The sequence below is a fragment of the Panthera pardus genome, unplaced genomic scaffold (assembly GCF_024362965.1).
Source record: "Panthera pardus isolate Hobbes unplaced genomic scaffold, ASM2436296v1 HiC_scaffold_3, whole genome shotgun sequence".
In the NCBI taxonomy this organism is placed as follows: domain Eukaryota; kingdom Metazoa; phylum Chordata; class Mammalia; order Carnivora; family Felidae; genus Panthera; species Panthera pardus.
This window is the reverse complement of record NW_026526876.1, coordinates 1,037,746-1,177,291: the sequence shown is the minus strand read 5'-3', so window position 1 is coordinate 1,177,291 and position 139,546 is coordinate 1,037,746. Positions and strand designations below refer to the sequence as shown.

The window sequence follows — 139,546 nt, the reverse complement described above, 5'->3', positions numbered from 1 at the left end:
GAGCACCCGCCCTTGTGACAATTAAAAATGTCTCCAGATGTTGCCAAACATCCCCTCGGGGCAGAACCGCCCTTGGCCAAGACATCACCTTTTCTCTTAGGGATAATTTCAAGCAGATACAAAATCAGCACAGGGTGAAGAACCCCCGGGACCTGTCACCCAGCTGCACAGTTGTCAACCCCTGGTCAACCTTGTTCCATTCCCACACCTACCCAACACTCTCTTTATTACTTTGAAGCAAATCTCAGACATCGTATTAGTTTGTCTGCAAATGTTTTGACAGTTCCCTCTAGAGAACAAAGACTCGGGGCACCTGGCTGGCTCATTCGGCAGAGCGTGCGGCTCTTGAACTCGGGATCATCAGTTCAAGCCCCATGGTGGGTGTAGAGCTGATTTAAAATAAAATAAAACAAAATAATGGCGTGCCTTCTAATCTATGGGCTTCTTGTTCATCTCTTTGATCCCTTGCAATTTATCTGTTGGAGAAACCACCTCTTGACCCCCCAGAGTCTCCACGGTCTGGATTTTTCCTGGCTGCACGCCTGTGGTGGCGTTTGGTATGTTCTTCTGTCTCCTGTATTTCCTGAAATTTGGTGGTTGGGTCCAGTGCTTACGCAGACTCGGGGTGGATTGTTTCTGGCGAGAAGGGTTCGGAGGCAATGCTGGGTTCTTCCATCAGGAGACGCACAGTCTCTGGTTTTCCTGTCTCTGATGTCAGCGGCTGCCTGCCTTAAGCCCTGGCAGACTGCTTCTCCAGCTGCCCGGTGCCTGCCTCGGCCTGCCCCGGGCTTGTTGCGGGACCACACCGCTTGCCTGTGAGATGTTTCCCGGGCTGCCGGGGTGGGGTGGAGGTGGAGGCAGGCTCTCAGAGGCTGTGCCTGCTCTCCCCAACATCGTGGGCGCCTTAGCTGGGCAAGCAGGTCTCGTGCCTTGAAGGCCGTGCTGTGCACCACGGGAAAACTCTGTGGCCAGGACTCTATCTCCCAGAAGTCAGAGGTGAGGACTTTTCTCCCAGCCCTCGGGCAGTGGTGGTTTCACAGGTAAAGGGGAGAGAAAGGGCACCGGGGCAGCAGCTACAGCTGGGTAATGGGACGGGGGGTAACACACAGGCCCCATCTGGGACCAGCGACTGGTGGAATGCTGTGGGCCCAGGAGGAGCAGTGGGCGGGCCTGCCTGCTCTGGCTGGATGTCGGGCTGTACCCCTCCCTTACGTATCAAGGCACCTAGAGACTTTAGTCTGAGCTCCCTGCTTTGGTGGGAGGACTACACAAATCTGGGTGCTGGGGGATAAGAAGGGAGAGCTCTGCTGGGCTGGGTGTCTGAGGACCTCTCAGAGGGAGCGACACTTGACCTGCATCTTCAAGGACATCTTCTTCCTCTGGACACGTCGTCCGTGCGCAGTGGGGCCCACAAGAGAGATGTGTTTAAACGCTTTTGTCTCCCCAAGGTGGTCAGCCTGCAGCTGGCACTCACCGTGTGGGAATGGTCTGGAAGGGTCCAAGGGAAGAGGAAGCCACCGTGGGAGTGGGTGACAGCCACAGAGGTGGGTGGGAACTAGCGAGTCAGGGCTCCTAACACCAGCTCCCGTGGGTTGCCCTGGAGGACCCACTTTACGTGGATTGTTTTATCACAAGAACCCTATGAGAATGGAAGTATTATTGACATTTAACAGACCAGCAAACTGAGGCACAGAGTGGTCAGTGATTCACTCTAGTCACGCAAGTGGTAGAGGCGTAAGTCAAACCCAGTTCTGGGTGATTCTAAAGGTGTAGAAAATGTAACTGACTGTGGTTCCTTAAGTAAGTCAGGGATCAATTGTCACCTAAAAGATGACTGGAGGTGGGGTCGAGGGCTGGCTTGGCAGTTGCACAAAATCATCAGAGCCCCAGGCTCCACCGTCCTCAGTTTATGGCTTCCATCGCCAAAGTCACCTCATAGCCCAAGATGGCTGCTGGAGCTCCAGCTGTCTCATCTGTTTTATAGGCAAGAAGAAGAAGAAGAGAGGAGAAGGAGCACAGACCTTCCTCCTACTCTAATTGGCTCTTTAAAGAGGGTCTCTATTAGTCCCACTCAAAAGCTTCCAGATCATTGGCTACCGCAGCTCCAAAGGAGGATGGGAAAAGCAGTCTTAGTTGGGCACGTCGCTGTGCAAAGACCAGCGCTCTGTGAGCGAGGAAGAGGGAGATGATATTATAGGGCCTCCCTCCCCACCTCACCAGTCCCCAGGGGAGCCATTTTCCACGCCTCCCAGTTTCCCCGGAGCAGCGTGTCCCAGGACACATGTAATCCAGACCCACCGATGGGAGTCACTTGAGGCTTTGAAAGTCATTCAGCCCTTCTCTTCTGGACTGCTTTGCTGGGGGACGCAGGCCCAGAGAGGCATGTCCTGGGCCGTGTGCTGCAAGATGAGGTGCCACAGTCTCACCGCTCGTCCCTGGCTTTGCCTGTGGTCTCCTACGGGGGACCCGCGGCGCCGTCTGATGCGCGTAGAATCTGTTCTCGTTTATTATGCCGGTTGGTGGTTTCGAGCGTGTGGGCTGGTGTCAGAGAGACCCGGCTTTGGCCCTTGGCTCCGCCTTTCCCTGGTTGCATGACCATGGGCAAATGTGCTTGCTTGTTCGTGAATTTTCATCCCCTCGCCTGTGAAACGGGCATCACGATTCTGCCACACGTATGTCGAGGGCTTATTTGGCACCAGCCCTTCTGAATGCTCCATGGACACTAATATGCTGAGCCTCGCCCGTGGGCCTGTGAGATAGGGACGGCTGTCATTTCCATCGCATAGGTGAGGAAACTGAGGCACGAGGAGTTTAAGTACAGCGAGGGAATCACCAGGCTGGGAGGGAAACCTTATCTGACCGGAGCTCACTGATGTCTGTGACGGGCTCCATTTAGCACCTCGTGCATAGTAGGTACTTGGCACACGTTGGCTAATGCTACCCTGTTCCCCAGTCCCCTGGCCTTTGGTGCCCACACTTGGCTAAACGTTGTCTGCCTGGCTCTTTGTAGTTCCATTCGTTCCACTGGCTGTTTTTATTTCTATTTCCTTGGAATTCTGGATTCTAGATGTGCGTCTCAGTGGTCATTTGCAGCACGCATGAGAAGACCAGGGCTTTGGGGCGATGTGACAGCTTCCCAAATGGGAGTAACTGGGAACGCGATGTTTATTCTGCAGAAACCAGTGACCCAGCTGCCTTCCCTGGGGGAGTGGCCCATGGACTCTTCTTCCGTAGCTTTGCCAGGGTGACTGGGATGGTCTCTGCTGGGAGAGGCCATGCGAACAGGGTGTCATGTCTATGCTGAAGGTTTACTGGGAAGAAGCACCAGGACAGGGCAGCAGGCAGATGTGGGAGAATAGGGATGGGAGCCATGAACTCTCCTGCCATTATTTCTTCACAGAGCCTCGGGCCTGGAGAACACCAGGCCTGGTGGCCCTCTCAGCCCTAGGACAATGGGACTTTCTGACAACAGCCCCAGAAACAGGACTGGGGATTGAGGCAGACCCCGCCGACCGACTTCCTAATACCTATTCTGTTTGTGCTGGCAAAACATCGCTTGGCTTTTTAATCAAAAGAGCCAACCATGACCATTCTGTCACCAAACGCTCATGCTGATCATGTGACCCAGGCAATCAGTCCCGAAGTAGAAGGTCTGCTCGGGGCATTTCTGGGAAAGCTTTTGCTCTCCGGACGAAAAGAGGCAGGTGTAGTTAGCATGGCCCGTGACCTTTCTCCGTCCTTGGACTTGTCTTGTTTCCAAGTGTGAGGACTAGGGCCGTGGCACAGCCATCTTGTGACTCTGAGGCCAAAGCACGAGGATGGAGGGTGAATTATATTAGGGAAGGTGGAGTCACAGTCCCTGATCCTAGCAGCTGCTTGCTTCTGGTTGTGTTATGTGAAAAAGAAAAAGAACCCCCTGCCTATTTGTTTAAGCCTCTATCGGTTGGGTTTTGTTTTTTGCAGGCGAATGTGTTCCTAACTGATACCGAAGTGAAGGCAGAGGGTGGGTTGGGCCAATCAGGGACCCTGCGTGCTCAGAGAGGCTCATAACTGCTCCTCAGGACTGCTGTGTGCTAAGGCCTTTACTGGGCCTTGGTGACATCTGGCAAATCGGGCCCAGACCCTTCCCTCTAGGGGGTCATGGTCCATCAAAAAAGAGGACACAGATTGTTCATTGGTACAGACTGTTGTACAATGCTCCGGGTATAAGAAATCCCTTCCCTTTGCAAAGTCAGATGAAACCCTACTCGAAGGCCCACATACCAAGCTTGGCAAAAACTACAATTGCTCAGGATCACCGGGGAGCTTAGGGCTTGGTCAGCCCTAAAAAATCGAAGGGGACCTTTGTGTTCGGCCTTTCACATTTCTGCGGACCCGGTCTGGTTTTCGTTAAATAAGATTAGCTGCTATAACGAGGAAACCCCAAAGTCTCAGGGTACAGCACCATGAAGATTTATTTCTTGTTCATGTGAGTTGGGTGTGGGCTGGTGGGAGCTGGTGAGCACACGGGGGTCAGCTTGGTGCAGCCTTTCCGTCTTGTGGCTCTGCTTCCTCTAGGTAGGTCTTCGGGGTCCTCTCATTCAGCAGGGAGATGGGGAAGGAGAGATGAGGCCGGCACATAGGAGGGTCTTTGGCCTGGGAGCGATGTCATCCCTTCCTCTCACGTTCCGTTGGCCGGAACTTGGTCGCGTGGCCATCCCTTACAGCAAGGGAGGCTGGGAGATGGAGTCTCGTTGTGTGCCCAGAGATACTGTGGACACCTGTCGGCCCTCAGAAGTGATGGCCAGCGGTCTCCCTTCGTCATCTCGCCAAGCCCCTGTCTACAGCTGTTTCTCCTCACAGAGCAGCCAGTCAAGGCCCTTGGAGCACCTGGACCTTCCCAACATAAACACCTGAGCATCGGCCATCTCCAGGAAGCCCACTTGACCGGGGAAGGGCCCTCTTCCCTGGAGCCACCCACACCTGGGGTTAGAACAGGTTTCTCAACCTCGGCACTATTCTGTTTTGGGTTAGATGGCTTTTGGTGGTGGGGGTATCCCGCACACGGTAGGATGTGAGCAGCATGCCTGTCCTCCACCCACAAGATGTCCATAGCACCTCCCAGCTGTGACAACCAAGTCTCCAGGCGTTGCCCAATGTCCCTGGGGGTGTGTATGTGGCAAAATCGTACCTGGTTGAGAACGCTGCATTAGGAGATGCCAGAACTTTAGATAAAAAAGGCTGCCTTCTCCTTGGTGGACGGCTGAGGTGCAAGGAGGGAGAGGCACACGTTGTGTCCTGGCATGTCTGTGGCAGCAGAAAATAAAACCAAGATGGCAACTCGTTTACCAGAAAATCATAGTTAAAATAACAACGAGATGAGATCAACATTGTAACGAGGTCTCTGTCGGGCTGGGCGTGTTCCAAAGGCAGGACCGTCAGGTCAACTGCACGGGATCAGGGCGCTTTTCAAAGGAGGAGACACTTCCACCAGGTCACAGGCTCTCTGTCCCTATTGTCCCCGTACAGGCCCACTGTACCACTGGTCACACTGCAATGATTTGCTTCTTCTCTAAACCCTGCCTTTTGTCCTACTGTGTCCCAGTGCTGTGCACATAGTAGGTGCTCAGGCTACTGAATGACTGAAGCAATCAATCGATAAATGAAGGAACTGATCCAGCACAAGAAGATTGAACTTTGGTCTGTGCAGTAAGGAGCCATTGCAGGGTTTTGAGCAGGGGAGTTGCCTGCTGTTGGGTGGAGGCAGGGAGGCCAGCTGTGGTGACTGTTCAGGTGGGAGCTGATGAGGGCCGAGAAGAGCTCTTTCAGAGAAACAGTTGTTGATGACTGATTCGTTGTGGCAGGGAGGGAGAGAGGGAGGAGTCTGGGTGGTGCAGAGAATGGGGGCCTAGGGTCACGGACTAGGAGTGGAGGGGGCTGGGAGCGAGGCGCCTGGAAGACCACACACCCCCTTGTGGGGAGGAGTCCAGCAGGTGGGAGAGTCTGGGGTCTGAAAGGGAAGTTCAACTGAGCAATGGAAAATTAGGAGTCATTCACGTGTAGTGCCTGCAAGAACAAACACGTGATTCTACTTTTCGGAAGCTGGCTGTAGCTGTTTCTGCAAACACACAAGGCAGTCGCAGCCCTGATGTTCTGAGAAAGAGCACCTTTCCTTTGGAAGAATAGTCGAAAGAGCTCTTGGCTGGGTTAAAGGTCTTGGGTTTGCCTGGAAGCAAGGTCGAAGGGGGAGAAGTGCTCCATTTCCCCCAGAGATGGGGAATGGGTGTGTGTATGTGAAAACGCCGGAGGGCAGGGGCAGGCCGTTGAGAGACAGGGTTTCCTCAGAGACAGGGGCTGACACCCTTGAGAAGCTGAGATGGCCAACATTCCGTTTGAAATGACTCCTCCTGTGTAATTACCCTTTACGTTTGAACTCCATAATAGAAAGGTAAATGACCCAATTAGAAATGGGCAAAGGATCTGAACAGGCATTTCTCCAAAGGAGATAAACAGATAGCTGATAGCACAGGAAAAGATGCTCAACATCCTTAGCCGTTAGGGAAATGCAGATCAAAACCACAAGGAGATACTGCTTCACACCTAGGAGGAGGGCGAGTATCAAAAAGACAGAAACAAGGGGTGACTGGGTGGCTCAGCTGGTTAAGTGTCCAACTTCAGCTCTGGTCATGAGCTCACAATCTGTGAGTTCAAGCCCTGCGTCGGGCTCTGTGCTAACAGCTCAGAGCCTGGAGCTTGCTTGCTTCAGATTCTGTGCCTCCCTCTTTCTCTGCCCCTCCCCTGCTCATGCTCTGTCTGTCTCTCTCAAAAATGAGTAAACGTTTTTAAAATTAAAAAAAAAAAGGCAGAAACGAACACGTGTTGTTGAGGCTGTGGAGGAGTTGGAGCCCTCACGAACTGCTGGTGGGAATGTAACATGGTGTAGCCACTGTGCAAAACAGTCTGGAAGTTTCTCAAAAGCCTCAGTATGACTCAACAATTTCACTGCTAGAGAACACCCAAGAGAAATGAAAAGGGAATCCATTTAAAAAAGAAACAAATAAAACCAATCAACCCGTACATGAAATGTCCACGGCAGCATTATTCACAACGGCCAAAATACGGAAACAACCCAGTATCCATCAACGGATGAACGGATGAACGGAATGTGGTATGGCCATACGGCGGAATATGATTCAGCCATAGAAAGGCATGAAGTACTGACACGCGCTCCCATGTGGATGGACCTCAGAAACGTTATGCTAGAAGACATCCGGATGGCCAACAGGCACATGGAAAGATGCTCAATGTCACTCCTCATCAGGGAAATACAAATCAAAACCACACTCAGGTATCACCTCACGCCAGTCAGAGTGGCCAAAATGAACAAATCAGGAGACTATAGATGCTGGAGAGGATGTGGAGAAACGGGAACCCTCTTGCACTGTTGTTGGGAATGCAAATTGGTGCAGCCGCTCTGGAAAGCAGTGTGGAGGTTCCTCAGAAAATTAAAAATAGACCTACCCTATGACCCAGCAATAGCACTGCTAGGAATTTACCCAAGGGATACAGGAGAACTGATGCATAGGGGCACTTGTACCCCAATGTTTATAGCAGCACTCTCAACAATAGCCAAATTATGGAAAGAGCCTAAATGTCCATCAACTGATGAATGGATAAAGAAATTGTGGTTTATATACACAATGGAGTACTACGTGGCAATGAGAAAGAACGAACTATGGCCCTTTGTAGCAACGTGGATGGAACTGGAGAGTGTGATGCTAAGTGAAATAAGCCATACAGAGAAAGACAGATACCATATGGTTTCACTCTTATGTGGATCCTGAGAAACTTAACAGAAATCCATGGGGGAGGGGAAGGAAAAAAAAAAAAAAGAGGTTAGAGGGGGAGAGAGCCAAAGCAGAAGAGACTCTTAAAAACTGAGAACAAACTGAGGGTTGATGGGGGGTGGGAGGGAAGGGAGGGTGGGGGATGGGTATTGAGGAGGGCACTTTTTGGGATGAGCACTGGGTGTTGTATGGAAACCAATTTGACAATAAATTTCATATATTGAAAAAAATAAATAAAAATAAATAAAATTAAAAAAAAAAAAAAAGAAAGAAACGTTATGCTGAGCAAAAGAAGCCAGACACAAAAGGTCACACGTGTTGTGTGATTCTTCCAAAAGATGCGAATCTGTAGAGACAGAAGGTAGGTTAGTGGCTGCCAGGGGCTGGGGCGGGGACGGGGCGCAGGGTGACGGCTACGTGGGGTGATGGAAATGTTCTGGAATTAGATCGTGATGATGGTCACACGGCTACTAAAAACGACTGACCAGTATACTTTAGAATGGTTAAAATAGTTCTTTGAGGAAGATGGGGTGGCAGCTGCAGCAGAGGCGGGGTCACCTACTCCTGCCCCTGCCTCCCTTCTGTTCCCTCTCCCCAAGGAACGAGGAACCGGTCAGTCAGGAGGCCACAGCGCGGCTTCCGCTTCTTGAGATAGTGGAAAGACAGCCGCGGAACCAGAGGTGGCGGATCACCAAATTAGGATGACTCTGAGCAGCCATAACGTAAAATCTTTGGAGAAGGTGTGTGCTAACTTGAGCAGAGGTGCAAAGGAAAAGAATCTCACGGTGAAGGGACCAGTTTGAATACCTACCAAGGCTGTGAGAAACACTGCAAGAAAAACTGTCCGTGCTGAAGGTTCTAAGACTTGGGATCTTTGCCAGATGAGGACCCACAAGCCACTCACTGGTTGACATTGTCCTGCGGCTGCTCGGCAGACATAACCTCCATCAGCAGCGAGCCAGCGGTCAAGGTTGAAGTGACCACTGCAGGTGATTTAAGCGGCATTTCTCATACATCGATTACCGACTGTTAAAAAAATAAAATAAAATAAAATGGTTAAGGGGCACCTGGGTGCCTCCGTTGGTTAAGTGTCTGACTCTTGATTTTGGCTCGGGTCATGATCTCATGATTTGTGAGTTCAAGCCCTGTGCTGGGCTCTGCTCTGACAGTGCAGAGTCTGCTTGGGATTCTCTCCCTCCCTCTCTCTCTGTCCCTCCCCTGTTCGCACTCTCTCTCTCAAAATAAATAAATAAACTTTAAAAGAAAGAAAGAAAAGAAAATGGTTGATAAAATGAAGTTTATCTCGACACAAAAAAATTTCTTAAAGTAGGTTCCATGCCCAGTGTGGGGCTTGAACTCATGACCCTGAGATCAAGAGCTGCGTGCTCCACCTACCGAGCCACCCAGATCCCCCCCGCCAATATTTTCTAAGTATATGGGAAGTCTCTGTACTTTCTGCTTACTTTCCCCGGAAAGCTAAAAGTACTCTAAGGTGTATTAATTAACAAAACACACAGAAAAACACGAGGTGGCCATGAAGGGTAGGAAAGCTGTAGCCTTGGGCCCCGTGGCACCACCTGCAAGCTACTAGGTGTGGGGACCCCCTCCCTGTGCATCTACCGTTGTCACCGCCAGCCTGCACCTCCCTGGCCCCGCCACGGTTCTCCCCTTCCTCTTTCTGAATGACTGAGCTTCCCTTTGGTCAGCAGAGGCTGCCTACAGAGAGCTGGTCAAAGGGCTTGTTTGTTGCCTTTGACCCTCATGACAAGCCCGTGAGGAATCGAGGGTTGAGGGAGGTCAGGACATTTGCCCAGGATCAATGAGTGGTTAAGTGGCAGAGCCTGGCCGGGCGGGACCGCGGGTGTGTCAGGTCCCAGTGTGCACAGGAGAGGGGCGTTGCCGTTGGGTCAGTTCCCAGGCAGCCCCTGGACAGCAATGCCCTGAGTCTGGAGACAATACACCCACTGGCCTGGAGACACAGAAGCACACTCACACATTCTGACACGTGGACGTATACTCCCCCCTGCACGGATCACACCTACACACACCCGCTGGCACCGAGATACAGGCAAACACACATGGACACACACCTGCACTCACACTGAAACAGTCGCATCCACGTGTGAACTAGACACACACTCGCACAGATGCTGAAGCACATTCGCCCACCTGGAAACACACACACACACACACACACACACACACACACACACCGAAACGCACATTTATACCTACACAGTGAGACATAGACCCAGACAACTCATACACACACAGACACGCACGAACGCGGAAACACAGACAGACCCAAACAGTAACACACTCCCATGAGGGGCTGGGCTCGGTAGCTGGGCTCCAGCCTGCAATTTAAAAGTGCTGATTACCTAAGTCCTGGGCTGGAGGAGGGGGAAACAGGCTGGCTCTGAGTTTCCCGTGGCCTGTGGGTCACTGTGACCCGGTACTTAGCCATCTGGTGCCCAGGCAGCCGGCTCCAGCTGCTCTCACTGGGGAGAGTAGGAAGCAGGGAGAGGGCAACTCGGGGACCAGGGCGGAGTGCTCCTAGGGGCCGCTCCCCTTAACCTAGGGCCACGTCTCCTTCCAATTGCTTAACCTCAGACTGTCAGAGTCCTTGAGTGTGGCGGTTACTGAATCCTGACGGTCACGGCTAACGGTAATAGCAGCAGCAGTGACAGCATTACTGAAGAGCATCGATTTGCTAAACACCTTCTGTGCGCCAAGCACCGTGCTGAGAGCATTGTCACCTTCGATCCTCACAACAAGCCTAGAAGATCAGTAATAGCCTCGTACCATTATGCTGATGAGGACACAGAGGTCTGCAGAGGCAAAACACCCCGCCCAAGCTGGTCTTCGAACCCAGGTTGTATCAGTCAGCTCTTGCTACAATAATGCTGCATAACAAACCAGCCCGGACGCAGGGGCTTACGGAGAGCGTTTATGCTCCTGTAACGTGTCTGCAGGTTGGCTGGTCTGGTGTGAGCTGGTCTCCTCCATGTTGGTTTGTTCTGGGGCCCAGGCTAAAGGGGCGGTGGTCACCCAGGATTTGTGCTTCTCATGGTAGGTCACCAGAGCACCAGAGGGCAGAGCATACCGCACAAGCCCATTTGAGGGCTCTGTTTATGTTATGCCCATTCCCGTTCCATTAGCCAAAGCAAGCCGCCTAGGCCCAAAGTCAATGGCGCGGGGAAGTCTGCTCTCCCCACAACGGGAGGGGAAGAGTGAGGGTGAATACCCGCTGAGCGACAATTCAATCTGATGCTCAGGTTTAACTCCGAAACCCAGGCTCACCACCCGTATGTGACGTTGCCTCCGTGGGCGGATAGCTTTGCACAGGATGGGACATTAAGGGTCAGGCTTCCTGGGGTGGAGGTCCTGGCTCCGACACTTCCTGGCTGTTGCTTAAGCTTTCCGGGCCCCACTTTTCTCATCTGTGCAACGGGTTGTGTGCAGTACCAATGGGATGATGTAGATCAAGTGTTTGCCAGGAGGCCAGCACGTGGGGAGCCTTCAGCAGACAGCAGCTGATGTTACTGGCTGTTGTCTCTAGCCGTTCTCACCTGGGGGCCGCAACCCCCTTCCCAGAGCCATCTGGAAATGTTTGCGGGGGGGGGGGGGGTGGCATTTTAGAGCGAGGGCCGGGGACACTCCATGTTTGCAAGACCCGCCCACACCACCAAAAATGGTCTCGCTCAAATGCTGAGCGCCCTCCTCCGGAAACCGGACAGATTCTCACGCGGGCACTTGGTGTCACAGATGGAGAGATCCAGGCCCGAGGAGGGGTGGGGGCTAGACCGGGAGGTGGCCTTGGGGTTCCTCGGTAAATACAGCGAGTCAGCTTGCCGCTGGGTTGCCATGTAACAAGGACGCATGGAGCAGGCAGCGGGGGTCACTGGTGAGGGGGTGGGATGACAGCTTTCCCCGGGGGGTGGCCCCACCGGAACTCAGCTGTACCGGCGCTACTCTCCTGAACCCGGCTGCCAAGCCCCAGATTTATGAAAACAAGAACAGGCCAGCGGGTGACGACACGCACACCTCTGCGGAGGAGCGATCAGCCGCTCACAGCGCTCAAAGCTCACGGCCCCAGGATGGGCAGCGACACCACCACACCAGGCAGGGGGAGGGGGCGGGGCGCAGCCGCACTTCGGTGACGTCCTGGCCGCCAGAGGCACAGCCTCGGGGAATCATGGGAGACAAAACCCACCCCAGGGGCAGTCTGCAAAATACCCTGTGTTCTCCCAAAGTGTCAGTGTCGTGAAAGACAAGGTCAGGCGAAAGGAATGTTCCACATCAAAGCCGGCGGAAGGCAACACGTGGTCCTGCGCTGGAGCCTGGATCTGATGAGAAAACGCACCAGGAAGGATGTTTTCGGGACAATCGGTGAAATTCGAATGTGACCTATATGTTGGATATGATCTTGTAGCAATAGTACCTTCCTGATTTGGGTCACAGTCTCGAGGTTTCGTAGGAAAACATCTTTGTTCTTAGGAAATAGCCACTGAAGTATTTAGCGCGAAGAGTCTGCAGTTTACTTTCAAATAGTTGATAAAAAAAAATGATTACATGTGGGGTGCTTGGGTGGCTCAGCTGGTTAAGCATTCGACTTCGGCTCAGGTCATGATCTCACTGTTCATGAGTTCGAGCCCCACATCAGGCTCTGTGCTAACAGCTCGGAGCCTGGAGCCTGCTTCAGATTCTGTGTCTCCCTCTCTCTCTGGCCCTCCCCCACTCATACTCTCTCTCTCTCAAAAATAAATAAACATTAAAAAAAACAATTACATATAAACAGACAAGGCAAATGCTGGGAAACGATAATAGGTAAACCAAGGTGAAAGGTATATGGGTTTATTGTATAATTCCTGCAAGTTTTTGGGGGGTTGGGAAATTTTCCAGGTAGAAAAGTTTTTAATCACTTAAAATGTGCAGCAGTCTGGTTCGTGTCATTAAGAAGTTCAAGAGATTGTTAAAGATTAAGGCTCATGAGTCTTTTTGAAAGAAGGCACAGGAAGTGCATTGGTAAATAGTGCAAATAAAACAGTATTCTAATCAGAAAGGAAAGCACTTGGGGAAAATGCCCCAAATTGTAAATAATGGGAGAAAAAAACCAAATTAAGTAAGGTATAATTATTCAACTATTAAATCAATGTAAATATGTTTGGAATAATAATATTCGCTGCGGGCAGGTCAGGGAAATGGAAACTTCACCCTTCTGCAGAGGCACAAAGCCTTATTTATTTTTTATTGAAGTATAGGTGATGCATGATGTTGTGTTAGTCTCAGGTGTATGACATCGTGATAGGACAAGTCTGTCCATGTGCTGTGCTCACCGCCAAGTGTAGCGACCGTGGGTCACCACCCATCGCTATTTTTTTCAACACCACGGACTGTATTCCCTATGCTGTGCCTTTTATCCCGGTGACTTCTTCATTCCAGAGCTGGAAGCCTGTATCTCCCCCTCCCTCTTCACCCCCTTTGGCTCATCCCCCCCAACAGCTCCCTCTCCCCTCTGGCAACCATTGATTTGTTCTCTGTATTTATGGATGTTTCTGCTTCTTGTTTGTTGGTTCATTTGTTTTGTTCTTTGGATTCTGCATATAAGTGGAACCATATGGCCTTTGTCTTTCTCTGTCTGACTCATTTCTCTTAGCAGAATGCCTTCTAGGTTCATCCATGTCGCTGCACTCCTTGGGAAAGGAGTTTGGCTGTCTGGACCCTTTGCCTCTGGGGGTGAATCCTAAGGAAATAATCCTAAACCAGACTTCACGCATTAAGATGACCCATGTGCCCCAAGAGGCAATGTCTTTGCTGAGGCCTCTCAACCCTCAGTTCTCATTGCTTTCCAGCCTCCTTCCTGGGTGCACCCCTGCTGAGATTTCCAAGTCACCTTCTAGCATTTGGGGCCACGACTGCCTGTTCCTGTACCCGTGGCAGCCCCTGTTTGCCTCCCCAGCACTCAGTAGCGCTCAGAGCTCCGCCCCCACCCCCACCAGAGTGTTTCTGGAACCAAGCCAATAAATGGGAAATGCCATCTTCTCCTAGAGTCCAGTCACTCGCCATTCCCCGGCCACCGTTGCTTGATTGGGGTGGGTCACCTGACCCAAAGGTATAGTTCTCACACCCTCAGCCACCTGGATGGACACCTGGCTCGCGTGGAAGCAACTGGATCTCATTTCTGAGGTTTATTGTTTTTTAGGATTTTATGTTTCAAATGTTTAATTTTGAGAGAGAGAGAGAGCGAGCAGGGGAGCAGCAGAGACAGAGGGGGACAGAGGATCCGAAGCAGGCTCCATGCTGACAGCCCGACGCAGGGGCTCAAACCCATGAACTGTGAGATCACGACCTGAGCTGCAGTCGGACGCTCAACCGACTGAACCACCCAGTCGCCCCTTTTAGGATTTTATGTTTAAGTGATCTCTACACCCAATGTGGAGCTCGAATTCACAACCTGGGGATCAAGAGTCGCCAGCCAGGTGTCCCTCATCTTTGGGGTTTAAAAAACAAACGTATTATCTAATTTCCAGACGTTGGGAGATGTTCCAAACATTGGGATTTGCTTGCTAGCTTAATCCCAGTGTTTAGGAAAATAAACTATGTGATTGGAATCCCTTGAAATCTGTTGAGATTTGCTTTATGCCCCAGCATATGGTTGATTTTGGCAAATGTTGTATATGACCTTGAAAAGAATATATGTTCTGCACTTGCTGGAAGGACATTTTTTTTTTTTTTTTTTAAGTAGGCTCCACGCCCAACATGGGGCTTGAACTCACGACCCTGGGGTGGAGTCAGGTATTCTACTGATTGAGCCTGCCAGGTACCCTGAGGGCCATTTCTGAGGAGATCATGGTATAGAGCTGGCTTGTCATGTTCGTCATGTTCGAATATGTAGCCCCACAGGGTTTTTCCTGCTTTTCCCCTCAGTTACCGAGACAAACATTTTAACCCCACAAGATATTTTTATTAGTTTCACCATCTAACTTATTTTTTTATTTTTAATGTTTTTTATTTTTTTTTTAATTATTTTTTATTTATTTTTTTTAATTTTTTTTTTAACGTTTTATTTATTTTTGGGACAGAGAGAGACAGGGCATGAACGGGGGAGGGGCAGAGAGAGAGGGAGACACAGAATCGGAAGCAGGCTCCAGGCTCTGAGCCATCAGCCCAGAGCCCGACGCGGGGCTCGAACTCACGGACCGCGAGATCGTGACCTGAGCCGAAGTCAGACGTTTAACCGACTGAGCCACCCAGGCGCCCCTAATGTTTTTTATTTTTGAGAGAGAGAGAGACAGCAAGCGAGCATGAGTGGGGGAGGGGCAGAGAGAGAGGGAGACCCAGAATCCGAAGTGGGCTCCAGGCTCCGAGCTGTCAGCACAGAGCCTGACGCGGGGCTTGATCTCGAGAACCGTGAGAGGGTGACCTGAGCCCAAATCGAGCTGGACGCTTAACTGACTGAGCCACCCAGGCGCCCCCCTCTTTGTCTCCATTTTTGAGGGACGACTTCACTGGACTCAAATTCAGTTTGGGCCTTCCTTCACCCAGTGATTCATTTGGTACATTTGACGAGTGCCTGACCGGTGCTGGGTGTGTGCCAGGTGCTAGATATCCAGTGGTGGCCAAAGCAGGAAATGCCCTTGCTCTCCAAGAAGAGGAGGGAAGGGTGTGCCTGACAGGGAACAGGAGGTGCAAAGGCCTGGGGCTGGAAGCAACTGAGAAGAGGTCAGTGTGGCTGGAGTACAGACAGCAAGAACTGAAATGGCGGGGCCATATGGGACCTCTGGAGGCCATGGTGAGGACTAATGACTTACCTCAGTCCTTAGAGGAGTAGTCAGGCTTCTTAGAAAAGATGAAGCTTTAACTGGACCTTGAAGGGTGGATGTGATGGGAAGAAACAGAGAAAGGAGCAGAAGCACGATGTGTTTTGAGCATTGAGTATTTGGATAAGTGCTGATCCTGCACTGGATCCTGTGCTGGGCTTTTTTATGTCGTTTCCTCCGTCCTAGGGAGGCAGGGTTGCACGGTGGTAAAAGGCCAGGGCGGGCTTTGGGCTGGCTGGCTTGAAGCGCATCACTTACTCAGCTGTCTGCCTGTGGGCCAGTCCCTTCCCCAGAAGTTGGTTCCCTCATTTGGAAAGCCGGAATAACACTCCCCGCCTCACAGGGCAGTTCCGAGGCTTAAGCTGAGTCTGCAGCTTTGTAAGAGCTTGAAGAGCTTGGCTGTTTGTTTTAATTGGTAGAGTTTTCTCTTCTGCTGAGCATCAGAGAGGGTAAGTCACTTGCCCCGGGCCCACAGCCAGAAAGTTGGGGGGGAGGAGGACTTCGAGTCTCACTTGCTGCTTTGATTTCCTACTCACAGATCCCATCCCTCTCCGCTTTCCATGGACAGGGTCGCTGGGGCCCAGAAAAGTGGTTTGCCCAAGAACACCCCAAATGTGGGAGTGGTAGAACCATTCATTCATTCATTCATTCATTCATTCCTTATTGAGTGCCTGCTTTATGCCAGGCATGATCCAGATGCCACGGAGAGAGTTGTGTATAAAAGGGATAAGAATCTCCATCCTCGTGAAGCTCACATTCTAGCGAGAGGGACAGATACTACACAGAATAAATAAGTAAACTAAATCAATTTGTTAGATGACTATAGGGGCTGTGGAGGGAAATAAAGTTGGGAAGAGGATGGAGACTGGAGGGGGAGGTTGACATGTTCATAGAGCAGAAAGGTGATACTCGACCTGAAGGAGGTGAGGGAGGGAGCTCTGAGGACATTGAGGGAGCAGCATTCTAGGCAGAAGGCGCAAGGCAGCGTGTGCAAAGGCCCTGAGGCGAGGGTGTGCCTGGGGTGTTCCAGGAACCACAGAGAGGCCAGCAGGAAGGCAGGGGTTGTCTGCTCTGTGGACGCTGAGGGGTCAGGGATGCCCTGCTAGTACCCACTCCTTGCTGGCCTTCAATGGATGGATTCAGGTGAGCCCTCTTCTCAGCCATAGGAGGTCGCTGGCAGAGAGGCTCCTTCCTGAGCCTGGGGAGGAAGGGAGGGTTTACTCATTACCACTAGCACTGCCCTGCCCCAGCTCCCACCCCGGCTCCCGCTGAACCTGCTCCTCTCTGGTTCCTGGACACTCCTCGGGCACAGTGGGGACAGGGGGGCCTGAATACAGGAGGGAGGTATTGGGCATTGTGGCTATGACTCCTCATTACCCTCCTGTTTTTATTTTTATTTATGTATTTTGAGAGAGAGTGTGTGCGCGTGGCGGGGTGGGTGGGGGGGGGTGTGGGGTGATAGAGGGACAAAGAGCGAGAATCCCAAGCAGACTTCATGCTCATCGATAAGCCTGACACAGAGGCTAGATCTCATGACCATGTGATCATGACCTGAGCCGAAATCAAGAGTGGGATGCTTAACTGAACCACCCAGGCGCCCCATCGTCCTGGTTGTAGACAGCATGCATGAGGTCTCCAGTGCATGATGCCTACTCCCGCCCCCCCCATCCCTGCCCCCACCCCCCTCCCCAGGCTGTCTGCTCTGCTGGCTTCTCACCCCCTCTCTTCCTGGGAACTCAGTGGGCCTCTGAGCTGGGCTGGCCCTAGACCCCAGCATGTCCATGAGGGTAAGGAATGTGATCTAAGAGCTGAGCCTCCGTTATATACAGAAGAGGCAGACAAACATTTGTTGAGAACCCACGGCACGTTGGGTGCTTTTGTGCTTATTACCGACGCTAATCCCCGTGTCAGTCTTGCTCAAGAGATATTATGCCTATTTTGTGATTCAGAATAGGGAAAGGCTTCAGTTTTACCCAAAGTCACCCAATATGCAAATGCTGATTTTAGTAATAGAAGTCCATTTTAGTGATTACTGGGAGCCACGCAGCCAGATCCAAGGCCAGGTGAGGGTAGGGAGAGGAGGGGAAGGCAATGAAGAAATGAAGAAGTGGCTTTTAGTTTTGATCTCCTTTTGTAGCAAGTGTCCAGCCACTGGCCAGCAAGGTCATCAGCAGATGTTTGCCCTGGAGCCGACTAGGAGATGTTGTGTGATAAATGGCTTCCCATATCTGAGGAGTAACCAAGGGGCAAAGAGAGATAACCCTGAGGGTGGAAAAGAGCTCTGTTTGTTACCACTTCAGGAAGGGTGACTTTGGGTTTGTATCATTAATACACACCCTGTTCAACAGTGGAGCGGGCTACTTTTGGAAGTGATGAGTCTCCCATCACTTGGGGCATGTAAACAGAAGTGGCTTTTCTATTTGCCAGGGATGCTGAGAAAAGAATATTCCAGTGAGAGAGGTTGGCCTGGATGATTTCTGCAAGCTTTCAGACCTGGGAGTTTTCCAATGGTCGAGCAAAGCCTTCTGCCCCAAACTATCTTCCGCAGGAGGCTTTTGATCTGAACAGCCCCAATCACATTTGAATCTGCAGTCTGGCTTCTCTATGCCTGGGTGTTTTCTTTTCACAGAAGGTGGCAGGGGGTGGATTAGGGGTGGAGGAGTGGATTTTTCTAGTTGCATCAGCTCTGGTGTGACCTCTGACATTTACCTTTCTTTGTTCCCAGATAAACCAAACACACACAAACTAATTTTTCTGGCTTCATAAAACAACCAGAGCAGCCAGGTAGGTCAGGAGAAAACTGGAGCTTCGGCAAAGTAGACAGGTGGTGGGGGTAGGGGAAAGGCCCTTAGGAGCACTCCACCTTGGCAGGCTCCCCAGAACGGACTCTGGGTCCAGGAGGCCCTGCCTGGACACCCCGAGGAAGAGAGCCCTCCCGACTCTTGTAACTAACTGATCAGGAGGCAAACCAGCTTTTGAGCACCTGTTGGGTACTCAGCTCTGTTGTGGCCAGTGGTAATTAAGTGCTTCCCGTGGGTCAGATCATGTGTGCTGAGTTTCACTGACATGTATTTCCCTTTTCCTTTGGAGGAAACTGAAATTTGCCCATAGTCATACAGCTAGTGCATGCTCCAAAGCCAGCGTCCTTCCTGCCCTTCCTGTCTTGTTGGTGGACCTGCTCCATCCTAAGGATGTGGTCAAGGTTGGGACTAGGTGTAAAGCAGTCAGCACAGGGGCAAGCACACCAGGGCTAAGGGGGAGAGAAGCAAGCCACCCAAATCAGGAAGCAGCTGGCCTTGCAAACGTCCTGCGTGGGCTGGCAGCTTGCTGGGTGACTGCACAAATCTCTGGGAATCTGAGTCTATTTCCCTATATACGTAACACTCGGCTACAGAAGGGGCTCTCTGGGACCTGACCATCTAAAACCCCACCTACTTTTCTAAACTTCCTTCCCATTCTAGTGGGCACCTCCTCCACCACCACTCCACAGATCATCAGCCCTTTCTGGATTCCTGAAATATCCCTAGTTCTGTCCTGTCTCCTGGCCTTTGCACATACTGCCTCTCTTCCCAATTGGTCCTGCCCTCACACTTCACATGTCTTGCACCTTCTCCTGTGTTCAGGCCTCCCTCAAGGGATTCTCAGGCACTTTGCCTTGTCATCATCTGACCCAGCCCCCAGTTTCCTTCCATCATAGAACTTACCCAAGTTATAATCCGTTATTCATGTTTTGTCTCTTCCATTAGGAAACAGTGAGGGCAGGGACCTGTGTTGTTCCCTACTGTACCCGCAGTACACAGACAAGTTCAGCAAGCGCCCGGTGAGTGTACCAGAGAATGAATGAACAAAGAAGTGGAGGAGGTGTCTCTGACCGAGCCAAAGAATAGGGAGGCCGCAGGGGCGGGGGCCCAGGGTCCCGAGGAGTAGCCTCTGCTGGAGGCTACAGAGTGTGCTCGTCCTGTACCGCCTCTGGGCGAAAGCAAATTTCAGAAGGGGGCAGGGGACCCCGAGCCTGGGCCAAAGTCCAAGTCCGCAGGGGGCTGCGCAGGAAGCTACTTATACCTAGGACCCGCAGCCGCCGCCTCCGAGCCCCACCGCCAGCCAAGGACAGGGAAGCCAGGTCAGTTGCGGGCCGGGTGCGGGAGCGGGGACCGAAGGGTCTAGGCGACAGCCGCCTCGGAACTGGCAGTCACTGCGGCGCACGACCCTGGGACGTATAGCTCTGGGCTCCGCGAGATGCCGTCGCGAGCTCCAGGAAAGTGGCGCTTCGCGAGGACAGGAGACTACATTTCCCAGAAGGCCGGGAGGAGTTGGGGGTCACAGGCAAAGCGCCCCGGGCGGCAGAGCTTCCCGGCACGACAGGGCGGCTTCGGGCGGGGGGCGGGGGGTGAGTTGGCGGCGGCCGCGAGGCCCCGGCGTAGGCTCTCTAGAGGCGGCCCGGCTGAGAGCATCTGGCGGCCCGGGAGCGGAGCCTATGAGCAGCTCGGTGGCGGGGCCGGACTGCTGCGGAGGCTTCGGCAATGTTGACTTTAGACAGGTACTGATCGGGCCGCGCGGCTGGGGAGGCGGGGAGAGGGATCCCGCTGCCAGGTGGGTCTTCCGGGCTCTGCCGCCGCAGCCAACGCCCAGTGGGCGGGGCCACCCGTTACCAGGCAGCGGGGGCGGGGCGCGGTGGGGGCGGGACTGCGCGCTCGGGGGCGGGGCGCTGGCGTGTGCGCGCGTGCGCGCGTGCGCGCGTGCGAGAGGGATCGTGGATGTCACAGAACGAGTTCCTGAGATTTTGTGTGTGGGGGGCGGGGTGTGTGTGTGTGTGTGTGTGTGTGTGTGTGTGTGTGTGTGTGCGCGCGCGCGCGCGCCTCTGGGATTGTGTGGTCAGTTGCCCCAAGAGTGTGTGCCCTGAGTGTGAGTGTGTGGGACTGGGACTGGGCGTGGAAGCGTGTGAGGGAGGCCACGCAGGTGTATTTGGGAGTGTGCGTGGTGGCAGCATGTGGCTGTGTGGGACATGGGAGGCCCCTGCCGCAGTTGCATCCCCCCTTCCCCGGGCTGGAGGCCAGCTCTGCAGCGAGCGGAGTTAAGAGAAGGGTTTGCACCCTGGCATCTCCACCCCCTGGCGCTGAGCCGGCTGCAGAGCGTCGCCTCCTTCCCGGGTGGATGGGTGGAAAGAGTTTACAGCCTTTCAGTGTTGTGCTAGGATGGGGTGGGATGGGCCCTGCTGGCTGGAGACCCAGCTGCCCGAGTCAGCCCCTTTGCAAAGTTATAGGCCAGAGAGTTTGTGTTTTCTTGCTGTCTCTCCCCAGACTCCCCCTTCTAATGGCTGTTCCTCTCCAGGGTGTTCCCTCCTGTCAGAGCAGCTTCCTTTCCACCTTCCCACCTTTCCACCTGTTTCACTTGTCAGCCATTCTCTAAGGAGCCCGGGAGATGTGCCTCTGCCCCAAGCGGCCTTTCTTTAATCTAGAGCATCTTCCCCCCTTTATTCATTCACTGATACAGCCAGTCTTTGAGAACTTTGAGAGGCAATAAGCCCAGAAGCATAGAACCTTCTCTGATGGGGGTAAAACTGGTCAATGTTTTAGAGAGTAGCTGGTGGAGAGGTGGGATTGAAATCCCTATATCTGTGAGGGGTTGACCTGCAATCTGAGACCCGAGTGATAAGCCAGCGGGGCCAGATGCCGTGGGTGGAGGGACAGCAGGGCAAAGGCCTTGAAGGGGGGGAGTATTTGTTCATCCAACAAAGAGCAGGCTAGCATCTGACCCTGAGAGAGTGTAGGATGACTTCAAGTGGATAGGTGGCCTCATGAGGATGATGTTATCCCATGGAATCCTTATGCTCTTTTTTTTTTTAATGTTTATTTATTTTTGAGAGAGAGAGAGAGAGAGACAGAGCGTGAGTGGGGGAGGGCAGAGAGAGAGAGGGAGACACAGAATCGGAAGCAAGCTCCAGGCTCTGAGCTGTCAGGACAGAGCCGGACGTGGAACTCAAAGTCGTGAACTGCGAGATCATGACCTGAGCCACAGTCGGACGCTCAACCAAGTGAGCCACCCAGGTGCCCCCTTACGCTCATAAACCGTAAATGGCCATCCAGGGATCTCTGGGCCACATGGTCCGTGGTGGGACTGCGATTCTTGTGTTCTGCCTTAGCAAGCGTTAGGAGTTTGGAATGCCAGAGGGACCCGGCTTAGGGGGCGGATGCTTCCTGGATGAATGACTCCGGGTGGAAGGGTGGGTCACCGTTGACCTGAGGTGGGACGTCTTTGAGCCAGAGGCCACCACGGGAGGGGGCAGCGGGCCCAGCACAGGCCCAGTGGAATGCTAGGGTGCTGCCGGCTAATCTGAGCAAGGCCTGTGTTCTAGACCTGGCTGCAGGGGTGAGAATCAGCCACGGGGAGGGGATGATTAACTGGGTGTGTGTGGGAAGGGCTTTTCCGCTCTCTCCCTTCCAGAGCTTGGTGGGGCTGTGCGGTCGGAGAGAACGGGGAGTGTTTCCAGGGACAGGTCAGGGTGACCCTAGCTGACTAAAATTCAGTTTTTTCCACTGCTGTTGATACAGATAAGCTTCCTGTTACCGAAGGATTTTTTTCTTAAACACGACAACAACACAACATTACTATGTATTTGTCTTGTGGTAGTTCTCCTCCTTCAATCAAAATCTCTCTGTTTTTTTTAATGTTTATTTTTTATTTATTTTGAGGTGGGGAGGGGCAGAGTGAGAGGGAGAGAGGGAATCCCAAGCAAGCTCCACACTCAGCAGGGAGCCCGATGCGAGGCTCAATCCCATGACCCTGGGATCGTTACCTGAGCCGAAATCAAGAGTTGGATGCTCAACCAACTGAGACGCTCAGGCGCCCCCCAAAATCTCTGGTTTTAATCAGTCCCTGGCCCAAGTGAGCACCAAGGTTTCTCTTCACTCCATGGACATCTGTGCTAGCCCAGCACCATCCGATAGAAATAAAATATGTCCCGTTTATCATTTAAGCTTGTCTAAGGGGCACTTGGGTGGCTCAGTTGGTTAAACGTCCGACTTCAGCTCAGGTCATGATTTCGAAGTTCATGGGTTCGAGCCCTCCCATTGGTCTCCGTGCTGACAGCTCGGAGCCTGGAGCCTGCTTCAGATTCTGTGACTCCCTCTCTGCCCTTCCCCTGCTCAGCTCTCTGTCTCTCTCTCTCAAAAATAAAATAAACGTTAAAAAAAAAAAAACAAACTTGTAGCCACATTTTAAAAAGTAAAAAGAGGGGCGCCTGGGTGGCTCAGTCGGCTAAGTGTCCGACTTCAGCTCAGGTCACGATCTCGCGGTCCGTGAGTTTGAGCCCCGTGTCGGGCTCTGGGCTGATGGCTCAGAGCCTGGAGCCTGCTTCCGATTCTGTGTCTCCCTCTCTCTCTGCCCCTCCCCTGCTTATGCTTTGTCTCTCTCTCTCTCTCAAAAATAAATAAACATTGGGGCGCCTGGGTGGCTGTCGGCTGAGCGGCCGACTTCGGCTCAGGTCACGATCTCGCGGTCCGTGAGTTCGAGCCCCGCGTCGGGCTCTGGGCTGATGGCTCAGAGCCTGGAGCCTGCTTCCGATTCTGTGTCTCCCTCTCTCTCTGCCCCTCTCCCGTTCATGCTCTGTCTCTCTCTGTCCCCCAAAAAAATAAACGTTAAAAAAAAAATTAAAAAAAATAAAAATAAAAAAAAAAGAAATCAGTGACGTTACTTTTGACAGAACATTTTATTTAGCCTAATACCTGAAAAATATTATTTCGTCATGTGGCACACTGCAGGTTCTCAATAGCCACCTGTGGCGGGTGGCTGCCGTATTCGACGGAACAGGGCAGCCCTTGGGTACGACGCTCTTAACCAGCTAGTTTTTGTGCCTGTTCCAGCTGGTACGGAATGTTGGTTTTGTTTTTAAGTTCAAAAAGTCCCTCGTTGGGATGAGGAGTTGACCTGCTGTGACCTCACCGATCAAGGTTGTTCTTGGCCCTCCCTACCCTCCCTGCCATGGGATGCCAGAGCCCTGCTCCCCAGCCTGCCAGTTTGCTGTTCACAGGCAGGGACGCCTCCAGGACTCAGCAGATGGCTCCAGTGGGGCCTAGGGGTCCCGGCTTCTTGGAGAACCCAGTGTGGCAGGGCACAGTCACATGGGAGCCTCTCATGCCCTTTTCCTTTTTTTTTAAAAAAAATTTTTTGTTTTTAACGTTTATTTATTTTTTGAGACAGAGAGAGACAGAGCATGAACAGGGGAGGGGCAGAGAGAGAGGGAGACACAGAATCTGAAACAGGCTCCAGGCTCTGAGCTGTCAGCACAGAGCCCGACGCGGGGCTCGAACTCACGGACCGTGAGATCATGACCTGAGCCGAAGTCGGACGCTTAACCGACCGAGCCACCCAGGCGCCCCTCTCATGCCCTTTTCCATACGGACTCACCTGCTCTTGTGAGCAGATGGATGGTGTCAGGTGTCAAGAGACGCGCTTCAGTTTCTGGATCTGTAAAATGGGGGCAACAGTTGTATGGTCCTCATTTGTGATACAGGAGCCCGAGTAAACCATTGGAGACAAAATCCCTGTGGCAGGTATGGGATGTCTTGACTGCCTTTCGGGGAAGATGCTTGCCTGCAAAGAAATTGTTTTTAAAGAATCTTTTGATGGTGGGGCACCCGGGTGCCTCAGTCATTTGAGCCTCTGACTCTTGTTGATTTCAGACCTGACCCAGGGTCGTGGGATCAAGCCCCGTGCTGGGCTCTGCACTGAGCGTGGGGCCTGCTTAAGATATTCTCTCTCTCTCTCTCTCTCTCTCTTTCTCTCTCTCAGCACCTGGGTGACTGAGTCCGTTAAGCATCTGACTCTTGGTCTTGGCTCAAGTCATGGTCTCTCAGTTCGTGAGTTCGAGCCCCACATCGTGCTTGCTGCTGTTAGCGTGGAGCTTGCTTGGGATTCTGTCTCTCCCTCTCTCTCTCTCTGCCCCTTCCTCACTCATGTATGCACTCTCAAAAATAAATATTTAAAAAATTAAAAAAAAAAGATTCTCCCTGTCAAATGAAATTTTTAAAAATCTTTTGATGCTATTACTTTATTTAAATAAATATCAGTCCATTTTATTGGATGACTTATTTTGTGAAGTTCCCGAGGACATACTTTTTATCTTCAGTATTTTGGATCAGTCAAGACAGGAGGGTTGGGGCTTTTTTCTGCCCCCATTGTAACCTTGGAGAAGTCATTTAAACTCACAGAACCTCAGTTTCTTCTGCTTCTGTTGAAATGATCATGCAGCTCTTCCTTATTTGGCTGCTAATGTGGGAATCACATTGATGCTTTGGTTGTTGAACCAGCCCTGCATTCCGGGGGTGACTCAGGATCCTGATGTGTTAATCCTTTGTATATGTTGCTAGATTTGCTTTGCTTTGTTTTATTGTTGAGGATTTTGGTGGCTGTATTCATGAGGAGTATGGTTTGTTGTTTTCTTGTTGTGCCTTTGTGTGGTTTTAGTATTAAGGTAATGCTGGCCTCTTAGTGTGAGTTGTGAAATCATCCCTCCTATACTGATTTCTGGGGGAAATTGTGTGGTTTTGGTGTTATCTCTTCCTTAAATGTTAGTAGAATTCATCCAATGAAACCATCAGGGCCTAGAGCTTTCTTTTTTGGAAGGTTTTTAAATGTGAATTTATTTTCTTTAGTAGATATAGGGCTATATCTTGAATGAACTTTGTTGGCTTATGTCTTTCCAAGATTGGACCATTTCATCTGAGTTGTTGACTTATGGGCATAAGCTCCTTTATTACCCCTCTAATGTTTGTGAGGTCAGTAGGGGAGGCCCCTCTTGTATTCTCGGTGTTGGTAATTTGTGCCTTCCTTTTCCCTTGGTCAATGTAGCTAGAGACATTTTTTCCCAAAATACATGTTTTGGGTTTGAATTTTTTTTTTTCCTCTGTGTATTTCTGTTTTCAGTTTGATTGATTTTTGCTTTTATTTTTTCCTTTTGCTTGCTTTGAGTTTAATTTCCTTCTCTTTCTCTATTATGTTAAGAGTGAAGCCTATGTTACTGTTTTGAGCCTTTTCTTTTTCATCAAGATAACACTTATCTCTTAGCCCTCTGACCCGCAATTTCTGATACTGCATTTTCATTTTCGTTCAGTTCAAAATATGTTAAAATTTCCCTTCATACTTCCCCTTTGACCCATGGATCATTTGGAAGTGTGTTCTTTAGCAAATATCTGTCTGTTATTGATTTCTAGTTTAATTCTGTCATGGTTCAGGAGCATTCTTTTATGCTTTCTGATTCTTTTATTTATTAAAAACTTTTTTAAGTTTACTTATTTATTTAGAGAGAGAGAGAGAGAGCACAAGTGGGGGAGGAACAGAGAGAGGGAGAGAGAGAGAATCCCAAGCAGGCTCCACGCTGTCAGCACAGAGTCTAAACCACGAGATCATGACCTGAGCTGAGATCAAGAGTCAGACGCTTAATGACCGAGCCACCCGGGTGCCCCCTGATTCTTGGACATTTAAGATTTGTTTTACAGCCCGATTTGGTCTGTCTTGGTGAACGTTCCCATGCGCCTGGGAAGAATGTGTTTTGCTGTTATCGTGGGACGTTCTATGAACGTCAGCTAGGCCAAGGGGTTGACAGTATTGTTCAGGCTGTCCTCGTCGCTACTGATTTTCGCTCCTGCTGCTCCTACCTGCTCCCTCCTGCTTCCTAGCTGCTCCCTCAGTTCTGAGAGAGGTCTCCAACTGTCACTGTGGATTTGTCTGTTTCTTCTTTCAGTTCCGTCGGTTTTTTCTTCATGTGTCGGCCTCAGTTTTTAATCTGCAAGATGGGCATGTCTCACAGTGTTGTCGTGTGGACTGAATAACACAGTAATAATAACTAACATCGATCCGACTGTGCCAGGTGCCAGACACGGTACTAACTGCTTTCTTCGCATTATCTCATTTAATTCTCCTGACAGTCCTATGAAGGAGGCACCGCTACCTCAAAGCTTATGGAGGGCAGGATACCTGGGTGGCTCAGTCAGTTTAGCACCAGACTCTTGATTTTCTCCTCAGGTCATGACCTCACGATTTGTGAGGTCGAGTCCCGAGTGAGGCTCTGTGCTAACAGTGTGGAGCCTGTTTGGGATTCTCTCCCCCATCTCTCTGCCCCTTCCCCCACTTATTCACGCTCTCTCTCTCAAAAATAAATACATAAACATTAAAAAAAAACAAAGTTTACCAGGGCTCGTGGGGGGTGGCTCAGTCAGTTGAGCGTCTGACTCTTGATTTCTGTTCAGGTTACCATCTCATGGGTTCGTGGGATTGAGCCCCCACATCAGGCTCTGCCCTAGAGTGCAGAGCCTGCTTTCGCTGTCACTCTTTCTCTGCCCCTCCCTTTCTCTCTCTCTAAAAAAATAAATAAATAAACACACAAAAAAATAAAACAAACAAACAAACAAAGCTTACTGAGGGCACTTGACTTGCCCAAGCTTATGAAGGGTTTGTGGAGCCCGACCAGGCTGGGATGCACCGTGTCTTAGGACTGTGCTCTCTGTCCTGCCTCATTAAAGCCACGGCTGGATGCCCGGTAACTTCCCAGTGAAGGTCAGCTGGCTTATTGTCATGATTACTCTTAATATATGACACTTATTTAAATAAATGTACTCAGCAGCATCGGCCTAGTGGGGTGTGTCCTGGGCCCTTGAGGGTGAACGGAAGAAAAGGGGTCTGCAGCTCACGATCACGTTGCGGAATTGAGAGGGCACCCAAGGTGAGGTGAGGGCCTTGAGAAGCATGGGACCCGTGGATGCCACTCCCAGGCCCGGGGCTCACTGATGAGGGTGCACGTGAGCCGCCAGAGCGGTTTTGCACTTGGCCCGGGACACACGAGTTGAGTGAAGCATGAATGAACATCTTCCCCCTTCCTGAAAGGAGTTGCGGATTTGGGGGAATTAGAGCAGCTGCTGGCCATTTCTTTTTGTTGTGGGATTTAGGAGCGCTTCAAATGCCAGCTGGGGGCTACCTTTCTTGGATCCGTGTCCCCTCTCTACCTTTTCCTCAGGATGACTGTATTCCCGGAGGGCCTTTCCAGAAGAGGCGAGATGTCTGCCAGCAAAACAGAGGGAGGGGACAGAAGAGCCTCAGCCTTAGAAGCACCCTCTGCAGCTCGTACTCTGATACTCGTTCTCTCCTCTGCCCAGAATGTGACCTTGGGGGCGAGGGGCAGTCTTGTCACCCCTACGTCATCAGAGAGAAACCCTGGGCTGAGACTGGTCACGGAAGGCCTGCCCAAGTGGTCCTTCCTGGAGGGTGGGGGTACCCTGACCCCAGCCCAGATTGTGAGCTGCCCGGAGACCTTCTTCTGAGCCAGATGCACCCCCCACTCCGCCCCCGCCCCATGCAGAGGAGCTAAAACGAAGTTGGGAGCCTGCCTGAGTATAAAACTTCTTTCAGGAAAAAGACTCCAGCACATTCATTCTTGTGTCAGACACAGGGCTCTAACCAAAAGCTGCCCAGTAAATGTTGCCTGAATCGACCGAGAACGCCAGGGGCCCGCGGGGTCCCCCGGGACAGGCAGCCCCCACCCTCACCCCGCTCCTCCTGCCCTTTGCTGTCTGTGGTGTGTGGATCCCACTTGCGATCGATGTGACTTTGACTCTCTGGGCCTCTACTGTTTGTTTGGATGTCACAATGTGACCCTGGGTGCTGTTGACCTGCGGCGAATCCTTCCCTGAAGTGTCCTCAGAGCCTGTAGGCAGTACGGTGAAATTGCCATGAGCCGCTTCCTTGCCGACTCGTAGCGTTTCGGGAGCTGAGCCCATTCGTCCGTGACCTGAGTGGAATTCTTCCGCGGTTGGGTAGGTAGCGCCTCTCCTCTGTTCAAACACAGAGGTCCGCAGTCTGTGACCTTGGAGCCGAGTTCCATTCTTAGAATCAGCCAGTAGAGAAAGCCAGGATTTTTGCTGCTTTAACAAGATTGGGGCAGGGACGGGAGGGGTGCGGGACCCTCCCCTTAGTCAAGGCTACCCACTTGTGTGCAGGGGTGACCGAGGGACCAGGGACCCAGGACGCTCCTGATCTGCTCAAGTGTGACCCGGGGTGTTTTGTTCTTTTCTGCTGATCCAGTTTTAGGAGGGAGGTCCGCCCTTTCAGGTGAGTTTTGGGAAGTGACGACAATCAGGAAAGGACCTTCAGGTCTCTGGAGTGGGAAGCCAGAAGGGCCTCCCCTCTGCTGCCCGGAATACCCCTGTGGACCATTAGTCATTCTCCCCTGCTGAGCAGGCCCTTCTCCAGGCAACGCAGATCCCCCACTCTCAAGGTGACCGAGGTGACTGGATGCTTCCTTCCCAGCAAGACAGTTTGACCCCAGGGCACGGAGACCTGGGTGGGAGCCGAGGTTTCGGTTTTAACCCGTTCAGCCCTAATTGGGGGATCCTGCTTGATGTTACCTGCTGCCAGCTTCGGCAGGTGTTAGCTGGTTAACCTTTCAGTACCTCAGTTTCCCTTCTCTGCTTCAGCTCCCACAAAGGGTGAAAGAAAGAAGCATATTTCTCCTGCTCCTCTGCTGTGTCTCTTTGGGAGCGTTCAAGACTTTTGTCCTTGCCCCAGCAAGCAGTGGCTGCAGCCCTTCTGAGTCCCAACAGAAAGCCCCAGTTTCTGTCAGGAATCCGGAAGGGCTGATCTGGCCAAGGCCTGGCTCTGCTCTCCTCCTGTGATCTGGGAGCTTCTCTGAGCCTTTGGCTTTCTTATCTGCAAAGTGGGCATTACGATAGTGCTTGCCGGGATGAGGTATGTGAACTTTAAATAAATGCTTTTTGATTGTGGTACCTGGCATCGTGAAGGTTCTTGAAGGAGGTCTTGGTCCTCGGACCGCCGCCCAGAGTAGGGCCTCCCTAGTAGATGCTCAGAAAGACATGGAGTTGAATCCTTAAAAATATCTGCCGCATTTCCAGAGGACGTTGTTTTCCCCCAAGGGCCTGGTGGGGAAATAGGGGACACAGTTCCCAGTTCCCAGGCCGAGGCTCTTGCTCACTTTCCTCCCTGGGGAGGTGTAATTTACACGCAGTGAAATGCCCAGACCTTAGTGCCCAGTTGGAAGGTCTGACACGCAAGCTCCTGACTGGCTGTCCAGGCTCCAGTTGAGATGGGGAATATTTCCATCACCCCAGAAAGTTCCCTGTGCTCCTCCCAGTCAGTGCCCCACCTTGCTTCCCAGGCGGTCACAGTCCAGGTGGCTGCGCCTTCTTAGGCCTGCACTGAACCACCGGTCCGGCTCTCTCCTGCTCAGTGTCCCCAGGCCTGGGTTTCCAGCCGTGACGCCCTGGCCATCGTCTGCACCCTCTCTCCAGCTACCTGGGACTCTGCTCTGTACCTCACGCTTTACCCTCTTTCCTCTGGCTTGGTCACGCTGGCACAGGGTCAGCCTGTGGGACGGGAGGCGCCACGCTGAGGGCATGCCAGGTTTGCCTGGGACTTTGGGATTTCTTGTCCTCAGCCAGCCACTAGCTCGCGGCAAAAAGTGATGAGGAGCTGGGAATCCCAAGGCAGCGCAGGCTGTGTGGGCATGGAACGGGGCCCTGAGAATCACACCCGCAGATAACGCAGTTTGCCTATCCTTGAAATGAGGATGCTGATGATGGCGGGGGAGAGGGCTGGAGGGAGGGCTGTGGGAGAGGGTATTTTACTTCTCGGTACTTCGTGAGAATAGACCACTGCCAGCTGCAGACCCTGACTGTTGTTCTTTTTCATTGTCATGAGCAAACGCTGCCTTAACTGTGCTGGAGGGCAGGCGAACAGGAGCAGAGGGTTCTGGCTTAGAAGAATAGTGGCCCTAAAAGGGAGTCTGGCTAACAATAAAATCCTTGTCTGTCCCGTTGCCGTATGAATTCCCGTGGGAAGTGTCTGCTCTTGTGAAAGCTAGCAAGGGTGAAAAGTACATTTCACGTGTCAGGTGTGCTGGCCCTAAGCTCCGCTGTTTGATGATTCAGAGGGCAAGCCTGGGTCTTAGAGGACCTTTTGTGGGCAGCCGTGGGGGGATGGATCGTGAGGACGGCTGCCTTATAGAGTTGATAAATGGGGTGAGTAGTATCTGGAGGGGACGATGGGTAGTGGAATTCAGGGAAGGGGGGGTCAGGGCTTCAGAACTCCTAGTAATCCCTGGTGCTCCTCTCTACACACACCTCCCACCCAGCTGTACACCCTACGGACGGGCAGGCCCCACCCGGGGAGACTGACCTGTCTTGAAGAGATCCCATCCCTGGGGTTTCTGAGAACCTGAGAAAGCCCTACCCCGCCCCTGGTCTGGCCAAACCACCTCCCGCCAATGCCTGTGAACACTGCTTGATTTCCCAGTGTAAAAGATGCCGTAAAAATATTTCCGAAGCGCGGCGTCTGGGCGGCTGGTGAATCTGCGGCCTCAGAAGCAGAGGGATCCGCCGGCCGCCTGCCGGCTGTCCACCGGCAGAATCTCCACGGTGGCCATTTGGGCAATTTCCTGCCTTCAGTTTGAGACCAGGAGGGAGGGGATCGGAGTCCCAGGAGCACAGGCAGCTGAGCTGGAGGGCCCCTTAGGGATGTACCTTTAGCCCCTGCGTTTTGCTCGTGATGAAATGAGAGCCACTCGTGGAAGATACGGAGAGGGAGGAAAAAAATGGCCCTTAGCCTGGAGGAACGATTATGCTATAGGGACAGATGACCAAATCCTCATAACAGGGTGGACACTAAGGGCACAAAAGAGAGGGCCATGGGTGAAGTTAGAGGAGAGGCTCCCACTGGGTCTTGAGGGATGAGTAGGAGTTTGCCTAGAGGTGTCAGAGGCGTGGAGAGTATTTCAGACATGTGCAGACCCATGGTAAAAGGGTCTGGAGCAAGGTGTTGGTGTGAGTGATGGGGTGGGGCAGGAAGGGTGGCAGGTGAGATGGACGCAGGGGAGTTCATCGCCTGTCAGTGAGCGCTGGGATGGGTGAGCCCAGGGCAGGGGAGGAGGCCTGGGGATCAGAGCATGGCAGGAGGTGAGGCATGGGAAGCTGGCTGGGGCTCGAGTGCCCCAGCCTGAGGGCAGTGGGATCAGTGGGGTCAACGGACATATCGGAGTCATGGACGAGAGGGGAGAAGGGTCAATGACGGGCAAGTTGTGGCCGGGTGTTGAGGGTTGAGATGGGGACCGGGGAGGAGGGGCAGTGAGGCAGGTGCTGCTCCGTAAGTGGCTGAGCAGGCCCAGAGCAGCACTCTGGTGGCTTCCCAGACCAGCTCTCCTTCCATCCCCCCCGCAACCCCACCCTCAGCCCCATCACAGACTCTCAATGGGCGGGTCCTTCCAGGCCCGGGTGCTTGATGAATGTTTCTTTTCACACAGAAGACAAGAACTCCCTTTGGTTCAGTCCCAGGTTCTAGAGGCTTTGGGGCTGAGGTGTGCGTGTCTCTCTCTAGGGTGGGCAGCCTGTTTTGAGGCCTGTTCTGGCTGTTTTGTCCTTCATGAGTGGCTCCGCCTCTCCTGGCGTGTGCTCCAGGGCAACTTGGAATTTCTGTCATGGCCCGAGGCTTCATGAGGGGCCCGCCCTGAGAGCTTGGTACTGGCGCAGGGGGACCTCTGACCTGGGAGCAGACGGAGGAGGAAGCTGGAAGGCAGGCCAAGGGGTTTCCGGCCTCGTGGGTGTTGGCAGCGCCCGGGGTGCCCAGAGGCTGTGGTCGCTGTGAGGCCAGGGTCTGTTTGAATGTCACCCTTCCCCGTTCGCTGAGTGGGTCCTCCTGCGTCATTTGTTTATTAATAATGGGCTGGTGTGCCCGTGTGGCCACTTTGCCCCTCAGTCACCTTATCCACGTGTTTACTTAGTGGTGCCTTTGTGGCTTTGCTGGTTCATTCATTGGGTTCATTCATTCTTAGCTTTGCCCTTGGCCTCGTAGAGGTGAAGGTTTGCCCTTGCCTGGGAAGGATGTGCCGGGCCGCGTCCTCCATGCTCAGTGACTTTCCAGAATCTTCCCACGCCACACTCTTGGGCACTGTCTAGATGGCAGGCTGAGTTAGGCCGGGAGAAGGGGGCTCAGTGAAGCAAGAGTTGGAGTAGAGGGGGCTGCTTGTCCTCCAGGGCTGGGTGACCTGTGGGGCCGACCAGGTCAGGATCATTGCCTACTCAATCCCCAAGAAAGGTAGAGACGGAGATACTCCTTGAAAGGATACTATTAGGATCCCCAAACGAAGCAAAACAGAACAGAAAATACCATCAAAGCCAACATTATGAGGGGCGCCTGGGTGGCTCAGTCGGTTAAGCAGCCGACTTCGGCTCAGGTCATGATCTCGCGGTCCGTGAGTTCAAGTCCCGCGTCGGGCTCTGTGCTGACAGCTCAGAGCCTGGAGCCTGTTTCAGATTCTGTGTCTCCCTCTCTCTGACCCTCCCCTGTTCATGCTCTGTCTCTCCCTGTCTCAAAAATAAATAAATAAAACGTTAAAAAAAATTAAAAAAAAAGCCAACATTATGACAACGCTGTCACTCTGATGGACTTAGACTTATTTTACAATTTAGGCTTATTTTTACTTTGATTTGACGTGGAGAGTCACCATATTTTCAGTGCATTGGCCCTCAAGTCCTTTCTAAAAGCAGAAAGAAAAAGTCCAGAGAATAATGTAGGGATACAGCAAATACCACTCGAAATCGGAAGTGTCCTACTATCTTTTTTTTTTTGATATTTATTTATTTTTGAGACAATGCAAGAGACAGAGTGCAAGCAGCAGAGGGGCAGACACAGGGAGACACAGAATCTGAAGTGGGCTCCAGGCTCCGATCTGTCAGCCCAGAGCCTGACGTGGGGCTCAAACTCATGCACCATGAGATCATGACTTGAGCCGAAGTCAGACGCTTCACCGACTGAGCCACTCAGGCGCCCCTATCTTTTTTTTTTAAGTTTTTATTTATTTATTTTGAGACAGAGAGAGAGAGAGAGAGAGCGTGCACCACCCCCCCCCCCCAAGACACACATGAGTGGGGGCGGGGCAGAGAGAGAAAGGGAGAGAATCCCAAGCAGGCTCCACACTGTCAGTGAAGAGTCTGATGCGGGGCTTGAACTCACAAACTGTGAGATCGTGACCAAAGTTGAAATCAAGAGTTGGGCTCTCTACTGACTGAGCCACCCAGGCCCCCCCTACCTTTTTTTTGAAGAAAGAAATCAGTGTTCCAAGTGTTCAGCTCTTCTATTTTCTTGTCCCCAGAGGCAGGATGTCGCAATTCTGCCCGTGGGGGGATGCACTGGGGCCGTGCCTGGAGACGTTTTTGGTTGTCGCAACTGGGGAGAGCTACCAGCACCCGGTGGGTGAAGGCCAGGGGTGCGATTTGAACACCCTAGGGTGCAGGGACGGCCTCGCCACAGAAAGTGATCCTGCCCCAAGTGTCCACAGTGGAGGGCAGGAGACCCCGCCACGGATGTGGCAAATAGTGTGAATGTGTTAGCATGTTGCATGCCAGTCTTTTTTTTAAAACACACGCACAGAAAGAACATTTAGCACCATGTGGTTTGTGTTATTTTCTAAACGTGTATATATGCTGTGGGAAATCTACAGCTCTCTTTATTCATTTGACTTTTTTTTTTTTTTTTGACATTTGTTTAAGGGATCTCTCCACCCAACATGGGGCTCAAACTCACGACCCCCAGATCAAGAGTCGATGCTCCCACTGACTGAGCCAGCCAGGTGCCCCTCATCTGACATGCTTTTCTTTAATGTTTATTTTTGAGGGAAAGAGAGAGAAAGACAGGGTGTGAGCAGGGGTGAGCAGAGAGAGAGGGAGGCACAGAATGCGAAGCAGGCTCCAGGCTCTGAGCTGTGAGCACAGAGTCCCATGCGGGGCTTGAACTCACGAACAGCGAAATCAGGACCTGAGCTGAAGTTGGACGCTTCACCGGCTGAGCCCCCCAGGCACCCCAGCACATGTTTTGAAGAATATCACAAGTCAGGGCGCCTGGGGGGCTCAGTCGGTGAAGCGTCCAGCCCTTGATCTCAGCTCGGCTCTTGATCTCAGGGTGGTGAGTTCAAGCCCTGCGTTGGGGTCCATGCTGGGTGTGAAGCCTACTTAAAAAAATATATATGTCACCAGTTGACACAAACGGCTAGTTTGTTTAAATTCTGTAGTTTCGCTCCGTTAGGAATGGGCCACCTTCCATTTATCCTTCTTCCACAGGTGGACAGCTAAGTGGTCATGCTTTTCATGACAGGCGTGCCAGATGGAAACATCTTTGCACATGCGCTTTGCACACTCATGGGCGTATCTCTGGGACAGGTGCTCGGGAGTGAGATCGCAGGCAGTAGGAACACAGCTTTCAGTTCACAACTTCCTCAGCGCTCAAGACTATCTGTCGTCAGGTTTGGCGGGAGGAGGCTCATTAATGTTGCTTCAGTTTGCATTTACCTGATTGCCAGCCCCTCGGCTTTGCTCCAAAGCCCTCTGCACGGTCCCAGTCACAGCACCTGGTGACCCAGACATTGGTCCTGGCGGGGTCACTCCCCCTGCAGGGTGCTGGCTGCTCATCCTCTCTCAGAGCCACCGATTTCCGGGCACGGTGCCCGGCCACCCTTCGACAGGGCACCACACGGCTGATTGGCTTTCGCCTTTTATCTTCCGTTTTATGATTACACAGTAGTAACCTTCGCTGGACTTGCCTGTGCCCGCGCCTCCCGGCGTGTTCCCGGAGGGTAACTTTGTTTCCGAGTTCCGGAGGCTTGTCACTCCTTGTCCCGCAGGTGGGGGCCGGCGGGGACTGGGCAGGTCTCCTGCTGACGCTGGCTGTGTCCCTGCAGGCAGACCTCTGCGTTATGACCCGGCTGCTGGGCTACGTGGACCCCTCGGATCCCTGCTTTGTGGCTGCCATTCTCACCATCACTTTCAACCCGCTCTTCTGGAATGTGGTAAGTACCCTGCGCCCATATTATCTGGGCCAGCTGCACGGACGGACAGATGGATGGCTCTTCCCTCCCCACGTCTGTCTCTGCCAGCGTGGAATCGTCCTTTCTGTTTCCCCATCAGTCTCAGAGCCCGGGTGGGGGATGCGGACCAGGGAAGCCCCTCATTTTGGGGATCCCACAGCATCCTGACAGCGACAGCCCTGGGCTGCTGTGGGCTGGGCCAGTGGGGCTGTCCTGTGATGCGGCTGCCCAGCTGTGCCCGACGATCTCAGCCTTCTCCTCGGTGAAGTAGACGGCCTCGGCTTGGGGGCTGCCTTCCTCCTCTGCCATGCTTCGCAGGGAAGCAGCTTTCTTGGGAATCCTCGCCCCCTCGGATGTGCTCCAGAAACATGATTATTTGTCCTGAATGAGGCTTCCTGCAAAAGGGTTCGCACATCGCTGGACTTTGTGTGCTGGGTGGCAGTGAAAACAGGAGACAGAGCAGCACCCAGTTCTTCTGTGGGCCCAGGGGACGCCCAGGGGACGCTTGGAGCACGGAGAGCCGGGTGGGACCAGGCTGTGTGGGAAGGGGGCCCCGAACCCTCTGAGGAAGGTGTGGGAATGCAGGACAGTCTCTCCTGCTGTAGTTTTTCTCTGAGATGCCTCCTCCCCTGCCAGGATGTGGGGGAAGCTCGTGGGGTTTCTGGAAGCATGGAAAGGGGCGGCAGCGGTGCCCCCTGAGGCTCCTGCCCTGTGCCTGATCTCAGGTTTGCTGATGCAGAGCCACGGACATCGTGTGATCACCCTTGAGGGTAGCCTGAAGAATAAGGCCAAGCTCAGCGTTAGCAACACGCTGTTCCAGACTGTTTTCATTTCAGGTGACCACTTGGTCCCAGGGGCAGAACAGGACATGTTTTTCATCTGGTTTATGAGTTAGGTCTTTTCTCTATCTGGGGAGGTCGGAGGTGGGTGGGAGCGGGGGGTGGGGTGGGGGCGGGGCTGCTCATCTCAAGGAGGCCGCATTCGGAATGTTCTGTCCCTTCTCTGGCCGCCCTGAACACGCTGGGCCCACCCTGAGGTGGTTGGTGGCGGCCCCCGGCTGAAGGCGACCTGAGGGGCGGGATGAGCTCTGAGGGCTTGCTTTGCCTAAAACCATTCCTCGGGCCTTCGGGGACCCCCGCCACACCCCACATGGGACCGCCTCCCTGTTCATTTCTGCTCTCCGTTCCTTCTCTGCCACTCACCGTCCCCACCCCCCAGCTTTCCTCCGGCAGCACAAGACAATGAAGGGTAAAAAGGGTATGTGGCAGGCTGAAAAATGGCCCCCGAAAGATGTCCACACCGCAATCTTTGGAACCTGTAAAGGTTTACCTTGGATGGCAGAAAAGGGGAGCTCTGCAGGTGTTAAGGATGTCTGGATGGGGAGATTGCCGTGGATTGTCGGGGTGGCCTGAAATGTAGTCACATGTGTCCTTATAAGGGTGGGGGGCAGAGGGAGATGTGAACACACTGGCTTTGGAGACTGAGGTGATACGGCCACCAGCCAAGGAAGGCGGGGCCACTGGTGGGGAAGGCGGGGCCACCAGAAGCTGGCACAGGCCAGGACTGGATTCTCACCTAGAGCCTCTGGGAGAGTGGGGCCCTGCTGGCTCCTTAATTTGGCCTAGAGATACAGATTTTGGACTTGTGGCCCACGGAGCTGTGAGAACGTGAATTCCTGTTGTTCTAAAGCACCTGGTTTGTGGTGATTGGTTACAGCAGCCGCAGGAAACTGGTGCAGGATATGAGACAGGTTGTTGGTCCCTGCGAGAAGAACCTGCAGTCGGCTAGGAGTGTGCGGTGCTCTCCCCTGTTCACCGTCCTCCCCCGGAAGGCCTGGCTTTGACCGCCAGTCCCACTGGCCTCCCCGTGCTGGGGGCTCGGCTCGCCGGCCTGCTGGGTGCGCAGTGGGTCCCCGGGACACTTTTTCATGCACAAGCCCCTTCCATTATTTCCCGCTGGGCCTTCCAACAGTGTGGTTTTGCAAGTTCATTTTGAAGTCACTTGGTGGCCCACAGCCAGGTTGAGGTGCTTGAGATTTGCGAGGCAGGCAGCCCGTGTCTGTGCGCTCGTCATAAGGCTTGTTTCTTTTGTCGTAGCGTTTGATTTGCCTTGTTTCTGCAGAAGTTGTACGCTGGCACAGTGTGTGGTCATTAGCGGGAGGGAGAGCTTTTCGGTCGGTTCAGAATGGGAGAAGTTATGGAAACATATTGTGGTTTAGCGGGCTGCCGCTGGCTGGGCAGTGGGAACGGGACCGGGAGGCTGGAAGAACTGGTCTGAGTGGGACCCCAGCTCTGTGACACCCTGGGGACGAGAATCCCAGCAGTAAGGGAGGTCGCACCTGTGAAAGCCTTTGATGAGCATTGATTCAGTCCTCCCTCCCCGTGCTTGGCCATTGTGCTGAGTGCGGTTCACGCAGGATTTCAGCTGATTGTCACAGCAAAGGCTGTTATTATCCCCTTGGGAGACCAGCCTCCAAGAGGTCCACTCATCTCTTACTTACTGATGGCCCACTGCATGCCAGGCGTGGGCGGCACACTGCCCTGGTTCTAAAGGAACTGACGTTCCAGGAGGCAGACACCGTGTGGGTAAAAACACGCACTGCATACAGCAGGATGGGGCTGGGGGGGGGCGATGAGGCAAGGAAAGGGGGAAGCTGGTCAGGGCAGGGGTGACCTTTAAGCAGAAACCTGCCCTCGTGTGGGAGGGAGCCCTCGGGTATCTGGAGAAGAGGAAGCAAGTGCAAAAGTCCTGGGTGGTTTCAAGGCTGGAATCCGACAGAGAGAGCGTGGAGGGCGGCAGGTCAGGGAGGGGGCTGGCCTAACAGAGCAGGCCTTGTAGGCCGTGGGCAGCATGTGCGATGGTTTCTGAGTGGGGAGCCGTGGAATGAATGGCCTGATCTGACTCCGGTTTTCTAGGCTGGCGTGGGCTGGTAAGCGCAGATGAGGGGTGAGGGTGGGCCGAGGGCGGGGCTGGAGGCTGTCACAGCGCTTGCGACCCAATGGTGGCCTGGACCAGGGTGGCACCAGCGGGAGTGGGAGAAGTGGTCAGAGTCTGGGCATGATTTGAGAGCAGGAAGAGTCAACGGGATTTACCCTGGTTTGGTGGGGAAGTGCAAGAGAGTTCTAGCTGGGACCTAAGAAATAGGTATTTGGTCTTCAATCTGGCTCACGGCTCCCCGAACCCTTGAAATTTCCTAGGTGCTGAGTGTCATCAAGGTGTCTTGTGTGATGTTAATGAGGTGACTTATTAATGACTTATTAATGAGGTGACCCCCCCACACCATCCTAAGGACTGGGGAAGGGTGCAACCTTGCCAGAGGAACCAACCACCTGACCTCCGGGGAGGGGGGAGGAGCTGGAGGTCAGTTCAGTAGCCAATGGCTACCAAATAATGTAATCAGTTGCCTCTGTAATGCAGCCTCCATTAGAACCCGAAACGATGGGTTCCAAGAGCTTCTGGGTTGGTGAGCATGAAGATGTGGAGAGAGTGGCATGAGAGAGCGTGGGCACTCTGCACCCCTTCCCCGTCCGCGCCCCCCCCCATTCATCTTTTCCTCTGGGTGACAATTTGTACCCTTTAGTATCCTTTGTAGTATACTGGTCATCAAGCAAATAAAATGGTTTCCTGAGGTCTGTGAGTTGGGCAGATAGTGTCAGACTTGCGTTGAATTGTAGGACCCCCCTCCCCCCCTCGCCCGGCAGCTAGCGTCAGAGAATTGGTTGGATGTGTGGGTACAGACTTGTAGAGGGCATGGCCACGTGGGACAACCTAGGGGCAGAGGGCCGTGGGGAAGAGACCTCTGTTCTGCCCGTGCCTGGGAGATTCTCGGTGGGGACGCAGGCCTTGAGGGTCTGGAATTCAGGGCAGTGGAATGGCTGGGGTTGGTGATGATGTCTGGAGTCACAGGGGGTGGCCGCCCAGGCCGATCCTGGCCTTGGCTCCGGGCCTTCCGATTCTTCCATGGCCCACTGTCTGCCTCCCCGGGGCCATAGCTCCTTGAAGAAGCTACGCCATTGGCTGGAGGGGCCTGCCCACTTGTCAGTGTCGCGGGTAGATGCGTAGGCACATCCTCCCCACCGGCACTGGCCCCGGGCCCATCTCTCTCTTCTTCCCGCCCCCTTCTCTCCCCGCAAAGGACTCTTGCTTCTGCCCTCTCCTTGTTGAAGCTTTGGGGAAACCAACACTATTGACCTTCACCGTTTCTTGAAACCCTGTGCCTCACACTGCTTTTCTGGCTCGCTCGGCTGTTCCTTGTGAACAGCTTTTCCTCTGCCTGTCATTCATTCATTCATTCATTCATTCACTCATTCCACAAACGTTCATAGCACACAACAGTGCGCCAGGCACTGCGCGAGCCTGCAGGACCCAGGGAATAAAGCTGCCCGGTCTCCATTGTTACAGGTCACAAATAGGTTTGTAATTAAAATGGTGAAAAGGTCAGGTGCTGCAGAGGGACTAATTGGGGCTTTTCCCAATTAGTCATCTCAGGGCACCGGGACCTGTGGCTCCACCTGGGCATGTCCAGGCCCAAAAGAGAGCTTGCTGTTTGAACTCTGGCCAAGAACCTCCCTGTGTGCTCCCCTACCAGGGGCCCAGGGCAGAGATCCAGGGGCCGGCCTTCACTCCTCACTGTCACCCACCCGCCAGGACCTGTCCTCAGCCGTCCACTTGCTCGCCCGGTCAGCACTGTGGCCTTCCAGCCAGGTTCCCCGGCACCCCCTGTGCCTTTCCAGCCTTCCACGCCGCACGCTCCCTCCTTTGTGAACGAACACAGGCCAGGGCCCAGGGCCAAACCACCCAGTGCCCCAGCTCTCAGTTGCTTAAAGGTGCCCCACACCTTGCAGCAGAAGGTGTGAGCCCGTTCCCCGGCCCCTGGAGCCCCTCTGCTGGGCATCCTGTTGTCTGCACACTCAGTCATCCTGGTCCCTGCCCTTCCCTGGTGATTCAGCCTCTTGCCGGGGGCTTCTTGCGTACCCCGTGCCACCTCTTCCAGGCAGTCGTCCCTGCTTCTCACAAACCCCCTCCCCAGCCCACCCTCCGGGTCAAGGTTGCCAACACTGGCACTGTTGACATTCTGGGCCATCCTCTTCTCTGTGGGATGTTTAACACTGTCGCCTGCCTCTACCCACTAGGTGTCCTGACAGCCTCAAATGTCTCCAGATGTTGCCAGGGTCCCTGAGGGGCACGGTTGCCCTGGTTGGTCTGAGTGAGGCAGCCCTTTGTGTCCCCTGCATGTGTCCTGTGTTCCCTCTGGTGTCACTGCTTCCCCTGGGCCTTCCCCTTGGCTTGAGTGTTCCAAGAGAGCCGGAGCAGCCCCCGCCTTGCTCCCCTGTCCCCCCAACCCTGGCCTGTGCCCGGCACCGTGTGCCATGAGGAAGGGCAGAGTTTCTGCTTCACCTCTCCGTGTGTGCGCCCAGCGCTGCCTGCACAGACCTGCAGCCAGCGTTTACTGGGTTCTCAGCAGCTGGCCTCTTCCCCAGTTTTCTGCCCTGGCATCGGAGGAGGGGGCGTCTCCATCTGTGACATTTGCATCTGCGTACTGAGACTCTGCAAAGGAGGGGATCTGGGGTGGTGGGGGGAGTGAAACACAGTGGGCCCAGCTATTCACGGCATCTCAGTAGAGATAAGATAGACGAAGCCTTGCGCAGTTCCAGCTCTGGGAACTCCCTCCAGAGTCAGAACGCAGGAGCCAGCGGCAGGTGATGATGAGGTAGCCTTGAGCCCTCTCGCTGTTTACAAAAGAAAATGGTTTGCAGGCTTTGGTGTCTTAACTATTATCGAAGGCAGATTGCTTTGTTACAGACGTCAAAGCTGATTGAGCCTATCAGCATGTGTGGACCCGTGCTAAACTCTCGCCCTTGGGAGAGCTACAGGGGCGTTACTATTGATCCGGCTGGGACGGCAGGTGGGAAGGGGGACCCCCGACCAGCCTGGCCCAGCTTTCTGCTCCTCTCGGAGTGCCTGCTGTCTCACACCCAAGCCTGCTTGCGGGCTTTCTCCTGCCTGAGACCCACCACCCATCCTTCCAGGGTCCATGTGCAGCGCCCCTCCCGCCCCCCCCGCCAGAGCCCCCCACGACCGGCTGTCCCACACTGCGTCCCAGCCTCAGACTTCTCTCTCTGAGGGTGGGATCTACAGCCTGTGTCTAGGGCAGCCGGCATCTGCAGGACGGCCAGCCTGCCTGTTGGCCAGGCCTCTCCTGGGTTTGGCCTTGAACTTTCTGCATCCCCAGAGCCTGTCAGTCCTGGGTTGGGCACCCTATCTGTAGAGGGTGAGTGTGGGAGGAGGCAGCTCTTCCTCTCCAGGAAGTAGGGGCACTGGCCATCTAGCCGGTGTGGGGTGGGGGTGGGGGGGGTCCCTCCGCAGAGGGATGTTTTGTTGGCTCAATACCTGAGCTGGTGGCCGGGGACTTTGGAGGGAGCCAGAAAGGCAGGACGGTAGGTGGCGCTGTGGGCAAGGCGAGCGCAGAGCAGGGCAGGTGGGCCTGCCGCCTTCAGTGTGCCTTTGCCTTGCTCCCTCATTTTCTGGTTTCAGAGCCCCAGCCAGCAATCCGTTGGTTAATTTCAGGCGCCCCAGAAGACCCCCATCGGTGCCAGGGAGCTGACCCTGAAGACGCCGCTGGGCTGAAGCAAGGGCACCAGCCTGGCCCTTGGGAGGTAGTTCACACCCCACTCTGGGCCTTGGTTTCTCCATCTGTGAGGTGAGGACCCTCAGCTGAGGTCCTATCGAGCTCTGAGACACTGTGACCCACCCACTTTACCAAGTGCTGCCCTGGAATGTCCCTTTGCTGGGTCCAGGGGAAGCAGACGTCCCTGCCCGCTTGGAACCTGCTCTTGGGCCACTGAGGTGAGGGCGTTTATCGGCAGTGCGATCTAAAAGTCAGGGCTTGACTGATGATAAAGCTTGCCGGTAGAGACAGATCTGGAAGAGAGGAGACGAGAGAGGGGTTGTGAATCTCCCGGGCTTGTGAGCTGCATGGGGCCTGCTGAGGTATGGCTGGGCTTTCTAGACAAGTGGCAGGGGTGAAGGGTGGGGGCAAGAGTTGAGAAGACCCAAGAAAAGGGGGTGTGTATGGAGAGAAGGTGGACAGATGGGCCTGGGGCCCCGGAGGCAGGACCCTGAACACTGGCTTGCAACCCGGATTGTCTGCTACAGGCTGGCAGTGAGTGTGTGCGTGTGTGAGTGTGTAAGTGTGTGGCTGTGCACGTGAGAGTGTGTGAGTGTACATGAACATGTGTGTGTGTGTGTGTGTGTGTGTGTGTGTGTGTGTGTGTGCATCTTATCCAGACAGGCTGGGGAATTGGGACAGGGCGTGAACCCAGACTGTCTGAGACCCTCGCCCCCACCTGGCTTTGAGAGCTGGCTCCCAGGGCATGGCCATGTACCCACTGGGCTCTGAGGCTGTGTTTCCGGATCTGAAAACATCTGCCTCTGCCAGGGTGCGTCTTGCCTTTGTGGGAATGCTGAGCTGGGCCTGCTGGTATAGCCCGTGGCACGGGAAGGGCCTTTCACTGCGCAGAGCTGGCTGGCTGGCTGGACGTGACTGAGACCTTGGCTCCTGGAGCCAAGAGAGCACAGAACTCTGGTTGGCCAGCCACTTGTCTCTTATGACTGGTGTCACCTGGGACACCATAGCCCTCCCCCAGCCCTGGCGCTCTCCCTGTCCCTGCCTGAGCTATGCTCAGAGCTGGATTCTGCAGAACTAATGGCATGTCCGGTCTTGGCTCCATGGCTGGGGAGGTCAGCTCCTTGTCACCAGGGACCCCTGCTTTGCCCCTCTAACATCTCAATGTCAGCTCAAGTGCAAGATGCCCCATGACGTGTGTGTGTGTGTGTGTGTGTGTGTGTGTGTGTGTGTGTGTGTTCTTTTCTGAGCCAGGGAGTAGATGGGTGTTTTTAGCTGGATGAAGTCCTGGCCACCCCCTGCGGCCCCATCCCTGTCCGAACGGAGAGCTGCACTCGTCGCTCTGTGGGGCTGCGGGCAGTGGCCTGGCGGGGGAGCGTCGTGACATTGGCCATGTCTAACTTTAGATTCTCTGTGTCTGAGCAACGTGGTGATGAAGTGCATATGGCACCTCGAACTGGGTCAGCTCACAGTCTTTGCCGGGATCCCTTGGAGCGACATAGTTAAGAGCAGAAGTGGGAAAAGCAGAAGGAGGCTGTCTCCTACGTGAAGCCCGGGCGAAACACTGGTGGACCCAGCTTTCTGCAATGACCTCATCTTTGCTCTCAGCTACCTGATATTCTGGAGATGCCATCTGAGTTTTCTTACAAATTCCGTGCTGGGTGGGGGTGGGGGTCCAAGCACTTTTTCCATTAATGATTTGTTTTTCGTTCTGGACTTTGTGGCTTTGTGAGGACATCAGGCACTGTTAGTACGTGTGGGATTGAAATGGGCACGTTGGAAAGGGCTCCTGGCTGAGTGGCTTGGGGACGGGGACATCCTGGGATCCTTCCCTCATGGAGGGGTCCAGGGCAGAATTTTATTACCCTAGCCTTTCCCGGGTATTCTGTGCCAGCCTGCCCTGAGCCCTGAGCCCGAGCAGACAGGGCTGAGCATCCCCTCTGTGGCTCTCCCGCCCAGCTGCACTGCTCGCCCACGTGCCCTGTGCATTCATGTTTCGCCTCCTCCCTCAGACTGAGTGCTCCTGGAAGTGGAGGGCGGCGTCTTGGAGCTCGAGACAGGGTCTAGCCCAGCGCTAGAAGGGGTGGATGGAAACGTGTCCTTCCTTCACCGAGGGTGAGCTCTGAGTAGCCCGGGGAGTGGTGGGCCAGGCAAGGTCATGCCTTCCTTTCTCCATCTGTGAGGAGGGTGGCAGGTCCTGACCCCACTAATGCCCCCGTGAGTGCCCTGTCGGGAAGTAATGAGATGCAGCCATGAGCGGTTTAGCAGCCTGGGAGCTGGCCTGCCAGTGTTGTTGGCTTTGCCTCCTTCCCGGGTCTTCTTCTGAGGCCGAGATTCCATGGAAAATTTCCGGGGCTTGAGTTTTTTGTCTCGTTTTATTGCTAACTTGCTCTGTGACCGGAGCAAGTCATTTGGCTTCCCTAGACCTCAGTTGCCTCATCTTAGGTCTGGGGGAGCAGCCTTTGCCCGATTTCCTTGCCATCTGGCAGCAAGGCTGTCGGGGAGGGAATGGGTGCAAAAGGGTTTGGAGGCATGAAGTGTCCGGTGTCATATTTGGCTCGAAGGAGGGGCAGCCGTGGGGGCTGTCTGGTCGCAGGCACACCCAGAAGAGCTCTTGCATCAGTGGAAACTCCCAGGGCCTTTATCCTTCCAGCCACTTCCCCAAGCTTTAGGCCAAGTGTTTTCACTTGTTCCAGAATCTCCTGCCCAGAAAGCTTCCATGGCCTACAGATACCCCTTGGAGAGGGAGTTCTAGAGCTGGTGACCCCTTCCTTGTCCCCAGGAGTCAGGAATCAGCCAGGGAGAGACTTTGATTCAGAAGATGAGGGGGATGCACGTTGCTGGCCAGTGCTCTGGGGCCACGCCTCACCAAGCGGTACCCGCAGGCTCTCCTACGTTGTTGGGTGCCTCTGCCTTGCTGGGGAGTTCCGGTTCACCAAGTTGCCTGAGAGGCGGCCCCACTCTTGCCACCTTTGTCTCCGATTCCTGCCCTCCTCCTTCCCTGTCTTGGCACAGGGAGACTCAAGAGGGCTAAGATGGGAGGTGGTCAGGCGCCATGACCAATGTGGGGTTTGGGTTCCAAAGCCCCTGGGTGATGCCCCGTTGCATTTCAGGGAAGGCTCCCATGCATGTATGCCTGCTGGACATGGGATAACAATTGTAGTTTGTTCAACGAGGGGACGGTATAGGCCTGGGGTGCTGGGCTCCTGAGGGCTCCAGAGGTTTTGGTGGTCCAGGGAGCCTGGACTGACTGGGAGACACCGAGGTGTGCACTGGGCAGGGGACAGAGATCATGAAGAGAGGCTGGAACCAAAGCTGAGCAGCTGGTCTGGAGGTCCTGGGTGGAGAAGAGTGGAGAATCCAGGCCAACTGTTGGAAAATGGGGAATTAGGAAGGGCCGGGGGCGGGGGGGGCGGTGGGGAAGGCAAGGAGCAGAGGGTGGGAGGTGGAGCCTATGCAAATGTCCCAATGGTAGTTTCCGAAGTCAGGTGCCTCTTGTCCGGGGCTCTAACCCCGTACAAGGCTCTGCAGGTGTTTAGGTGGTCACCCCACCTGCTTACACATCTTTGGTACTTTTCACTCTGTCCCAATGCCCCTGCTTGCAAATGCTGCTTGGTGGGCCCGCTCGTGCCGGCTGGGTGTGCAGAGGCCTCTGCTCTCACCCTCCTGGCCTCTGCGGCACGACATTTGAATTGATTCCCAACTGGCCGGGAAATGGCACACACAGCAAGCGTGAGGTTCTCCAGCCTTCCAGGGCTGTGCTCACAGGCAGAGGATCATGGAGTGAGGACTGTGAGGATGCCAGCCCTTCGGCTTCATGACTGGGGAGGGGGTGGGATGTTATCCTTCAGGGTCATCCTGTGGCTTAGATGGGAATACAGCTTGGTGGGCGGGTGACACTCCGGGCACGTAATAGGCATCAGTCCCTTTGCCTTGAGTCCCCATCTGTCTGCCCATACGGCAGGCAGAGCTATCATGGGCATTACATGATTAAGAGGCATGAAGGGGATTTGTAAGCAATAAAGCAAAGTACGAGCAGAAGGAGTTAGGTGATTTATAATAAACATACATTTGGTCTTCATTCCTGTTCCTGGCACAGGCTTCCTAAAGCCTTTGAATTTCCTAAGTGATGAGAGTCGCAAAAAAAAAGTCTCTGCTATGTTAATGAGGTATCTTATGGGAAGTCCCTGGGTCACCTAAGGCTGGGTACCAGTGGAGTCAACCCTGCGTAGACAGTTGGAACTTCCAGTCCCATCCCCGACCTCCCAGGAGGGGAGAGAGGCTGGAGATTGAGTTCAATTCCAGTGGACCATGCTTTGATCTCTCATACCTGTGTAATGCAGCCTCCATAAAGACCCAAAAGGGTCTGGAGAGCTTCCCCAGGTTGGTGGACATGTGGAGTTTAGGGGAGAGTGGCGGCCTTGGGGAGCATAGACGTTCCACACCCTTGGGGTGGGTGGTTCAATCAATTAAACCTCCAACTCTTGATTTTGGCTCAGTTCACGATCTCACGGTTCATGGCATCGAGCCCTGGGTTGGGCTCCGCCCTGGCATGGAGCCTGCTTGGGATTCTCTCTCTCGCTCTCTCTCTCTGCCCACCGCCCCCCCCCCCAATAAATAAATAAACGTTTAAAAAAAAGAATCTTCACACTCTTTCCCCACACCTCGCTCTCTGTATCTCTTCCCCCTGGCTGTTCCTGAGTTAACATCCTTCATAATAAACTGGTAACTGCGGAAGTGAATTTTTCTCTGTGAGCTGCCCTAGCAAATTAATCAAACTGGGGGAGGAGGAGGTGGTCACTGGACCCCCTAGTTTATATGCATCGGTCAGAAGCATGGATGACCACCGGACTTGAACTCGGCATCAGTCGTCAGGGGCAGTCTCGTGGGATGCTTATCCGAGTTAATTGTTTGATGGTCGTGGGAAAAGCACACATATCGGAGGCTACTGTAACTTTTAGTTTTATTTGCTCATGAAGTTTTTTCTTTGATTATTTTATTTTTTATTTTTTATTTTTTTTAACATTTTTTATTTATTTTTGAGACAGAGAGAGACAGAGCATGAACGGGGGGAGGGCCAGAGAGAGAGGGAGACACAGAATCGGAAGCAGGCTCCAGGCTCTGAGCTGTCAGCACAGAGCCTGATGCGGGGCTCGAACTCACAGACTGTGAGATCGTGACCCGAGCGAAGTCGGACGCTCAACTGACTGAGCCACCCAGGCGCCCCTTCTTTGATTATTTTTAAGAGTTGATGTATTTATTGGGGGGGGGGAGGGGGGATCTTAAGCAGGTTCTGCGCTGTGCGGCTCAATCTCACAAAACATGAGATCAGGACCTGAGCCAAAATCGAGCTGGACGCTTAACCGACTGAACCACCCAGGCGTCCCTATTTGCTCATGAAGTTTTAATTGCCTTTTTGACCATGCCTCTATTTCAGGCCCAGACTTGCCCCTTCTTCCTGAGGGGGGGGGGGGTGGTCTGCTCTTCTCCCTCCAAAAGCCTGGGACTTCTCGAGTATCCTGGTGGCGAGCACGGTGGGTCACAGAGCCCCAGTGGTGGTCACATCTCCGTGGGAGGGGTGAGGTGAGGGGAGAGGGTTTGCCCAGTGCCGCTGAAGTGCTGAGACCCGTCCCCTGGCCCCCTGCCTGCCATACCCACAGGAACTCATATGGATCCCGGGGAGGCCCAGAAGCCCCTGCTGTCCAGGAAAGCCTGTACCCTCCTGCCTGTGCCCACCCCTTCCCACCCGGCCTGGGCTGGATGCCATCAGTAGAGTGTGACTCGTTACCAGCCACCGGTTCTCGAGGTCTGTGTGCCTGCACGAGGCTAGGCGCAGGGTGGGTTGGTCTCCCCGGAGGCGCCCCAGCAGTTCCAGGGTCAGATGTATGCTGAGGGCCCCGGGGAGCCCCAGAGGACGTGCTGCCCCGGGAAAGGCAGCTTGAGCTGGGCCGTGGTTCACTGCCGAGGAAGGGCGCACATCCGAGTTCTTTCCCACCCCGTGGGACCACCTGTGCTGCCTCTACGACCCTGCCTGCCTGCTGAGCAGAGCGTGGAGCCCCCCCTCCCCACTTGTGCCCAGCGGCGAATGGCGAATGGTGCCCAGCTTTTCCCCTGTTTCTGCGAGAAAGACCGCTCAGCCTCAGCGGACCTTTTTATAAGGCGTCCGAGGCACTAGTGCCTTCTCGAGGCTTTCTTCTCTTAGCGATGAAGAACATTGGAGAAGGGCGTTGGTACTGTCCCGAGCAGACACCTCTGTGTTCTGTTCTGTAGAATCTGTCTCTGGTCAAGTAGGTAGGAATCTTGGGCGTGGTCACAGAGGAGGTGGGTAGGGGTGGGCACCTGCCCCGGTCAGCCAGCTGATTGGATGCGGTGGCCCTGCTCTGTGTCTCCCCACCAGTCTTTGAGGGTAGGGACCAAGAGACGGTGGCCTACAGTGAAGGGGCAGAGCAGCCCTAGGTAGGAACAGTGCCGTCCGCGGAGGGCACCGCCCCAGATTCTCCAGAAGCCGAAGCTGAAGACCAGAGAGGTTGCTTGGCCTGCCGTGGTCGCACAGCTGTGGGAGCAGAACTGGACCTGGCAGCTGGGGCTGCTGCTCCTGCGCATTACCCTGCTGCCCCCATCCCGTCCCCTGGAGGGCCTGCATGGTGCACACACAGCCCTCAGTGGCAGCATGGCCTGGCCTGGATGAGGCAGAACGCTGGGGCTCTGCTGGCGGGAAGAGGCCCTCAGAACACCTGCTGGGATCTTGCCCTGCGGCCCCCCTGCCCCTGGAGCCTGGGGTGCTCGAGTGTATCCTGCACTGACTTCTCGGCAGCTCGGCTTCTGGGCTGCTGTAGACGCTGCCCGTGTCAATATTATGACCGCACGTGGATTTCCTGTGGGCAGGGCCACAAGTGCGTGGCCATGAAGGCCAGCCACCTGGAAGGGAAGGCTCTGCTGGGGTACGGCTGACACAGGTGTCCTCCTGGCCCGTCCTCGGTCTGCTCAGCCTCAGGAGCTCAGGGCAGTCATGTCCCCCTCCCCTGTCCCCCCACAAGTCCCCCTGGCCCATCTTGCCGGGCCAGGGAGGGGTGGGGCGTGCGTTTCTGAGCATATGAACCTGTCTCGCTGATGATACCTCTTAGCTGAGGGACCTGGGCAAGATTTCTGGCTTCTCGGAGCCTTGGTTTTCTCATCTGAAAAATGGGCACAGTAGTCAGGGCCTCAAGGGTTGGACCAGAAGGTAGGCAGAACAGCACCTGAGCCAGCTCAGTGGCTCGCTCTTTCTTACTGTCCCCTTTGTGCCTGGCAGTTCTTCGAGGCCTGGCGGCCGGGAGCTTCTGTTGTGGAGCTGTCCTGCGGCTTTGTGGCTTTCGTCCTTCGGGACGGGCTCAGGCAGGCCTGCAGGGGCCTTCCCACCCAGCTTGGGAGGCGATGGCCTGGTCCAAGTCATGACCGGCTACTGACCGCACGACCTCAGGCGAAGTCCTCAACGTAAGTTCCGTGCCTCGGTTTCTTCATCTGTGAAACAGGTTCACTGTAAGGTTCTGTCCCAGGGTTGTGGTGAGATGAGTGAAGTAATCCACGTGCAGAACGCAGGGCAGTGCCAGGCGCAGAGTCAAAGCCGGATAAGTGTGAGCTGTCGTCTGGGTCCCGTCTGACGGCTGCCGGGGAAATGCTAGGTGACTGGCTGGCATGCTGGCCCTGCCAATCACGTGATGTGACCATGGGGCCTGGAGGAAGGGGCAGGGAATTGTTTGTAAAGGACGGAAGAGATGGGAAAGCGTGCACACAAGTTCTGGCCTTTGCCGGTCACATCGCTCGTGGCCGCCGGGTCCCTGGCCTGTGCCCAGCTGGGCCCAGGCTGCAGGGCCCATGGGGATGGCCGGTGACAGGGCAGTTCCAGAGTGGGGAGGGCGAGTGTGCGGGAGCACGGGGCGGTGTGAGTGGAGGAGAGGTGGGAGGAGAGTGGGCCGCACCTCATCCGAGGCTCGGGAAGGTCGGGGGTGGTAATGGGAGCTGAGGCTGGATGGGTGGTCTCGGGGGCCTTCCGGGGAGTTTGTACCTGCGCTGGGGGTGGCAGGGAGCCGATGGAGGCGGGGAGGCATGACGCCCACTGGATCTGTGGGCACGTCAGAGACCCCGGCCCAGTCCTTGCGTTGTTCCTGGCTGTGTGTGGCTTTGTGTCAGGGCCTGCTTGGTCACAAGGCGTTGATGCCTGCACCTGGGGGCTCTGCACCGTCGTCCTCCTCCTGGCCCTTTTCAGTCCTGCTTTAGGCAAGCGTAGCGTGGTTGACAGGACGGTAGGTCCTGTGTAGGGAGACACAGAATCTGAAGCAGGCTCCAGGCTCCAAGCTGTCAGCACAGAGCCGGATGCGGAGCTCGAACTCACGGACCGCCAGATCTCAGAGCCTGACACAGGGCTTGAACTCACAAACCATGAGATCATGACCTGATCTGAAGTCTGATGCTTAACTGACTGAGCCACCCAGGTGCCCCTATAGTACAGTCTTTTCTGCTTCTATGTATTTGAGGCTGTTCTCTGGCTCTATCCTGTGCCCCGGGTTTCCTGGGGATCCTAGCCATGACTCGCCGACAGGCCTGAATGTTCACCCCACTCCAGAGCCCCAAATACGCCATCCAAACTGCCTCCCCACCCACCATGATGGCCCATCCACCCTTCATGCCTGTGACACTGGCTTTTGGGCGCTTCTGAGGACCCACTGTTGTGTGAAGGGCCAGAGGCCTATGGCAAGGAGGCTAGCCCTGAACTGCAATCTAGCTAAACGTTCTCCATCCCTCACTCACACCGGGCTCCTGGCCAGTGGACCCCCTTTCCCAGCAACTTCCTGCCGTGGAGTGCCACTGAGGGACGAGCGTGGCCTTAGATAGGCTGCCCGGGCTCCAGTCCTGCTCCTGCCGGCCCTGAGCAAATCACTTAGCCTCTCTGAGCCCCTCGGCTCTCTCTGCCCTGCTTGACACCCCACGGGCCCTGGGATGCTGGTGCCTTGACCAAGGGCTACCTCCCCCAGGTCCCCGCCCCGAGGGAACCCCTGCCAGTCCTGGACCTCTGCCTCTGCCCGGGTTGGGGAGTGTGGCCCGTCGTGGCATCCAGCTCCCGCAGCACCGCTCTCTGCTCCACTCTGCCCGCCGCCCCCCACTGCCCACCCTGCAGTCCTGCTGAGGTTTGCTTCGCGCCCTTCATCCCGCAAACGCTCTCAGGGCACTTGCTCCACACAGCTCTGGGAGCTGGCAGGTGTTAGAGACAAATAGGAAGCCAATTCTAGAGCCTGATGATGAACCCACGGTCTGCTCTGTTCTGCTAGAGCATGCCTGTCACAGTTCCAGAACGAGACTGCTGGAAATGGCTTTCCCGTGGCCATGGCCTTCAGGGCTCCTGGGCCAGCCCCCGGCTCTCTTCCTCCGGGTCTTTCCATGTGCATCACCAGCCTCGGTCCAAGCGCCATTTTTTTATTTTTCATTTCTGGTCAGTCTGCTGTGTGCATTTTCGTAAGCACCCCATGTCCTTTGCAGAATGAAGCATGGGGTAGGGACAAAGGCCAGCAGAGCCCAGTGCGGGGCTGTTGGGCTTGGGGCTCAGTCTGAGGCATGGTCTCCACGCAGGGGAAGCCATGGGAGGAGCGAGCCCCCCTGCATGGGTGCGTCCCCACGAGGGGAGGGCTGGGCAAACCGACAGGCTCCACAGAGGTGGGGGTCAGAGGGGTCGGTGAGCGCCAAAGTCTCCGGGGGCAGCCAGGGGTCCAGCGAGACGGAGGAGGGATGCGGGGTCCGAGGTGTAGAGCTCTGGTAGGGCCCTGGGGACCTGCTGGGGCTGTGGGCTTTTCTAGGTCTTTTCAGCATCCTGCTTCCTGCTGAAGACAGAGTCTTGGTTTCTGTTTCCCTGTGAGAGGTGGCAGCCCATGGGCCGTGGTGACAGCATAGTCTACAGAGGCTCTCACTTCCCTCATTAACAACACCACCAGGGGCTTTCCCTGCAAACAAAGGGCACCTCAGCTCTCTTCTTCAGCTCGGGAGGCCTCTGGAAGGAAGGAGGAGGCTTTGGACAGCACACAGGAATCCGCCGGAAGGCAGGCTCTGTCCCGGAACAGTCCCGGCCGTGGCTGGTACCCCAACCAGACCCTTCCCTCGGGATTTTCCTTTATTACTATTATTATTATTTTAATGTTTATTTATTTTAGAGAAAGAAAAACAGAGTGTGAACGAGGGAGGGGTAGAGAGAGAGAGGAAGACACAGAATCCGAAGCAGGCTCCAGGCTCTGAGCCGTCAGCACAGAGCCCAACGCGGGGCTCGAACCCGCGAACTGTGAGATCATGACCTGAGCCAAAGTCGGATGCTTAACCGGCTGAGCCACCCCGGTGCCCCTATTAGTATTATTTTTTAAAGTTTATTTATTTATTTTGAGAGAGACAGAGACAGCACAAGTGGAGAAGGGCAGAGAGAGAAGGAGAGAGAGAATCCCAAGCAGGCTCCACACTGCCAGCACAAGAGCCCGACGCGGGGCACAAACCCCGAAGCTGCGAGATTATCACCTGAGCCGAGACCAAGAGTCGGATGTGTAACTGACTGAGCCACCCAGGCTCCCCCCTGGGGGCCTTCCTGTCTGGGCAATGGGGGTCGCAGGGCTGGGGTCCAACGGCCCGATGACTGTGTCGTTAACTTGAAACAGACCTGGCCCTGTTATCGGGAATCACGGTCTGGGGGAGGCTCCTTACCTGCCTGTCACCCCCCTTGTCATTTCCTTGCCCCGCTGCCTGGGCAGGTGGTGTGATGTGCGGCCCATGTGTCCTGTCTTCTCCCCGACAAGGAATGTGTCAGCTGCTCATGGCTGAGCCCTACTTCCCATTGAAGTGGCCGGTGCTTAGAGGCCTCATATGTGAAATGAGTAAACCAGACGGTCTAGAGAGGGCGCTACAGACACGTTTTCAGAGAGCCTAACGCAGAACAGACTGCCCCAGCTGTGGAGGACACACATCAATGGAGGGCAGCTCAGGGTCTGACTGGGCCCCGGGGTCGTCATGACAGGCATGGGCAGTCAGCATGGACAGGCCGCCACCCTCGGGGCCGATGAGGCCACATCAGCCTTCAGAGAAGCCGGGAGTGCTCTCTGAATGGCACCCCAGTACAGGTCCTGCAGAGGCCAGAGGAAAGGGGGAGATTCAAACACTCGGCTGTAAATAAATGTCTCCTCTGCCGGACCTTAGAGACGGGGCCCCTGCCCTCTTTTGTGATGCATGCCTAGAAGACTGGTTCTGGAAAAGTTCTTCCTCACTTTTCAGAAGAGGAAACTGTCCTGGGTGGAGGGCACTTGTCCAAGGGTGTCCCATGAGCCAGTGGCAAATGGGTGCCTGGGCCTTTGTCAGTGCTGGGCTGTCCTGGCGCTGGAGGAGGTGGTCCCTCGCCGGGCTGCTGAACAGACTCCCTCTGGGGGCAGAAGCCACGTGTGCTGCAGCTCTGTCCTCCAGCCCATGCCTGGCCCGTCTGCCCCTGCACTTCCCTCCCAGTGCCACCTTCTCTTCCTAGATGTCACCTTTCTTCTTGGAGAGACGGTGGGGGGTATACCCGGGGTGGATCCTAGCTCTGCCACTTACCGGCTGGCCTCAGTTTCCTCCTCTGTGATATGGGCATAATGAGCCTATCTGCTTGTTGGGTCTCTGAGAATTCAGTGGTTTGGTCCCTGGGCGGGGTTTGGAAGGGTGCCCGTTTGCACTCTTGCAGATGCGTGCTGTGGTCACATCCCCAGATGGCACAGCGGCTGTGCACAGTCTATCAATGTTGGGTGAATAAATGCATAGACATATTCCTCCCGCCCCCTCCCCCCTCCCCCCAGCCCAGCCGCTTTCACTTCCGTGCTGTCGGTTCTTGTAAAAAAATCTGCTGACCCTGCACTGGTTGATGATGATACAGTCTTGCAGTGAAAGGGCTCCATTTGCTGGGGCCCAGCTGGAGGCGAGCTTCCCGCACCCCTGCTGGCAGAGCTCCCCACCTGCCAGAACATGCTTCCCCACAGCGCCGCATTTATGCCTCTGGAGCCCGTGGCAGCTAGCTCAAAGGCAGGATGGGGCAGGATGTAAATGCCTAGGATGTTTACATCTGTCGGTGCCTTCGTCGACCGCCAAGCCCTTCACTTGTTTTCTGGAGGAGGGAGGCCTGATCCGGCACCCGTAGCAGGTGGCAGAGGTGGAGGGGTCCGGGGCCCTAGTGCTGTCCCCTCACACTAAAAGCTGAGCACCTGCACGAGCTGTGACTTCGAGAGAAACAGACAAGAGGAGAGAAGAGAGGAGGCGTTGAAGGCGCCTGGCGTTGCCGTAGCTGGCAGGGTTCTGCTGCGAGGCCCCTTGGCTTGGCCTGTCAGTTTGAAGGTTTCATGCCCCCTCCCCCAGGAGCCTCTGACCATCCAGGCTGGCGTAGCCCCCGCCCCCTGGCAGGGTATGTGCTGCGTGGAAGGGACAGCGGGAGGAAGAACCAATTCTCCCCGGTGTACCCCATCCCCTGCTGCAGCAAGGATATGACATCTTTCAAGACAGGCAAAAGCAATAAAGGGGAACGGATAGGTAGCCACAGAAGAAGGATCTAGATTTTGCTAGACTTTCCAAATAGACGTGCAGGGTTGGGATGGTTCGTGGGGCCTCACGTTGCTGAGATGCTGGCCGTGAAGGATGCTGCGGAGGGCCCACGTGATGAGCTGAGCGGGGTTAGCGGCAGGGGCATCCACGGGCTTAAAAGATGCATGATTAGAGGGGCTCCAGAGGGTGAGGGAGGCGGGAGCATGATTTCATTTGAGGCGTCCCTCTGAAACAAAACCCAGGTGGGCAGCTGGGAATGGCGGTCTCCCGTGCACATTAGCCTTCTCTCTCTCTCTCTCTGATCCTCACAGCCTCCAGGGATAATTACAGGATAATTATGGGCGAGAACATGGAAAGAGCAAGCGCTGCCTGCATTCCAGAAGCTAAGCGCTGTGAGCCCAGCTGGAGACCTGGGGGGCCTCTCCCCAACTGCCAGGTGGCTGACGGAAGGGCCGGTCTCCCTCTGTGGGGGCTATCAGAGCCCTGGCCCCCTGTTCTCTGGCTGCAGATCTGAGCCATGGCCCGTGTGGAGGGTGGCTTCTGGGTCCCCAAGAGCCTGGTGCTGGGGCCCCCGTGAGGGGATCTTACAGCCTTTCTTACCCCCAGCCCACCAGGTGCCTTCACACCTGCATGGAAACCTGCACGCTGGTTACTTTGAAGAATGGGTTGAGCTTGGGGTTTCTGGAAGTGGTGAGTGGGGGCGTCGGACCCTGACTGTGCCTCCCGGGTGAGGACCCTTCAGCATTGCCCCTGGCGCGTAGTGGGACAGATATTACTCCAGCCCGTGCCGGGCTGGAGCAGTGTGTTCAGAAAACACTGTTCCCTGACCACGGATTTGACACCTTCCGCGGTCAGACTGAGACAGCCCCCCCTCTTCTGGGGAGCTTGGAAAGTCAGGTGTGAGATCCAGTGGCCTAATTTTAGACCTTGGGTCTCCATGTCAAAACAGCAGCAGGATAATTAAAAGAAGAAAAAAGAAAGAAAGAAAGAAAGAAAGAAAGAAAGAAAGAAAGAAAGAAAGAAAAAAGAACAGAATGACAGGCTGGCCTTGGATAATTGAAAGAAGAAAGAAAGAAAGAAAGAAAGAAAGAAAGAAAGAAAGAAAGAAAGAAAGAAAACAAAGAAAGAAAGGGAAAGAAAGAAAGAGAGAAAGAAAAGAACAGAATGACAGGCTGGCCTTGGATAATTAAAAAAAGAAAGAAAGAAAGAAAGAAAGAAAGAAAGAAAGAAAGAAAGAAAGAAAGAAAGAAAAGAGAAGAAAAAAGAAAAGAAAAGAAAAGAAAAGAATGACAGGCTGGCCTTGGATAATTAAAAGAAGAAAGAAAGAAAGGAAAGAAAGAAAGAAAGAAGGAAAGAAAAGAGAAGAGAAGAAAAGAAAAGAAAAAAGAATGACAGGCTGGCCTTGGATAATTAATAGAAGAAAGAAAGAAAGAAAGAAAAGAGAAGAAAAGAAAAGAATGACAGGCTGGCCTTGGATAATTAAAAGAAGAAAGAAAGGAAAGAAAAAGGAAAGAAAGAAAGAAAGAAAGGGAAAGAAAGAAAGAAAGGGAAAGAAAGAAAGGGAAAGAAAGAAAGAAAGAAAGAAAGAAAGAAAGAAAGAAAAGAAAAGAAAAGAGTGACAGGCTGGCCTTGACCCCTTGTTAATTATGAAGCAAGCACATTTCCACCAGGGACAGGAGGCCTCACCCAGGAGGGCTGCCGTCCATTCCCGCCCGTGGGGCCTCGGGGGTACCCAGACCCCTTTAAAAACCAATCATGCATATGTTCTTTCTGAAGTCCCTCCTCTCTAGCACAGACGGGCTAATGCAACTGTGTCATCATGATGCGGGTCCTGGAGCTAGGATGCGGGCCCCTCTGCACACGGCCCCAGACGCTACCCTTTTTCAGGACCACGTGCCTGTTCCAGTGTTTCTGACCCCTGTCCGCCCCTGCTTCTCGCCGCCTGTGGTGCACCTGTCCCGTCTCCCTCCCCATCTGCCGCTTTCCTGCTGTTTTGGGCAGCCACGCAGTCAGGCTTGTTAGACTCATGTGTGAAGCAAAAGCACGTCAACCCGAGGCAGGAGTCAGCGTTCCCCACGAGCCCCCGGTTTGGACGGGTGAGGGCCCTGGGAGTGGACACCTGCGCAAAGCTGCATACCTTGGTTGACCTTGAAGATCAGCCATCTGGGGTGGCCACCTGGGGTCCCTGCCTTACCTGACATAGCCATCTGCCCCTCACCCCTGGGGACAGGGTCAGTTTGTTGTCTGTAGTATCCCCGCAGTTATTGTGTTTAAAATTGTAAGTGTACGTGACACATGCACATGATAACAATTCAAACGGTGCCCAGGGGCATAGGGTAAAAATGTCTCCCTTGAACTCTGTTCCCCGGCCCTCCCTTCTGGGAGGTTCTCTGTGCGGAGAAACTCTCTTTCCTACAAGGGTGGCCACCTTCTTTTCCTTCATAAAAGCGGAGCTTGCTGATCTTAGAACAGTAACAGGAACTGGGGCGCCTGGGTGGCTCAGTCGGTGAAGCGTCCGACTTCGGCCCAGGTCGTGATCTCGCGGTCCGTGGGTTCGAGCCCCAGGTCGGGCTCTGTGCTGACAGCTCGGAGCCTGGAGCCTGCTTCGGGTTCTGTGTCTCCCTCTCTCTCTCTGCTCCTCCTCGTACTCTCTCTTTCTCAAAATAAACGTTAAGCGTTTTTTAATAAAACAAAAAAAGAAGAGTAATGGGAACTAATGTTGTGTTTCCTCAGCACTAGGCCCTGTTCTACCGAACTCTTCGAGCAGCTCTTGGCGCACTTGGAGATTTTCACTTTCCTGTCCATAGATCTACGATATTCTTTTCCGTTGCTACGCAGGATTCTGTCGTATGGGTGTCCTGTAATTTCTTTGTCTCCCTCATGGACTTTCACCACCGTAAACGGTGCTGTCGTTACACATCCTTATCCTGCTCATTTGGTCACACGGGCAAGTACATCTCGGATCTGCGTTCAGTGGAACGGGGGTCCAAGAACCAGTGTGGCCGTGACTGTGGCGGAGATTGGCAGGGAGGCGAGTGCGTGAAGGCCCAAGCCCCCGGGGCTCAGAGCAGACCTCCCCGGTGGCTGGTGCGCCTGACCTCTGACCCCTGAGTGCCACAGGAGACCCTAACCCCTGTCCCAGCCGTGCGTCTGCGCGTCCAGCGGGGGCTCGTGTTTAAGCTCAGTCTGCATGGCAGCACGGGGAAGCTGTACGAGGTCGTCCCCAGAGGGACCGGGCCAGACAGACGTTGTGCTGTTCTGTCTCGTCCTCCCTGCGGGTGACAGAGAACCGAAGACGTCCCCGTCCTCGGAGGTCACGAGAAATGTTCCGGCGGGGTGGGTGATTAGCACAGAACACAGTATCTTGAACCCAGGCTGTACCCTGCGAGAAGAGAGAGTCCTCGTGCTCAGTGCTCTGTCCCCTCAGCTGTCAGGCACTTTTCAGGGACAGTCACACCGCTGTGTGAAGGGGATTGGGTTTCCTCAGGACGCTGCTTTTTTATGTTCCTTGCTGCGATTGGGTGGAGTTGCTCACCTCCCTGAGCTCACACTGGCTCCCCGCTTCACAGCCTCCGGGAGGGTGCGTGGGCATGGTTTGGGGGCACGGGGACTGGGGGGCCACGCGGGCTCAGTGTGGCCGTGTGGCGGTGACGGGGACACGGCTCCCTCCCATCTGCTGGGCAGGAAAGCTGACCATCCGCCCACTCAGCAGAACAGAACTGCTTTTGCCCAAAGAATGGCTGAAATGTCTCCGCTGCTGTTGTCACCAGTAGGCCGTGGGTCCGGGAGGTGACCACCTCAGAGGAGCTGGCCGGAGGCACGCGGGAACCCTGGGCTGACATTACAACTTTTCTAGGAATCTGAAAGTATTGAGAATAAGACGTTATTTAAAAATGCCACGGCTGTTTGTCACTGCAGGGGGTCCGTCCCACTCCTGGTCAGTAAGCCTTCTGGACAAATGTCACTGAGTTTGGGCGTGTGTTTGGCCTGTGTCACCTCTGCATTCCACTACCTGCCATGGACTCTGGAACAAGTTTGGACACGGGCCATGGGGCCTCTGGGTCCCTCGAGGGCAGGGGCGAGATGATCCCCAGCCCTGCTCAACTCTTCTAGGAATCCTGCTCCCGCCCCCCTCACCCCCCAACCCAAGCCCGCGGGGCTCCCCGTCCAAGGTGCCGGTGGCCCTTGCAGGTGTGTGCAGTCCGACCAACTCCTGAGTCTTCCGTCTGTGGACTGTGGGTCCTGACCTCCCGCAGAGGGTTCTTGTGAGGATGGGGGAGGTCGATGACGCCCTCACTGCCTGTCTCTCTCTGGGTTTCTTTGGTTCGGCTCATGTGTTGGTGCTTCTGATTCCGTAACACTCTCTGGAGTTCAGGTGTCCTTTCTTTTAGGGCCTTTGTCTGCCCCCTTCACCCCCCCACAGCCAGTTTCCCTTGTCACCGCATTTGCAATTCTCTCCCTCCAGCTCAGTCACTGATTCGCATGATTTAGACTTGTCCCTCCCGAGTACCCCTGGCTTCTGTCGTGAAGACACCTCACCTTGCTAGATACCAAGTCCGAGATCCAGAACAAAACCTTTGCGCCTGCTCTGTCCCCACCCCTCTTCCAAAGCCCAGGCACTGGGGGGGCCAGGTGACTCACTGCCTCTGTGAGGGCTTCAGGCAGTGCGGACACCCGGCAGGAAAGCAGGGTGGTCAGAGCAGGACAGAGAGCGCCATTCCATGTCTTCCTGCCCGGAGGAACCTTCTTTCTGTGTTCTGTGTGGGTCTCGTTTTTATCTTTCAGGCCACGGTGTGCGGGTCGCCCTGCCAGGGAGGCTTCCTCGACACCCCCAGCCCACGCTATTCTTTCTGCCAGCACCCACTCTCTGGAGATCGCCAACTCTGGCGATCCACCCCGGAGGCCTTCTGAGGGCCACGCCTGGCACGGGCCGGTACCCCGGAGCCACCCAGGGGACAGACCCGCAGGCGGGAAGGCCGAGGCTGGCCCTCGCTTGCAGCTGAGTCTGGGCTGGTTCGTAAATACTCGCGCTGTCATCAGCAGGCGTGAACCAGCATTCGGTGCTCCTGCCTGGCAGAACTGTTTGCTGTGGAATCAATTCTCTCGAGTCTCTGCCGTCGCTGCTTGTATTAACAGCGAGCTGCTAATAGGGAACATTGGGTACCACCCGATGGGGGAGCCGAGCTTTGCTGTTAAGGACGCTTGGAGCCACAGAGCGGCGCTCAGCTCGGGGGGGGGCCCCCGAGAAAGGCCCAGGCTTCCCGAGCCTCGTCACCGGATCGCCCAGCTTCATCCTGCAGGTCGCTCAGACTCGTGCGGAGGCCCAGTCCGCTCCCCACCTTCTCTCTGTCCTTTAAAAGGAGATGGCGGGGGGGGGGGGGGTAGAAACTGAGCCCGGTGGACAGAGGCCCGGGTCGGCATGCAGCAAATGAAATAATCCCGATTCAGCTTTGATGGCAACTGTGAGGGTAAAGAGACGGCCTTCGCCGGCACATAAGCTTGGCAATTACCGGGAAGTAATTGGGCGTCCGTGGACTGCTCCAGATTGTGAGCACCATCAGGCCACCGAGGGCCACGCTGTCTGATCAGAGCCCGGTTCAGCCTTCCCGCCTGAATGGAAGCCACTCCTCCCTCTTATGCCCAGACCCCTCCCCCCCAGTGGTAACAATTGTAGCTGTTCACCAACCCCCCCCCCCCCCCCCCCCGCTACACACACACCCCAGGATGAACAGTGGCTTCCTCTGGGGCTGGTTGGCTTTGGAGCATCTCTGTGCTGTGTCCATGAGCAAGGGGCTTGGTGGGCTGGACAGCGTGTGTGTGTGTGTGTGTGTGTGTGTGTGTGTGTGAGAGAGAGAGAGAGAGAGAGAGAGAGAGGGACAAGGCTGCTGCATGCTGCTGTTCACAGCCCTGCAGATGCCGTATCTTTGTCTTTCTCTCTCTGTGCCCTTAGCAGACTTAGCAAACATTAGGAGTGCTCTGGGTTGCTTAAATCCTATTATGCCCAGCGCCCCCTGGCCTGGCCAGGGGAGGTTGTCACCAGCTTGAAACCTGCTCCTGCAAATGTCCTGGGGAAGGCCTTGCTGTGCCTGGGAGGGAGCCCAGGCCGTTTGAATGCGCACCCGCTGGGTCCAGGACTGCAGAGCCGGCACCGGGGCCGGAGGGAGAGTGTGGGCTGGGCTGGCCAGGCCAGGGTGGTGGCCATGGTGTCCAGCACATTCTTGCCCCTACCTTGGCTGCGGCACACGCTCTTCTCCCCCGATGCTGTCATTTCCTTTCTTCCCCTGTGACTGGGCCACCGCAAATGCAGAAGTGGCACTCAGCTTGGGCACTCAGCACGTCGGGGATTCAGCCAGTGTCCGAGTGCAGGGCACCTGGGAGGTTTGGGGAGGAACAAGGCATGGCCCCCTTTCCCAGGGTTCAGAGGATGCTTGAGGAGGTAAGGTGGGTATAGATTTCAGGGCCCAGAAGTTGCTATGCTGTGAGCAAGGCACAGGCAGGTGGCCCGAGGGCTTGGAGGGGACAGAGCAGCCGGGCCACAGGCACAGACCCCCTTCATTGGGGAGATTTTGGTAGGAAAAGGCAGGCAGGAGAGAGATAGGGTTCTCAGGCAGGGGCAACTTTTTTAATTGACAGATTTTAAACGTATACAGCAGTGGAGAGAACAAACCTCCCAACACTCACCTAGGTTCCAGAACATCTTGCCACATTTGCTGAAGTCATGAGTGCAGTGACACGTGTCCCCTCATCCTTTCATTGTAGCGTCTCTGAAACTGGGGACATTTCCTACCTCAGCGCAACTTCATTATCACAAGAGAGAACATTTTGAGCAAAAGTTGGGAAGCAGGCAGGAGTAGGGTTTGTTCTCGAATGGAATGGATGAATGAGTCATTGGATGTACCCAGCCCCTAGGCCTTGCTGTCGAGAGTCTGGTGGAGGAGCTGAGGCCAAGACCCAGGACGCAGGACAAATGGTGTTGCTCCCCAGGCCAGTGGGAATGGCTCCTGGGGACTGGACCTGCCAGGGATGAGGTCATCAGAGGAGGGTCTAAAGCTTGGCCGGCTGCACAGGTGTGATGTTGGCAGGCAGAGGTCAGGGACAGCTCTTCTCGGTGGCAGGAATGGTATGAGAGAGTCATGGAATCCAGGTGACATGGATGTGCTGGGGACACGTGCAGGTGCACGGCCTCTTGGGGTGAGCTGGGACGCCAGGACCGTGTAGAGCCTCATGGTGGTTGCATCTGACCTTTTGAGGGTCCCCCCGGGGGTGGGTGAGGTGTCTCAAAATGCTTTACATGGAGCTGTAGCCTCATGGCTTGCACCCATGGCTGAGGTCCCACTCGGCGCACTCAACGTGCCCGGGAGAGTCGGGCTTTCCGGGGGGTACGGCCTGGCAGGGGACTGGAGGACGTGCAGGTCAGACGGCCCACTGTGGAAGCTGAGGACACTGAGTGGCCCTTTGGAGTGGAAAATGCCCCGTGGGGTTAATGAGGGCCCGGGGCCAAGGTGGGCTCACTCAGGAACAGCACAGGTGTGGTCACCTGTCATTGCCTGGATGCAGCCTTCCAAAGCACGTACATTTCTAGCTCCCTTGTCGCAAACACCGGAGGTGGCAGTGTGGTGGCTCAAGCTGCCTGTGTTTCTGCCCCAGTCTCAGGTGGGGGTGAAGTTCCTGTCCGGTGAGAGAATGCTCTTGGCACCCACGCCTGCTGGCCAGCAGTGAAGGAGGCAGCCCCATTCTGCTGTCGTTGACGGACCTGAGGGACGTTGGAGCTGGTGGGGATGTTAGCCTAACCCCCTGTCCTTTACACACAAGGAAACTGAGGTTGTGATGTGTCCCGGCAAATCGGGGGGACCCAGCCCGAAGGAGAGCTGTCCTGGGAGCTTACTGATTGGAAACATAGGTTCTGGATTCAAGGCTGGGCTTTACTACTGCTCAGCTGTGTGGCTTTGGCTGAGTCACTCACCCTCTCTGTGCCTCTGTTCCTTTATGTGTCAGATGAAGTGCTTTTCTCACAGATCGTGGTGAGGACTCTGGGGGACAATCCCTGGATGGTATCCTGCACAAAGCAGGGGCTCTGCTTCTCCTGAACCCTGTCCAGTGCTCTCTCCAGCCTCTAGGCCGTTCCCAGAAGAGGCATTAAGACTTCTCCTAGCAAGGCTGAGTAGCTGAGTTCCTTAAAGCTGGATCTCAGCTCTCCCCAGCACCCTGGTGGCAAAGCTTCATGTTGTTACAAGCAACTGACAGTCACTAGGGTCGCCTTAAATCACGTGCATGGTTAAGCTCAGAGGTCGAAAGAAGGCATGAGCTTGATTTGGCCTCTGCCACAGGGACCGGCCTTGAAGTATTTGTCAGGGAGGTGCCGCTGCTGTGTTCTGAGCGGAGGGGCCCTGGGCCGGAGGTGGCGAGCACCGTCTTCCGCGACTGCTTCAAAGGACCGCCACCTCTAGAGGCGGAGCATCTCGGGGGTTGTCCCTTCACGGTGCCGTGGGCCTGGTAGAGAGCCACGACGCTGTGTTCGGGAACGGCCGGGGCGATGCCATGGAGCTTTCTGGCGGTGAAAGCGGTTTCGGGGTTGAGTCAACAACCGAGTGGGAGTGTGAGGTCCCTCCGAATGCTGGGGCAGCATAGCCCTTCTCGGCAATCCCCGGGGACGCGGTGAAAATGCAGACTGACTCGGCGGGTCCGGGGCGGGGCCCAAGAGTCTGCATTTCTCAGAGGCTCCCGAGGGATGCCCGCACTGTTGGTCTGCATTTGAGGAACTGGATTGGAGGCGGCGAGGCCGGCCTCCGAGGGAAGGCAGCTGGAGAGGAGCACAGGCGCGTGTCCAAACCCCTTCTGGCCTCAGGAGGCTCCAGAGAGGGCAGCATCTCTGAGGAAAGGAAGCGGAGACCCCTACCCCGCCCCCCCCACCATCGCTTCCCAGTGTGGCCTGGTGGCCTTGGGCCCTGCCCCCCTTCCCCCGACGGCTGCACACAGGCCCGGCCTTGGCTCAGCCTTGGTTCACGCTCAGTCCTCGCCCCCGCACCGCCTGCTGAGGGTCGGACAAACGGACGTGGACCAGCCACAGAAACCTGAGAGGCCACGCCCTCGTCTTTCTTCCTTCGTGAAAGACAAGCCCAGCACAACGCAAAGCCCCTGCACTCGACCTGTTTGTGTCCTTGGTACGGTGCGGCCCGTTCTCAGAGACAGGCCCTGCCCAGCTCTGGGCGCCCTGGGAGGTGGGTAGGTCGTGGCAGGTGGGGTGGCAGGGTGAGGCCCGGAGAGGTAATGTGGGGGCCACGGTGAGGTGAGCGCGCTCAGCCGGGGTCACCCGAGCAGGCCAGCGTTCTGCGGGCTGTGTCATGTCGGTCCACGGAGACGGGGCCCCTTTTCCTGGATTAACTTCTAGGGAGCTCAATTAGGCAAACCACTTTCCTCAGCCCGGGGCTTGCCTTAAAGGATAACAAGATTAGCTGCACCTTTCTGGCTCAGACACTAATATTCTAATATTCACTAATGGGGCTTCACTGGCCCTGAAGCACCTTCTGGAAGGCAGCGCTGGGCAGGTGGGGGCCTGGGTGCTGGGCCCCCGTGGCCACGGCCCATCGGTGGGGCTTAGAGCCAGGGTGGGCGGCCCATTCCTCTCCGGGCAAGGGGCTCAGAAGAAATCCTTCTGGGGTTGCAGACCAAGCTGGCGGCCTTGGGCACAGTCCTGGCCCCATCGCCGCACTCTTGGGCAGGTCACTTCCCCTCTCTGAACCTCACAGTCCTTGCCTGGAAAATGGGCACATAAACAGTTCTCGCTGGAGGCCTTGAGAATATGTGCTGGATTCTGCTTTTTCTGGGGCCGACTTTTCGAGACCAGTGAGTGGCCTTCTGCTGGACGCCACCTCTGTCCTGCTCGCTGGGACTGGGGACCAGGCTCCTGGGGATGAGAGCCTGCCCACACTCCCTCCCTTCCCGCCCCCCCCCCCCCCGCTGCTGCTGAGGCCTGGCGATCACAGGGGCACCCCGCAAGTAGGCAGACAGCTCGTCGTCACTGGCCTGCTAAGTGGGTGACAGGCAGCTGGCCACGAGGAGGGGTGCCCAGCAGCCACAACCCTGGGGAGCTTCCGAGGGCTCCTCCCGGATGGTGGGCAGCTTGGGCTGTGGGGAGGCATGGAACTAGGGGTGGGAAGTGGGTCTGAGGCTGAGGGGCTCAGGCCTGTGTCCCCTCCGCCCACCCTATAAGCCCCCCCATGGCTCCCTGCCTACCCTCCTTGCAGGCCGCTTGCCTGCATCCTCCGTGCCCTCCCCGCCTGTGGGCTGGGTCCTCCACCGGACTCCTCCTCACCCCTTTCCTTTCTGTCTTGCCTTCAGGTCTCAGCTCAGATTCTTTTCCACGATGGGGTCTCTGTCCCCTCCGCCCCCCCCCAGGCCTTCACCCCTCGCAATCTTGTGCCCCCGACGTGCTCCTGGGCCTTGGGCTGTGGAGTGTGGGCGCTCTCCCGAGCGGTGGCTGTGTTCCCCGTCACCCCTGTGCCTGGCCCGCGTTTCCTGGCCACCCCTCTAGGGACTGGCACGGCGGTGGAGGGGACACAGCTGCTGCTCAGTAGCTGCAGCAGGCCACAGGGCGAACGAAAACAAAAGCACGTGCACCGCCAGCCCTGTCTGCAGCAGCTTTGTTTACAAGAGCAGAGTCCCGTGACAGCCGAGTGTCCCTCGGCCGGGGAGCGGATAAACCAAACGTGGCCGTCCACCCATGCCACGGATCCCTTCCCTCACAGCCTCGGAAAGGAGCAAACCACTGAGGCGCAGGCACCGGGTCGGTGGAAAGGTCCCCGCCTTAAAAAAAAAATTAAAAAAAAAAAAGAGAGCACCTGGGTGGTTCAGTCGTTTGAACATCTGACTTCGGCTCAGGCCATGACCTCATGGTTCCTGGGTTCGAGCTCCGAGTTGGGCTCTGTGCTAACAGCTCAGAGCCTGGAGCCTGCTTCCGATTCTATCTCCCTCTCTCTCTGCCCCCCAGCCCCACCCCTGCTCATGCTCTCTCTCAAAAATAAATAAACATTATAAAAAAAAAAAAAGAAAAGGGCGCCCAGGTGGTGCAGTTGGTTAAGCGTCTGACTCATGATTTCGGCTCAGGTCATGATCTCACGGTTTGTAAGTTCAAGCTGTGCTATCAGCATGGGGCCTGCTTGAAATTCTCTCTCTCCTTCTCTCTGCCTCTCCCCTGCTTGTGCATCTCTTTCTCTCTCTCTCTCTGTCAAATAAAGAAAACTTTTTAAAAAATTTTTAAAAAGAAAAGAAAACTTCCCTCCGAGGAGGTTGAGGGGGTGGGGGTTAGAGACTATGTGGTTCCACATGTAGGACGAGGGGGCAGAAAACAGGGGTTGTTGGGGCAGGAGTGGGGGAAGGTCCTGACTGCGAAGGGCACAGGGAACTTTCCAGGGTAATGGAAGTGTCCTCTGTCTTCATTTGGCTGTGGTTGCATGACTGTATGTGTTTGTTGGAACTCAGAACTCTGCATTAACAAGGGTACATTTCTTTCTTTTTTTTTTTTAAACGTTTTTTTCATTTTTGAGAGACAGAGAGAGACAGAGCACGAACGGGGGAGGGGCAGAGAGAGAGGGAGTCACAGAATCCGAAGCAGGCTCCAGGCTCCGAGCTGTCAGCACAGAGCCCGACGAGGGGCTCGAACTCACGGATTGTGAGATCATGACCTGAGCCGAAGTCGGTTGTCTCACCGACTGAGCCACCGGGGTGCCCTAAAAAGGGTACAGTTCTATTGTATGTGAGTTTTAGTTTTAAGTCTATAAATCTGACCTAAAAAAAACTCTCTTCTAATTAAAACTAATATTATTTAAAAAAAAAAAAAAAAAACCAACAAAGAAAAAAGGCTGGCTGACCGTAACTGTTAATATCATTATAGCGATGTTGATGTTGATGTTGATGTTGCAGTTCCACACCTGGCCCCACCTAAGATTCCCAGGAAAGGCCCCAGCTGCGCTTGAAACCCTGCGTCTCCAGACAACCACTCTGGCCTCCAACCAAATACTTTCAAATTTCCTTTCTGAGTCAGGCTGAAGTCCGTGTAAATATTGACCAAAGAAGGCAGACTAGATTTTACACTGTGTTTGGTTAGTGGTTGGAGAGCCACTCCGGGGCTATTTTTCCAGCAGCTTTGTGCAGGTGGGCCTCGCTTTATTTGAAATAAATTAAAAAAAATTTTTTTTTAACGTTTATTTATTATTGAGAGACAGAGAGAGACAGAGCACGAACGGGGGAGGGGCAGAGAGCGAGGGAGACAAGACACAGAATCCGAAGCAGGCTCCGGGCTCTGAGCTGTCAGCACAGAGCCCGATGCGGGGCTCGGACTCATCAACTGCGAGATCAGGACCTTAGCCGAGGTCAGATGTTTAACCTACTGAGCCCCCGAGGCGCCGCGATTTGAAATACATTTTTAAAAAGATCCTAAATGAAGCATTGTAAGTGTGGTAGGAAAATGCATCTATTTAGATGGATCTCATAGTGGATCTTTTGATAAGGTAATTACCTCTTCCTACCCCTTTAGTGTATATATTAAGTAAAATTTAAGAATAGATTTTTGGTCTGCTTAAGCGAGGGCTGTGTTTTTGAGATATAGAAGTCCACCTTTGCCCTGGCCCCGGGCTCCCCGGGACACATGGTGGCCGTCTTCTTATGAGAAGCCACATGGTGTGTCGAGTGAGTGACAAGAGTTCCAGGGGCTGTCTCACGGTGAACTGGGTGTCCTCCCTGCTTCCTGTCAAGGTGGGCACAGGTGGCATTCCTTTAGTGTCCTCCCTCTGCCATGGTGCAGGGATGGACAGGGAGAGCAGATCAGACGGGGGTGGGGGGGGCTACCCTATGGGTTCCTGCAGCCAGGCTGTCCCCTCCTGAGAGCAGACTGGATGCCAGGATGAGGTCCCACCCAAGTCACGGCTGTGTGACCGTCTTCCAAGTCAACAAATGTGGCCCAAGCCCCCTGGAAGGCAGGGTGGCGGGAGGGGCCCAGCGCTCAGCCCCGTCCATGTCCCAAATGCAGCAGGCTCCATGGGAGTGGGTGGAGTGCCTTGTTCAAGGTCCCACTGCAGGGTCCGGATTTGAACCCAGGTTGTCCGTCCTCCCCACCCTCCCTGGGCCAGGGCTGCAGCCCTTCAGAAGGCTGTCAGCTTCTCAGAGGGGCAGAGCCTCAGGGCTTTCCTTTCCTCCCTCCCACTTCCCCCTTTCCCCAGACAAATATCAGGGCGGGAGAGGTGGCCACGAGGCAGAACGTGGTGACTTATACAGTGATCCCGTTGGGGGCCAGTGCAGGGAGAGGGCTCCGGCATCTGCTGGTCCCTGGGGCGGCTTGCGTCTCCCGAGTGGGGTTGGATGTGGGGAAGGGCAGGTGTTTTGGGTGGACGTGCCCTTCCCTGGCCAGGTGACTTCTGCATTTGGCCCTCGTCACCCTGAGGGCATGGGGTCCGGGGACCTGCAGGGATGGGGTCTGCCCTCTTGGGGCTGTCAGCAGCAGGACTAGGGGAGGCAGAGGATCCAAGGCCCGGGAACAGGAAAAGTAGCCAAATAGAGTGTCGCTGTCCAACCCCGGGCTGTTCCAAGTTCTTGTCATGGGAGCTAGGCAGGCAGCAAGGGTTCTCACCTCAGAGCTGGCCCGCAGGGACTCCCTCTCTCCTTCCTTCTTTTTTAAAACGTTTTTTCTAAATATCTTTTTTCTCTCTCTTTTTAAAAATTGTGTTAAGCTGGCGGGGCGCCTGGGCGGCTCAGTCGGTTAAGTGTCTGACTTTGGCCCCGTATCGGGCTCTGTGCTGACAGCTCAGAGCCTGGAGCCTGTTTCGGATTCTGTGTCTCCCTCTCTCTGTGACCCTCCCCCGTTCATGCTCTGTCTCTCTCTGTCTCCAAAATAAATAAACGTTAAAAAAAAAATTAAAAAAAAAAAAGAAAAAAAAATTGCGTTAAGATGCACGTAACAGGAAGGTTACCATTTTTGCTGCTTTTTGGGTGTACAGTTCATGGTATTAAAAACGTTCGCCCTTCTGCTTTCTGTCCCTGAATTTGACGATTCTAGGTACCTGAGATAAGTGGAATCGTATGGCGTTTGTCCTGTTGGGTCTGGTTTATTCACTTAGCATCACGTCCTCAAGCGTGTTCATCCACGTTGTAGCGCATTGCAGAATTTTCTTCCTTAAGGATGATGAATATCCCACTGTATGGATATACCACATTTTCCTTATCCGCTCATCAGTCAGTGGCCCCTTGAGTTGCTTCCACATGTTAGCTGTTGTGAATGACATTATGAACTCTTTAAGATCCTGCTTCAAATTCTTTTTTTAAAATTTTTTAAATCTTTATTTATTTGAGAGAGAGAGAGAGAGAGAGAGAGAGCGAGCACCAGTGGGGGAGGAACAGAGAGAGAGGGAGACACAGAATCCGAAGCAGGCTCCAGGCTCCGAGCTGGCAGCACAGAGCCCAACGCGGGGCTCGAACTCATGAACTGAAGTCAGACGTTGAACCGATTGAACCACGCAGGCTCCCCTGGGGTGCGAGTTCTTGACAGAGAGTGACAAGTGTCCCGGGCCCCCACGTGGGACCAGGGGTGCTGGTTGTCTCCCAGGTAACTCTGGGGACTTTGGACTTGGCTTAAGTATTTAGGGGAAGCCAAGGACAGAGGCTTGGAGTCCACGTCGGGGAGAGGGTGCCGTGAAGGTGACTCCTGGGTTTGTGGCCCTCGGGGGCCAGGCATCCAGGTGTATACCCCTCATAGGGCTGCTGTGTGGAGTCACCGGCAGGGGACAGGAAAGCAAGTGTCCACCACCTTCCTGAGCGCTCGTCCCACACAGGGGAGACTGTGTCCTAGGCGCCGCGGTCATGTGGGGAGAGAGGACTCCAGGACCCGCAGCCACTCGCTAAGCCAGACCCGTGCCAAGGTCTCACGGACCTGGAGGGAACGGTGGGGTGGCCCTCCCCCCAGGGACCTCACCCTTAGCGTCCTGTTTAGCGACTTTTTTTCTTTCGTGAATCACGCTTCCTGTTGTAACCTAAGAAATCACTGCCTTAACCAGAAGTCATAAAGATTTTCTAGTACGTTTCCCTCCACAACTTTTATAGCCTTGGGTTTTACGTTTAGATTTATAACCCATTTTGAGGTCATTTTTGTACCTGAGGTCTGAGTTCCGCTTGGAAGTTCACTCTCGCCTGTGACTTCCAAGCCCGCCTGTTGCAACGCTCTCCTTTTCCCACCCAGTTGCCTTTTGCACTTTGCCACAGATCAGTCGACCTTAGATGCGTGGGTTTATTTCTAGACGCTCTGTTCTGTGCCGGCGATCTATTCGTCCGTCTTTACACGCGCTGTCTCGGTTACTGCTGCTTCATAATCCAACTGGAAATCTGGTCGGGTTAGGCCGTTCTAAGGCCTTTGCATTTCTATCTGATTTACAGTCAGGTTGTATCAATTTGCAACAAGAAGGCTGTTGGGATTTTGTGGGGTGGGGGTGGGGCGTAGAGCAGAGGAGAGCTCTGACCTCTTAGCGACACCGAGCCTCTGGGCCTGGGGACACTGTGTCTCTCTCTCCACGTGTGCGTGCCTTAAATTCTCTTAGCAATGCCTTGCCACCTTCAGTGTGCCTGTCTTGCATCCGTGTATAGATCCTATCAGCTTTTCCTCATAGGTGGTCACGTGTCTGCCGGGAAAGATGTTTCACTCCTTCCTTTCTGATTTTTAAATTTCCTTTCCTTTCCGATTGAGCTAGCTGGCACCGTCAGTCCAGCGTTGAGTAGGTGGCGGAAGCAGACGGCTGTCTTGTTCCTGATCTAAAGGGAAAGCTTTCAGCGTGGTGTGAGCCGTGGGCTTTGCGTCGAGGCTCTTTGTCAGGACGCGGAAGTCCTTATGTTCCTGGCGTGCCCGAGTTTTCGTCGGGAACACGTGTTGGATTTTGTCGAACACTCTTTTGTATCTGTGAAGGTGATCATAACGTTTTTCTTGTTTGTTTGGTGTATGTGGTGGATTTCATTGACTGGTGCAATTTTCAATGGCCAACCCAACTTTTCATTCCTCGGAAAAATCCCACTTGGTCATGGTGTATTATTCTTTTGATGGGTATAGTGCCAGTCAGTTTATGTACTTTGTTTTTCTTTTTTTAAAAAATTATTTATTTATATTCGAGAGAGAGAGAGAGAGAGAGAGAGAGAGACAGTGCATGAGCGGGGGAGGGGCACAGAAAGACGGAGACAGAATCCGAAACAGGCTCCAGGCTCTGAGCTGTCAGCCCAGACCCCGACTCGTGGCTCGAACTCACAAACCAGCAGATCATGACCTGAGCTGAAGCCGGACACTTAGCCGACTGAGCCACCCAGATGCCCCTATACTTTTTTTTCTTGAGTGAGCATTGGTAATTTGTGTTTTTCAAGGAATATATGCATTTTTTTTCTAAGCTGTCAAACTTATTGGTATAAACCTGTTCACATGGTCCTTTATTTCCCTTTTAACATCTGCAGACTCTGTCGTGATGTCATCTCTCTCATTCTATTGATCATTTGTGTCTTCTTTTTTCTCCATCAGTCTGGATCGAGGTTTTATTGGTCTTCACAGGAAACCTGCTTCGTTTCACTGACTTTTCTCTAATGTTTTTCTAATTTCTATTTCATTGATTTCCACTCCAAAATTACACTGACGTGGTTTCTATTTTCTCTCCTTTGTCTAGTTTCTTAAGGTGGTTGAGACTAATGATTTCAGACTTTGTTCTCTTTCTTTAAAAAAAAATTTTTTTAAGTGTATTGATTTATTTTGAGAAAGAGAGAGAGCACGTATAGGGGAGGGGCAGAGAGAAAGGGAGAGAGAGAGAAAGAGAGAGAGAATCCCAAGCAGGATCCACACTGTCAGCACAGAGCCCGATGCAGGGCTTGAACTCATGAACCATGAGATCATGACTTGAGCCAAAATCAAGAATTGGACGCTTAACCGACTGAGTCACCCAGGTGCCCCTCTTCTCTTTCTGATAGAGATGTTCGGTGCTATAAATTTGACCCAAGTGCAGCTGTAGTGCTGTCCCACAGGGTTTGTTATGGTCGGTTTTTATTTTCATTCAGTTCAAAAATCTTTCTAATTTCCCTCTTGGTTTCTTGTTTTTCCCATGTGCTTTTTTGGAAATGTGCTACTTAGTTTCTAAACGTTTGGGAATTTTTTTTAGAGATCGTTATGTAATTAATTTCTAGTTAATTCCATTGTGGTCCTAGAACATACTGTTATGTCCTCTTGGTTCATTCTGACGAAATCTTCTTTATCCTGGTATGAATGTTTGCCCTGAAACTTACTTTGTCTGATATTAATATAATATGCTGGCTTTCTTTTAAAAAATGATCTATTTGCTTATTTTAAAAATTCCAGCATAATTAACACGTTGTGACAGGCACCGAGTAATGGACAGAATTGTACACCTGAAAATAACATAACACTCCAGCTTTCTTTTGACCAGTGTGAGCCTGGTGTCTCTCGTACCATGGTTTTACTTTTCAACCTTATAAGTAAAGTATATTTCTTGTAGCCAGCATATAGTTAGATCTTGCTTCCTCCCCTCCCCCTCCCCAATCCAATGATCTGTCTTTAATTGTGATGTTTAGGCCATTAACATTTAATGTGATTATTGATGTGGTTGAGTTTAAATCAGTGTCCTTCATTCCTTCATGTCTGGTGTCTGGAAATCTATTGTGTATTTATCTGTTTTTTGGTTGTTTCATGTGAGAGGCTAAACTCCACCCATCTTGACTGGAAGTAGAGAGGACACCTATAATATCTTAATATTATGTAATACTCATCCCATGTTCAGATTTCTCTGATTGTCTTAAAAGTATCTCTTTACAATTGGTGTGTTAGAATGGGGATCCGAATAAGAACTACCTTGCATTTGGTTGCGTTCTTAAATCCCTTATAATCTAGAGTAGTATCCCATCCCTTCTTTCTATGTCATTCATTTATTGAAGAAACGGAGTCATTTGTCCAGCAGACTTTTCTGGGTTTGGGTGATTATATCTTTGTGATGCTTTTTAACATGTTCTTCTGCTTTAACATGTTCTTTCCTATAAATGGATAGATCTAGAGGATCCTTTATAGAATGTGCTGCATGTTCGTTTGAAATACATGAAGTTGCCAGTATTGGACTATTTGCCCTACTAATGGCCCTGCTGTTGAGCCTCACACTTCCTGTTGCATCATGTCTGGGAGCCCCTCTTCGAGTGACAGAGATTGGCCAGTGGATTCCAGAGGTCATCCTGGCCCTCCACTGTCAAGACCCCCCATGTTTCCTGATGGTTTTCGTTGTATTGGATGTCACCTGGGTCCTTATCTCATTTAGGAGTTGCAAAATGGTGCTGTTTTCATCCTGTCACTCTTCTTGCATTTATTAGCTGTGATTCTTCTGTACATAGAAACTTTTCCTCATCAGTGATTTGGTTACCCTGAAATGAAGCGCACTTAGCAACGGCAGGATGAATGCTTAATTTTTCCCCTTTTAAAAACCAAGTTTCAGAATACTGTGTCAGTGTCCTAGTAAGCTCCAAAGAGATTGATGATTTCTCTGTGTGTGTGTGTGTGTGTGTGTGTGTGTGTGTGCATATATTTGACATATTTCAACTTGAAGTTTTCGTCAGTGTTCTGACATTTCTGCATGCGTCTTTGTCAGTTTCTATTCCCACATTCAACATCTTGTACGTTTCCTATTATAGACTTGGAATTGGCCTTTGAACCAAGAAGCTCTGGTGACTTTTAGTGGAAAATGATATTTAGAGACCACAATCTGGATGCTACAGGTGCTCATTGCAAATGGAGAGGCGTGTTTTGTGGATCAAGCTAGGAAAAATGAATTTTTTAGAAAGAAATAAATCATAAGTTCATACTGGCATTCCTACTCTGAAAGTTTTTGCTTAACTTTAGAGATTTTATTTTTGTATCTCTTCTCTTATAGGGGAAGTCTGGCTCCTAAATATGTTAACATAATTTATATATAGTCAAAATAACAATACCTATATTATTGCTAACAATATGTTTACTGGATGCAGTTTAGAGTTTCTTTCTGGGGCTTTTTGTCCTCAGGCTATTTTATTGCATGAGGGAGGATTGGTCAAAATACTATGTTTTCTCTAAATTTTTTTTTAAGTTTATTTATTTATGAGAGATATAGAGACAGCATGAGTCATGGAGGGGCAGAGAGTGAGGGAGACACAGAAACTGAAGGAGGCTCCAGGCTCTGAGCCGTCAGCACAGAGCCCAATGCGGGGCTTGAACTCGCAAACCATGAGATCATGACCTGAGCCGAAGTCAGACGCTTAACCAACGGAGCCAACCAGGCACCCCCAAAATACTGTTTTAAATTGCTTGAAAACAATTTCATATATAATTAGGTCCCTTTATTTTGTTTTTTGATTTTTAGTGATTGCTTTGTTTTTATAAAACGTTAAATGGTCTCACGCTCAGGCAGGAGAACTTCTGTGTGCCACGGGCCCCTCAGATGTGACGGTCGTGCTGCTGGGTTGAAATTTTGCAGGTTGCCTGGGGGTGGGCGGCCAGTGTCAGGTTAATAAAAAGCTTTGTGCCCCGCCTTCCAGAGTATGGCTCGGGGACCCTCTCTCAGGCAGTCAAGTCCAGAAGTGAATTCACTGCAAGGGGGAAAGTCCCGGATGTACCTCGGAATTGATTTATTCACTGAAGAAGCCGGTAGGCAGTGTCCAGTGATGACTGCATGTCCACTAATGACTGCATGAGGTTGTGGGCAGCACTGAAAGGGCGTGTAGCTATGGAAGCCATTGGATGCGACCCTGTGCCTCTGGTTCTGTGTCGTGAAAGGGTGGCTGGCCCAGGCTTAGGGTTCCAAGGACTGAGAGGGTGCTCTGGTCAGATGGGGGTGGGGCTCACAAAGGAGCCAGGGCTGTGTGCACCTAAAGGACCAGGTAGAGCTGGGTGTCAGGGAAGGGTAGATGTGAGCAGCCCAGGGCTCCCCGGGGCTGGGCAGCCTTGCCTTCCTCCAGGGCCTTTGGACCCTCCCCTCTTCATGGACCCTCCCTCCCCCCTCCTCCCCCCAACCAGCTTCCAGTCAGTGGCTTCCCATCCCTCCTGGCCCTTCCAAGCCCTTGCTCATTTCTACTTGTTTGTTTATTTATTTTGAGAGAGAAGGAGAGAGAACGAGAACAAGGTGGGGAAGGGCAGAGAGAAGGAGAATCCCAAGCCGGCTCCACACCATCATCGCTGAGTGACGCAGGGCTCGAACTCATGAACCGTGAGATCATGGCCTGAGCCGAGATCAAGAGTCCGACGCTTAACCGACTGTGCCACCCAGGCGCCCCGCCCTCGCTCAGTTTTAGATGGAACCGCCTGTGTGGGCCCCACGGAGTCCGTCTATAGGACGGGCAGAAGCAGGTCAGAGAGAAGGTCAGAGAAGCTGCTCACCAGTCATGTTGGCTTAAAGGCCTCTGAGCTTTCGTACGTTCACGCATTCATCATTCACGAACCCCAGTGGTCACTGGGGTCCTTTCTGTGCCGGACACAACACTAGGTACAGATAGAGGTGGGATGCCATTCGGACGGTTAAGCCAGGCCCGAATTTCCTCAGTGAGCATGTGCCAGGAGTTCAGAGGTATGAGAAGGTCCTGGTTGTGGCTGGGATGATCTGGGACATTTGGCTCAACTGACTGAGCCATCAGCCTTTCTTCATCTGCATGGTGGTGGCCTGTCAGGCCGACAGCCAGGCCTTCTTTAGGTCTTTCAACTCCCCACCCGCCCACATCAGAATGAAAACAAACAGCATTGCTAACATCTGAAAGTTTGCCACGCTCCAGACGTGTGCTCCTAGCATTCTGTGTGCATTAACTCACTTCATCCTCAGAGCAATGCTGTGCGATAGTGTATTATGTGATCGTGCACAGCTCCACCGTGCAGGTCAGGAAACTGAGGCAGAGAGAGGGAACGTGATCTGCCCTCGCTCGTGTTTGAACCCAGAACCCGATGCTTTTCGCCGGTGTCCTGTCCCGTTGGCCGCCATGATGAATGCTTAACGGTTGGTCATCTAGTGAAAAAGCCTCTATCTCACCTCAAATGGTGTATTTCAAAAATCCACCCTCAGGGGCCCTCACTGCAAGGACATGTAGGAAATTTGAGAGGCAGGTATGTGTCCAGAAAAGGTCCTCATCAAGTCGGAGAGATGGCTCTCGAGGCCCCAGCGTGGACGCTGAGAGTCTCCTCCCATGGCCCTTGCTTTTGTCTGTGGACTCCCAGAGGAAGGGGGGGGGGGCAGGTGCTGGTGCTTTCAGTGACTGAGGCATCCTTGGCTTTAATTATCATTATGAAATTACACATTTTATACGAAAACAGGCACCATTTGTTATGAATGACTTTGTATGGCTTTCTCCCCGTTTTCACTTCAAAACATTCTACTGTCTAACACCACATCTGGTCTATAGTAGATCCCCAGTCAATTTGGATGAATTGGTAGATGGAGGCGTGAAGGAGTAGATGATGGATGGGGGTGGGTGTGTGGATAGGTGGGCGGATTGAGTGGAAGGATATTTCTTTTATTCTTTTCTTTTAGAGAGAGAGAGTACGTACAGGTGCCTGAGTGCACGAGCTGGGGAGGGGCACAGGGGGAGAGAGAGAGAGAGAGAGAGAAAGAGGGAGAGAGAGAGTCTTAAGCAGACTCCATGCTCAGCCTGACGTGGGGGTCGATCCCACAACCCCGGGATCATACATAACCTGAGTCGAAATCAACAGTCGGACGCTCAACCAACTGAGCCACCAGGTGCTCCTGAAGGATGCTTCTCATAGCCTTCCAGAGCTGGAGACTTGCCCTGGTCTGTCTGAAAACACATCCCAGGGGCGCCTGGGCGGCTCAGCCGGTTAAGCGGCCGACTTCGGCTCAGGTCATGATCTCGCGGTCCGTGAGTTCAAGTCCCGCGTCGGGCTCTGTGCTGACCGCTCGGAGGCTGGAGCCTGTTTCGGATTCTGTGTCTCCCTCTCTCTGACCCTCCCCCGTTCATGCTCTGTCTCTCTCTGTCTCAAAAAAAATACGTAAACGTTAAAAAAAAAATTGAAAACACATCCCAGATGTCCCTCTCTCTATCCCTTGTGGCCACAGCCCATCTTCTCAGCTGTTGTCACCCACACCCACTGTGTTCCCAGTGAGACACTCAGACAGTCACAGGATGCTTGGCAGGTCCTGGCACCCCCTGGTTCTAGCAGGTGCCACTGGCCTGCCAGCATTCCCGAGTAAGGATCTCCCGAGGATGCATTCTTATCTGGCCCCGGGCAGAGCAATCATGGAGATCTTCTATAATCTCACAACTCTGTGTGGTAGGCACTCTTCATATTTCAAGCGGAGGGAGTGGCTCAGGGGCATGCGGTCTGTAAAGAGCCCGTGGCTCTCAGGCCTGCTGAGCTTGGCAACGACCTTGATGGTTTACACACACAGGACTTCCAGGTCGAGAGTCACTGACGTTCCTACTTCCACGCTCGCGCCTCTGCTCCCTGGGCCTTAAACCCAGCAGGCTTTGGGTCCGAGCGGGAGGGACACGTTGCCGTGCGATGCTGTGGCTCCTGGCCGAAACACATCACATTGTCTCGGGGACTTGCTGAAAGCAGAGTTCTCCTTCCCTGTGGACGCCGATGAGGGTTATCTTTGCAGCTAAGAGGGCCGTCATTCTCAGGGGCACACGGCGGGCCGGGCTTACGCGCTGGAGGCCTGACGTCTGAAGTCACCGTGGTGTGCCTGCTGGAGGCCGTGCGAGGGGTCCTGGCGCGTGGGCAACACACACAGCCACGGCCCTGGCGTGCGCCTTGTGTAACTCTGCCCACACACGCGCAGGCTGCCAGCGGCCCGCAGCTCACCTGCATGCAGCCCGCCGCGCCCCGGACCGCCGCGCCCGCCCCATCTGCCCGGAAGTAGGCCGCGCAGCCTCTCGAAGGGTTGCTGTGCGCGGGCAGGCCCGCCGTGGCCTCCTTGTCCAGATTTTTCACCTCAGACCGGATGCCGGGCTCTTAACGGGAAAACTCTGCATGGTGAACTGTTGTTGGGTCACAGGTTTTTAAAGTTCCGTGAGTTTGACCCAAACGCTTCTTGGGCTGCCAGTTGCAACCTCTGTCTGAGCCACCGGATGCTGCTGCAAGGGATACCGAGAACGGAGCCCCGGAAAGTGGCAGAAAGAAGCGTACACCCTATGGGGAGGTACGGGTGCTCACTTCTGGGGACAGACTTTGGAGCTGCCTCCTTTCAGGCCAGACCCAGCATCGTCATCAGCACCATCGGTGGGGGGGAGGGGGTGGGGCGCAGGAGTATAAAAGATGCCAAGCTTGTTCCGGGGGCCAGAGACACAAGGGAGAGACAGTCTCTTCCACCCGGACGAGGCTATAGGGCTGGCATGCTTTCATCCATACGTGCTCTGGTCTGCCCACCATCCTGGGAGGTGGAGAAGGGATTTACTACCTTATTTTTTGTACTTCACAGCTGAGTCGGTTAAGGTAGAGCCGTGATTTGCCTGCAGACGCACAGCCGGCTGGGGGGGGGGGGGGTCAGGAATTGTGACTTGTGTCCCTGGATTTCCATCCCCTTCCATTCTTGCTCCACCCGCCCACGTCCTGTTTCTTCTGCCCCGGCACAGAGCCTGCGGGACACATTTGCAAAAAAAAAAAACAGAAAATGAATCAACACTTTGGAAGGCTTCCCCGTTACAGAGCTGAGCCTGGTGACCCTTGCTCAGGGGTGTGGGAGAGGCAGGGTTGCCAAATGTGGCAAACACAAGCACAGAGCCCCAGTTCAGTTTGGGTTTTAGGTAAACAGCAAAGGCAACATTTGGGACAACCGATGCTACAGATTATTTGCCGTTTATCTGAAATTCAGATTTACCTGGGGGGCCCTGTGTTTATCTGGCAACTTCAGGAGGAGGGAACGTGGGCATAGACTAGGGGAGGGCTGGGAACGCCCATCTCCATTTGGGGGATTCTGGAAATCTAGAAGACAAGCAACGCCAGGAACGGTGACAGCAGAGCGTTTGGTCATTCTGCCTCCTGTGCCTACACCCACCGGTCCAGCCCGCGGGACAGTGACCTGCGTCATTCTACAGCTCGGCCCCTGGCGTCCAGCCCCCTGCAGTCGAGCTGCGCTGACTGCTTCCGGCCTCTTAATTGGATGAAGTGTGCAGCTGGGCGCCCGAGGAAGGGAAGGTGGGGTGGCCAGGCAGGGAGGCAAATTAACCTTGGCTTCAGCAAGGCCACTGGCTGCTGATTTATTGATTGCCTTGAAATAACAGCCCAATCTAACACAGGCTGACCGAAAGGCAGATAGTAGTTATTCATAGGACTCCTCGTTTCCTCTTTCCCACATTGCCTGGTCCCGGGGTCTGCCACTTTTGGTTATTAGATTGCTCAGAAAGCACATTTATTACCCCACCGTTCCCCAGGTGAAGGGGCGGGTGTGGAGGGCCACCTGGGAGATCAGAGGTGGCCATGTGGTCCCCAAAGGGCCTTCGGAGGAAAGACGTCCCATCATCCCCAGAAGAGCCAAGGCCTGGCAGAGGGTCCAGCCTGGGAGTCCAGAAGCCTGAGTACTCGTCTAGGCCCTTCCCAGCCCTCAGTTTGCAGGGCTGAAGAATGGACCCTCTTCCTGGTCACCCAGGAGGGTGCTATGGTTATAGAAGTGAGGAGTGTGGGCTCTGGGCCGGGGTCCGTTGTGCATCCTGGACACATCCAGTGAGCCCCACAGAAACAGGGGAGCGTCCCCTCCTTTATTATTATTTTTTTAAATGTTTATTTATTTTTGAGAGAGAGAGAGAGAGAGAGAGAGAGGAGAGAACGCATGCATAGGGAAGGGGCAGAGAGAGAGGGAGACACAGAATCCAAAGCAGCCTCCAGGCTCCGAGCGGTCAGCACAGAGCCCGACGCGGGGCTCAAACTCACGGACCGCGAGATCATGACCTGAGCCGAAAGTGGACAGTTAACCCACTGAGCCACCCAGGCAGCCCAAAAGGCCCCTCCTTTAGAGGCTGAACTCAGGACCCCGTGGTGTCACACGTAGAAGAGTCTGCCAGGGTATGTGACACTGACAGCCATTCTCGTCTGACCCTAGAGCTCAGATTCAACAAGGATTGGATTTTTTAAAAGCGGCTCTATGGAGGTATAGTATACATACTCTAAAATGCACTCATTTCAGGTGTACAACCTGAGTCTTGACCAAGGGGTGTGCCTGTGTAACCACCACTCTGATCAAGGTATAGAACATTCCCTTCCCCACACGCCCTCTCCTCCAGTCCAGCGCCCCCACGTGGCCTCAGTGCCCAGCCCCCAGCCCCCAGCCCCCAGTCCCCAGCCCTCATCCCAAGCCCCAGCCCCCAGCCCCAGCAACCACCGCTCTGACATCTGTCACTAGAGCGGGTTCCGCCTGGTCTAGAACCTCGTGTAAATGGAATTAGGCAGAAGGCACTCTTTTGCATCTGGCTCCTTTTGCTCAGCGTATGGTTGATGACCTTTGCACGGTAGGATGTGCCAGTGGCCCACGCTGTGTCTGTGCAATCCGTACGGTGCGTGGTGGGTTTCTGGGAGGCAGAGCCATCCCCAGGAGCACAGAATGCCACCTGCTGCCACTTCCATCCTCCTTTTGCAGCTGGACAAACAGCTCCCGAGAGAGAAACGCCTCCCCGAGCGTGGAGAACACGCTGGGCAGTTCTGAGTCTAGCATGCAGTGTTCCCGATTCCCCGTCTAGCGCTTTCCAGACTGGGCTTGCTGGGAGGGTCACAAGCCCCTCAGCTAGAAGTACGTGACCCCTTATGTAATTTCTAACAGATTTCCATGGCCTTTTGGAAGCATAATCCCATCGACCGGGAGGAAAAAAATCAATGGCCTTTAAAGCGGTAACCTTAAAAATCGCATACAAGGAACGGATGTGCCAAAGATCGCAGATTTGAACCACAGCTGGCTAACTGGAAGGGTGGAGAGAGGGGCCTTCCCTGGATACAAGGAGCCCAAGGGGTCATTCTGCTGCTCCTCTTTCTGGCTGTGTGACCCCACCAGTGGGAAGCCGTGGCTTCCTCATAGGTAAATGGACCATATATCACCCACCGCAGGCTCATTTTGGGGGTTAAGCGAGCTCAAGGAAAAGCACTCAAAATTATGAGATGCTTGAATTCATGGTTATTGTGATTTTTATCATTAGCCTCTTGGCATTCCCCAGGGTTCTGGGATGGTCACCAGCCCTCCTCCTCCCACCAGAGCTCCCTCTGCCCGGGTGTCCTGCCCACCCTTGTGGCTTGAGTCTGGAGTTCATGTTTTTTTTTTTTTTTTTTTTTTTTTAACGTTTATTTATTTTTGAGACAGAGAGAGACACAGCATGAACGGGGGAAGGGAAGAGAGAGAGAGGGAAACACAGAATCGGAAGCAGGCTCCAGGCTCTGAGCCATCAGCCCAGAGCCCGACGCGGGGCTCGAACTCGCGGACGGCGAGATCGTGACCTGAGCCAAAGCCGGACGCTTAACCGACTGAGCCACCCAGGCGCCCCTGGAGTTCATGTTTGATGCCAGGCTGCTTCCTCTGGCCAAGGACACCTCCGTCCACTTTTCCGCCGGGCAGTCACGCCGAAAGGGCTTCTCTTTACCCCTTGGTCTGTGCCCCTTGGTCGGCTGCTTTGGAGGGTGACCGTGTCTTCCAGGGGGACCTTCAGCAGGAACCCTGTGCAGGCCGCACAACCTGTCTTGAAGTCTGACCACCCCAGACACCCTCTGGATTTAGTGCAAATCTGCCTGGCTGGATTTTGTTCTATGGGATCAGGCACACAGATGGAAACTCTACTCCATATTGCTATATTGGGAGACTCTGAGCTTCCTGAGGGCCGGCCTGGCAGTTTACTGAGTCTTTGAGCCACGGCTGTACTTGGTGCAGTGCTGAGCACACGTCAGTTGGTTGAGCTGGGTTGAATCCTACAAGGCGAAGTGCTTTGTCAACATAAAAGTCTTTTGTGCATAAGAGAACATTATAGGGGCGCCTGTGTGGCTCAGTCAGTTAAGCGTCCGACTTCGGCTCAGGCGATGATCTCGCGGTTTGTGAGTTTGAGCCCCGCGTCGGGCTGTGTGCTGACCGCTCAGAGCCTGGAACCTGCTTCGGATTCTGTGTCTCCTCCCCTCTCCGCCCCTCCCATGCTCATGCTCTGTCTCTCTCTGTCTCTCAATAATAAACTTAAAAAAAAATTTTTAACTAAAAAAAAAAAAGGACATTATAAAGCAAGGGAAGACTACAGAATGGAAGAAAATATTTGTGAATCACGTATCTGATAAAGGGCTGGTATCCAGAGTATATAAAGAGCTCGTACAGCTCATCAACAAAAAGATAATCAACCCAATAGAAAGAATGGCAAAGGACTTGCACAGACTTTTCTCCAAAGAAGACACACAAACGGCCTGTGGGTGTTCAATGTTATCATTATTTGGGGGGATTTCAAATTGTGTGACTTTCATGCCACTAGAATGGCTACAGTTTTTTTATTTTTTTTTTATTTTATTTTTTTTTAATTTTTTTTTTCAACGTTTTTTATTTATTTTTGGGACAGAGAGAGACAGAGCATGAACGGGGGAGGGGCAGAGAGAGAGGGAGACACAGAATCGGAAACAGGCTCCAGGCTCCGAGCCATCAGCCCGGAGCCTGACGCGGGGCTCGAACTCACGGACCGCGAGATCGTGACCTGGCTGAAGTCGGACGCTTAACCGACTGCGCCACCCAGGCGCCCCGAGAATGGCTACAGTTTTTTTTTAAATGGAAAATAGCAAGTGTTGGTGAGAACGTGGAGAATCGGAACGCTTACACACTGCTGGTGGAAATGCAACATGGTACAGCTGCTGAGGAAAACATTCTGGAAGCTCCTTAGCGAGTCAAAAATAGATTTACCCTATGACCCAGGGATTCCACTCCCAGATACGCACCCGAGAGAAGTGAAAACGCACGTCCACACCAACTGCTGCATGCATCTTCACAGCAGGGTTATCCATAGTGGCCGAAGGGCAGAAACAACCCAAATGTCCATCCCCTGCTGAGTGGATGAACCCAATGTGGTCTGTCCACACAAGGGGATATCATTCGGTCACGAAGTCACATGCCACAACGTGGATGAGCCTCAAAAACATTATGCTAAGTGAAGTAAGCCAGGCACAAAAAGGTCGCAAGGTTCTGTTTATGTGAAACCTCCAGAAGAGGTAAATCCACAGATACAGAAAGTAGATTCGTGGTTGCCAGGGGCTGGAGAAGGGGGTGCAGAGTGATAGCTAATGGGTACAGGGTTTCGGTGTGGGGTGATGGACGTGTTGTGGAATTTGACCCCGGTGATGGTTGTACAACTGAAAAGCACTTTGAGTTTTATCTCAGAAAATGTTTTTAAAAATCTCGAAATGGCCATGAGAAGTATGAAGTCTGACCCCGCGCCCCCCGTGGCCATCTGCAGGGCACTGAGTGGTGCACTCGCAGCCCCTTGAGGGCTCAACCCTTCCTGTCCGAATGAGGCCCCAGCTTCCCGTGGGGTCAGCAGAGGCCGCCTGCCTGGAGCCGGACAAAGGGTTTGTTTATCTTCTGGGAGAATTGAATAGTGATGGCAACAGTGGATCTGCAATCGAGGGGAAGGCCCAGGAACCACCTCACTTACCTCCTTCCCGTAAACTCCAGCCTACACCCTCTCCCTCTAGCCCTCTACCGCCCAGGAAATCTGAGGACAGGAGCCGCCTCCTCTAGGGAGAGAGTCAGAGAGTCAGTGGCCTTGATCTGCTAGTCACTGTCTCACTGATTAGTTGCCGGGAAAGACAGATTCGTTTGGGAAGTGGAACTGGGCAGCAGACAGAGTCATTGCTGAGGCCGTGATGGAGATAATGGCCCCACCAGCCCCCAGGATCTGGTCCTCCTGTAGGATCCCAGGACCACAGAGGACCCCCTGGACCTTCAAGACCCTCCATATGTCTCACACACACACACACACACACACACACACACACGCACACACACACACACGCACACACACACACACATTCAGGGCCCAGGTGGGTGACCGGCTCGCATAACCAGAGACCAACCACCTTGACTCCCAGCCACTTCCCCTGCAGCATCCCCTGCTGTGTATTTGCCTTTTTGCACCGCCCCCGCGCCCCACCCCCACCCCCCACCGGGCAGCAGGTGCAATGGAAGTCCAATGGCAGCATGTGTGCGGAAGGAGGCTGGGGTCCTGGAGGCAAGCAGAGCCGTCTGTTCATTGCACTCCGCTGTTAGCTGTTGAAAGTTGAGAGTCTAGATAGGATCCGTTTGAAAAACTACAATAAGGATTCTGTGGCTAAAATTAAAGACTCGCAAGTCTGTGCCTCAGGGGGCGCTGGGGAAGCAGAGGTGAGGGTGCGGGTTGCCCCAGGGGTGAGAGCGCCCTGCAGGCGGGGCGTAGGCGCTGGGTCTGTGATCCCCCCTCAGCCTCCCTTCGTTCGCCAGCTCCTGTGTGTGTCTCTGTCCGGCTGCTCCTTCTCTGTTTCCGTGTCATGTGCCGAGACTGTCGGGAATGTGTGTGGCGGGACGCTGGGTCTGGAGCGAGGCCCAGAGGCTGGTCAGAGCCCTGCTCTGGCTGGCGTGCGTCTTCTGATCCAGGTCTGGTTTTGCTGCTCGATGGGTTTGTTGTGTGCTTCCAGAAGGCCCTTGTGGTCCGTCCAGACGGGCTGAGATCCACACGCAGCCGCTGCGTGCAATTCTCCCTCCTTGGAATGGGGGCTCCAGAGCTTTAGAGCACAGAGAGACCTGCTCCCCGCTTCCCCCTCGGCCCCGGGATTCTCCCCAGTGAACATCTTATGTTGCCTTATTCTCTCCTCTGCACCGTTTAGGTGGCGAGATGGGAACAGAGAACCCGCAAGCTGAGCAAGGTCTTCCGATCCCCCTACCTGGCCTGCTACTCCCTGGGTGCTGCCATTTTGCTCCTGAACGTGCTGCGCTCGCACTGGTAAGCGCTTCCCGGGCCGACCGGCCGGATAAAGTCCGTTTCCATTGGAGGCATCCAGGGCACCTGAGGGGGCAGCCCCTGCAGGCAGTGTTACGCGGGTGGGTGCATCCAGATGCGGGGAGCGTTGCGTCCGAACGCAGTCACCCCCTCCCTCTCTGGGCCATCAGACTCCCATCCGCAGAGGAGTCCTCGTGGCCCCAGGAAGGCGACCGCGCCACATGCCTGGGGTGCAGGCACGGAGGAGCACCGCGGACAAGGCCAGGTGGTCCCCAGTCTCAATGTGTAGACCAAGCTGCTGCAGGAGTCCCCTCCAGGAAGTGTCAGGGCAGAAGGCAGGTGACACTTGGGGACTGGGCCTCACGCAGGCTTTTTATAGCAAGCTGCTCAGCTCATGTCTGGACCTGACGTGTTACCTTCCTGCCAGGAGAACTCATTCCAGATGATAAAGCGCTGCCCTCGGGCCTGGTGGCGGGAGCTGGTGCTGATGCTCAGACAGGAGGTGCGGTGCCCTGCAGGCCACCCCTGAGCCCGGGGTCCTCCCTCCACTGCTCTGTGAGAACCGCTGTGGGCGCCACACTGGCTCGTGGACTGAACATGGCCCGTGCAGTGCTGGAAAAAATGAGCGATGGCACAGGAGAATTGCAAGGTCCGACTTGTCATGACAGATCAGAAGCCCTGGTGGCCCCGGCCCCCACGTGGGAGCGATCACTGGGGAGCCGAGTGGCGGCTGCTCGCCACGTTCCCCACGCCCTGCCTCCCCCTGTGGGCCCTGGGGAGAGGGATGGCTATCCCAAGGGTCCTGCTCTTCAGAGAGGGCGTGGCCCCTGCCCTGGATTAAATGACACTGGAGACACTTCTCCAGAGAGACCTTATTCCCCGCACAGAGGGGCAAGGGGCTTGGCTCGAGGCCCTGCCTAGGGTGCCTCCAGGCCTGCATGGCCCGTGTGCTGACCAGCTTCCAGGCCCTCTGACCCCAGGGAGCGTTTTCACATTTGTAGTCTCCGAGCAGAGAAGGGTTACATTGTACAGACGAAGAAAGTGAGGCTTGGCAGGAAGCAATGGTTTGTTCGAGGTTTTCCAGCTCACGGAGCCTGATGTGGGCGGGAGACCAGGCTGCTTCACGGTGGACAGCAGCTTAGGGAGAAAAGATCCCATTCACTTAGGAGGTCACACTGCCAGTGCGACCTTGGGCTGGGCTCATGGGTGTAGGAGGGGTCAAGGGAGGGGGGTTGGTCCTATTTGCCTACCCTTGCTGAGTGGGGTGTCGCCCCTTAAAATGGAAGGGGGCCCTGGGCTGCCGTCAGCTGGGCAGGACTCAGTAGCACGTTTGAGCCCAAGCTGAGAGACCAGGCCCCCTCTGGCAGATGGGGGGCTTGCTTCTCTGTGAGTCCTGCCCCAGGGCTGCTCTCTGGATTCCAGGCACACACTCCCGGGGCCGGGAGGAGGGCCGGTCACCGTGGTGAGGCCGAGGAAGGGTAGAGGGCTGGAGAGAACTTGCCCTTGTCCTGGCTCCCTGGTCTCAGTGCATGCTGGGTCCCCACCAGGGCCTGCAGAGAGAGGCCACAGGACGGCTCCGAGGCTCCAGTGCAGCCTGAACACTGAGGAGTGCACCAGACACGTAAACGAGTTGCTCGCTCCTTCTCTCCCCTGGGCCTCACTCACTCTGCTGTGGTCACAGTGCCAGGGTTACAGAGAGGTCTGGGTTTCCCTCCCACCGCGCTCACCCATGGGGATGTGGCTGCCTGGGGTGCTGGGGGCGGGGAGAGAGGGTCTGGCCCAGACAGCCCACTCTTGGCCTTGACCGGCATGTGACCACAGGGCTCCTATGAAATGGGGGGCCTGCCTCCGTCACCTGCACATGCACCCCCGGTGATCCTTCGGTGTCCCTGGCCTGGCTGGGCACAGGCTCAGGTGGGGTGGCCCGTGGGGTTAGGTTGGGGAAGATTGTGGGGTCAGGCCACACCTGTGATGTGGTAGGAAAGAGGGAGCCAGGAGGGGGTCAGAGCCCGGGCAGTGAATTCACGTACCGGGTCGGGTTTCAATTTGCAAGGGGCTACTTTGCCCTCCTGCGCTAACCTCTTTCATTGTGCAGCTGAGACGGATGTCCCTTTGGGTTCCCACTTGGAGGGGTGCTGAAGCAGGGAGAGGGAGGGAGAGGGGAAGGGATGTGGGGAAGGGAGGGGAAGGGGTGGGGGGAAGAGAGGAGAAGGGGCGGGGGGGGGGAGGGAGGGGAAGGGGTGTGGAGGAAGGTGCCCTCCCAGCAGAGAAGCTGTGCAGGCGGCAACAGCCAATTCGTGTCTGCTCCGGTTACGAGACCCGCACTCCCCGTTGGCTGCTGGGCATGTTCGGGCCTCCTGTGCTGCCCACCAGCCTAACTCTCCTGTGGGGTTCCTCCCTCAATTACTCGGAAAACTCAGCCGGCAGGGCGGCCCGAACAGGCTCCTTCCTTGTTCCGCAGCCCCGATCGTGGCGCAGTCCAGCCTTGTTAGCTACTCTCCAGCTTAACTGATTTTTCCCTTTGTTTTCTTCCCTGAGGAGCCTTTGCCCAGAGGGCCTGCAGACACTCTCACCCTTCGGAATGAACGAATGAGTGAATGGATGAATGAATGAATCCCATACCCTCTCTGTTCTGCCTCCCAACTAGTTGTCGAACTAGTTCAGGGGTTGGCAAACGGTGCCCCAAAGGCCCAAGCCCACTAGCCACCTGCCTTTTTACGTCTCACGAGCTCCTCTAGGTGCAGGTGGAATCAGACGGTATTTCCTCTTTTGCGTCTGGCTTATTTCATTTAGCGCAACATCCTCAAGGTTCGTCCCTGTTGGAACACGTGTCAGAATCTGCTTCACAATGCTAAGTGAAATGAGCTAGACACAAGGACTAACGGTGCCTGATTCCGCTCATATGTGGGATCTCAAAGCATCCAACTCATCGAACCAGAGAGTAGATGTGTGGGAGCCAGGCCCCGGGAGTGGGGGAAGTAGGGGGACATGTTGGTTCAAGGGGACAAAATTGCAGTTAGAAGATGAGCAAGTCCTGGAGATCTAATGCCCAGCATGAGGACTATATGCTTAATTCCGTCTCGTATACTGAAAAGTTGCTAACAGAGTAGGTCTTAGAAATTCTCTCTGCACGCGCACACACACACACACACACACACACACACACACACAACCACTATGTGAGGGGATGGAGGTGTAACCCACCTTATTTTGCTAATCATTTTATAACACGCATACATGAAGTCATCGCGCCGTGTGCCTTAACCTCACGCGAGGGGATATGTCAATTCTGTCTCAGTAAAACCAATAAAAAACAAAAGGATTCGCAACTTTTTTTTAAAGACTACCCTTCCTTCTTGAGGCTGAATGATATTCTCTCATAAGCAGACACGACGTGTTGTGTGCCCATCTATCCGGGCACGGACTCTTGGGCCACTGTCACCTGTCGGCTCCCGGACTCGTGCTGCTGTGGACGTGGGCCAGCCCTGCCCTTGATTCTTCCATACCTAGAAGAGCATACGGTAGTTCTGCGGTTGACTTTTCTGGGGAACTGCCATACCGTTTCTCGCTGTTTGACCTTCCCACCAGCCTTGTTCGAGGTTTCTAGTCTCTCCGCACCCTCGCCAGTGGTTGCTATTATTATTTCTTGATAACGGCCGTCCCTTTTTTTTTTTTTAATGTTTATTTATTTTTGAGAGAGAAGGAGCACAAGTGGGAGAGGGACAGAGAGAGAAGACGACACAGAATCCGAAGCAGGCTCCGGGCTCCGAGCTGTCAGCAGAGAGCCCCACGCGGGGCCCGAACCCACGAGCCGTGAGATGGTGACCTGAGCTTAACCCACTGAGCCACCCAGGCGCCCCGATAATGGCCATCCTTAAGGGTGTGGACTGTTTTGATCTGTGTCCCCTGAGCGTTTTTTCACGTGCTTATTGGCCATCTGTCTATCTTCCTTTGAGAAATGTCTATTCAAGTCCTTTGCTCATTTTTAAGTCAGGTTGTTGCTGTTGACTTGTATACACAGCTTCATTTTAAATGGTTCTATAAGTGTCTACATGGTATCCCAGGTTTTGCCTCTCGGCCTACAAAGCTGAAAAATATTTATTTTCTGGCCTTTTGTGAAAAAGTTTGTCAGTCCCTGGACTGGTGGGTGACTAAGATCCCTTCTAACTCAGATCCATAACTGTGTGATTTTCCGTGTCAGGTGTCAGCAAAGTTTTTCCGTAAGGGCCAGATTATAAGTATTTTTGACTCTGAGGGCCATGCGGTCTCTGTTGTAACTACTGGAGACAGCCCGTCAGCATGTAAAGAGTTGAGTGTGACTGCGTTCCAATAAAACTTTATTTACAAGCACAGCCAACGGGGCCAGATTTGGCCACAGGCTGTGGTTTGCCAGCCCCTGCTCTCCATGAAAGGAAAGTCCCATTGCTGTCTTTGGACATCCAGGTCCACCTGGAGGATGACGTCCGGGACCCTGGGAGACGGTGGGAGTCAGAGCAGCCTGGGGGAGGGGCAGGTGCCCTGGGTGGGCCTCAGCTCTGCTCTCGATGGGCTGGCTTTGAGCAGGTCACTGAGGCCGGGTTGGTCTCCTGTCTGAAACGGAGAAGGAGTCCTTGATCCTCTCCCAGGAGGGGTCACCCGTCCCTCACTGACCGGCTCCTCGCCGAGGCTGTGGCCAAGCAGGGGATCCCGGGCTGGGGCAGTGACGGTCAGACCTTCACGCTTCATTCTAGGCAGCCAGTAGGAAGTAGGAGGATCTGTGATGCCTGGATCAGGCAACTTCTCCGGCAAGAGCTAGAAGGCCCCAGGTCCCTGGTCTCCTGACAGGGGTGCCTCCTTCCTGCAGGCCCCCAGCCCAGCACTGCGGGTTCCTAGGAGACCAAGCAGACAGGGCCACCTTCAGACGTGTATACACCAGCAAAGTCCTCTCTGGCTTATTCTTGCATCCGGGGCCTGGGAGAGCTGGGAGGAAGTCCCGCCGTGTCCAGCTTCTTATAGATGATAGCTCCTCAGCTCTCCCTTCTCCCTGGCTTCTCGGTACTGGTGTTGGTGTGGCCCGGGGTCTGTCTTCCGGGCCATGACTTTTCTCTTGGTTGGACTGGCCACCCCAGAAAGTTTCTGGGAGGAGAGAGAGGATGCTCACAGGCAGGACTGTTTTCTGTTCACCTTCCCCACCAGCAGGCTCTTTCCTTCCCCTCTGGCCCTTCTCCCACTGCCCTTCCCTCTGCCAGCTTGGTGATCGGGTGGGTGGGGCTTCCAGAAAGGCTGGTGAGAATCCTGGCAAGACCAGCTCCTGCCCGTAGCCGACAGCCCCCCCACATTATCCCGAGCACCCCTTTCCACACATGGCTTCATTTGATTCTTCGAGATGTGTTCTCTTTTTCTTTTGTCGTAAAATACACATAGCACGACACCTGCCACTTAGCCATTTTAGACTGTATACAGCTCAGTGACGTTTAGTACACTCGTAATGTTGTACAACCACTTTTGGCTAATTCCAGAACTTTTTCACCCCGAACGAAAACCCTGTACCCATGAAACACACGCCCCCTCCCCCCCACCTCACCCCAGGGCACTGGAAAATCTGAATTTGCTTTCCGTCCCTATGGATTTGCCTGTTCTGGACATTTCCAATGTGTCTGTTCTTATCTGTGTGGAAGCCACAGCTTCTGTGGTCGGGGCGGGGCAGGGGTGGGGGGAGAGCAGCAGTGAGGCAGGGTGGGGGGCAGAGAGCACATACAGCACGTGCACGCAACTGAATGGAGCTCAGATCACGTGGCTGTCAAAGCCCTGGGCAGGGGTGGCAAGAGACCACTGAGCAGTGGGTCTGCTGGGTGGTCAGGGCCCCGTGGCCGCTGATGGGGGGCAGGGGGGAGGGCCAGGCATCCTCGTCAGCCGGCCTGCCCCAGCCGGGCAACCAGAAGTGGTCTGGGGGCCTCGGACAGGATGAGTAGACTCCTTATCTGGAGGCCATTAGCGCTGACCTGTTTGTGAAGGAGAGGGAGGCCTGACGGGCTGGGGGGCCTCTGGTGAAGCCCCCTCCCTGCCGGCTGCATCCCCTGCACAGCCAGTCTCAGTGGGAGCCTGGTGGCCTGGAGCCAAGGTGGCAATGTGTGAACAGCCAGGCGAGGCCCGGGCTCCCCGGGGCTGGCACTACAATTGCCTACCTTCCACCAGGATCGGGGCCTCACGGCAGATGTGCAGGTGCACAGGGCCTCAGGGGGCCTCAGGTATATTGATCAGTCCCTCAATGGAGCTGTATTCCAGGACCCTTCAGAATTGCCCGAGGTCTGGTGAAAACAGGGACATGAAAGGATGGGGACAGCGGAGCAGGTGACTTCCACTCGCAGCGTGGGGCGCACCTCCAGCAGAAACAGGGCTGGCGCCGGGGCCAGGGCGCCTTCTCCCCCTCCGTGTGCTAGTTGCCCCGGGGGCAGGTGCACGGCGTGCACGGACTGGCCAGATTGGTGGGTGTCAGCACGTGTGGCTCTCTGTCCCTGTTGCCATCTGTGTGCCAGTCATTCCTGAATCCAGGGCCCTGCTGGAACCGCTCACAGGACGTGGACAGGGCAGGCCCGACGGGCAAGTGGCCACGCAAAGGCGCCAGCAAATGGGGCAGATGGGGACCGTTCACTGCAGTGGAGGGCTGTCAGAGGGTTCCGTGAGAGCGCGGCTGGAAAATGGGGTGGGGCCTCCCTGGGGCTCCCGGGCTGCGGGAGGACTCAGATCCCTGTTGCTGTAGGGCTGCGGTGCTCGGCTCCTAGTGTCCCCACTGCTGCCGGGAATGTGGTCCTCCCCACGGCACAGTGCTCTGACTTCTTCCAGGCCAGCGGGAAAAAGTCTCTTGGACTTCCCTCTGCCCTCCAGGCCCTCTGTGAAAGGTTCCCCAGTACATCCCCACTTGACCAGGGTAATCTCCTTTCCAATGAACTGTAATTACATCTGGAAATGCCCTCACTTAGCCCCATCAGGAAGTGATGCCTTGGTGTTCGGAGGGCAGCCCACACCCAGTGGGAGGAATTCTGCGGGCCGGTACTGGGGAGCCCCTTGGAGGCCTGCCCACCCCGTGGTGGAAAGGAGTTCTAGGCGGCGGGAACAGGAGGAGCAGGTGGGGTCAGCTTTAATTCTGCAGGCTGGGGAAGGGCCTTGGTTAGACGTGGGATATGCAGTGGAGGTTCTCCAGGAGGAGGAGGCTGGGGCAGGAGGCAGGTGGAGATGGAGGCCAGAGCTGGGGAGGAGCCAGAGGTCCACGCAGACTCAGAGTCCTGTGATTGGGCAAGTGACTGACGTGGGAATGAGGGGGTCCCCTCAGACACCTTTCATCTCGAATGCCTAGAGTTCTGTCGTATCCTGCCTGGGCCCAGGGGAGCTGTGGGTGGGGCCTGTGTCGGGACCTTTGGAAGCAGAGACCTGAAGCCCCTCAGTGCAGGTGGGAGAGCTGGAGAACTGGCTGCTGACCAGGAGGGGGGCCGGGGAGTCTGGGTTAGGCTACTCTGAGGCACACGGGGCCTGACTGTTGGATTTCGAGGACGCTGCATCTCAACAGGGTAGGTCCAGATATTGGGGTCAAGGCCCAGGTAGTGGGGGCCGAGGACCTCCAGCTGGCAAAAGCAAAAATAAGGCAAAAATAGGGCCCTGCCCCCAGCACAACCGCCCGCCCACCCCTCTGCCCCCTGAGGCCCACTAAGAGGCTGGTTCTGGCCTGGGCTCCTCCCCTGCCCCACCCCCCCAAGCGCTCTGTTTCCTGATTTGTAAGATAAGACAGACCCTCTCTTGGCTGTGATGGGTTCTGGAGACACTTTGAAAAGGTGATGTGTTCATCAAATGTGCGGGATCAGTACAGCATCATAGCCCTAAATTCTAGACACCTGATGACTTTTCAAGGGGTTATGTAGGAGAACATTTTTGTTTTGTTTTGCTTTAGCACTTGTAGGTTTATTTTATTTACTTTTTTTTTTTAAAGATTTTTTTTTAATGTTTATTTTTGAGAAAGAGAGAGACAGAGCATGAGCAGGGGAGGGGCAGAGAGAGAGGGAGACACAGAATCTGAAGAAGGCTCCAGGCTCTGAGCTGTCAGCACAGAGCCCGACGCGGGGCTCGAACCCATGAACCCCGTGAGATCATGACCTGAGCCAAAGTCGGATGCTTAACCGACTGAGCCACCCAGGCGCCCCTTGTAGGTTTATTTTAATGTGGATTAGGAAAAAAATAAGTCCACGCACCAGACGCCAGCGTTCATGAATCGTTTTGCTCAGCGTGGCTGGACCCTGAGGAGCGCGCTAACCTAAGCCTGAAAGGTAGACTGTGAAGTGAATCGCCGTTCAGGTTCGCCTGGAGAACACGTGAGGGCGTCCTCGAAGGGCAGAAGTTTGTCAGCGCTGGTCAGTTGCAGACAGACATGGCCACCGGCCGGTCTCTTGGCCGAGCCGGGTGCCTGGGGTGTGGTGGGGACACAGCGGGCTGCGACACCCTCTGTCCGCCTCCACTCTGGGTTCCGGGATTTCAGGGGAGCAGAGCACAGACATCCTCAAGTCACACGGGTGACCGAAAGCTCAATCCACGTTTTAAAAATAGAACCCGAGACAAATGAATGAGTCTCTCCACTCCCACCCCCGGTGCAGAATATTTCCAAAGGAAATTGCCTCCTGTTATTTCATTCTATTATGAAGCGTGGCTCATAGAGCCACTCATCCCTCCATTAATTTTCCATAGGGAATGGACTGTGCCTTCCCGGCTTAATGGAGGATCTAGAACACGACGGATCACCTGACTGGGGCCGGGCCCTGCCCTTCCAGGAAACCTGACGCCTGTGGTCCCAGAGAGCCCGTGGGCCAGGCAGTGCACAGGGCATCTGCACAGAACCCTCGGGAAGGGCCTTGCCCGCTTTCTCTGCTGACCCCAGAGAGAATGGCCTGCAGAGCTTTGCGGGGAGTGGGTGCTGAAGGAGCCTGGAAGGTGCTTTCCGCTGGCCCCTTCTCTTCCTCTCTTCCCACTGGAGAAGGCATGGAAAAGGAGCCACACGTGGACAGAGGCCCGGGTCCAGTCTTGGGCAGCTGCCCAGCCGCTTCAGGGCCTTCTGCCCATCACTGGCCCTAGATCTTCCCTTTGTTAGGAATCTCCATCTGCTTCCAAGCAGATGGCTTCTCCTGCAGGGCCATCCCCCTGGGAAGCTGCTCCAGGCCAGCACATCAGCGAGAAGTTTCCATTTTCATCGCTGCCTTTGCGGCATGCGCTCAGAGCCAGGCGACTCACGGGCTTCTTGGAGGATGTGAGTGAATTCTGGTGGAGGAACCAGAGCCAGCCCGGCGCGGAGCCTGAAACCGAGGCCGGATTCTCTGGAACCCCGTATCGGTCCCCTCTGGGCGGTGGCGGGGCTCCCTCGGCCCCCTGGGCCCCCAGTACTTGCCCTCCTGCTGCAGTAGCTGACGATGTCCCCTGCTCTGCTCCTCCCCGCCAGTGACTTTCCACTCACCAGAGCACATTCCAGACGACCCCAGGGCGCGCCCTCTTACGCAGGCTGCTTTCACACCGAGCTCCTGTGCTGGGCTCTGCCCCCAGCCTCAGCCTGGGCTGTTCCTCTTTCTGGAATTCTCTCTCTGCCCTTCTCCTGATGAGTTTCTTCATCGGATCCCAGCTTGAGCCTTGCCGAGGCCTCTCCTAGACCCGTCAGGTGTGCCCGCCCATCCCGTGGCGCCTGGTGCTTTATCACACGGTGTCACCCTGCGTTCACACCTCTGTCCTTCCCACTGTCCGCAAGCCCCATAGCAGAGCCCGGCATGTCTCACGCTCACCAGAGTGTGCACAGCCATCGGTTGCAGCTCGACACAGGGTGATGAGGGGTTACCGTCACCGTCTACAGAGGCAAGAGCCAAGGTTCGGGGCACCCAAGTCTGAAAATCGGTGCCGCTCTTTGCCAGGGGCTCTTTTATTGGGCTGCCATAAGGTGCCCCCCCCCCCCCCCCAGAGCACTCGAGGCAGATGGGTATGCTGGGCTGGCCAGGGGGTGCCCGCTCTGCCTCATTTCCCTCGGTTTGGGGGCCAGGGGGCACCTCAGGCAGGGAGGAACAGGTGCTAAACCTGCCAGGGGCCAGGTGGGGGGTTCACTCGAGCCCACAAGAGCACAGAGGCCTGAGCATCACCCCCACCCACCCCACCCACCTACGTACATACTCCGTCTCTGCTGGGTGTGCAGGTGAGCCCCACTCGGGGTGGGGCGGTCAGCCTTACCAGAGCCCGCGCCCTCCTACACACAGGAGAGGTGGGGAGGGTGCTGAGGCTGGGCGGGAAGCTGCCTGTTCCACGGCCTCAGCTGCTGGGTCTGCAGGGCTGAAGGTGTGCCTGCGTCACGGGGCTGCCCAGAAGGTGAGGGCTGCTGGTTTCCCAGAAAGTCAGGTGAGGGCAGAGAGGGGTGGGGCATGGGTGTGGTGACCACGGACAACAACAGGGTGTGCATGACCCTGAGCCGATCCCAGCGGCTTAGCCTGGACCTTCGGGGTGACCCTGAGCCTGAGCGGCCGGAAGGCTGAGGGAGGGCGGTGGTGGGTGGAGAGCCGGGGGCGTGGGCAGCGTGACCGGTGTATAGGTGTGCTTTGACATACGTGTGCCACTGATTGACAGGTCACCATGCTGGCCTCTGTGTGCAGCGGGAAGGGGAGGGAGTGGGTAGCGGGTGCTGCTTTTCCTCCACTTGATGTGAACCATAACCCGTCCTGTCTGGTGCGTGCCAGGTGCCTGGGAGATACTTGAGCGAAGCAGAAGCAGCCTCTGTTCTCTAAGAGCTGAAAGTAGTTGGGGAAGAGAGTTCGAAGGGGGTGGTTTTTAGCTCAAATCAGGATGGTTTTATGATAATTTGAGTTTCCCAGTGGAATGAATGAGTGAGGATGGTGAATTTGTTCTGCTTGAAAGAGACTTGCAAACAGAGGTACCTTGTGACGGATGGATAGATACAGGATAGACTGATGGATGGATGCATGGGTAGATGGATGGGTGAGTGGATGGATGGGTTGATGGAGGGATAGATAGATAGATTGATGGGTGGAAGGATGGGTGGAAGGATGAATGGATGGAGGATAGACTAATGGATGGGTCGGTGGAAGGAAAGATGATGGATAGAGGATAGTTGGATGAACGGATGGATGGATGGATGGAATGATGGATGGACAGAGGATAGACTGATGGATGGGTGATGGGTGGATGATGGAAGGATGGATGGATGGATGGATGGATGGATGGAGGATAGACTAATGGATGGGTCGGTGGAAGGAAAGATGGATGGATAGATAGAGGATAGTTGGATGAATGGATGGATGGATGGATGGATGGAATGATGGATGGACAGAGGATAGACTGATGGATGGGTGATGGGTGGATGATGGAAGGATGGATGGATGGATGGATGGAGGATAGACTAATGGATGGGTAGGTGGATGGATGGAAGGGTGGATGGATAGAGGCTAGATAGGTGGATGGATGTGTGGGTGGGTAGGTAGATAGTGAGCTGCCCAGCTAAGAGGTACCTAGTAAAGAGTGAGTACAAGCAGTTGTCCTGCATGAGGCAGGAGAGCCCCATGTCTGTTTCTGAGTGTTATGATCATGGGGGAGTGGGAATTATATGTTAGTGGTACACGCATGCACTTGCTCCCACGCACATCATTTCCTTTGAGTATGCCCCCCCCCAGTGCCAGCTCCCACTAGTGAGGCAGACCCTGAACCTTGCTTCTATGCATTACCATGAGCCCAGTCACTTTGCCCTGCCTGCACCATACCTTCCCACCTTCAGTAGCCAGTTGGAGAACCTGAACTTCCAAACCCACGAGCCCAGTCCCTTCCCCCCTGTTTTCATCACTTGCCATTTAACAAGGCCTCCAATGGCTTGGCCCCAAAAGGAGCTTGGTGGGGGCATTTCAGAGGTGAAAGGAAGACATTAAGGGGCCTCTGAGGTGCCACCTGGGATGCAGCCAGCCCTGCCCAGGGACTGTGGAGGCCGCAAAGGGGGCAGAGTGTGCCCCAGGCTTCTGGGCACTGTGTCCACTCTAGGGGCGTGCGATGCCACCCACCACACGCACGCTCTGCCAAGTGCAAGGGCACGTGAGCACAACCAGGGGCATGCATCTTTCCTGATTTGAGCCACATTTGCCTCTGAAGTACTGGTTCTAACTGGACAGGAATCAGAGTTTGCAAACTGGTGGTCTCTGGTCTGAATCGAGCCCCCTGTCACACGGGAGTCTAAAGCAGTTATTGTTGCCTATTGCTAATAATTAGAGTATTTGACATACAAGTCATGATTTCTGGCTTCTTAAAAAAATAAATTTAGGAGGGCCCAGGCTTCTCATTCTGGTCACTTCTCTGGTGGCAGGAGGGGGATGGGGGCTGCAGGGGCAGGACGGTGCTCTCCAGGAGCACCACAAGCCACCTGCAGCCTACCTCACTCATTTGGGTTACCGGCCTGGCCCCAGCAGGCTCTGAGACCCCTGGAATGGCTATTCTGGGGGTCACCTGGGAGACAGAGGGGGGGAAGGCTAGGGGAGCCCCTCTCCCCGGCAGTGATCTCCTGACTCTCCCCCCAGCTTCACGCAGGCCATGCTGAGCCAGCCCAAGATGGAAAGCCTGGATAACCCCACGGCCTACCGCGTGGGCCTTGCGCTCCTGGGAATAGGCAGCACGTTTGTGCTTTCCAGCTTCTTTGCACTGGGCTTCACCGGGACCTTCCTAGGTAAGACCCCGAGGACTGGGGGGCAACGAGCGGACGTACCCTGGGCTCAGTGGGGAGCAGGGGCTGGGTGGGCCGACCTCCCTGCCCTCTGTGACATCTTCGTGGGGTGCACGGGAGGACCTCGCCACCTTCTTGCTCTGCCACTAACTCTGGGGCTCAGGGCGCCTTCCCTCCACCAGGCCTCTGCCTGGTCAGCTTGGGAAGCTGGGCTCTCCTATCTCATCCAGCTGGTTGGCCGCCAGGCCAGGTGGGATTCCCGCTGGCTGCATTTGGGCCCCAAGCCAGGGCTGGTGCGGGTCTGGATCGGGTGTGGCATAAGGGGGTGCCGTTCCTGCTCTGCATTTCCCACTGCCTACGGCTCAGGTGCTTTTGGGCCGGGAGCCCAGTGCTGTCCTAGCTAGAGGTCCTCATGACCTCAGCAGCTTCTAGCAACTTGGAAGCCCAAGGAAGAGAGCAGCCGGGGAGGCTGGAGAGCAAGGGCAGTCTTGGGGCCGGGAACGGAAAGGAGGCGGCGGCCCACAGAGGGGGCCCAGCAGGCAGCCGGCATGTGGGAGGTGCCCACCCCTCTGATGGGCTGATCCGGGGGTTCCCGGGTCCTCGCCAATCTCAGCCCCCAGCCCACTTCATAGACCTGGCCTCAGTTTCCTCCAGTGCCCAGGGCTGTCCCCGGCACCCTCCTGGTTTGCCTGGGTCTCTCTATCCACAGTCGCCTGGGGCCCCGGGGTACTGCGGGCTGCAGCGGGGAGCCTGCAGCTCTGAAGGAGCTTGTGTTCACAGGCGGACGAGACCTCTGGGAGCGGCGTGTGCAGGAGGCCTGTGCCGAGGCCCGGCCTGGGCCCTGTTGGGCACCTGTGGCAGTGGGGCCCGCAGGTGGTTTAGCGCCTCGTGCTCAGGCCAGAGCTTTAGGATGCCTTTAGTGCTAGGGGAGGGGCACGTAGGCGGGAACCTGGGAGGAGAAGGTGGGAGCTCCTGGGTCTGCCAGGTGGGGGTGGGGCACTGGGCCAGTGGGAAGGAGGCCTGAGAGCAAATAGCAAGTTCCGGGACAGAATGGCAGGCAGGTTGGCCGGGGTGTGTGTGTGGGGCGGTGGTGGTGGCGGCGGGGGTGGGGGGAGAGGCAGTCAGGCGAGGGCTGGAGGTCGGGTGGGGCCACATCACATGTGTCCCCTAAGGCCATGCAGGAGCCCGAGGCTTCACTCCTGGGCACGTGGAGGCCATAGGAGGGCTTGGAAAGGTCTCATCCCAGCAATGAGGAGGTTGGACTGGCTGGATAGTGAGGTGGGGACAGGGAGGAGGTGGGGATCACGGTGTAGGCGTCACAGAGCCGGGGCCAAGGGCCACAGAGGGAGGAGGGCCGCCGTCCTGTCCAGCCCAGGTCCTGGAAGACCAGGAGTGAATAGCCCCGTGGCATGCGGGCCTGGCACAGGTGTGGGCACAGAGCTGGGAAGGAGCCGGTGGAGCCCCGGATGGCGTGCGGGGCAGGACCTGGTCAAGGCCGTGTGAGGCGAATCGCCCAGAGGAGCCAGGCAGGGTGGGCGGGCAGTGGGAAGGAGCCTGACAATAGCAGTCACCGGCGGCACACCGCCACCCGGAAGAGACGGCCGGGAAGTGCCGCTGGGCTCTGGATGTAGGGCACAGCGGCCACTTCCCTCCTGTGAGTCAGCCCCAAAGCGGGTTTCTGTGCCATCCGCCTCCAGGCCCGCAGCCCCATTTCCTGCCTCCTGGGAAGAAAGCCTTCCGCAGCCCCCGGGCAGCTCCTGTGCCCCCCGCACCCTTTGTCCCCAGACAGCGGACTCCTCTGCCTGCCCCTGCCCTGCTTCTGCCTCGGATGAACAGCACCGTGCCCGTGGCGGTGTGGGCTGCCTACCGGCCAGTGCCAGAGACCGTGTCCCTGTGCCTCTTGGAGCGGCCTCAACGTGAGGCCTCGTCACCCGTGTCTCGGAGGGGTGGAGGATAGGCCTGTCCGGGGTCGGCCGTCTGATGGTCGCACTCTCCACTGCGACCGGCTGCTCTGGGCTGGCTGCAGGCCGTGGTGGGCAGCTGGGGTGGAGAGGCAGAGCAGGCCCCCTGGATCCCTGGGGTGGGAGGAGCTCACCCAGGCCCCTACTGGGTGAGAGGGGAGGATCTGGGGGCAGAAACACTGGGTAGCAGGCAGGGAAGGGCCTCTTGCAGGAGGTGACATCAGCTGAGGGAGAAGTGCCGAAGGAGGAAAGATGCTCACTAGACAGAGAGCAGGGAAAGGCATCCCAAGCAGAGGGAACAGCATGTGCAAAGGCACGGGGGAAAGGAGCAGATAGGGGTGTGGGAAGGCTCAGTGCCTTAGCCCTATCAGGACCCTGTGCCCTGTGAGGTGTCTGCATGCTGGTGACCCGAGTGGACCCACTGCTTGGGGTGTCCCTTGACCCAGTACGCTGTACAACCTGCTCCTTGGCTGGGCTGGAGCCTCCTGGAGGGCAGACCTGTGGTGCCCACTCTGGGGGCCTCCCTCAGTAACTGCGCAGCCAGGCTGTGACCCTCCGGTCCTGCCCCAACTTGTCCACAGGCGATTACTTCGGGATCCTCATGGAGGCAAGAGTGACCACATTCCCATTCAACATCCTGGACAACCCCATGTACTGGGGCAGCACGGCCAATTACCTGGGCTGGGCCATTATGTGAGTATCGGGCCTTCCTGCCCGCCCTCCCTGCCTCCTGAGGAAGACGGGCCAGCCTTCTGTCATCTGTGGAGCCGAGGTGTTCCTTGGGACTTTCTTCTCCATGGAAACAAACAACATCCTAGAACACAACTTTCTCTTGAAGGGCCGGAGAGGCGGGGCTCCCAGGCCATAGGCAGAGCTCGGATGCTCAAAAGCAGCCGCGAGCCAGTAGGTAAATGAATGGCTGTGGTCGGGGACCAACACCGCTTCATTCTTGGACACTGTAATTTGAATTTCATAGAATTGTCATGTGTCGTGAGATAGTCTATTCTCTCTTTTTTTTAACCATTTAAAAATGTACAAATCATTCCTGGCCCACACACCACAGACTGCCAACCCTGTCCTGGAACATTAGGGCCGGCAGGTCCCGAGTGACCGCCAGGGCTCATGCTTCACCTTCACGCTGTCCAGAGGCCCCAGGTGGCGAGGCATAGGGGGCGCTGTGCGCTCTGGGCCTCAAACCACGCCCCCCCCCGGAGCACTTCCTGTTTGTCCATTTTCTGCGTTAGGGCTTCTTCCGTGGGCAGTTTTTCAGCAGAAAGCGTTCTGCTTTTATTGGGCGCTCGAAACCACGTGCCTAGAATGTTGCAGGTGCTCCCAGAGACCAGAAAGGTTCCAGGACACCAAGGGACGAGTCTCAGATGGTGGCGTGTCGGGAGCGGGATGTTTCCTCGCGACCCCTGCCTTCAGGTGCAGCCCAGATCGGAGCCCTGGGCTCTGAGCGCAAGGCGCTAGAGGGGGACCTGTGGGTCTGGCAGGGACCTGTCCCCCTGCCCCAGCCCAGCCCCTCTCACCTGACTCAGGCAGTGGGAAGGTTCCATGCCCCTAGATTCCCTCAGGCCACAGAACATCTCCCTAGGCCCCACCCTGCAGCCTCTTGATTCCCGCCGGGGCCGGCGCACCCAACATTCCCTCCCTTTTCCGTTCCTTTCGTCTGAGAGCTCCTTAGAGATGCGCCATTGCCTGGGGCTGCCAGACGCTGACCCGGCAGGGCTGCTCCAGGCCTCCTGCAGCCCATCTGTCTCCCACCAGGGGCCCCACGGCTGGGGGAGCCCTGGTGGGCCCCAGGGCAGCAGGATTCCTGGGGGCACTGGGCACCAGGGCCTCCTGCTGTCTCCGGGCCCCCACCTTCCCAACCTCCTAGCCCGAGTGGGACACCCCACTCCCCAAGGTGCACAGCCGGTTCCCTAGGGCCAGCCCTGCCATCACCTCAGGCTCGGGGCCAGGCATGTGGGTCAGTCTGGACCTCAGCCTCCCCGTCTGCAGAAGGAGAGGATCCTTTCTACACAGGGCTGTTAGGGTGTCAAGGTCAAGAGTGTGAGAGCACGTGGAAAGTGGGGAAGTTTCGTGCGGGTGTAATGGAGAAGGGGTACCCGCTTGGCTCACACCCCAGGGCCCAGTGTGGGGGCTGTCCCGGGGGGTGCAGGCCCCTGCCCCCTGGCTCCATCCTCCTGGGCCTCCTCCCCAGCTCCTCGGGTGCCTAACTTATGGGTGGGGAGGCTCTGCTCACTCCAGGCTCTGCTGGAGCACCCAGACAAAGAGACAGGGTGAGGCCCTGGGCGGAGGAGAGTGGGCAGGGCAGAGGGTCTCCGCACGGTGCACACAAGTCCCGGGGCCCCCAGCCTGGGACTTCTGTGAAGGAGGTAGAGCGGGGGTCACAGAGCCCACCTGGGGCCGTGTTCCCTGCTGGCTCCCGGGCTCTGTGTGGCCCCATGAACTAGTTTCCCTCTCTCCTCCCGGCCACCTGGATGCTGTAGCCCGGCCCCTGTGGAGCCTCTGGGATCAGAGGTAACTGGAAAAAGCGGGACCAGCTGGACAGCAGATGCACCCGGGCTCCTCTGTGTGGCAGTCACCAGCAGGGAGCCTGTGAAGGGTCCCCTAGACCCTCCACGTGCAGCTGGGGGTTGGGGGGCCCTGGACCCGTTTCTAGAAAACACCCTGAGAACACTGTCACTGGAGGGCAGGCAAAGCATTTGTCCCCCCCTCCCCCCCCCCCCCCCCACCCCCACCCTGCCGGAACATCGTCCTCTGCAGAAAAGGACATGCTTGGCCACCCGGGCAAGTCTGAGAGAGAGCCTGGACGTTCTTTTCATCCCTGCTACGTCCTGAGCCGGGGGCCGGGGACATGAAAAAAGGGAGCGTGGGCCCCCTTTGGAGGACCGAGCCCTACCGGCCGGACAGGCGGTCAGCCGGCGGTCATCGGGTCAGGACCGGGACGGCGGGGGCCCTGGTCCGAGAGAGAAGGCCGGGCGCGGGAGCTGATAGTGTGTTCTCCACAGGCACGCCAGCCCCACCGGCCTGCTGCTGACTGTGGTTGTGGCCCTCATCTACATGGTCGCCATCCAGTACGAGGAGTGAGTAGGCCCGCCGTCACACACAAGGAGTGTGACCGGCCGAGCGGCCGACAGGAAGCTCAGAGCGGACCCAGTGGGGCCTGGGGGGCCGGGCAGGCGGTGACGCGGCAGCCCGGGCCTCCTGTCCACGCTGCCGTGGGGGGCACGGCCTGGGGCGGTGGCATCACCCCCGAGACCTGCTGATGGAGCCCCTCCCCCTCCCCACAGGCCCTTCACCGCTCAGATCTACCAGCAGAAAGCCTCCTCGTCCCGCAAGAGGAGCTGACCGGGCCTGTGGCCACTTCACTGAGGGTCTGCCGCCCCGGCCTGCCCCGAGTGCCAAGCCCTGCGGTGGGGAGCAGAGCGCCTGGCCGCGGCTCCGTGTTTGCGCCTGATGAGGGCCGCTCAGTGCCTTGGAAACCTCTGCCTCGGGGGCCCTGGACATACTGCCGTTTGGCCACTGAGCCCCCAGCCTCGCTGCCCCCAGAACATCCTAACTCAACAATAAAGGCACCCTGACGCCAGCATCCCCTTGGGCTCTCTGTCCGGCCAGGTGGGGATGGGGAAGGAGTTTGGGGCTCCTGGGAAGGGAGCATTCCCCTGAGGGCTCCAGGCCAGGCTGGTGTGGCCCTCCTTCTGCCTGAAGCCTCTCAACCCTGAGGCCAGCGTCACCATCCGCACTCGGCAGGGCAAGGACTTGCCCAGATGTTTGAGCTTCCTGTGCCTCCCGTCTCACCCCCTGCCCCAGCACCCCGTCTTCCGTCCCTTTCCTTTGGGGAGCCAGCCCAGCCTCCAGGTGGAGGTGTCCTCATACGACCCAGCAGCCCCACACGCCAAGGAGCTCCCAGCCTCTGTGAGCTGCCGTCAGAGACTGAAACACATTATGCTGAAAATGTAAATGGTGACATGATGGTACATGGTGGGGGTGGGAGCCTGTCGTCAGCCAAGGAGATCGGGGTGGGGGGCCCTCTGAGGAGGGGACATTTGAGCTGAGACCCAAATGAGCAGGGGGAGCAAATGGGAGGATTCCAGGCAACGAGAAGGGTGAATGCAAAGGCCCTGTGGTCAGAACAAGCAGCAGGCTGTTTAAGGACCCAGCTAGTGAGGAGCATCAGCCAGGAGGTGCTGGGCCCCGTGGGGTCGGGCCAATGAGTGGGCCCAGTTGGCAGCCCCCTGGGGCATTTGCAGAAAGCTGGGCTGTGACCCTCATGCTCTCTGAACCCCAAGCCACCAGGTCCAGCCCAGATGAGCTGGCCTTGGAGACATCATCCTTGTGCGGTGATCTGAGGGCTAACAGAAAAGCCCAAATGTGGTGACAGCGCAACCCCCTTTGGCCTATGAGGGGCCTGGCACTGGATGGAAATATCATGCCCCTGAAGGCTGACGTGGAACGGGCTGTGGGAAGGGACCGGTGAGGCTAACGTGCTCCCCCAGAGCTGCTAGCAATGCTTGAGCCTGCAGGGGGAGGGGAAGGGCCGGGCCGGCTGGACCTCGGACATTCGGCAAGCACCTGCTCTGGGGCCCCGCCCCTCACTGGCTGTATCTCGAGACTACCACACGGGCTGGGGTCACCCCCGTCTGGCAGCATAGGCTCGGTGACCTGTCCCGGAGGCGCAGGTCTGTCCCACCCCAAGCTCACACTCCCTCTCTCCCGCTGAGGTGGGAGGCGTCGAGGAGAGGTGGGGGATCCCGATGCCATGGGGTCGGGGTTCCCGGATGGAACCGGAGGTCCTGGGCCCAGCACCCAAGTCTCCTTTCACCCCCCCACCCCCCGGGGTGAACTCAGCATCTCTGGTTAATGCTGACATTTCTCTCCTAATCCCTCGTGAGCCTCAAATCACCAGAGGAGCAGGCCATGTGATCACGTGGGGCCTGTTGGTCAAGCCTGGCTGTGGAGTCTAGTGGACAGGGCTGGCCGGCCCCTCCTCCTGGCCCCAGGCTTACCTGCAGGCCGCCAGCCCTCCAAGGACACAGGATCCGCCTTTCCCTCATTCGTGCTGGGAAACTGCCGTGAGCCCAGACTCCACCTGCCCACGGGCTCTTAAAGCCCCAGCCCCCCACTCTGTAAAGGGGCCACCGTAGCCATGCCTGCCTCGTGAATGCACCTACCGCCCAAGCAGTACAGGCTGGGCCTCCCCTGTCACCCAGGGAGCTCCTTGAGCCCTTTTCTTTGGTTTCTGGAATCCAGAGTCTATCTCAGTCCTTGAGGGCCCACAGGAGGCATCTAGTCTGATCTTACCCGATGCTTCAATCCCTGCTTCTGCTGGCATACCCCTAAGAGCAGGGAGCTTACTCCTCCACAGGTCCCTCTGCACACATAGCCTTTAAGGATATGCTGCCCCCACCCCCACCCCAATGTCAGGGCAGAACAGAAGCCCCAGGTGTCCTGACCCATGGGTCCACACGGCTGTGGGAGGAGGGGCCCAGGGTGGGGCCAGAGACATGTGCTGAGCTGGCTCCCCTGAAAGGGTCTGCTGTAAAGGGAGTAGAGCTCAGGCTGCCAGACAGCTGTGATCTGGGCTTGATGAAGGCAGCCTGTCCGAGGGGAACACCAGCTCTTTTTTGCCGTTCTCCCGTTCAGGTGGCGGCTGTGGACCAGGGTGACATAGGACACCTTTGTGCAAGGGGCTGGCGGGGATGGGCTCCGGCTGGCACGACAGCGTTCTTTCGGGAAACAGCCACTCACCTCCACCCCTGACGGGGGCCTGCCCGGCGCTCTCCTCGAATAGCTTTTCAAGGATGCCTACACTGCTCTTTACCATCAGGCCCTGCCGTGTTGCAGATTTCTTGCCTTGGGGGCCAGCTGTCCACTGTCCAACGTGCCCTCACCGTTTGGTCAAATATTTTTAAAAGTTCCCATTTCACTTTGAGCAGGAAAATTGCTGCCCTGCCAGTAAATGATATTTACAAGCAGGCTCAGCCTCACAAATGCTGTTTGTTGCTTTATGACCAAACACACAGAAAAGGAAATCATTTGTAACCGTTGTTAACCTGGGCAACATAAAAACAAGGCTTGGGCTGGCGGGACGTGGGCGGTGGGAAGCTGGGAAGCTGGGGTGGGGGGAGCAGGGGAGGTGTGCACATGTCCCCCCTTCCCCCAGCGCGATGCCCAGAATGTCCACGGGCGGACCAGACAGGCTGATGGTGATGTGTGTCTTGCCTGACCACAGGGCTCACCTATTGAAAATATGTCCCCACCCCAGGACCACTCGGGTTCAGTCAGCCTGTGGCAGGGCCTTGCCGTAAAGTCACCAAGGCCACCCCGAAGAACAGAAAAGCGTAATTCAATTAACGAAGAGCTTGGCGGTGGGCAGGGGCGGGTGCCTGCCTCAGAGTTGGCCTCATTCCTGTGAGGTGTGGGCATTAAGGGGGGGGGGGGTCCAGCTTCCAGTTCCTTTCGCTCAGCTCCTTTCTGAAGTTCCAATGCTTCAAAAACATCAGCATGTGTTACTTTTGTAACAAAGAGGTAGGCCTTTGCAAAAAAAAAGCCAGAAAAGAGGCAGCCCAAACTAGCAAGCCTCACCCCTGCTTGCTCCCTGGGGGAGTGAGGCCCCACGGGCCACGCACAGTGGTGGGCAGGTGCATAGGCTTTGGGGGACATCCATTTGGGGAATGAATGACCAATGCGCTCAGGGCTTAACTCGGCGCACTTAGGACAAGTCATAACCTGGCATCTGTGAGGTGGGGTGACGTGCCCAGAAAGTACCGGGGATTGTGGCTGAGAGCCCAGGCTGGGCCCAGTACCTGCCACTCGCGCTTACCAGCTGGAGGGGGCTGGGTGCACGATGTCAGCACCAACCTTGACATATGCCCTGGGATGGGGGAGGGAGGCTCTATCCAGGCTGGGTTCCACCCACTGGATCTCCTTAGGGAGAGCTGGGTTCAAATCCTTGACCTTGCCGCCCTTGAGCCTCTGCTCATCACGGTGGCCTTCCCAGGAGTAGAGGCCACCTCGACTCTGGCCCCCTGGCACGGGCCATCAGGAAGGAGCCAGAAGCCATTGGATTTCAGAGCCCAGCTGCCCATACGGCGCCTTTGCGGGAGGCAGAGGGAGGGCCCCTCATCTGGGGGTGACGTGAGCCCCTCCCGTGACCACCCCTGCTGGCATCCTTGTCTGGTCCCTTTCTGTGGGGAAAAGCCCTGCCCCACTGTCCGCAGCGGCCCTGCGTGCAGGGCACCGGCTCAGTTCTTCCTCACCTCAGATGGGGAGGGCAGGGTCAAGAGGGGTGGGGGGACCCAGTCCAGCTGGCCTGTCACATAACTCCTGCATAAAGGACACCCAAGGGGTGAGCCCTCGGGTGCTCCTCTTGTGATACGTGCTTTCGAACCCCCTCATCAACAGGAGACACGAGGCCTGGGGACAAGTGTGGAGGGGGTGGGGCTATGGGGGGTGTACTCTGAGAAAAGGGCCACGGATGTCCCACGGTGGGGGACAGAGCCACAGGAGGGGCGCCGTCGGTGGTTAAGAGCCAGGACCGCCAGTTCCCTGGGTTCAAGCCCCAGCCCCGCAGTCTCAGTTTCTCCGTCTGTAAAATACAGACAGTAATAGCTCCTGCTCCTTAAGGCTGCCAGAAGCAACCATGTAAAAGTGCATGGCACAAAGAAACCTTCTTCTGGCATCGCCCTGCGGAGGGTGTGAGGTTCAGCTGGAACTCTCGTCACAGAGAGGCCGGATAAGGTGAACCCACTCCTGGTTACTGATCAATCTGCCGCCTGCTGGGTTTGCCCCTGCGCCCCGCTCCTCCCAGCCCTGCAATCTCATGGGTCATTTACTGTTGTTATTACTACCAAGTTCCTGCCCCCTAAACCGCATGGACTTTCTCATCCACAATGGGAACCAGAACCGCCATCTTCCAGAAGAGGAACCCGGGACGCAGAGAAGGCGAGAGGCTGCTCTGTGCCCAGGGCCTTCTCATGCACTCACTCGCTCGCTAGCTCACTCACTCCGTGTCTGGCAGGCCCAGCTCCCCAGCTCTAAAATGGGAATGTTCGCCCAAGAGACTCTCAAGACACAAAATGCTACGGGGGAGGGAGGAGGGGACGTTGGCCGAGGCCTGACCAACGAAGGGCAAGTCTCTGGTCCTGTAGGTCCGCCCAGGAAAAGGATGCGGATGCGGACAGCCCCCGCCAGAAAATCCCTGTCCGGCTTCAGAGCATCCCCGGCTGGGCGAAAGGAGACGCCGAGGCCCGCAGTAGAGCGCGGGGCGGTGAACGGCTCATGTTGGATCCCGGCCTGGAACCCCGCGCCCCGCGTCTCCGCGGACCCCCACCCTGCCGCTCGTTCCCCGTTCCCCGCTCCAGCCCGGAGAGCGGCGCCTGCGGCCTGCCTGCTGCGCCCGCGGGGCCTCTGCTGCCCTCTGGCGGCCAGAGCGCGCAGCGCCGACCTCGGCGCCAACGCTGCCTCCGGGGAACAGGCGCGCGCTTGCAGACGGGAAGGGGGCTTCGGCGGGGGCTGGTTCTCCGTACGGTGGAGAGAAGGTGGGTACGCAAGGGCCTGCGCAGGGGGCCTAGCACTGCTTAGCGCCTGCGATCACGCCGCGGCTATGACTGGACTGCTGTTGTTACTCCTGGGTAAACTGAGGCCCAAAGAGAGTGAGGGTCTGTGTGGATGCGTGTTTCGGGTGGGGTCCTTGCCCCAAGCCACGAAGGGTCAGAGGCACAGCCGGGACTACAGACCCGACGCCCTTGCGGCTGCTGGGCCCCGCGCGTGGAGAAAGGGGTCCGCGCGCCCTTAGCCCCAGCGGGACCTGGGACTCGGTTTCTCCCCGCGCGCAGCGGGCGGCAGCGGGCAGAGGCCCGCGGAGGTCGCGGGAGGGGCGGCGGGGGCTCGCGGGGCGTGACGCACAGAGGCTGGGAGGGCGCGGGGCGGGGCGGCCACGCAGGCTGCATATAAGGGCGGCCTCCCGGCGCGGAGAACCAGAGCGAGCGACTTTGTGCCAGAGCCGAGCTCGAGCCGGAGCCCAGCCCCAGCCGACACCCCAGCCCGAGCGGAGCGCAGCCTCCCAGCCGCGCAGCGCCGCGCCGCGCCCCCAGCCACCCTCCGTACTTCTCTCGGCCCCGCGTTCGCCCCCGCGGCCCCTCCGCCCAATGAAACTGGCCGCGATGATCAAAAAGATGTGCCCGAGCGACTCGGAGCTGAGTATCCCGGCCAAGAACTGCTACCGCATGGTCATCCTCGGCTCGTCCAAGGTGGGCAAGACGGCCATCGTGTCGCGCTTCCTCACGGGCCGCTTCGAGGACGCCTACACGCCCACCATCGAGGACTTCCACCGCAAGTTCTACTCCATCCGCGGCGAAGTCTACCAGCTCGACATCCTCGACACGTCCGGCAACCACCCGTTCCCCGCCATGCGGCGCCTCTCCATCCTCACTGGTGAGCGCAGGGCCGGTTCGGGCGGCGGTGGCGGGGAGGGAGCTGCGCCACCGGGAGGGCGGCGACCCCTGGTCCGAGGGCGCCCGGCGAGGGCCGGTCCCGACGCCGCGCGCCACGTGGAGACGTCCGGGCGTCCCGCGCCGGGGCGGCCCCCCTGTCGGCCCAACTTCGGCTGTCCCCTCGGCCGCCGCCCTCACCGGCTCCTTTTCCGCCCTCCGTGTTCCCCGCAGGAGACGTGTTCATCTTGGTGTTCAGCCTGGACAACCGCGACTCTTTCGAGGAGGTGCAGAGGCTCAAGCAGCAGATCCTCGACACCAAGTCCTGTCTCAAGAACAAAACCAAGGAGAACGTGGACGTGCCGCTGGTCATCTGCGGCAACAAGGGTGATCGGGACTTCTACCGCGAGGTGGAGCAGCGCGAGATCGAGCAGCTGGTGGGCGACGACCCCCAGCGCTGCGCCTACTTCGAGATCTCGGCCAAGAAGAACAGCAGCCTGGACCAGATGTTCCGGGCGCTCTTCGCCATGGCCAAGCTGCCCAGCGAGATGAGCCCCGACCTGCACCGCAAGGTGTCGGTGCAGTACTGCGACGTGCTGCACAAGAAGGCGCTGCGGAACAAGAAGCTGTTGCGAGCCGGCAGCGGCGGCGGGGACCCGGGCGACGCCTTCGGCATCGTGGCGCCCTTCGCCCGCCGGCCCAGCGTGCACAGCGACCTCATGTACATCCGTGAGAAGGCCAGCGGCGGCAGCCAGGCCAAGGACAAGGAGCGCTGCGTCATCAGCTAGGAGCCCCCCGCCCCCAGCCCCCAGTCCCCCCCCCCCCCGCGTCGGTGACCGAACTTGAGGAGGACCTTTTTGTTTCAAAGTCACGTCCGGGCCAGCTCGTGCGCCCCGGGGCCGCGTGCGCGCGGACTAGCGTCTTCCCTCCCCGCGGCCCTGGGCCCGCGCACACTGGGGAGGCACTAACGAAGAAGGGACAGTCATCTGCTCTGGAAGGAAAGAGAACTGGAAGACTGGGACTCCCCCCCCCCCCCCCTTCCCCGCAGGCGCCTGCCACTCCCGCGACAGGGGGGTCACAGGCCGGGGAGGGTGAATTTGTCTTGTTTCTGACAAAGACAAGAACGGGGGTGGGGGGAGTGAGTTAACCCCTGTTGGGCTTTGAGAAACCTGTCCTGCCCCCTGGAGGGTCAAGACAGGACACCTGGGGCATTATCTTGTCTGTGATCCTGGGTTGCCATGACAGCTACCGAAAGCCTCCGCCCTCCCAAAACTTAGGGAGGTGCGGGTCAGATCATAGCCAAGTGACTTGTTTACATGAGTGTGTGAAATTGCACAAAGGAAAACAAAACACACACCTTGCACTTTAAAAGTTCTGATGTCATCGTGGACATGAACAAAATCTTACCCAGCTGTTTGTACTGTGTGTGTGTGTATGACCGTCTTTAAAGTTATTGTTACTGTTTTTATAAAATAAAATAATTTAAAAACAGATAGTCATGCTTTCTTTGCTTTTGGAAATGGCTCAGGTACAGAAGGGTGAGAAGGAAGGGGTGGGGTTTTTACTTCTGTGGCATTAGCCTCCCCTTCCCCAGACTGGAGAGGACCCTGGCCTTTTGAAAATATCGCCCCCCCCCCCCCCCACCTCCATGGGAGAAATGGCTCCAAAAAAGCTCCAGATGATCGGGCCAAAGCCCATCTATGTGGGAATGGTTCCTTAGCCAGGGCGACGAAGGGTTCAGGTCCTTGCTAGAGCTGCAGCCACAAAGGGCCTCTGGGATGTGTCCCAGCTGTTTTGTCCTAGACTCCCTACATGCCCAAGGCAATGAAACGTCCTCAAACCTGCAACCCACAGTCGGCCTGAGGTGTCACTAGGGCCCTGCTTTCCCAAAGGAAATGGAGCCTTGAGAGACCAATCCAGTGTTGGCCGCTGTAAGAACCGTGTCCCCCAACTCCTCTCTGGGGCCTGCCACGTGGCTGTCTGGAGACAGTTCAAGATCCCCTGGCCACATGCGTCCCTCCAGCCCCTGGAAGCACATTGCTGCCAACGCTGTCTCCACCTCCCGGTCTCCCCTCGGCAGTTGAGGGAACCGGTTCCCGACTCGGGACCCAGCTCTCCCTGCCACTTGTAACTGCAAGTTCGGGGCAGGGGACACCTGCCAAGCCCCAAATTCGTCGCCCCCGAATTACAGAGAACACCCTCTGCGTGGGGTTGCCATGAGGAGTAAGTGAGGTGTTTGCAGAGTGCTTAGCACAAGAGCTGCCACCCAGTAATGCAAATCATCGGTGGTCTCGAGAGGTGCTCGGCCCTGGGAAGGGCATTCAGTACTGTCCCAGGGAGCGGTTTCAGCCCTGCCCTGGTGAGGGCTGTTCCCTGCCACGACTGGATTCCCCTCCAGGCCCAGGGGCCAGTCCCAGGCGGGAGGGGTGACCCACCAGGCCAGCTGCGTCCTCGTCTTCGGGGCCAGACGCAGCTCCGTAGGGAAGTAATTCTGTTTTTACGCCGGTTTTGGCATGTACGTGCCGAGGGGGAGGGGGTGCAGAGTGGAGGTTCTCACAGTTTGTTCTCTCTCCTCTAAGCAAAATGAACATCTTCCCTCTCAACTATCCAAGGCAGGTGTCCTATAATGAATTTCTCAGTACAGAAACCAAGATGTCCTGAGAGCAGAGTACAAGTTCTTTTAATTATACTCTTGAAAAATGCCGTAAGTCAAAACCCTGGAATACAGGAAAGGCTCTGTCTCTGCCCCAGGGAGAGCCCTGGTCTGTTTCAGCCGTGCAGAAAGGCCCGGGGGGTCTTGTAGTTCCGTGTGCTTCGTATTTGGTCAGAGCCTTAAAACTGGCCCATACGCTGCTCTGAGATTTTGCGAAAATAACTGATTCAGTTAAATAACAGTCTCCAGGGGGAACTGGTCTAAGAGGTGACTACTACCCACCTCAATTCAGAGCCTGTTCTTCTGCCCGAGGCCACTGAAACCGGATACCCCCCTTCACAGGTCCGCAGGTCAACACAAACGGGGCCCCTGCTAAAAACATCTTCAACCAATATTCCTGCCAGAGAGGTCAGTTGGCAGGCATCTGTTAAGCCCCTGACTTGGTCAGCACAGCTTATGTGCCCATTTCTAGATCTAACCAATACGTAGTTACTTCTCCCCTCATCTTTGACGGTCAAGGGAAGAGCGCAGAAATAAGGGTCCCATCTGGCAGAAATGAGGGGTGTTATCAACATTTATGAACCAGAACCGGGCTGTAGACCTTCCGGGTGTAGGCTATCCCCGTGCCTTCAGAACGATCCAGAACCATACCCTCACACCCGGCTGAGGGGTGATCAGAGCTGTCACTCAGAGCTGCAATTCTCCGAGCAAAGAGCACATCACGATCGCCTCTGTCTGCGGTGCAGCGCATGTTGGTGGCTGACTCTTCAGTGACCAGGCCAGAGGGGAAACTGAGTTTTTAAACCGGGACCACAGGAATCTGAAACGCTGGAAGAGGCAAGGCCCGCTCACCTGGGAACCTGTGTGAGCCTGTGCAGGAACAACACTACCCTCCGGCCCCGTGGGCAGCACTGTGGGATCTGAAGTGGGCTGGTCCTTCTTGAGCAAGAGACGACTGAAGGGGACGGAGACAAAGGGAGCAAGACCTACAAGTAACAAGAACACGTAGGTGGCAGAGAACCTGGAGACGGGGGCTGCCCAGGGCTCTGGGTTGACGCCCCCCAAAGACACAGTTACATTCACCGGCTCAAACATAAAAGGGAACAAACTATTCTGGGGGGCGGGAGGAGGGAGGAAACCACCCTGTAGTCTTTCAAAACAGTATTCACTGCCTCACGGCTTTCTTTTACCGTTTTAAACCCGTGCCGTCTGAGCGTAGCCCCCATTTGTCCAGTGAATTCTATGCAAATGTGTCATGACACTGCTGTGAACAGAACAATGTGTACCTGGTACACACTGAGCATACCCAGGGGTGGGAGAAGAGGGAGGGAGGAAGCAAAGAGGAGCCGCCTCCTTCCCCACTGCGCGCTACAGATGTGCCCGCGGAGCCTGAATACACGGCAGATGGCCCCTCCCCGGAGGCAGGGGCAGAACCCTCTACCCACTCCCCAGCCTCCGGGAACAGTCTTCCTTCCACCAGCAGGCACTCGAGTTATTATGCATCTAGACATATGGATATATACTCTACAAGGAGGCCCCGACAAAGCCAAGCTCGCACGCTGGCTCCTCACACTAGTCAATGCCAAGTTCAGCTACGGCAGCAGCCACACCAGCCCCCGCCTCTCTCCGTTACAGAGTTCACGGCTGGAGTCCGAAAGAGCTATGCTCCGGGGGGGTGGGGGGGGGGGGTGGCGGGGAACACGATAAGGCCATGTGCTCTCCCCCTTCTTTCTCGGGCATTCCTGGAAGCCAGCCTCATCTACTCCTTGGGGATCTCAAACATGCAGAGGCTCTTGTACTTCTGCAGAAGTTCGTTCTTGGTCCTGACTTGCTCTCGGAGGCTGTGCAGCTGCTGCTGCTGCTGCTCGGGACTCAGGTGGATGCCGGGCATGGTGCTGATGACCTTCCGCATCTCCTGGAACTTGGTTTTGAGGGCGTTCAGGTCCTGGTGGATGTCGGGGCTGTCCTTGTCCATACTGCAGGGAGCAGAGGGAGGTCGTTAGCATTCATGGCTCAGACTGCGGCAACGCCTGGCTTCCCTCCCCTGTACCCCACAGAACTCGCTGTCTTCGTACGTCATCTTTTAGAATGCCTTGTTTTCTATGTCCCCTCACTAGGCTGCGCACCCCCACAGGACAGGGACCAGGTGCTGGGCTCACAACCGGCTCAAATGTAAAAGGAAACAAACTATTTCGGGGCAGGGGGGAGGGGAGGAGGGAGGAAGCCACCCTGTAGTCTTTCAAAACGGCTTTCTTTTACCGTTTTGGTGACAGCTGCTCACTAAAGGCACCCCCACACCTAGCACTGTCATCGCAGCCCCTCTCGGCGCGCCCGCAAAATTAGACGCTGACGCTGCATTAGCTCCGAGGGCAGGGACTGTGTCTGCCTTGTTCAGAGCGTATCCCCAGCCCCCGGGCGCTGTAGGCACTCATGTAACATTTGTTGCAAGAATGAATGCACACATCATTACCAACACCGGGGAGAAATGGCAAGCAAAACTTGCTGAAATACGACATTTCTTCGAATTTGAGACGTTTCCAGGCCAATCAGGAAACCTTATCAGCTAGCAAGAGCTAATTTTAGCTGATGTTTTGATGCTTGAACCTGTTAACATAAGCACCAATTTCCACGGAGCTATTCATACATTTTAAATTAGTTACAAGCTATTGGAAATTTTTCAGCAGGTACCAAGCTTCTCCTACCAGTCATGTAAATTCCTTGCCTTCGGGTCAAGCTCATTTTAAAGACAGGATCATTCGCTTCATCTTCCAGCTAGCTATTGTCAGCTGCCCAGAGATCCAGGCTCCCCTTGTCACTACTAAATTAACAACAGGAACAAAACCTTCACCGAAGATCAAAGAAACAGGCTGTCGGGTGCTCCCGTACATTTTTTAAAAGTGAGTGAGTGGATGAGCTTTTGCAAACAAACAGTTGGGACTAAAACTAAAAGCCAACTCAGTAAGCTGTGATCAAAGTCACCCTTTGAGGCGTAGGAGGGAGAAAACTGTCAATGATCATTTGTTTTTTTTAATAAGCGTCCATCCCTGATGGGAAATTTCAACCCAGATGGTGCTAATTCATGTTTATTATTCATCATGTCTCTGCTTACGCAGACAGAATATCCATCTTCCCTGCTGGTCCACTGGGTACGCGCACACCCAGCAAAGGAGAGGGCCCTGTTCACTATCCCAATAGCTCTAACTCAGAGGCAAGAGATAGAGAATCGCTCATTCTAGGGACTGTTAACCAGCCAAACATTTCTTGTCATTTGATGCCCTCGCTTTAAATATACAGTTAATGGTACACCTTATCCCAGTTTCTAGGGAGGAGTAATTGGTATTCACGAGAATTGTAAATCATTTAGAAAGAAGCGGGGGGGGGGGCATCTTTTATTTTAATCATTTTAGATCTCAGCTCAAATCTACCACTCTGCATGGAATCCATCTGGATCTCTGAAATCATTAGACTTGGGTGGCATATGTGTTAACACATTGTTACGAATGTAAGTCCCAAGGGAGTTTTGAAATTAAAAAAAAAAAATACAGTTTTAAGAAAACTGATGGACATCATGAGTCTGAAAGGACCCGGTAAAAGCAAACAAATGAAAATACATAAAATGAGAATTTGCACAGAAGCAATGATAATTCAGGTCTGGAAGCAAAACATAACCTGGCCCCCAAAGAAGATTTCATTCTGAAAGAAAAAGTGGGCCAGGCTCAGGATGCTCGCTTCTGAAAACCCCTGGATCTCAAGGGTTGCCCATATCCTTTACCCGGTGAACTTGTGGTAAAGGAGCCCCATAAAAGCTTGCCTGGAGGGAAGCTATGGGGAAAGGGGGGCACGGAGCCTACAGCAAAGGCCCCTGCTGCCAGCTTCTCAGCCTGCCCTAGTTGGTGAAGGTAAATAACCCAGAGCTCCTGGAGCGAGGAAAACACTCTATTCAGGAACTGGCTCGAACCAAGCGAGAACCTGCTAGGCCAGGATGACTGTGAAATACTCGCACCAAAAGAAAAGAGGCCCAAATATTGAGTGAATAAAGGCAGAAGGCTCCAAGTGGGCCTGCCTTTGTGTTCAATGTGAGTCATCAGCCAACTTTAGAAGGGGGGGTGGGGGTGGTGGGGAACAAAAACCAAAAAAACAAGGAGACTAGGCCAGGCCGAGAAGCACGAAAGTTGTACAAGTAAGGGCCAGGTTAGGGAACTTCGGTCCTGCTCGCAGGAGTTTTGAAAAGGCGGACAAAAATACTACCGCTGTGGCTTGATTGACAGGCCACTTCTTCTCCATCTTTTGAGCACATCCTGGGCGATACTCAGCATCATGTGCACACAGACGTTCTGTACGTGTGTCACCAGCCTCGGGGCAAACATCACAGGCTTTGGAAGGTGGCCTAAGAATGGTGCCGAGTACAGCGCAGCTTCAGGTTTTCGTACGGGTGCTTTGGGACTTGAAGATGCCAGCTGGCATCAGCCGGGCAAGTGTGTCCACTGGTAACTCAGAAGCAAAGGGAACCCAGCCGGTCACTGAAGCCAACCTCCTCCCAAACTTGAGACCACGCGGTAGCATGACCCCTTCCCATTTCTTCCTCCTCAAAATGTCTGTGACCCCCCCGGTGTCACGGCCCCACTGTCCTATAGCTGACCCACCCTGGGACCAGTCCTTCTCACCCTCTCCTCCTTTCACGCTGCTTCGGAGACTGGGGTCTTTCTAGACCAGTGGTGGTGCTGGTGGCGGGGGAGGGGGAGGCTGTTGTTTTTACTTAATAGGTGCTTGAGGGAAAACCAGTTAAAAAAAACAGACTCCAAGGCTTAGAAAAGGAAGGTCCCTCTAATCCATGTTCCGGAGATAACCTCTGTTAACACGGGATACGTACTGCTTCGGACCCGCTTCAAAACATACAGACTTTTTTACTTGCTTTGACAAAAATGTTACCATTCTTGCTTTTTTCACTTAAGTTGCACCTTGGATGTCTTTCCATGTTACCACATGTACAATTATGCAGCTAAATTATTTGGCTACTGATGGGAATTTGGATGTTTGTAACTTACCACTTGCAATCAGAATGGCAACGGACCTTCTGTACCTATATCCGTAAGTCTTGTGCACGTATTTTGATAAGATGATTTCTCAGAAGTCAGTTTCTAGGTTGAAGGTTGTGTGCATTACCATTTTTGACAGACTGCCAAAATGCCCTCCAAAAACTGTACCGTGACCATGGACACGACGCTTGTCCCTCACACCCTCAACGACGCTGTTACACAGCCAGCAGCCATTGGTATTTTCCCTGCCTCGGTTCTGCCAGCGCCCAAGAGGGGCTCTGAACCTCCTACCCTTGCTTTTATCTGCCCACAGGATTACATGTGAAAAATGTTCCCTTTAGGAAGAGGCAACAAAAGGCTCTGCTGCTAAAAGAAACTTGAAAAAAAACACTGCTCTACAGAACAGCCCAGAAAGTTTTCATCCACTTCGACCTCTTCAGATGCCAACAACTCCCAGCATGCCCTCCTTCCTGAATTTCAGGAGCCTTGTGCCAACGGTTCCTGCACATTTTCTCCCTGGAGTCTGGGGGCACCTGCAAATGCCCAAAGTGGACCCCGGCCTCCTCGGTATGCCGCATTTCGGATGGAGGGCGCTGGGCTGGAACGCTGTGCCCCACACGTGCGTCCACATGCCCCAATGCCATGTGCTTGATGTGCACCCAGCCTCCAGTCCGGCCCACTCCTCCTCCTTACCCCTGCCTCCTCCTCTCACGGGTACCAATTTCTAGACCCTTCCAGACCTGGGTCCTCTCCTCCTGAAACCCTCTGCCCCACCCACCTCTACAGAATCCAAGTCTGAGCTCAAAAATTCCAAGACAACACCTGCCGGGCAAGTCTGCACTTGAAGGGGGCCACTCAGGGCCAGCTACAAGCAGCCTGTGGCCCTTCCAGGCCCGACTTCCCACTCGTCCCCAGACTCCGTGTCAGTGTTCCCCGCGGCACCTGTCCTGCCGCACCAGGTCACTGCTGACCTGTGTGCCTGCCTTCGCGGAGTCTGTGTTCCAGGGAGGCGCTCGCGAAGTTATGCTGGATGAATACAGATGAAGTGGCACAGGAGGGAACAGGCTTGTAAACTGGCCCAGAAATAATTCTTCCAAACAGGCTGTAAATATCCCCTGTCCGGGTGCTCCCCCTGTTCACTGGGATTTGCCTGAAGGAGAAGTGAAGGGCATAGAGCACAGACAAACCCCATGGAGCCGGTGAGGTCCTTTCGCAGCCTTCTCCACTGATGTGAGGGCTGCTTCCTGCTCAACCCGAGGACAGGCCTCAGCTGGCAGGGGGGGCCGGTCAGATGAGAATAGACCTTGCTTCGGAAGAAGCAGCTCAGTAACATCCCGTATCCACGAAAGTGGTCTCGCCTGGGCTCTGAGGTCTTGCTGACCTGCCTCGACAACAAAGGGACTTGTTTTCAGCGATATGGCCCCAGCTTGAGAGGTAAAGGACAACGCTCTGTTCTCGTCACTTAAACTACTTCTGCACTGTCGCAGATGGTTCCCCTTTACCTACCCAGCAGCCTAGAATACTTTAAGGAACTAAAAAATTCAACTTGAAAAATTGCTTAAGTACCCACGTTGATAGAATACTTGTACTAGGTGAGCCACAGCCATCAAGGCAAGGTATTGACAATTGCAATTCAGAATTCCTAGGCTGGGACACTTGGTTCCAGACTTAGATTAGATCTGGCAAGTTTGAGGGGGAAAAGCAATGAACTTTCCCTGGTCCAACGAGCCTCATTTTATTCCTCCTTTGTTCTACATGTACTTCTATAATGTGATTTCTATACATAACAGGAAAGGTCTCAAAGAGTTGGGAGTGCTAACATTTCTTACCGCCGTAAAACTGACATTTCTCTTTCCCCTTTCCTCATTCTTTAAAATTAACACAAATGTGTAGTTTCAATTATTCATTCAACCACGGGGCAGACAGCAGGAGGGCTGCAAGTCTGTGGAGCCTCTCTCCAGCGCCAGGCAGGTGCATCCCAGCCAGGAACACAAGAAGTAGGAGTGCTCCCCACCCCTCCCCCTCCCCGCACCTGCCCTCCAGTGTGGGAGGTGGCCTCTGAGCAGGTCCATAAGCATATGTGGCATTTCCCTGGGCAGAGACAGGGCAGGAGGGCACGCCTGCAGAGGGCCTGGAGTGTGCACAGGGCTCGATGACTGCACGCACACAGAGGCACTAGGATCACAGCGACTCGCTCTGGGGCTCTGGGCTCTCTGCTGCGTGGTCCAGGCAAGCCTCTGAAGAAGGTCCGCAAAGAGCCCTGAATGGAGTGATACCAGCTGGGAAGGACAGTATGGGAAGAGGAGGGAGCCCTAGAGACTGGTAAGTAGAGAGAAATTAAACTGATAACATGTACAGGATGAACTAGAGACAGGAGAGATAAAGGCAGTTTCTAATTAAGAAGAAACTAAATAAGGGGCGCCTGGGTGGCTCAGTCGGTTGAGCGACCGACTTCGGCTCAGGTCACGATCTCGCGGTCCGTGAGTTCGAGCCCCGCGTCGGGCTCTGGGCTGATGGCTCAGAGCCTGGAGCCTGCTTCCGATTCTGTGTCTCCCTCTCTGTCTGCTCCTCCCCTGATCGTGCTCTGTCTCTCTCTCTCAAAAAATAAATAATAAACATTAAAATAAAATTTAAGAAGTGACTGTAAGATCCAAAAATGAGGTTGGAAGACCTGGACCATGAGTGTTGTCAACAGACTTGGAGGTAAAGGGACAGATTCCAGCCTAAATGTTCCACTAACCAAATCTCAGCATTTCAGCATTTCCTAGCATCTCAGACCAGCTACAGGAAGCAGGCCAGGAAAGGTCAAGGTGCTATGGGTAAATGTGGCCAAGAAAGGAAAGAGGGAAGAGCAGCCTGGAGAGATCATTAAATGTGCCATGAAGATTTAAGAAGTAAAACAGTTTGGTGCTGGAGAACAGAATGTCCAGAAGTAGAACAGAAAACATATGGGGATTCAGTGCACAAAAAAGGCGGCGACTCAAGCAGAGAAAACAATGAATATTCAGTCAGAGAAGTGGGAAGATGAAAAAGCAGGGCCCCCTTCTTTCCATCAAAATAAATTCCAGAAGCTTCACAGAACTGAAAGTAAAAAATGAAACCGTAAAAGTCCTAGGAAAAGGGGATCAATATTTATCGTCTTATCAGAGTGGGAAGGCCTTTCTCGTAAGGACCAAAATTCAGAAGCCATAAAGGTAAGGCTTACGAAATCTGCCCACAGAAAATGATATGATTCCAAATGACAAAAACAAACAAACAAACGAAAACCAGGAACAAAGGCAAAAGAACAGCAACAACTTGGGGAAAATATTTACAATACACTTGACAGACAAAGGCATACCTTCCCCGCTGTACAAAGAGCGCATTCAAAGAGGCACGGCCTAATAGAAAATGGGCAGTTTGCAGGGGAAAAAAATACAAATGACATAACAAGTTGCATATGAAAAGATGCTTATGTGATAAAGCAAGACACAGATCAATACGACATATCCTCTCTGACCTATCAGATCAGCCCCAGTGAAAAAGCTGAATGGTGAGGGCAGGGATATGGGGGGAAAGACACAAATACACTGCTGGCAAAGCGCACACTGGCCCATTCTTTCTGAATTTGCCAGTTGTGATCCAAATTTTAATTCACATATCCCTGTGCTAGAAATTTACTCTGGAGACTCTCAAGAGTTTACAAGATGGCATTTACAAAGACGGTCAGTGCAGCTCTGAGTGCAACAGCAAAAAGCCGGAGACCACGGAGTGTCCTCGGGGAGGGAACTGTCGACGGAAAGGACGGCATGGTCATGAAATGGAGGGCGGTACAGTCTGGGGACCCGGGAGGGAGGTGGAGGAGGGGAGGGACAGGCCCAGTTGTCATTTTGTGCCTGTGGGTTGCTCTTTGAATCTACCTACAACCGAAAGTTTTAACTTTTTTTTACAACGGTAATCTTTACGTATGTTTTTTAAGTTTATTTGTTTTGAGAGAAAGAGAGTGTGGAAGCGTGCAGGTGACTGGGGGAGGGGCAAAGAGAGGGAGAGAGAGAGAGAGCAAATCCCGAGCAGGCTCCATGGTGTCCTCGCAGAGCCTGACTCGGGGGCCTCACTTGCGAACCGTGAGATCACGACCTACGCCGAAATCAAGAGCCGACTGAGCCACCTAGGTGCCACTACAACTGTAGCGGGTTTTTTTTTTTTTTTTAATTTTTTTGTTTTAACATTTATTTAGTTGAGAGAGAGAGAGAGAGAGAGAGAGAGAGATTGACCGAGTGGGAGACGGGCAGAGAGAGAGGGAAGGAGACACAGAATCCAAAGTAAGCTCCAGGCTCTGAGCTGTCAGCACAGAGCCCGACGTGGGGCTTGAACTCATGAACCACAAAATCGACCTGAGCCGAAGTCAGGTGCTTAACCGACTGAGCCACACAGGTGCCCCAACAACTGTTAATTTTTTAAAAATGCTCTCTGGATGGTAGATTTCTGGGCCATTTTGGGTTAATCGAAGGAGTCCAGTCTACAGGATTGCGATTTGGAGAAACGGCTAAGAGGATGTCGCCCTCTTCACTTAGCGATGGCTGCGAGTGAAAATGAAAAATGAGAAACGCCCGTACCCTCCACTCCGGCAATTCCACCGCTGCGGGTTCGCCTCCTCATAAACGTTCTCAAATACAAGGTGCTTCCCGGGGTGGCCGGCAACGGCAATAACCAGGAAAACCCGCGAGTGTCCGTGAACAGAACACTGGCTACGTAACTGGTGGTGCAGCCACCTTACTGGGGAGGGCCTTCGTGTGTGAGAGTGGAAAGGTGTCCAAAACAGACTAACAAGTGCAAAACAAACACAGTACAGTATGATCTCAGTTTCCAGAAATTTTTTAAAAGACGCGCATATACAGTTCCTGCCAGGATACTTACAATTAGAAGTTACGACTGGTGAGGGAACTTCACTTCACACGATTCTCAGTTTGCAACTGTGACTTTTGTGTACCTGAGGGTGCGGTACTCTGAATTCTTTATGAGAAGAGAAGGCCTAAGCTCACGGCAGTGTCTTTCTTCCTCACCTGGCCAAGGAGTAAACACGTAATAAAAGGGCCCCTGGGGAAGCTCCAGGGGAGGAAGAGATCGAGGGCCTGCATGACCGAGCGGGTCCTGGCCCTCACCGCCTCCGGCCAGGCCTGCCAGGACGGCGTCCTCACTGGCTTCCAGGCAGAGGAGCCACCTCCATCTCCAGCACAAATCTGACTCCATGGCCGGAAGTCCTCGCTAGCTCCCCATTCCCCAGAGGACAGAACGACCATGCAGGTGGGGGACATGTGGTCCTGGGCGCACTGGCTCTTCCCGGCCCTCCAGTTCTCCCTCCCTTGGCTCGCACTTCCGCCCCAGCCCCACCCCTACCAGGCCGCCGCCGCATCACGTCCTTGCCCCCGCTCTTCCTCCTCCCTTTCATAATTTAGGACTCCCCACTGGCATCCATCCCAACAAGTCTTCCGACTCCTCCAGGCTTCCCAAGGCCTCCTCTGCCTTCACCGACCCTACCACAGTCTGTCTCCTTTCCTCATTAGCCTAAAGACCCCAATACACGCCTATACGTATTGTAACATCACATCCTAGCTTTTTTTTCACGGCGAAGGCATCTTTCCTTCTCTCTGAGTCATTTTCCTCCAAGTGGATTTTTGCTCTTCTGTTTTGTCCTATCTTTTGCTAGGGCTTTTCCTCACATGCTTGGTGACCTTGGCTGCCCAGTGATAAAGTTAAGAGTAAAATACTATTTGGATTATGTGCATAGTGCACTGCTTTCACTATACTAAATGAAAGAAGAAAAAGGCATGATCCTATGATAAAGTGTTGATTTTGACTTGCATCAGATGGGGAGGGGGAAGCTGAATGCGAATAGAAAACATAAATATTTTATATTGCTAGTAAAAAGCAGGGTATGAATAAATAATGGAGAATATTAAAAAAAAAAAAAAAAGTAAAACACTAAAAGGCTCAGTACAAGCTCTCAGTAAGAGTGATACTTCTTGGGGCACCTGGGTGGCTCAGTCGGTAAAGCATCCGACATCAGCTCAGGTCATGATCTCGCAGTTCGTGAGTTCGAGCCCCACGTCGGGTCCCCTGCTCATTCTCCCTCTCTATCTCTTTCAAAATAAATAAATAAACTTAAAAAAAAAAAAAGACTGATACTTCTTTTAGTTTCTTAAAATGAACTAAGTTCTTTCTTGAGAAGCCCCCATGTCTTTTCTTTGGGGCTGATCAGACACTCCAGAGGAGGGATCTCTGTCTCTTTGGCTGCCAGTCTCGAAGCCAGGTCAGGAAAGAAAGCTAGGGCTGGGTCTCAGAATTCAGTTTGTGAACTTTCTCTTAATCCCTGTTTTCAGGATTGGCTCCCTTTCTCTAACTCCTGCCACGTGCTTGGTGTTCCCCAGTCCAGAGATGCTCTGGCTTATCCTTAAAAATAAATCTTGGGAGAGAGTAACCCTTTGTCTGCCAAGATGGAAGAAGGGTAGTCACCTGCTTGCTTGGAGTGGGGAAGAGAACTATGGGATCTGACTCTTAAACAGATTTTAGGTAACCCTCCTGTTCATAGTTCTACTTCACCTCTGTTTCCAAGAGGGCCCTGGAACTGCCAACTCCTGAGATTCAGGGGGGAAGCCATGGTCAAAGGCAGCTGCTTATGGATGCTTCTTGGGGCTGATGGATGGATGTGCCATTGGCCGTCTATTTTGTGATAGCTGCCTCCTCTCCTGTTCTTTTTGGTTTCATTAAACACTCTTCACTGTCCTTTAAGAGGGTACAGAGATAAACACATGTGATCAGCTCACCATCTTTCAAAGAACACTGCTCTTGAGTATACTTTACAACGATCTCATGATTTAAGTATGTTATCCCATTTCACAAGAGAAGAGACTCAGAGAAGCTAAGATCACCTAGCTCGAATACTATAAAACTGTAATCTGAACCCACTGTTTGAGGTCCATTCTTTTTTTTTTCTTAATTTTTTAAATGTTTATTTATTTTTGAGAGAGAGAGACAGAGAGAGCAAGCAGAGGAGGGGCAGAGAGAGAGGGAGGCACAGAATCCGAAGCAGGCTCCAGGCTCTGAGCTGTCAGCACAGAGGCCAATGCGGGACCTGAACCCACGAACCAGGAGATCATGACCTGAGCCGAAGTTGGAGGATTAACCGACCATGCCACTCAGGCGCCCTGAGGTCCATTCTTATTATTCAGGTATTAGAGAGATGAACTAAGGCCTGGGAAGGTTACATATGTACAAAGATTACAAAGCAAGCAAACATCAGTGTGCGGATTTGAATCCCAGACTACCTGACTTCAAAGCCCATGTTCTTTCTAGTGTGTACCTTACTGCTCCGTGTTTAAGGCCAGCCCAACCCAACTGCTCTACTGGGGTGCAAGAATATACTCTCAGGGGTCCAGGAACTATGTCTGCGACTGTACACATCTTGTGTTTTCATTTTTCTTAAAACCAATATATTTGGGTTAGTTGGGATAAGCCATTTATAATCCAGAACTGCCCTGGGATTTGGGGGGTCTGCATTTGTGTTTCTTTGCCATATGTCACTGCTGCCAGGAAGTGCCACTTGAGGACCGCAGGCTAATGAGAACAGAACAGAGTCTGCCTTACCCTATCAACAATACGCTCACGCCAAGTGAAGCCAAATGAAGGCAGGGTCTAATGTGAGAACAAAGGCTTTGCAGTTGTTCGAAAAGTGGTGGAAAAGCATGAAGTCATTCCACAGCAAGTGAATCTAGTCTGGCTAAACTCAAAAGAAGCTGGGCCGTTGACACACTGGACCTTCATATCGTGGGGAGCAATTCCATTTCAGCAAAACATCCAAGAGCACGTTAATGTTCACCTGAATGTTACTGTAACAGTAAAACTCTGTTTTAATTTACCTTATTTTGGTTTTTTAATGGCTGAATAAGTTGTTAGTGTCCCTGACCCCTAGTGCCATGTGCATTTAGTAACATGACAGCAAAAATAATTTAGGCAAACATGGGGATCAAGAAGACTTTTGGTTGTACTTTTTTTCTCCCCCCCTTTACAGGGTCAGTTTGAAAACGGGCTGACCTGAAGCCTGGCCAACAGAATGATACATCACCGTCTTTGGCACTCTGTAAGAACACGGCACTCCAGGGCAACTTGTATCTTTGTTTCTTTTAACGATTCCTATCATCGACCCTCCAATCTCTTTGAATTATGGGTCATTCCCACTCATGTCTTTTTTTCCGTTCAGACTGGTGAGCAGTGTGGGGGTGGAAAGTTGGCCCTTTTTACGGCGTACACCCACAGCACTTAGCAGTGTGCTAAGGGAAGATGACCCACGTCGGGTGACAAAACGGAGGCTCAGAGAAGCCTGACCTGCTCCAGATCACTGGGATGCAAACTTGAATAGTGACTGCAGAGCCTGTGCATTCAGTCCCTACACTGGCGTCATTTTTAGGAATAGCGCCTGGCCGTCACGAGGTCTGGCAGCTGTCGGGGCTCAACCGTTTGCTGAGCTCACGGTGCGACTAGGTGTGGCCTTGGGAAAGGCCTCTTCCCCCGGGTCTGTTTCCCCGTCGGTAAAATGGGGGTGTACCCGAGAGCACCTCGGCCTCTGAAGCTCTGAAACAGGTGACGAGAAGCGGGGAGGGGGAGGGGCGTGTCGTGGCTGGTCCTCTCTTGGGCTCTTACCATTTGATGATGTTGTGAACCAAAGGTAAAAAGGAGTAATTCTCCTCCTCCTTCACGCCGGCAGGTGACTGAGGCCTCGGCGCCGGCGACTGCTGTGGCTGAGGCGCGGCGACCGGAGGCGGCGGCTGCGAAGGCGGCAGCGGCTTCGTCTCGGGCAGCGGCGGCTCGGCCGGCGGCGGTAATGCATCCTCGGCCTGCCGCCCGGCGGCCACCCCGGCAGAGGCCATGGCGCTCGGGACGCCGCCGGTCAGCAGGACCCCGGCGGTCAGCTCACCAAAGCGTCGCGGATTCCAGACGTCACCACCAGGAGCCCGCGGGGCGGGGAGAGGGACTTGGAAGAGGCTTGTGCGCGTGCGCACTAGGGCGTGGGCGGGGCGACAGCGCGGGCGGAACAATGGGGCGGGGGGTGGGGCTGCTGTTATTAGGCAATGGGGGTTTGACGGGTCTGGGTTGGCTTGGATTTGATCGTAAAACGGAGCAGCTAAATTATTAAGTAGTCAGAAATAGACTTATTTCAGAAATAACATCTTATTCCTATTCCCATGACGAGGAGAGTCCAAAAGTAGCTAAAAAAGGGAGACTGAGATACGTAAGGCTCCACGCAGCCAGCCCTCCAGAAAGCCTCCCAAAGAACCATCTGGAACCACACGCAGAGTAAACAACTTACCCACTACCTGTTAAGTGTGTGAAGCACTGGGCTCTACGGGCGTTAACAACCTAGTGATGAAGAACCTACAGCTCCTACACCACGCGCGTGCCTCCAGGGGGAGAGGCAGCAAACCCTGGCCAAGCAGGTCAGGTCGTGTACATCTCTAAAAGCTCCGCATGGCTAGATGGGGAGGAACTAATAATCTAACATTTAATATGCATCTTCTAGATGACGGATGCAATGTTAAATGTGCGGGCAGGGGGTGGGGAAGGCCGTCCTGACTTCGATACAAGACAGAAGGGGATTGACTAATGCGGGGAGTAAATATATCCTAGAGGAAAGTCAGTGGTCAGGTATTCTCCATACCTGTGGGCCAGTTCCTTAAGCCCCTAGGTCTCAGTTTCTTTATCTGTAAAATCTTTAGTTCGAGGTCATGGCAGAGAACTGCTTTCTGACTTCAGATCCATGGCTGACTTCCAAAGGTCTGGTTTGCCTCTAGAATCCTAGGGCAAAGGGAGGGGACCCCTGGTGGTTTTGTAATTATACTTCACAAAACAAGTATGATATGGGAGCTGTATAATAAATTTCTGGGCAATCGGACACCCATCCTAAGCTTAGCTAGGGGGTGGGAGAGGTCATGAGCTGGGAAAACCCCAACCTTCCTCAGTTTACCATCAAGGGTCTTAAAGAGAGGCAAGCAGGCCCACGTTCAGGTAGCAAGATGAGCCATAGCAGTTAAGAGCAAGGTGGCTATTCCCAAGAAAAGCATCGATGCTAAGGTTTTCAGATGCATCAGGAGAGGTTTACGGAGGCGGATCCCAGGGAAGCCAGAGCGTAGAAGGAAGTACGAAGTTGGAGAGTTTGCTACAGAGGCTCTTTAGTGATGGGCCTTCGTACAGCTTTCTGTGGCAAGAATTGCCCAGAACACCCCGGAGGAAAAGCAAGGGGAGGGAGGGTCTGCGCGGTTTTCTTCTTGCTACCCATGGACCTCTCCACGTCAGGGAGGAGTTTTAAGAGTTCTGGTAGAGAGTGGAGGAGAAGGGCTTGTTGGGATCAGACCAGGTGTGCTTGAAGAGGCATCTGGGGAAATGGCTTGGAGCCATCTGGGGGAAATAATGATGGGGTAATAATAATAGTAATTACCACAACCACTGTGGAATAAAAATAGGTACAAGGAAGAGTCACGATTGTTATCCCAGTTAATCCACAGAAAAGCTCCAGGAGGCAGATGTTAGTATCTTCATTTCTTAGATGAGGAAACCAAGGCTTATGATGGTTAAGATACTGGCCCCAGGGTCACACAGCTGGCCTGACACCAAATCTATGGTCTTCACCAACACCTAGGAGACCTCGGGTCTCTACTGGCTCTGTAACTTTATGATTCAAAAGGTTGAAGTGAAGTTTTTATTCAGAATTCAAAAAGCAATCTGATACTCATCAATAACAAACCCATGGCAATCACACATCATCTTTTCCCTCCCGGTGTGTTGTGTAACTTAATTACCAGTCTCAACTTTATCGTTGGCAGAATAATGAGGACATCTCTTTTAAAAAAACCAAAAAACGAAAAACCACTTCAAGTATAAATAGATATGGCTACAGAAAACAAATTGAAAACGTAGGAAGCATAAACAAGTAGTGTGCATTGACAGTTTGCCCTAAAAATAGTTAATATAATTAGTGGCCAAGAGTAAAGCTGACTTCATAACATTGCGAGCAGATGTCAGAACAATCTGCTTGTGCCGGCTTCATTAAAGCCGAAAAGTGAGTCTGTTCATAACTGCTCTGCCCGGAGTCCAAAAAGGCAGATGCTCCCTGATACGTAAGGACTGTATGTTGTTAGAGACATCGCCAAGTTCAGCTGTTGGGTCATTGCTTCTTTGGGAAGATTTACACTGTTGCTCAAAGAGCCTTCCCAGTCAAGTTGGTAGTTACAAGTTCAGGGCTATGGAGCCAGCCTGCCTTGCCTCCAGGCCCAGCTCAGCCTGTGTGACTTCGGAGAGCTGAAGGCCCTCACTGTGTGCGGCCCCATACCCTCCCAGGAGGACTCAGTGGGTTATTACATACAAGTTACTTAGAGAAGTGTCTGTGAACAGTAAATATTCGTTTTTATTATTCAGATGTGGGGCTTGCTCCTTCACCAATGAGCAAAACCCAGGCTGATGGCAACTAAGAGGAATGAGGTAGATCAAAGCTCCCCAATGCGAATATAACACAAACCGTAAATGCAAGCCGCGTATGCTGTTTTCGATTTTCTAGTAGCCGCATTATAAAAAACCCCCCAAAAGACAAACCAGACAAAACAAAAACAGGTGAAATTAACATCAGTGATATATTTTATTTAACTCAATATGTCCATAATATTATTTAAACATGTAATCAGTGTTAAATGAGTAGAGGTGCTTAACTGTGTTTCATACTGGCTTTGAAATCCACTATGTATTTTGTATTTAAAGTACGTCTCAATTTGAACAGCCACATTTCAACTGCTCATTTCCAAATGCAGTCAGCGGCTACAGAACTGGGTGGTGCCGTCTAAGAGATCAATCTGTATCAACATAGCTCGTAATCATAATAGAGGAAAACAGCAGTTGCATAAAGGAAATAGAGTATATTACTACTTATAAGTGTTTGAAACATGAAAAATGAATACTACGTATTGTCTGTAGATACAAGACACATCAGTAAAAAAAAAAAAAAGTGTTTTAAAAGGGGCTAAAGGCTAAGCCTCACGTTCATGAGACGGGGGATAGGCATGTCACAGCAACTTCCTGTATAGTGTTATATTTCTTTTATGTGTTATTAGAAGGCTTGAAGCAAATAGGAAAAGTATGAATAATTGGCAAGTGTGGGAGCAGTCACGTGGGAGTTTGGTACAGAAGAATCTCGGCTCTGCTTCCATCTGGCCGTGTGACCTTGAACAAGTCATTTCACCGCCTTGTGCCTCAGTTTCCTTATCTGCACAATGGAATCATAACAGCACCAATTTATTAGGGCAACTGTAAGGGTTACGGGAGTTAATGGATGTGAAGAGCTGTGTGAAGTGGCATATGTATGGTAAGCAATATTAAGTTTTGGCTACTACTGCTGCTGTTGCTTTAATTTTTCAGAAAAAAAGCCCCTTCTAATGATTTCTTATAAAACGAATGTTACCACAAGAACAAATACAAAAACCGGGCTGCATCTAAGAATGGAACTTTGAGATGCTCTAAGTGGACCTACGCCACAAATACCCATGAATGTTCTTATGATACATTTCTTCTACGTGAAGTCCAAAAATAGTCATTTCTCAGTCAGACGGACATCATGGGGACTGTTAAATCGATCATGTCATCGGATGATTGAAGGCTTTTTCATCAAAGCCTTATTCTTACACATGATTCATCCTTTTCTCTCATTGCCTAGAGCCTCAGGCAGGTTGGAAAAGCTCCATGATACTTTGATTTTGTGAGTTAAAAAAAAAAAAAGGCAGCAGTCATTGTTGAGGCCAAACGCAGTGCAACATATACCAGGAAGTGGCTGCCTCAAGCCACGATTCACTGCTTAAACGTCAGACAAAAGCCTCTTCCTCGGTCAATGCTGCAGATGGCCTGCCTTCTCTCTCTGAACTAGATTTCATTCTTTTCTTTGTATTCCTTCCAGCCATTCTCTCCTCTAAGACACTCTGTTATGCCCAATTTCTCAAATCATTTATGTTAGTGGTTTCATTTCTTGGAAGCCATCACCTTCGGGCATTTCAGCACACAAATCCGACCATATTCCTTTCAGACTCAGTTTAGTCCTCATTCCTTCTGCTTCTTATTTTCCATCAGACTTCCCCGAGCCCTGATACAACAAAAACGAGAGGAGGAGCGCCTGGGTGGCTCAGTCGCTGGAGCGTCCGACTTGGACTCAGGTCATGATCTCGCGGTTCGGGAGTTCGAGCCCTGCATCGGGCTCTGTGCTGACAGCTTGGAGCCTGGAACCTGCTTCAGATTCTGTCTCCCTCTCTCTCTGCCCCTCCCCTGCTCATGCCCTGTCTCTCTCTCTCTCTCTCTCTCTCTTTCTCTCAAAAAGAAATAAACGTTAAAAAAATAAAAAAAATAAAAATGAGAGACAATCCCTTCTCAGAACTAGGTTTTTTTCTAAAATAGTCATTATTATTCTGATACTATATTCTTTCCAATCTCTTTATTAAGTCATTTTCTAATTGTTAGTTAGCCAAGGTGGTGTGGGGGTGGTGGTTTTTTTCCTATCTGCCAGCTGCTTCCCCACAGCCTCAACGTTAACCTGTTCTGTTAATCCTTTTTTTTTTTTTTTTTAATGCTCTTTTTCTCATGATGGCCTGTCTGGTTTTTCTTACCCTTCTTTCCTTTTGGCGTCCCCCCCCCCCCCCCCCGCCGCCCCTAGAAGTTACTTTGTTTCCTTCATTGGATTTACTGTAAGTCTTTTGCTTCTTGGTTACTAACCCTGATTGCAAAATTATAATTAAAAATGATTATGTCAGGTAGCCTGGGTGACTCAGTTAGATGAGCATCCGACTCTTGATTTAGACTCAGGTCATGATACCGGGGTCCTGGGATAGAGCCCTGCCTCGTGCTCCACACTGACGCTGGAGCCTGCTTGATATTCTCTCTCCCTCTCCCTCTGCCCCTCCCCCCCCCAAATGTTACAAATTATTATGCAACGGGCAACTGGAATGCTAAGGAGGCTGTGTGTCTGGTCCCATTCTGGCCCCGTGGCTGGGCTTCCAGACCTCTTGGGACGTGAGGAGACGGTGTGTAGCCACAGGCATTCATAACATCCCCAAACTCCAGAATCCAACCAGCTCCAAGCTGAAAAACGGGGGAAGCATGGTGAGGGAACAGCGACGTTTGTCCCATTGTCCTTCATCCTCTCCTTACAGCATGACTTTGAAAATGGGGTTCTGCGAGCTGTGAACAGTTCCTGCCGGTTCTCTGGTTCAAACACACTGTGTGCTCCTCGGGGCTGTCAGGAGACAGCCCTGGTCTGTCCAGGCCCTACGTTTTGGGCAGCAGCTTTGTGCCTAGGACTGTGTCAGGATCTGTGAGACAGAAGGGAGGGAAGAGAAGGCTCCAGGCCAAACCGCAGGAGAACAGTCGCGTCGGTTCAGAACTGGAGGGGTCCCGGTGCTTGTCTCCGGTGAGCCCCTCATTTTGCAGACGAGGAAGCAGGAGCCTGGGGAGACAGAATGACTGACTCGTTTCGGGTCGTGCGGCCCGTTGGTGGAAGAACTGGGACATTGACACAGGAATGGGTGTGTCGTGCCGACATCAGGAAGAAACCAGGAACCCAAGGGGACGTCCGGCCTTTCGTGACGATGGAGTCTCCAGCCTGTTTATGCCAGACACTCCTCAGCATCTTAACGGGTTTTCAGTCTGGAGAAAATGTACGTTGTTGTTCCGGCTTTGGAAAAATCCAGGGCCGGCAGCAAGGGGCGGGCTTGAACGTAGCTCCCGAGTGGAGTAGACGGGCAGGCGCACGAGGGTGTCGCGCCTCTGGCTAGCCATTGCTGGTTTGTGTAAGTCTCAATTTTCCAGGTGGCCTTGGTGACAGTTGGCAAGGGGGACTGCTTATGTCACCGCCTGACTAGGGACTGCAGCAAACTGCAGGGAGGGGGGCTATATGGGAAGAGTCGTCCCCAATCCAGGGAGCCGAGGAGCCTCCTGCGGGCGGCTTTTGAAAACTCCTTGGCCGCCAAGCTTGTGAAAAAAACAGCAGCGGTCCGAGCGCCCCCAGGAGGCAGCGCTGTCCTCCACGCGGGCCCTGGGACTGTGTGTCAGAGCCACGCTGGTTTCCTGGCCGAGAGCTGGGTTTTCTTGCAGCATGATCCCGTGCAGAAAGCATAAGGGTGCAAAATTAATTTATGAAGCAGTTAAGAGGAGGCCGGAAGCCAAGCAGCGATCGGTAACAGGGCAGCCCCTCACGTAGTGGTCTCAGGCTGTGCACAGCACTGGCTGAATCGCGTGCCTTGGGGGACAGATCTGGAGAAGAGGCCAAAACCCACATCTGCCAAGCACTAGCTCCGTGACGGCAGGCGAGTAATTCAACCACCTTGCACTTGGGCATCTCAGTCGTAGCATCCCTCCCGCCTGGGCGTCCAGGGATGAGAGCCCATCCTTGTCCGGTGCCAGGCCCTGTGCCTGGAGCTCAGGGGGCCCCCGACGAACCGAGTCAAAGGTGTGATTCCGACCCATGTCTTCCGGCGGCTTCCTGCTCTTTCCTCTTACGGCTGTGGTTTCCACATCTCGGGAGTTAGCTACCCACAGCTCCAAGTCAGCCAGGGGAACAGGACAAGAAAATTGAAAATCAGAGCAGAGAGAAGTCATGTCGCTGCGTCTTTTCTCCTCCCCCCTCCCCCGCACCTTCGCATTTCAGCCGTGGTGTCGGTGACCGGCGCGACCAGGCTCGCGGTATGGTCATCAGTATGACATTGCTCGGGTGATGAGGGTTAGGGTATCAGTCAGTATTGACTGACGCTCTGCCCCGTGCCGGGCTGGCTGTGCATTGGGCGCTATGAGGAGGTGAGGGCCATAAGGAGCAGTGTTGGACTCAGGAAGCCTTTAATTGTGGGGGAGAAACGATACTGCACAAGCGAGAAGGCTCTCTGGGGTCAGCCAAGAGTGAATTTCCCGGTGGAGATGTTAGCTTACCAGCTATCAGCTCCTCCTGCAGGCAGATGCCCCCGAGCCTGGTCTGAATGATGGGGGCCCCGCCAGGGAGCTGGGCCTCCTGCTCAAGGGGTGCGGAAGACACATGTGCAGAGAAAGCACTCTTAAGATGGCCTTTGTGGGTAGAGCGACAGCAGATTCCTGCGGGATTATTTTCTAAGGGAAACGGAGGCCAGGCCAGATGGCAGGATGCGGCATGAGCAGATTTGGGGATTGGCACAGCTCGTCTGGAGAAGCAAAAAGCACAGGGATGACAAAAGCGAATCCTCCAAAAGCTACCGTTGAAATCCAAACGGGCCCAGCCCCCGCCCGTCCCCGACAGCTAAACTTCTAAAACACAAGTCAAGAGAAAGCCTGTAAGTTCGGGAAGCTACCTCACGGTGGTAAAGAAGTCTCTGAGAAAAACTAGCAAAACCAGAGAGAGGAGCACATCCTTCAAGATGCCAAAATCCTTCCCGCCCCCACATCTTTGCTGGACACGGGGCACGCAAGGGTTCTCTCCCTTTTTGAAACTCGCCATTTGTCTGAAAGTCTGTTTGGCATTTCGGCAGCCGGCAGCATCTCATTCCCGAAGAATCTGCCAGGTGCGGTGGCCATGAGTGAGACGTGGTTGCTGCTCCTGGAGATCTTGTGGTGATCGGGGTGGGGGAGGGGGGCAGGGTCGTGAGCAGGTGGAAAAGAGAGATGGAAATAATCTACAGTGCAAGGTGAACATCTCTTGCAAAAACCTTTTCTTTTTTTTTGGTCAAATATTATCCATTGTCTACACACGCTCTACCCAGCCTTCATTCCAGCCCTGGGAGGTAAAATGTGATGGGCCTGAACTAGCCTGAAATGATCATCTCATTCCCCTTGGCCAGTGACTGATCTGGAGGTGGCCACGTGGCCTGGTTCTGACTGTTGATATATCAGCAGAAATCTGTTGAGTGGGGCTTCCAGAAAAACTTCCGTTCTTGTATGAAAAGGGGATAAATAAGTGTGGCTGGGGCTGCTCGTTCCTCCTTTCTCTCTTGATGGAATGAGGATGCAATGCTTGGAAATGTGTAGCCATTTTGGGATCATGAGGCTACAATGTGCAAGAGATATGTGGCAGACCACATATAGACAAAGAGCTTGCAAAGGGCAACCTCCGGGCTCCCTAGATATGAAAAAGAGGCCATTCTATTGCCAGCCCCCAAATTCATCCTTAATGGTAGTTTCCTTAGGTAACTTTTTAACTTATAAAAATATTTATCATTTTAAAATCTATTAACAAAAATAGAGATTCAGTGGAGGAACTTTTGGAAAATGCAAAAAAAAAAAAAGCACACAAAGGAAAATAAAGACTTTCTTCAAACACCTAAAGATATCCACGATGAACAATTTGTTGCCTATCTACTCCTGTATTACAAATGTGTATATGTGTTTTTAAATTTTTTTTTTAACGTTTTATTTATTTTTGAGACGGAGAGAGACAGAGCATGAATGGGGGAGGGGCAGAGATAGAAGGAGACACAGAATGGGAAGCAGGCTCCAGGCTCTGAGCCATCAGCCCAGAGCCCGACGCAGGGCTCGAACTCACGGACCGCGAGATCGTGACCTGAGCCGAAGTCGGACGCCCAACCGACTGAGCCACCCAGGCGCCCCTGTATATATGTTTTTAAAACCAATTCGGAAAAAAAAATAATTTGGGATCATATTGCCTTGTAATCTGTGTTGTTCGTCCCCTTAAAAATTTGCCATGAATGGCTCCCCATGTCAGCTAATATTTATTCACAACATGGCTTTCTTTCTTTTAATATAATTTATCGTCAAATTGGCTTACAAACAACACCCAGTGCTCATCCCAACAAGTTACCCCCTCAACGCCCATCACCCAACATGGTTTTCAATAAAAGGAAGTATGAGGTAAAAACTAACCCAGGGGCACCTGGGCGGCTCAGTCAGTTAAGCTCTTGATCTTGGCTCAGGTCTTGATCTCAGGGTCATGAGTTCAAGCCCCCGTTGGGCTGCACACTGGGAGTGAAGCATACTTATAAAAACACAAAAACAAAACACAAAAAAAACTAGACCAAAGAGAAAAGACAGCAAATTCGTACAAAAAGCCAATAATCCTCAGGATTGTCTGTGGGACCAGGTACCCTGAGAAATCACAGTGATGCAGGTAGCCTTGGGGACCATTTTTTATTGAAAGGAAGCATTTTTCACTTTCTCTGGGATTCCTGTTTTTAAAGTTGTCCTGGGACCTCATTTTTAATCTCTGAAAAAAAATTTTTTTTAACGTTTATTTATTTTTGAGACAGAGAGAGACACAGCATGAACAGGGGAGGGGCAGAGAGAGAGGGAGACACAGAATCGGAAGCAGGCTCCAGGCTCTGGGCCATCAGCCCAGAGCCTGACGCGGGGCTCGAACTCGTGGACCGCGAGATAGTGACCTGAGCTGAAGTTGGACGCTTAACCGACTGAGCCACCCAGGCGCCCCTGAAAATTTTTTAAAGGAAAATTGTTTATTATGATCTCTGTCTGCCAAAGGGCAAATGTAGTAGATTTTGAAATTAGACATATTTATATATACATCTCTGCATACACGCCAATGGGTCGTGCATGGTTCTCTATCAGAGACATCGCTGGCTCACAGACCTGAGAACAGGCTCAGAGCAAGTGACACCCTTTGGCGGCCTGGCCTCATGGTCTCCTTCTGGCTCCTGGTGTTTCCATCAAGAATGGAACAGGCCAGTCTTTGCTTTCATTCTTTCCTCTGCCCTGGCTTCTTCCAAGTTCAGACAGTAGGCAATGGAGGATTCCCTTGAGAAGGCGTTGGAAACGGATAGAGCTCCTGCCTCTGCCCTCAGCCTGGCTACAGCCACCCTTGTGTTTACTGCATTGTCATGGGCACCCAGTGAAGCCCCGATGTAAAAACACAAGCGTTTCTTTAGTGGCTGGGGGGTGGGGGGCGGGGAACTTTGAAGGGCGTCTTTGTCGCACCTCCATCCACTGTGCAAAACAGATCTGTAAACACAGCTCCTTCCAGGTGAGTTTGTAATCTAAATACGAACACAGGAGAAGGGGAGATTAGAAATTACATTCAAGGGCAGGGTTTATGTTTTGGTTTTTTTTTTCCCCCCTCTGGAATTAAAAAACAAGGCATTAGAACTCCCGCATAGGCTTCCAGAGGTCAGTTACCAGGGTTACCAGATAAAAGCTCTAAGTTTTGAAATGTGAAAATGAGGTCCAGCAGAGAGCTAGGGAGGGAAGGAGGGAAGGAGGCGAAGAGAGGGAGGGAGGGGCAGAGGGAGGAAGGAGAGGGAGAGAGGGAGGGAGAGGAGCAGACAGGGGAGGAGAGGGCGAGAGGAGAGGGAGGGAGGCCCGGGAGATTTTGCATGGACAGAGTGCTAAGTGGCAGATCCAGTCTATGAATTTGACGGACAGTTCCCGGGTGTTCCTAAATGCCAGGATGCAGCAGGAAACACGGCAAAGCCCCTGCTCTCACGGACCATTTGTTCGCCGCCAAAGACACTTTCTATTTGGCTCCCACAGTTAACAACAACAAAAAAAATCACCATGTAAAAACCAACAGATTTTTATGGAAACATTTCCATACTTTCAGCTTCTCTTGAAAAATCCCAAGTTGTGCACACTGCCCCTGTTTTGCACGTGGCAGCTCAGAGTGGGATGGGGAGCGGCTACTTTGTTTAGAGGGGCGGGGGCTGCAGCCCCCCCCCCCCAACAGTCCATGCTCTGTGTGTGTGTGTGCTTTGCCCGCTGCTCTATTCGGGCACCCCCAGGACATGGGGGTTCATGCCCCCCGAACCACCCTAGTGAGGTTTGGGCCCTTTCCTGAGCACATTAGAGCAGTGTGTATGAACATGTCTCGATCTGGCCACCAGATCGCAAGAAGCTTTGGAAGAAGGACAATGCCCACGTGTCCTCTCGGCCCGTCTCCGCTGCAGTGGCCATGTGTGCGGGAGCATGCCCACTCGCCCGGCTCCTCCTGGCGGCTCAGGCCTGCGCAGGGCAGCGCAGGATCTCATCAACATCCCCGTGCACGGCGTGCAGACGGCGTGCAGAAGTCCATCTGCGCTCACACGGGAGCGGCCCAAAGTGCCAGCAAATCGGTGTCAGTGGGCGTGCGTGTGATCGCTAACATCTTGGAGCTGAAGAGCCCCCCGAGGTGCAGTTCATAAGGCTTCGGGGTCGTCTGGTCGAGGGAGCAACCAGCCTCTGGTTGAATGGCATCGTGTGTCCTTGCATGCTGCTGAGACTCGTCCCCCACCTCCTGCCCGGTCCTCCTCCTCCTCCTCACTCACCACTCCTTCCTGGGGTCACCTGCCCAAATAAATCCTCAGGCCCTCCTATGTGGGGAGCCCAGGCTAAGAAAGATGACCCCAGGTGTGGCCCTGGAACGTGGGTCCTCAGGAGGGGCCCCCACCACTGGCTGTGAGGGGGGAGGTGACAGCTGTGACAGGCGGCGGCAAAACAGTCACGAAGTCCCCACCGGTGGCCTGCTGGAACAGCAGGGATTATAGAATTGGATAGATGCTGTTAGCTCTGCCCTGGGAACCCTAAAAACAAGAACGGCGGGACCGGCTCAGTCACGTATGGATTCGAGGTGTGCCGAGGCCAGGGCTCGGGAACCTGTAGGGAGTGCCTAAGGAGGCCCGGTTTCCCACAGGACGAGGACTGGATGGCAGGGTGACAGAGCTGCAGAGGAGACAGCACGCAAGGCCTCAGGGGGCCTCTCGCGTGGAAGGCAGGGCCCTGAGGACACGGGGTGTGCCCCTGCATCCTGGCATGGAGACGCTATGGGCAAGCCCGAGCACCGTGGAAATCTCCAGAATTTCTCTGAATCCTTCCACAGCAGCAGCACCTCTGTCTTAATAGAAGGCAGTAGCCTTGGGGCGCCTGGGTGGCTCAGTCGGTGAAGCGTCCGATTTGGGCTCAGGTCATGATCTTGCAGTTCCCAAGAGTTCGAGCCCCGCGTCGGGTTCTGTGCTTGGAGCCTGGAGCCTGCTTCGCGTTCTGTGTGTCCCCCTCTCTCTGCCCCTCCCCACTCACGCTCTGTCTCTCTCTGTCTCTCAAAAACGAATAAATATTAAAAAATTATAAAGAGGGGAGCCTGGGTGGCTCAGTCGGTTGGGCGGCCGACTTCGGCTCAGGTCACGATCTCGCGGTCCGTGGGTTCGAGCCCCGCGTCGGGCCCTGTGCTGACAGCTCAGAGCCTGGAGCCTGTTTCGCATTCTGTGTCTCCCTCTCTCTCTACCCCTCCCCGTTCATGCTCTGTCTCTCTCTGTCTCAAAAATAAATAAACGTTAAAAAAATAAAATTATAAAGAAAGGAAGGGAGCAGCCTCCCACAGTCCGGGGACCTGGCATGGACTCCACCTGAGCCGGGTGACTCACAAGACATACGTGTCCTCCTCAATACCCACTGCTGCCACCCCTTTCCCGGGTCCCTGCTCACAGCCAGGGCCCAGTGCCATGTGGTCTGAGGGGATGCGGACCCCCGCTCTGAGAGGAAAGAGCTCCCATGCTGACAGGATTGCGGATCAAGGAGTGAGACCAGCAGGTGCTTGGGGAACAGAGGTGGGGACAGGTGCTGAGGGTGTTGAGCTGGGCGTGGGGTCCAATAGAACCCCGGGGAGGAGAAATTTAGTGAGACGGAGATACATGCCTATGACCGGGGATCCCTGTTACGAGAAAGTCCCCTGGAGCTGTTCTCATACCCTGCCAGGAGTGTCCCTAATAAGAGCCTCCGGTAAATTAGACACAGATGCCAGGACCACCTTGGTGCATTATTGCGGAAAGGCTCTTGGGAGTTCAGGGTGGTGGGTAGGTGAACGTGGATATGTGGGATGAGACCGGGGCCCCCAGCTCCTGACTCTGGGCCTTGGGAGGGCCCAGGGGACACCAGCTTCACTAACGCAAAAGGGTAAGGGGGCATCGGCATCTCTGGGAAACTCGGTGACAGCTGTCCTCTGTAAACTGGGGCTGAGAGTGTGAGCTGTGGCCGTGACGCTAGGCTCCCTGGTATCGATGGGGATTATGTGGTTGAGGCCAGGAGGCAGCTCTTCCCCTCAGAGGCAAGGAGGATGTCATTCTCTAGTCAGCGACAAGGCTGAGTGACGACGGTAGGATATGCGATGACCAACTGAGCAGGGCGTTCCAAGGACCAAGAGTGGTGGAAGCCACACAGGTGTTACCTGGCTTGTGTAACTGAAAAATAAACGAATAGTGAAAACAAGAAGCTTCCTAGAAAGATAATGGCTGTGAGGGGTAGGAGCGACAGTTTTAAAGGAGTCAGTTTCTATGCGAAAACAGCATCTATTCAGTTCACGCTTGAGCTAACTGAAATCTGGATAAAGTAACTTCATAGAACCCCAAAAGAAACGTGGTTTTACTGAGAGGGCAGAGATTTCCTTGAACTGATCTATGCCAAAAGTGGCACAGGAGGAGAAAAAAAAAATGTTTTCAGCTTATTTATTTATTTTGCGAGAGACAGAGAGAGTGAGAGTGGGGAAGGGCAGAGAGAGAGAGAACGAGAGCGAGAATCCCAAGCAGGCTCCGTGCTGTCAGCACGGAGCCCGACACGGGGCTCAAACTCATGAACCATGAGATCATGACCTGAGCTGAAATCAAGTCAGACGCTTAACTGACTAAGCTACCCAGGCGCCCCAGGAGGAAAATTTTTTTATTTTTATTTTTATTTTTTAAATGTTTATTTTTGAGACAGACAGAGAGAGAGAGAGAGAGAGAGAGATTGTGTGTGTGTGTGTGTGTGTGTGTGTGTGTGTGAGTGGAGGAGGGGCAGAGAGACAGAGACAGAGAGACAGAGGATCCAAAGCAGGCTCTGAGCTGATGGCAGAGAGCCTGATGTGGGGCTCAAGCTCACAAACCGTGCGATCATGACCTGAGCTGAAATCAAGAGTCGGACGCTCAACCAACTGAGCCGCACGGCAGCCCCTAAACGTTCTCATCTATGGCTTTTGGTGCCCATTTGTAGGCCTGGGGACACGATCGCTGGGCAACAGGTTTGCATGTGTTCAGCTTTAGTAGATACTGGGAGACAGCCTCCCAAACTGGTTATTCCAGTTCACGCTCCAGTCAGCAGTGTATGAGAGTTCCAATTCTCCACATCCT

At 54.4% G+C, this 139,546-nt stretch overlaps 3 protein-coding genes across 7 annotated transcripts; 2 read left to right on the top strand and 1 right to left on the bottom strand.

The window, feature by feature from the left end:
* The first annotated feature begins 20,015 nt into the window (after positions 1-20,015).
* On the top strand, positions 20,016-102,904 carry PEMT (phosphatidylethanolamine N-methyltransferase). 4 transcript variants are annotated; one of them, XM_053892428.1, is made up of 8 exons: positions 28,326-28,452; positions 28,636-28,747; positions 35,379-35,486; positions 84,530-84,645; positions 97,206-97,351; positions 99,891-100,002; positions 102,324-102,398; positions 102,606-102,904. In XM_053892428.1, the coding sequence occupies exons 3-8, from the start codon at positions 35,394-35,396 to the stop codon at positions 102,661-102,663; spliced, it is 600 nt and encodes a 199-aa protein (XP_053748403.1). In that variant the 5' UTR covers positions 28,326-28,452; positions 28,636-28,747; positions 35,379-35,393; the 3' UTR covers positions 102,664-102,904. The 4 variants fall into 4 exon arrangements, with proteins under 4 accessions (XP_053748404.1, XP_019268807.2, XP_053748403.1 ...); XM_053892429.1 differs by lacking the exons at positions 28,326-28,452; positions 28,636-28,747 and adding an exon at positions 20,016-20,186; XM_019413262.2 differs by lacking the exon at positions 28,636-28,747 and having other exon boundaries at positions 28,323-28,452.
* Positions 102,905-108,231: 5,327 nt separating this feature from the next.
* RASD1 (ras related dexamethasone induced 1) lies at positions 108,232-110,234 on the top strand. Of its 2 annotated transcripts, none has more exons than XM_053892619.1 (2): positions 108,232-108,750; positions 109,055-109,137. In XM_053892619.1, exons 1-2 carry the CDS (start codon positions 108,465-108,467, stop codon positions 109,135-109,137), a joined length of 369 nt encoding a protein of 122 aa, XP_053748594.1. In that variant the 5' UTR covers positions 108,232-108,464. The 2 variants fall into 2 exon arrangements, with proteins under 2 accessions (XP_053748594.1, XP_019268805.2); XM_019413260.2 differs by having other exon boundaries at positions 108,234-108,750; positions 108,981-110,234.
* Positions 110,235-111,410: 1,176 nt separating this feature from the next.
* On the bottom strand, positions 111,411-125,419 carry MED9 (mediator complex subunit 9). Its single transcript, XM_019413263.2, has 2 exons — positions 125,112-125,419; positions 111,411-113,375 (listed from the first exon to the last, which is right to left on the bottom strand). The coding sequence occupies exons 1-2, from the start codon at positions 125,336-125,338 to the stop codon at positions 113,159-113,161; spliced, it is 444 nt and encodes a 147-aa protein (XP_019268808.1). The 5' UTR covers positions 125,339-125,419; the 3' UTR covers positions 111,411-113,158.
* Between the last annotated feature and the right edge of the window lie 14,127 nt (positions 125,420-139,546).

Excerpts from the sequence above, each read along its gene's own strand:
- PEMT (XM_053892429.1), top strand. The coding sequence starts at position 20,124 with ATGAGCAGCTCGGTGGCGGGGCCGGACTGCTGCGGAGGCTTCGGCAAT. Across the intron at positions 35,487-84,529 it reads ACCCGCTCTTCTGGAATGTG|GTGGCGAGATGGGAACAGAG; the intron begins GTAAGTACCCTG and ends TGCACCGTTTAG. Across the intron at positions 84,646-97,205 it reads AACGTGCTGCGCTCGCACTG|CTTCACGCAGGCCATGCTGA; the intron begins GTAAGCGCTTCC and ends CTCTCCCCCCAG.
- RASD1 (XM_019413260.2), top strand. The coding sequence starts at position 108,465 with ATGAAACTGGCCGCGATGATCAAAAAGATGTGCCCGAGCGACTCGGAG. Across the intron at positions 108,751-108,980 it reads GCGCCTCTCCATCCTCACTG|GAGACGTGTTCATCTTGGTG; the intron begins GTGAGCGCAGGG and ends TGTTCCCCGCAG.
- MED9 (XM_019413263.2), bottom strand. The coding sequence starts at position 125,338 with ATGGCCTCTGCCGGGGTGGCCGCCGGGCGGCAGGCCGAGGATGCATTA. Across the intron at positions 113,376-125,111 it reads GTTCACAACATCATCAAATG|TATGGACAAGGACAGCCCCG; the intron begins GTAAGAGCCCAA and ends TGCTCCCTGCAG.